Source organism: Hemibagrus wyckioides, linkage group LG11 (assembly GCF_019097595.1).
Source record: "Hemibagrus wyckioides isolate EC202008001 linkage group LG11, SWU_Hwy_1.0, whole genome shotgun sequence".
In the NCBI taxonomy this organism is placed as follows: Eukaryota; Metazoa; Chordata; class Actinopteri; order Siluriformes; family Bagridae; genus Hemibagrus; species Hemibagrus wyckioides.
This window is the reverse complement of record NC_080720.1, coordinates 8,484,185-8,628,363: the sequence shown is the minus strand read 5'-3', so window position 1 is coordinate 8,628,363 and position 144,179 is coordinate 8,484,185. Positions and strand designations below refer to the sequence as shown.

The 144,179-nt window shown below is 39.8% G+C and overlaps 5 protein-coding genes and 1 pseudogene across 27 annotated transcripts in view; 2 read left to right on the top strand and 4 right to left on the bottom strand.

Moving 5' to 3' along the window:
* Positions 1 to 33,689: 33,689 nt before the first annotated feature.
* On the bottom strand, positions 33,690 to 45,362 carry atg4c (autophagy related 4C, cysteine peptidase). Its single transcript, XM_058403920.1, has 11 exons — positions 45,254 to 45,362; positions 44,789 to 44,913; positions 43,657 to 43,740; positions 43,240 to 43,473; positions 41,416 to 41,740; positions 41,232 to 41,302; positions 40,905 to 41,059; positions 38,890 to 38,968; positions 38,174 to 38,250; positions 37,453 to 37,572; positions 33,690 to 34,905 (listed from the first exon to the last, which is right to left on the bottom strand). The coding sequence occupies exons 2-11, from the start codon at positions 44,862 to 44,864 to the stop codon at positions 34,744 to 34,746; spliced, it is 1,383 nt and encodes a 460-aa protein (XP_058259903.1). The 5' UTR covers positions 44,865 to 44,913; positions 45,254 to 45,362; the 3' UTR covers positions 33,690 to 34,743.
* A 3,164-nt stretch (positions 45,363 to 48,526) lies between these two features.
* dock7 (dedicator of cytokinesis 7) lies at positions 48,527 to 109,490 on the top strand. Of its 21 annotated transcripts, XM_058403683.1 has the most exons (53): positions 48,527 to 48,683; positions 57,181 to 57,283; positions 57,466 to 57,641; positions 58,617 to 58,685; positions 61,871 to 62,000; positions 62,163 to 62,375; positions 62,939 to 63,024; positions 63,115 to 63,181; positions 63,375 to 63,524; positions 63,705 to 63,785; positions 63,887 to 64,049; positions 65,766 to 65,908; positions 66,202 to 66,295; positions 69,018 to 69,180; positions 79,670 to 79,787; positions 80,133 to 80,203; positions 80,818 to 80,956; positions 81,052 to 81,153; positions 81,356 to 81,442; positions 81,527 to 81,758; positions 81,842 to 82,006; positions 83,250 to 83,419; positions 84,455 to 84,547; positions 87,395 to 87,484; positions 87,888 to 87,983; positions 88,647 to 88,787; positions 89,113 to 89,226; positions 89,353 to 89,520; positions 89,828 to 89,979; positions 90,988 to 91,157; positions 91,384 to 91,529; positions 91,739 to 91,921; positions 92,441 to 92,597; positions 93,748 to 93,844; positions 94,623 to 94,640; positions 96,809 to 96,862; positions 97,147 to 97,243; positions 97,342 to 97,476; positions 97,554 to 97,706; positions 97,794 to 97,952; positions 98,683 to 98,783; positions 98,878 to 99,070; positions 99,155 to 99,298; positions 99,580 to 99,711; positions 101,369 to 101,383; positions 104,834 to 104,959; positions 105,656 to 105,745; positions 106,278 to 106,514; positions 106,706 to 106,849; positions 107,260 to 107,366; positions 107,497 to 107,664; positions 108,802 to 108,821; positions 108,944 to 109,490. In XM_058403683.1, the coding sequence occupies exons 1-52, from the start codon at positions 48,646 to 48,648 to the stop codon at positions 108,815 to 108,817; spliced, it is 6,456 nt and encodes a 2,151-aa protein (XP_058259666.1). In that variant the 5' UTR covers positions 48,527 to 48,645; the 3' UTR covers positions 108,818 to 108,821; positions 108,944 to 109,490. The 21 variants fall into 21 exon arrangements, with proteins under 21 accessions (XP_058259666.1, XP_058259667.1, XP_058259663.1 ...); XM_058403684.1 differs by lacking the exon at positions 108,802 to 108,821 and having other exon boundaries at positions 89,828 to 89,967; positions 92,462 to 92,597; XM_058403680.1 differs by lacking the exon at positions 108,802 to 108,821 and having other exon boundaries at positions 89,828 to 89,967.
* angptl3 (angiopoietin-like 3) lies at positions 73,640 to 76,256 on the bottom strand. The gene is made up of 7 exons (XM_058403702.1): positions 75,646 to 76,256; positions 75,440 to 75,550; positions 75,229 to 75,346; positions 75,031 to 75,144; positions 74,726 to 74,821; positions 74,250 to 74,522; positions 73,640 to 74,163 (listed from the first exon to the last, which is right to left on the bottom strand). Exons 1-7 carry the CDS (start codon positions 76,153 to 76,155, stop codon positions 73,988 to 73,990), a joined length of 1,398 nt encoding a protein of 465 aa, XP_058259685.1. The 5' UTR covers positions 76,156 to 76,256; the 3' UTR covers positions 73,640 to 73,987.
* Positions 109,205 to 119,764, bottom strand: usp1 (ubiquitin specific peptidase 1). 2 transcript variants are annotated; one of them, XR_009206122.1, is made up of 10 exons: positions 119,601 to 119,764; positions 118,089 to 118,276; positions 115,962 to 116,085; positions 114,989 to 115,090; positions 113,841 to 114,007; positions 112,495 to 113,177; positions 112,156 to 112,326; positions 111,759 to 111,960; positions 110,202 to 111,489; positions 109,205 to 110,035 (listed from the first exon to the last, which is right to left on the bottom strand). XR_009206122.1 is itself a non-coding variant. In XM_058403701.1 (9 exons), the coding sequence occupies exons 2-9, from the start codon at positions 118,253 to 118,255 to the stop codon at positions 110,733 to 110,735; spliced, it is 2,373 nt and encodes a 790-aa protein (XP_058259684.1). In that variant the 5' UTR covers positions 118,256 to 118,276; positions 119,601 to 119,764; the 3' UTR covers positions 109,205 to 110,732. The 2 variants fall into 2 exon arrangements, 1 of the variants encoding a protein (XP_058259684.1); XM_058403701.1 differs by having other exon boundaries at positions 109,205 to 111,489.
* A 6,296-nt stretch (positions 119,765 to 126,060) lies between these two features.
* The window catches only part of kank4 (KN motif and ankyrin repeat domains 4), a 60,185-nt gene continuing 42,066 nt past the window's right edge, over positions 126,061 to 144,179 (top strand). For both annotated transcript variants that reach the window (XM_058403069.1, XM_058403070.1), the window contains exon 1: positions 126,061 to 126,279. The gene's annotated coding sequence lies outside the window, so the exon portion shown is untranslated. The remainder of the gene's footprint in view (positions 126,280 to 144,179) is intronic.
* On the bottom strand, positions 141,646 to 141,767 carry LOC131362313 (U5 spliceosomal RNA; annotated as a pseudogene).

Sequence of the window (144,179 nt, the reverse complement as noted above, 5' to 3'; positions counted from 1 at the left end):
TGAAGATAATCTTGCTGTGATGTACAACGATTCCCCCCTCGCTTTCGCTCTCAGAGGAGACAGTCATTATGATCTCGGTGTTAGTTTATTAATGAAACAGGCTGCGATGACACCATACAGCAGGGTTATGGATTAGAATGGGATCGGCTCATTCATCTGTTGAGTTACAATAAACCAAGCAGGATAAATATTGTAATTCAGATCACTGGGAAGAAGCTTGACGCCGCCTCCCATTCAGCTCGCTGTAATCTAAAGCCTGCTATTATGCAGATTGAAAAACGCTCAGAAGGCAAGATGAGGCTGCAGGATGTGTTTTCATTTCAAAGGGTGTGTGTGTGTGCATATTTCTCTTTGTGTATTTTTTTGCGTTTATGGTCTCTTAACAGCTTTAAAGCTGTAGGTGGTAGAAAAGACTTCTAAATTGTATATGTGCGTTACGGCAGCCGAAGTGTGTTTTGTGAAATTTTTATGACTGCTACAGGAGATGTTCTCGGGAAACGGCACTATTGAAATGTTGCTTGAGAAGCAATAATGATTTCCCACAGCTATTTTAACAAAACCTATACGCCTGGCACCTTTACTAACAGAATTATTTCTGATATATTTTGGCGTAGGTTCCTTTCTTTTCTTCCATTTCTTCTATAATTCTTTGTAAATGATACAAGTAGAGCAAATACGATTTTATTTTGTATTACATGCATAACACACGAAGGCAAAAACAAGTGATTTATTAAAGCTTCTATAACAGAAAAGCAAATATTTAAAAACTCAGTGACTTAAAGTGATGAACATTTGCCTCACATTTTGGGGTTTGATTTTTGCCTCTGCCCTGCGTCCTCCTGTGAGTTTGTTCTCGCAGTGCTACAGAGATTTGCTCTAGATCCCCCTGCCTTCCTCCCTGAGTCTAAAAACATGTGTTGTAGGCTGATTGGCATCTCTGAATTGTCCCATGTGTGTGTGTGTGTGATTGTGCCCTGTGATGGAATGATACCCTGTCCAGTTTGTGCCCCAGGATAGACTCCAGGTTCCCCACAACTCTGTGTAGGATGGATGGATGGATGGATGGAAAATTTGGTGCTTACTCTTACTTTAAGACATTTCTTTTTATCATGCCTTCAGGAGCTTATAAGGTGCGTATATAAAATTGATGATGATCACAATAATGCAATTCCTTATTTTATATAAACTTGATAACCTGTTACTGTACAATATATTTTGCAAAAGTTAAATATTTACAGTGTATACAAGTTAGGGTTGCTCCTAGATGTTTGCCTTGTAATGTATTTCTACTACAATATCGAAATAAATTTCAAAACAAAATAAAATAAATAATGCATTGCTGTTTTACAATTTTAAAAAGTTTTTCTTGCTGCTTATGTATTGGTCACTTTCCCAATAATGTGACTGAAGATCTGCAATCCAATGTACCGTAAACGCTGAAGATATGGAAACACATCCCAACTCACAAAGTAAGTTTCTATGGCAGCTCCAGAGTGTGAAGCCTTTGTAGGTTGCCAAATATTCAGTTTCTTTTCTTCTGTTGAGCCCTATAATGTTTCAACAATCCCTGTTCAACTAAGCACTTATTTTTAGCTAAGTAGCAATGATCCAAAGTAATGAATTACTTACACTGCAGATATTTCATGAATTCTGCATATAATATGTATAGCATGTTCTCTGTACAGTTTGTGTATTTTCCCGGTTCTCTGGTTTCCTCGAGTATGCTGTACGTGGATCGTCTACTCTAATTTACCCCAAGATGTGATGTACTGTTCCCAGGATCTACTGTGACTCTGATCAGGATAAAGTGCTTAACAAAAAAGGAATGATGTTTAATTTTTTTTGCATATAATAAAATCAAATCCCAGTGTATATTCATCCTGTTATACTGTATATGTATATTTGGGAGCTGTGTTCAGTACTAATACGTATATCATCAAGAATGAAATCCCCTTTTAATCAACATTAAGTTTACAAACCTGCGTGGGTTCCTTGGTTCTCACATTTGACCAGAAAAGAGTTCTGCATTGACTCTGATCCATTAGAGATGCTTCTTTGTACCGGGATCCAAAATCCAAACAGTTTTCTTATCAGTGGAAAACACATCTATCTGTATGGCACCAAATAAATAAACATTAGGCTTCTGGTGTTGTCTGTAGAAGGGAATTGACGTGATCTGTGATCTAGGTCTTCAGAGTTCTCCACCTGTCTTCGTCAAACGGCAAACAGTCACATTTGCAATGTAAATGGCCGCTCTCTGGGTACTGAATGCTTACTGTTCCTGTTGCAGCCATGTAAAGGTAATAGATAGTGAAAAGATAAGATATGCCAAGGTGCTGCTTCTTTAACTAAAGTATTTATATGCTACTAACAATCTGTGGTTGATTTGGAAACACACACACACACACACACAGGATGGATTTTCTCTGAATACTCACTTTTCTATATTGTTCTGATAATCTTTATAGCTCTATTATTCCCAATTATTCCCTGTAGGTAAATTCTTAAAGGATCTGTGTATTAAATGGTGTAGAAATGTTCCGTCTTCCACTTTTGAGTCATGTTACGATGTTGTAAAGTGTTGAAACTATTCACAAGCTCTCCCTAAACTTTGTTTGGCTTTTTGCTTTGGTCAAATGAATGAAGCAAGATTTTTTTTTTTTTTAGAGCCATCCCCCTGAAACAGATCCAGAGAATATTTTCCAAGTAATATCTAATTATGGTCTGAATCTTCTCCATATTAATGTAGGCCTGTTAGCATAAGGAACTAATGAAAATGTCTTTTATAAATATGAAAGAGTCCAAGTCACAATGTTCTAGAGGAAGGGAGAAAAACAGGAACCACAATGCTGAGCGATGAAGACGAAGCCCTGAAGAAAAGAATGTTCCCCCGCAGAAAATTGGTTTAATTAATAGCACATTTTACATAATGATTACAGTGTAATTGCGCCGACTAGCAGAGTGTCATTAAATATATCCTTGCTCCTTTACAACACCCTCTGGCGAAAAATAATGAGTTACATTGGAAATCACTATGCAACAGGTTCATAAATAACATTTAAGCCCATACAAGGCAAGTACTTATAAATAATAAATATTTGCCTTTTGTAATTGAACAAAAAATGACTGCCTCTTCTCTTTCCAATACATGCCGTTTTGTCCTGTTATGACCGTGGAAAGGAGAATTTTCTCATTTTTTCTCCCCTTGTAAGTGGTGAATAATTTATTTCGTAGCTAATAGTCAACACTGTCAATGCAGGGTGTTTAAAATATACCAGTGTCCAGATAAATGTCATGACGGTGGGGGAAGTGATTATTCCCTGCTTCCAGATATTTTGTTGGATGCAGGCCCTGTATACACTGCAATAAATCACCTTCTTCCAATTACCTGCCTCCATAAAACAAGCCTGTATTCAAATCAGGCCTAAACCTGAGCCCAGAGACCAAGCGCAATGCAGTTATATCTGTCAGAGGAAGGGATAATGGAGAGTGTGCTGCCTCCAGGGCCGTCTCGTCTCAGGATGTAGTAGAGGATAAAAGGTGGAGGGTGCAGCTGGCACGGATTTGGGTAGGAGTGTTGGTGTCACTGGGGCATGAGATTTTCATGGAGACTTGCAAGTGTTGAAAGCGGCGCAAGATATCAGGGCGATTCCATGATTTGGGGTGCAATTTCTTTCCCACTAATATTTCAATGATATATGTGTGTTAGGCAAAGGTGTTCAGTAAAGACATTTTGACCAAAGGCATAGTGTCCTTTACAGCAACATGTGCACATATTATTCAGATAAAACATTAATAAAACGTAGAGACTTGTTCCAGCTCCACTTTACTATGAAATATAATACTTACATTCAAATCAGTTTATTTTCCCATTCATGTCTGAAATTCATGCCTGAAACATTATGGTCCATGACTCGAGTTGTGAAAAAAATTACATTTTGCTGTCCTGATACATTAACTCAACCCTGTTACCAATAAGACAGATACGGAGTAGTCCACAAGTCACATGATCATGGATGTTGCATCACCCAAATTTCCTGAAGCTCACCAGAAGAAGAGAATTACATTGCTTTATTTTCTTTACCGATTGAATGACGATGTCACTTTAAAAGAACAACCCTGTCATTTTTCCCAAATGATAGATTTCATTTAACTCATTCATTTTAAAGTAATGTCCTTACGGTCTAGAGCATTAGCATGTCTGCTAGTTAACCATGTTTTGTTTGTTTGCTTATTCTATTCTATTCTAAAAGGCATGGCCATGCAACTGATTTAGGAACAAGATACAACTTTTATTAACAAAGAAACCTGGTAAAAACTAAACAAGAAACTTTTTTATAAAACTATTTTTTAATAGTTACATGCATATTCAATGTAAAAGTAGTAAAAAATAATATCAAGTGAATTTCCCTGGAGTTTAATATTATTAACATGCCTAACATGTGAGACTCTGTGCTATTCCTATCATTTATATGGTTACTGTTATAAATACTGTTAGATAGTTTATCCTTTATATAATAACTGAAATATTTTCAGTGATGTTTTGTTATCAGGGATATTATGACACGATGACATCAGTAAGTACTTTCCCATGCGGTGCCGAATAGCAGCATGATTTTATGGATCTACTGTAATGTATATGCTGATAAGATCATGCTGGATGAGTATTGCATGCATGTGAAAAAAAAAAAGGAGGTATTTCTTCTCCACTCATTTCTTCCTGTGATGCAGTGTGCTGATGAAAGTCTGACAGGAATGTATTATCATCACCTATGTAGATCCTTTCCCTGAAATGCTATTGTGACCAGCTGTGCCGTGCAACAGTGGATAAAAATGCTCAATGTTCTCTCGCTCCTATATGCAGGAGGAACATATTAGAGTACATACCTCATAAAGTCCTGCACCTGGCTACACACACATTTCACGTACACACACGTGCACACAGGTCGGATTGCATTTATGCAGAGTTCATCAATAACGCTAGGTACCTCTCAGGGTAGGGGCCCACAGGCTCGGGCAAACCATCTCACACACTGTGTGTTCACGCTCGGCCACAGTCACGTGCTAATCTGACTATACATCAGCGACCGCCGTTCTATTCCCGTAGCCCTCCGTTCCCATCATCACACGCAGCAATCACCACAGAGGCGCTCGACCTTTGCCAAAAATGTATAAATAATTTTCATTCAAACGTATTAGCAGTCAAAATACAGGCATCCATCACGATGCTGTGTGTGATGACTTCCTGAGAAGCAATCCAAGCCACGTGAATGTGTGTTCTTTGTCTTTCTTGGCTGAGAGAAAAGGAGCAGATCACCTGCGCAGTATTCTTTTGCATAATGGCCTTCTTCTTCTCCTCCAGCACAAACGGACAGCGCTTTTAAACCTTCGCCGGCAATCCATTACATTTACCAAGCCCGAGATCCTTGTTCTTTAATCTAATGCTTCCCGGGGAAAGGGATCAGGATGGGGCTTTAAAGACCTTTTTATGAAGGCAAGCATGCAGGGCTCCATCTATCTTTGCCAAGAGGCTCCGACACATTTATGTTCCATGGACAGGTTATGTGCCGCCATCTTAAATAGCAAAAACTTGCCATTTTTACCTCATTGGCAAAGAGGTGACTGGGAGAGAGGGGCCATCTGCCAAGGCCACACAGTAAATGCAAGGCTGACCAACCGCATGACCAAGTCTAATTACCCAGAACTCAACTCAGCACTGTGAAATGTAATTGTGCAGAAGCTTTCATCATGACCCATTTAATATTATATAATCTGAATATAATATAATGTTATACAATATATAATTTGATAAATTACATCATATTAACTGTTATAAGTGGTTAAAAAATATATATTATATTTATGTTATATATTTAAATATTTAGATAGATGTTAATAAAAAAATTAACCTTCAAATAACTGTAGTATTTTTGAATGAATTAAAATTAAAACAGAATTATGGAAAATTATATAAAATTATGAAAAGAAAGGAAATCTTACAGTCGTGAAGCAATTTTAAAAAGAAAATGTACACTATTTGTATGGTTTGAAATCTCTTCTCTCTCTCTGTCTGTCTCTCTCTCTCTCTCTCTCTCTCTGCTTGGAAGCTACCCAAGCTTGACAGGACATGGACTGCAGTTTTATGTCAGCTCGTTTATCTGCAGTTGATATTTTCTATGACCGCACTGTCTCTTTCAAGAACCTTCAGAAATACACTGGCAGTAAAAACAGCCACCTCTTGTCCAGAGTATACCCCAAATATGCTAATGTTTTTCTAACTGCCGGGGCCATAAGTTGACAGATATACACGTATTGGCCACAGCTTCACATCCTTAAATTCATTTAATCCGGGCTACTTTCCCATTCTGTAATATGCAAGTCACCGTAATTCCGACCGGGTGCGCTGTAAAACATGAGTGATGATGAACTGTCGAGGATGAGTGACAAAAATGATTCCAAGGATGCCCGCGGTGAGAGCAATAAAGGATACTGAGGCAAAGCAAGCTCACACTTCATAACATCTCTTATTACAATCTGGAGCATTTTACTTTCCATATTTTGACGACTTTTGTAATAAAAACCAATACTTTCGTGTTGGGTTTGGTAATTTAAAGAATAATAATGGCTCTTACTCTCATCTCGACTTTATTTTGCTACTAATGCTTTCATGCTTCTGTATTTAATGTGGCCACTGTATAATCCTGTGTCCAGCCAATGCATCAGGTAATATATGCACAGAATTATTGCACTTGGAAAGAATTCGCAGTACAACTCTGAATGTCAGAAGGAAAACACACACGTGAAAATATATGCTACTTAAATATAATTATTTCAGCTAATTGATACAGAACTGATCAGTTTCTTCAATTCTATTTGTTTACCACTTTTAACAAAGCAGCTTTACAGAAATAAAAAATTATATATATTAAAAGATATAAAAATTCAAAGAATTACATATTTTTATCCTTAATAAGTAAGCCAGAGGTGACGGTGGAAAGGAAAAACTCTCTGAGGCGATATGAGGAAGAAACCCTGAGAGAAACCAGACCCAACAGGCATCTGGGTGACACCAGAGTCCTTTCTACAACAGGTTTATAAAGGCAGTGTAAAAAATAAATGTATTATTTACACATTATACACAATACTGACATATAAAACTAATATAAAAGAAGAATTGTTGCTACTGAGTGTTTAGTTTCTAGAGCATTTTCCATTTTATTCCATATTTTGTAATAAAACCAATACTTTTGTGTAGGGTTTGGAAATTTATTATTTTAGGGTTTGGAAATTTATTCTCATAGTGAATTAATTTTGCTCTCACAATGCTTGACTATTAAATGTTGTTAATGTGTCCATCTTAGGCATAATATGTTGTTAATATAATAACATAATAACATAATATGTTGTTAATGTGTCCATCTGTTAATGTGTCCATCTTAGGCATAATACCATATAGAAATAAAAATCTGTTAAAAATAATAAGTTAAAAAAACAAAACTACAAAAAATGAAATGACTACAAAGACAAAACAACTGTAAAGAATAACCTGCTTAAATAAGTATTATAACAACTAATCGATACGTGATTCACATTGTACATTTTCCACATATAATCATCTCAAATGTATAATGTACCGGTGGCTTTAGCATTTCTCCTTTATTTTATGAATAATTAAAATATTCGGCTCCTTATTCAGACACATTCAGTAATACTCTGACTAACCAGCTTAAGATGGAAAATAGTCTAAAACCTGTTAAATTCGGAATCTTCTACTAAAGATGACTAGATAAATTTGACTAAGTTCAGAATATTTTCACTTTTTCAGTGTTCTTCTTCTTTTGTGGTTAAATGTTTATGTGCTACGTTTATGGAAACCAATTGACAGTGAAGCACCTGTGCATTAAAAAGAAATCATATTGCATATTAAACCCACAGTGTAGAATAATAAGCGGATTATTCATCACTGTCCTCCAGTGCATATTTTGGTCAAGGCTAAATGTGTGAGCAGATGCACATAGAGATGCAGTGGGGAAAATGGCTGACTCTAGGCCAACTGTGTGCACGCTGTGAAAGTGTTTATTAAATTGCAAATCAGGACAAGAGCAAATTGAAAAACCCATGCTCTTGTCATATCAGTTCAGTCCCTATGCAACTCCCCCTTGTGCATGCACACACACTCACACACACTCACTGCCCCTTCTGAGTGTGCTAGGGCGCTTAGGAATTATAGCTCACTGAAGTGCAATGGCAAAACCTGCGAGATTCATAGACAGTGCGAATGATGAAGTCCGGTCTGAGAGAAGTGCTACCGGTGCAATAACAGCCTCGGAGGGTCACAATAAAGTTTAGTTTAATGACAAGAACAAATAACTGCAGCATTTGGCTGGGGTGCTGAACCCTGCATGGAGGAAGATCACATCTGATATATCAGCGGGCAACTAGCCGTGACTACTGGCCGATTGTCCTGGCCTGCGTTCACCGAGGGCCCCTGGTGATACATGTGGCCGCCATGGCAGGTGTCCATTTTATAGAGTTATTCAGTGGACAAGGCTGGGTGCTCGGTCAGGTGGCCAGACCCAGGATTATTGTTCCTGCGCAGCTGACGCATCCCAAGCCCCCCTTCCTGAGCCCACCCTGGCCAGAACCTTTGACTCTCATACAAGCATTGTTAGCATCGCTGTCTCTAAGAGTCTGCGCTACTGCAATAACAAACCTGTCAGGCCTGGACTCAATCCCAGTGGCTGGGGCATATTTGAGTTGCACTTTCTATAAAGCACATATTTATACATTATTATCACTGGGCTTAGAATTCTTAGAAAGTTAGAAATGTAGGCATTTTTATAAACTCTAATAATGCCACATTATGTGCTGTGTGATATTTACACATTTAGACATTTAGACACCTGTTATGTTTCACAAATATTTATATACACAGGGCTGATTTTCGCATGAGATTTTGTTGTACCTGATTTTTATATAATTATAATTATAATATTTTTACATATATTTTTTCATGTCATTTGTTTATGATTTTTTCACATGAATATTTTTTTTTACGTTTTTTTACATAATTAATTTATTTACATGCGATTTTTCACGATTTACTTATTTTCTCATGACTTTTATTATTCATTTTTCACGTTATATTATGATGTTTTCACACACAAGATTTACATATGATTAATATATTTTATTACATGGTTATTTTTTTCCACATAGTATTTATGTGATGAATATATTTTCACATAATCTTTTTTCTTTACACTTCATGTATTTTCATATATATATTTTTTTTTTTTACATATGATTTGTTTATTCCCACACATGAATATTTACATGTGATTTGTTTATTTTCACATGTTAATTGTTTACAATAGATTAAACAAAAGTCTGTATGGTAATTATTTTTATCATTCTCCAATTATTATGAAATGAACCACATACCCAATTATAAAACTTATCTAATCAGGTTATTGTAAAAAGTTATTTATTTCTCCTGTTTTGCCTGTAAAGTTTCTGATTGTTTGTCACTTAATCTTTCTACCTTGTAATTTACATAGAGGGTTGAAAAAGTTCTGATTTCATTTTTTATTTTACAAAATAAATTTTTACAAAAACCTGCCATTTGAATAGGGGTGTGTAGACTTTTTATGGATATGTAGGACATATATGGTTTTAACACATGGGTTTCTCCTGTGCTTTTTATAGTTTTTTATATTTTTATTTTATATGTGATCATTTGAGCTTACTTCAGATCACACAGGGCACTTCATATTGAAATGCACTTCCACAACCCGAAAAACATGATCTTCTGAAATTTTCTAATCAAGATATAAAGCTTTACTTTATTACAGGTTCTAATCATGCTGTTAAACATTATGCCATGTCCTCTTCTGCATATCTAATAATTGCCAGCGAATAAATCTAAATCAACTGTAATCTTATTTACAAATATAAAAACATTTTCTGACATTCCCCTATCACATACCGGTAGACATAGACAGACAGACAGGGAGAGAGAAAGAGAGACAATTGGAGAGAGAGAGAAAAATAGAGAGAGAGAGAGACACACAGACAGACAGACAGACAGAGAGAAAGAGCATGAGAAAAGGAGCGAAAGTATACCATTACTCACACCCACCCACCCAGCCTTATACTCAGTTATGACATTTTTAAGTAATGAATTTGCGTTATAATTATTAATAGGTGTTTATTACTTGTAAATTTTGAGCAAAAACTGCACACAGCATTATGAAGAATAGAGACACCCACTTTATAACTTATCATTTACATTCATGGCATTTGGCAGACATCCTTATCCACAGCAACTTACATTTATCTCATATCTTACATTTTATTCAACTGAGGGTTAAGGCCCTTGCTGAAGGGCCCACAGTGGCAGCTCGGTGGTGCTGGGATTTAAAAACTCACATCAGTAGTCTAACACCTTAACCAGTGAGCTACCGCACCCCCGTATTATTACAGAACAGCACATTATAATGGTTTTATGAGACATTATAAAGTTTAAAATGAACTTCCTATTATATTAAATTAAGTTATGGACTTTATAGAAAGTGTCCCTCATGTAAATGAACATTTTCTGAATGAAACTTCCCTGAAAGAAACTAGCGAATAAGTTGAAATACAGACACCGATGCTAAGACAGCTAGATGATATCTACAGTACTCATGTCTGTCTCTTATTATGCTTTGATCTCATTTTTTGTCGTCTCATTCTATATATTTGCATTGTGATTTTGTGCATATGTCTGTGCTAACACACATAGGCCGGGAGTAGGCTAATCACTCAGCTGCACAATAACCAGGCTCCAGATTTCACAACGGTCAGCCATCTTGCAACTCCAGCTTCTCCTCATGAGACGTTAGTGTGGACGGGGGAAAAGTCGACTTTAGCAAACACAGATTTCTAATAATGAACATCTGCTGGTATATTGTTACATATTAGCACACGTAATGTCTGTTGAGGCAGATGCTAATTACACAACAGCAAATCCGTGTAGTGACCCTCTTCCCCCTCACGTATTTGTTGCCACATTTTCAGTTTACACGCGCTTCAAAGATCCGTTTAGTCGCCCTATTGTCCGGTTTTCCCTGCATGCAAATCCTTTTCAGGATTCATTGCTCGAGAAGAATAGGAAATACAAAAGGAAGACAAGTGTTGACAAATGATCTTTGCTGAAAAGTAGGGTATGATAAACTGATGCCAAGAGCACAATGTGTGAGGAAAAGTGGGCTGGCTTCCCATTAAAAATCAAACAAAGATCTGTGATTATTTAGAGCTGTCATGACATTGTTAGCATTTTAAAAGACATTAGCATGCATGCTGCTAGTCATGAATTTATATTTAGCCTAAATCTTTTCACGCAGCCGGTAACAAAAAGGAGCACTTCATATGATTTTATGTTATTTGCAAACTGATCCAGCTTAAAATGGGAGCTATGAGGGCAGTTGATAACCTTGGCATGTAAGTGCAGATAAAATGTTATGCTAATTCTTGACATGTTGAGGTAATACAGTGCCTCGGGGGACTGTTCCTCAGTGCCTGATTAGCGATCAGTGTTATAATTAAGAGTCACTTTGACACGGGCGGCGTTCCAAAAAACCCCACTCGACTGCAATCTCCCCTCCTGCTGCAAGTGTCCTAGCTCACCCTCCCTCGGTTCCCCCGGCTCTCCTCTCAAAAGGCCCTTGAGGCCACTTCACAAGGCTGTTTATGGCACTACCCCATTATTTCCCAACAAAAGCCAGCAGGCCCACCCAAGCCCGAGCCAGCTGTGATGAGAGCTTTGCTGTCGAGATCTGCACCGTCTCTCCAGTGACGATAAAAAGCAACTTGAGTTTAAACAAAAAAAGTTACACCATATTTGCTCAAACTAACTATGATGAAAGGCAATGAAGACAAGGGCTTCTCATGTAGGTATCAATATAAATATTACTGGAAGGTCAATTAATATGTAAATTAACTCCTCCATTTAATTAGCTATTTAACTATTTTCTGAGGCATGGACATATTAAATCATGCTTAAAGACCTCTCTAAGTAGCCTCTTGACAATAGTGCTAGGGAGTCGCAGGATCATAAAGCACCGGCTTGACCTATAAAGAGCCCCGAGTCTGCTAATTCCATCCCAGGCTAATTTTATTACTTGCATAAAATAACCATAGTGCTGCTTTGTGGCTGTAAAGAGGATATGGGTGATAAAACTAGCTGGGGGAAGCATCTGAAAATCTCCTCTTTACTAGTGTCCTCATTTATTATTCTATTATTCTTTGCCAGGTACGGAGCCTGTGTGAAAGACAAATGACCTTATTATATTAAATAATTTGTGAGGATATTAACAGTTAATCACACATAAACATCATTTAAAAGGTATTGATTTTGCCGCACTCTCAACAGCTTGTAAAATTTACGCCCAATAACAAGATAATAGATAATCAGCACGATCAGGACAGTCATGTAGGGGACAAAGGGAAGGTGAGCAGTATCACCTGACGTGACCTCTGCCTGTGACCTCCGGCTCTCGTGTTAGCGTGCGCCTGTGTTCGATATTTGAACTATCAAATATTGTTATTGTTTCATTTCTTGTCGGTGAAATGCAGTTTTTTTGGCTTCAGTGATTTTTAATGAATGAATAGGTAATGACTGCATGCACATGAACATCTGTGCAAACGCATGGGTTAATTGGTATTCATATAATATTTGTGTGTTTGTGCGTTTGACGACACGCCTTGTTTCTCATTCCGAAACTTACCTCTCTCAGCATTGCACTAATTACTATTCAGTCTTAGTGGAAATAGTGTTATAGTAGATCATTGTCTACAAAATATAGGCAAAAATATGTGGACACCTGACCATCACACCCATAATTTTGTCTTGTAGCGATATTATTTCCCTTCACTGGAAAAGGCTTGATCCTGCTCCAGCATGGCAATACCCCTGTGTACAAAGTCAGCTCCATGAAGACCTGGCTTGCCAAGTTTGTTGAGGGAGAACCCTGACCTCAGTGCCACTGATCACCTTTGGGATGAACTGGAACACATACTCAATCCCCCAAACCTTCTCACCAGACATCAGTGTCTAATATCACTATAATACTCTTGTGGCTGAAAGAACACAAATCCCCACACTCCACAGTGAAAACCTTCTCAGAAGAGGGGATGTTATTTTAACAGGAAAAGGGGAATATATCTGATCAAAAAGCATAATTGGGTGTGATGGTCAAGGGTCCACAAACTTTTGCCCATATATTGTATAGGGCTATATTTGTATAGGGCACTGGGTGCATTAGGAGACAGAACTAACCACCAGATTAAATGATGGCTGTATGATATTTGAAAACGAAAGTTATAAAACGTTATAGTTATAAAATGATTCCAGTGAAATAAACAAATTAGACAGTTCATACCATGGAGCTGAAATCGAATTGTGAAAAAGGTTTAAGATTTTATTTGTCATGTAAACGGTATTATACAACATACAACTGCAGTGAAATGAAATCCTACTCTTTCTTAAACTGTGCATTTAAACAAATAAGAAATATTTATATGGAATGTACAAAAAATGGTCATAGTTATGTTACGCTTAGTACGAGTGCAGTGGGCAATGGACTGCAGTGACAACAGAGTCTTTATAGAGTCTTAAGGGATCTGAATGGTGGACATGTCTGTGTTGAGGTGTCTGATGGCCTGAGGAGGAAAAAAAAAGCTCCTCCTGAGAAGATGTTGATTCATTTTCAGAACGTTTTGATTCATTTTCTTTGATTCATGTTATTTCCAGCTATAATTCAAATCACAGGTTCATAACAATGGGCTCATTTGTGTATGTTATTTGTAGAGTAACATCTTCCACAGAGACGTAAGGCAAATAATAAATGTATAAAAATAAATAACATACTAAAAACCTGTTTTTTTAACAAAGAAATCATATCATTTTTAATATGATGTCATTTTCCGTTCTGAGATATTTATTTAACATGTTGGAAGGAGTCTCCAGTGTCAGTATCAAGGGAAAACGTCTTCAAGACAAACAGCTTTTCAAAACAAAAAAACAATGAAAAGAGAGACTAGTGAGGGAACGAGGAAGCTTTTAGTGCTGTGATAGGAAAATAATCAAATTCAGGGTGAGAATTGTCATTTAACCAGCATGCCCCATTGTCTTTTATTCCTTACATGATACAGTTGAAATCATATTTTTCCCCATATGCATAATTTCAGTTGTACGGTATTTATCAGCCTGAGCCCTACATTAAGGCTTGGCAACTGATCTATGGAATGCAAACAGAATACATAAACACATAACTAACCACACTTAGTCCCTTCTTTCCGGCACTTTTGAGTAAACTACAGTTTACTGTAATGTGCTATACCAGAGGGAAAAAAAGCTCATCTAACATAACCGCAAAAGAAGGTGAAAAAATCTGGACTATATCAAAAGGATAAAATGATAAATGAAACCTAAAACGTTCCATATTTACACGACAGACTGATGATGAAATGGTAAAAATGTAAAACGATGAAAGGAACTGGCCCACAGACTGAGGCTTGGGAGTTTTACTGACTCTTGGGTTTCTCAGGAACTCCTCAGTCGAAGAAATAAAAGCAGTGAGGCTCCCAGGATAATGGTGAATTCATCCAACTCAGCTGCATGGCTATGTAATGGGGAAAAGGTAATTCAGTCATAATTATCACTTTTACAGCACCGACAGCTGGTGGTTGCATTAAATAAAACAGAGGTGTTGCTGCATATCCAATGTAATGTTCTGTATCTGGTGTAGTGCATTCAGTATTACTTTCACATGTAGAATCATTACAAGGATTTTCTGTCTAAGAGGTGTAATGTCACTATGTGTGTGATGTACTGTACCGTGGCTGCTGCCACACCTCCACCTGTGTGTGTGTGTGTGTGTGTGTGAATAGACCCACACTTTAAAGCTGACACAGGCCTGGCTGATTGATTATGACAGCACTATCTTTTATTAAAATTCTATCTTAGAGGGAAAAAAGCTGGGACTTTGGCTGGATTAATATAGCAGATTTATTATTTTAGCACCTCGAGATCTGGGTAATCATGGGAGGCTCTGTGTATTTGACAGTTGGAAAGAAGACACTGTTTTTTCATTTATCTGGCTGTCAAGAATTTTCAATAAATAGCTAACTGAAAATTGGCTTGTCCGGAAACATGGAGCAAATGTCAATACTGTCGTTTCGTCATATGCATATATAAATACGCTTGCAGGATTGAGAGGATCGTTACAGTGCTGAAATGGTGCTAAAAATGAAATCGAAAGACTTCCAGTAAGAGAAAAGACATGCTAACGTCGATGTGTCCTTCAGAGAAAAAAAATTCAGGTGTCCTGAATTGTTAAGAAAAAACAATATTTAGATTTTTGATGTTTTTTTTATGCATACATAATACAATTGAACTCATATTTTTCCCCATATGCATCATTTCAGTTGTACGGTATTATCAGTTTAGCCCTAAATTAAAGCTTTGCAACTGATCTGTGAAATGCAAATAGAAAAGCTGGGACTTTGTTATATTGAGAGGATCGTTGTGGCGCTAAAATGATTTTCTATTATCAAAATAGACCTCCTTGATGATGAGATGAGATGTTGAGGTTCTCTTTGGGAGTGACAAAGAGATGTTGAGGTTCTCTTTGGGAGTGACACGGTTGGACAGGATTAGGAACGAATACATCAGAGGGATGGCTCATGTTGGACGTTTGGGAGACAAAGTTACAGAGGCCTGATTAAGATGGTTTGGACATGTTCAGAGGAGGGAGAGTGAGTATATTGGTAGGAGAATGTTGGACATGGAGCTGCCAGGCAGGAGGCAAAGAGGAAGGCCAAAGAGGAGGTATATGGATGTAATAAATGAGGATATGAAGCTATTGTTGAGGATGCAGAAGATAGGGATAGGTGGAGAGAGATGATTCACTGTGGGGATCCCTGAAGGGAAAAGCCGAAAGAAGAAGAAGAAAAAAAGAGACTTCCAGTTAGAGATAAGACATGCTAACATTGATGTGTCCTTCAGAGAAAAAAAGCAGGTGTAAGAACAAACAAGCGATACAGTTATTTAGATTTCTAGCTGATGCTGACTGAAAAACACTGAATTAGTCATGAAATATAGTATGAAATTGACAGTATGAACTAACACTGAGCGCTGTCTTACTTAAATGGGAAAAAAACTCATTCAAATCCAACATCCTCTCTCTGCATTACTGGAAAACACAGAGGTAATATTTATTTTAACCATGAAAACCTGTGGAGTGAATTAACGACGATCTGGTGCTAACAGCAATTCAATTAAATTGTGCTATCAGCACTTGTAAGCTATGCCTCCATGCACACTGAATGGAAACTAAATGAAGGTGGAATTCATAAGGTTTATTACAAGCCGGTTAGAAAATATGTTTCTAATGAATGGATTCCAATCAGGAGAATATTAGAACTTATTTATTGCATCCTTCACAATTTCGGTGGTTTAAAAAACATTATAACAAGCAGCTGTATTACTTCCTTCTAATTATTTGTGAGAACGATTTCATTTTATGCCTTCAGGCCCGATATATATATCTATCATTATCGTGACCTTTGTGTGGCACTGTATAAGGTATAAGGTGAGAGTCATTATGATATACTGTAGGTATAGATCGTTTTGGGCATATAAGTGACATTTAGAGTTCATTAACATATAGCTACACTTTAGAGATGCTTAACATGTGCATTATTAGAACCCTAAAGGAGAGTCTGAACAGAAATCATTGAACAGAACACAAATTTTGTCATGTGTGGCTGATGTGGTTGCTTTGGACTGTAGAAAAACTTTTAACTGAGCATTAAATAAGCTTATTATAACATGCAGTGTGATATAGCAATGCCCCCCTCCCCATCATGAAGACACCCCTCTCACCCAATGCTCATGTGAGGCAGCATCTACACATAGACCCCACATTATGAGCATCTCTCATTCTAGCTGCATATAGTTGCTGCATTCAGCTTAGCTCAGATGTGGAAAGTCAGTAACTGTGCCAAGTGATTTGTATCCAGTATTCCTTGAAATGGTGCAACAACTGTATAGTCCAGATAGTATGTGTGTATTCACTGTTGATTGATCCCAGGCAAATGCTGTATATACTCAGAACTCATTTAAAATTAATATTCATGCTGTATGCATGTTGATTTGTTATCACCTGCGGTTGATCAGACTATGCTGAGGTCTTAACTAGGAATTTCCTTCTTAATATGTAAAGGACATTTATTGGAATCCAACAGTCATTTCTTAATATTAATTGTTCAGTACACCCCTGTAAAATTACAGTAAAATACATTGCACCAGAATTCTACTATATTGTTTATACTCTACTATAAAATGTTAGGTGACAGTAAAATTCTGGTGAGTATAGCTGCCAGTATTTTACTGTAGCACTATCATAATTTATTTCAACAGTTGTTGATCTTTCGGCTGCTCCCTGTGTGTGAGAGGTCACCACAGCAGACCCACTGGTCCGCACAACAACTTGGCACAGGTTTTACACCGGATGACCCTTCCTGACGCAACCCTCCCATTTTATCCAGGCTTGGGACCGGCACTGCATCCAGTGGTTGGGGTTTGGGCACTGGCAGGGAATTGAACCCGGGCCTTCCGCATGGTAGGCAAAAAAACAACCACTGAGCCACCAATGCCCTGTAAATTACTCCAACAGTTAATTGCTGTAAAATGTTTTACCATGCTATACTGTAATATTAGGTAAAATACTGGTGACTTCAGCTCCCAGTACTTCTGTAGCTGTAATTAATGCAAATAACAGCTGCATATAGATAACATTTTCTAACAAGGGTGCTGTAAACTACTCAAAGGTTAAAAGTGCAGTGAACGACAGACGTACTGTAAACCTGGCAATTTCTGTGATCGACAATTGAGAGCTAAAATGATCAGCTCTGTTGTCTTAAAAAGGCAGAGCAACTAAAACAACAAAAGACAAGTGAAATGTTTAAGAAAGGACACATTTATTTAAAAGGAGTACAACAAATAGCAGTCGATTAAAGTGTTTAGAAAAAGATACGGCTTAAATTCAGCTTAATATCTGAGAATGCACACTTTTACACTGCCAGATGCTTAATGAATGTCAGTGCTGGGGAGTAGCTTGAACTAGCGTAGCTAAACTGTCCAGTAGTTTAACAGTTGCTTTGGTATTAATGGTATAATGTGGCCAAACTCTATTCAGTTGTTCCATACATTTTTCACCATGAAATCAAACACTTTCTACCAGAACTCAAAACACATATATCACCTGATTACCTATGACCAGATCTCGGGGTACTGATATAACAGCTTATACTTATACTGATATAACGGCAATACAGATATATTGCTTAATATCTCACAGAAAGTTATTTTAATTTCTTAGTATGATGTTATTTACCTTTATGTTCCATTCAGGAATGGAGGATGGTGATTGTTAAAGGTGATTGTGGCAAATGGGTACCGGGACTATACCGCAAAAAAAGAAAATACTGTATATTACCATTTTACAGCTGCTTGCTGTTAGTTGATTTTCACTCCAGAAAAGCATAAGAGTTAAACAACCCCTACTTCCCCATGTGGAGATGCATCTCACTGGCTTATTCCCTCCTGCTAATATGAATGCTGATATATCTGAATAGTTAGCCTGAGCAGCTTTTATACTAAAACTATATTGTTCTTATCCTAACATCTATGTCCAGAGCCTTGGACTCTTGGATGTTTATCACTTATTTATCCAGAATTATGTAACAGAAGTTTGTACTTCCATCATCCATTTTTCTGTACCATTTATCCTACACAGGGTCACAGATTTCCTGGAGCCTCTCTTAGAGGACTCAGGGTACAAGTGTTACAAAGGACACAAGAGTATCGCAAACACATTCTACATTTACAGCATTTGGTAGATGCCCTTACCCAGAGCAACTTACATTAATCTCATTTATACAACTCAGCAATTGAGGGTTAAGGGCCCAACCTTGCTTAAGGGCCCAGCAGTGGCACATTGGTGGTCCAGGGATCCAAGCTCACAGCCTTCCAATCAGGAGTGCAACACCTTAACCACTAAGCTACCACTACCCTGCAGACAGTTTAGAGATGCTACAGACAGACTACTACAGACAGTTTAGAGACACCATCAGATGTATGTCTTTGGACTGGGGGAGGAAACTGGATTACCTGGAAGAAGCCCCTGAAGTACATGGAGAACATGCAAACTCACACACACACACATACACACACACACACACACACACACAGGAAGCTTGCGGGAATTAAACCCCCAATCCCAGAGATTCAAGGCATACTAAGCCACCATGTCCCCATATTTCAAGATGTTTAAATATTAGGCTAATGATAAATAAATAAAGCAAAAAACAATACCAGATAAGAATTTGATGTGTCACCATATGTCGTGTTCAATATATCTCTCGTTCATTCAGATGGTTGATGTTTAGCAATTCTAAGAAATGTAACCTGAAACTTGTTTTCCACAGACAATTGACCAATCGGATTTCACTTTGGCTGTTTTCTGATGTCTGAAAGCTATATGGTGTTAAAACTGTCACTGGTCATTTGACGGCAGCTCAGGAGACACGAGGAGACACGGGTTCTTTCTTTGTGCATCAGCTCACACTATCGCCAGGAATCAATTCCCTCTGTTTACAGACCATTTCACAGCCCTTTACCTGCAACATCACTTGTGTCAGGCCCATAAATACCTCTGGATATATAATGGTTGAATTAGCATAAGGGTTGGAGGCACAGCCTTTTGCCAGCACAAAAGGAAATGTCAACACATCCCCCTCTCTGCGAAAGCAATTAGGGACCCATTATGTAGCCTCACTGGAAACATCATCAAGGTTAAAGACAAGCTGAACACCCCTCTGACCGCTTCTTTTTATTCCAGCTCGAAACAGATGAGCCATAGAGGCTGAAGTGTTAGTAAACAGGAGGCAGGGTTTTAAGATCATTCCTAATCAGCTTGTGCCCTCAGCACCGGAGAATCCTCTCACGTCGTGTGTGCAGGATCACACTTATGTGTATTTTCTGTATTCTTCCTTGATTCAAACATCCTATTAGATTTACAGGAACAGCCAAAAAGCTCTCTCTAAAATTATCTCTCTGGATTAATATCTATTATAATCTATTATACTGTATTATGAGTTATACTAGAACTCATTCATACATATCGTTTAAATACACATTAATGTATCTAATAATAAAACACTAATGACAATAACGGTGAACATGCACAAGGGACATCGACATGCTGCAATCGAGCTACAGTTTCAGAAAAAAAAAATCCTGGACACCTCCGTGTTTGTGTTTGTTAGCAAGAAGCTAGTCTGGTAATTGTGATAAACGATTTCCATGCAGTGTTTTCTTCCTTAAAACAGCTCAACAATTGTATAGTCAAGCTATTATGTCTGTATTGAGGTGCTACTTTGTTTAATGTTTGTAGGGACTTTGCTGTTCGTAAGGACGTGGTGGCTCAGGGTCACTGATCAGAAGGTCAGGGTTCAAGCCTCCAAACTACCAAGTGATCAATGTTGGGCCCTTGAGCAAGGCCCTTAACCCCACTTGCTCCAGGAGCGCTGCATGATGGCTGACCCTGGGCTCTGACCCCAGCTTCATAATATGTGAGAAACCCTTTTACATGGTTAAGGCTCTGGTTTGTTGATCAGACGATCGGGGTTGAACCCCCAGCACCACCAAGTTGTCTCCAAGTTGGGTACTTGAGCCTCATTGCTCCATGGGCGCTGTATGATGGCTGACCCTGTGCTCTGACCACAGGCAAGAAAGAATTTCACTGTGCTGTAATGTATATGTGACAAATTAAGACTCATGCTGTAAGCAGCCAGGTTGATTTGGTGTCACTTGAACTCTGGGTTGATGAGACCATCCTGAGTCTGAATTAGGCATTTTCTTTGTTTTTTTATTCTCCAATTTGGTTATTTAATTAGCTATGAGCCTTTATTTGACTACAACATTAGTTTCTTAACTGCATAACTACAAAGAAAATCACAAAGTCTGTTATTTCTATAGTAGAATCTTACAAAGGGACTTATATTGTGGATGCTTCACATAAACCAATTAAAAAACCTTTAAAAAAAACATTTTCTTTGAGGAGACGTTTACTTACTACTTGCGAAAGGAGTCTCTGGGGTCAGTGCTTTAGAACAGTCTGAGGGATAGCTGTAACTTAAAGTTTTCCAAAATAGGATGCTGGCCTTTGCAATTTCTCTGTTAAATAATAAATATATATATATATATATTTTTGTTGTAAGTGACGACAGAGACATGTTCTGCAGATGTTTCACAACATTTAATGTAACTATAAACCAGTCCCCCAGAGTTTGTGATTGGTGCAGCAAATATATATTGTTTTGCTTTCAAAATATCTGTGATTCAGCTTGCAAGAGGTTGTGTGTGTGTGTTTTACTGCAGAGAGCTACTTAAATTTGTGCCATTGCGTTAATTACTGTGATTGCAAAATCAGGAAAACCTAGAGAGACTGATGAAGAGATAATAATATTACTGTTGGGAAATAATTGTGGTATAAGGCATCACACCACCCTGTCAATGATTATTTTCCTTTTACGGCACACCCCGTCATAGGTTATTTCTTACTGATATCGTATTGTATATGACTGCAGCAATACAGTTAAGACACATTTAATATATTTATAGCTTGCTTAAGCATCATCCACAGCTTATTATCATACACTACTACAGTGCTGTTGGGAAGCCTCTTTGCAAATATACATCAAAAGCTAAAAAGCGTGCTTATTATCTAAGCAGAATAAAAAAAAAAGCGAACACAACTGAACATATCGTTCATTTTATTCTTTCAAACATTTTATACATCCAACCTGGGAAGAGTTAAGAATCAAAAGGCCTTGTAAGTACTGCCACAAAACTGCAAAGGCAAGCAAGGCTAAGGAACAATAGTTCATGACCACCTATCATTTGCTGTGTGGTCAGTTTTGGCCAAAGGAGTTAACATTAGCAACATAAAGGTCATGGCCTTGAGAGAGAGAAAAAACACACACAGCACAGTTAGAACAACCGGAGCTAAAGCAATAAAAGTGCTAGCATTCTGCAGGACTGTAATGTTTTTGAGAGGTTTCTCTAGGTTAGGGTTTTGTGCCGAAACTTCAAATACATGCTAAATGAAATTCTGTTAATAGAATTGTTATAATAATGTAATAATTCTGTAAACTCTAGATACTGTATGGTAAAGAAATAGCTAATGATTAGTCACTTTATAGGCATTTGAACAGGATAGGCACTCTCTATATCGTTAATGCAAAGGCTGATGTGGTTTTGTTACACACCTCCACACAACACACACAATAAGTCACTGGGCCATGCAGTATTGATTGGGCTCCTAGAGACTTACCTAAAGAGGAGGCGGGAGAGAGTGATTGTGTTTTACAGAGAACATTATCAGTCCCTCAGTGGCATTAGACACACACACACACATACACAGAGAGAGAGAGAGAGAGAGAGAGAGAGACATGCTTGCTAACACACGCTGAGGTGCAGCATCCAACCTCAAAGCCAAATTGTGGTCAAAGGATAACAAAGTATACACACACACACACACATTCTCATTTGCGTGTTGTAAAATATCCGTCTTAAATATGAGAGAAAGATGCCTTCAGGTTTGCATGTAGGCTTGCTCGATTTTGGTCTGCCCTTCCTCACAGAGCTGCATGGAACATTGATGGGGGGGAAAAAAAGCATTTCAAAGGAGCAAGATGGATAAATCTGTCCTTCCCAAGAATTTAAATAACTCTTTTCACTTTCATCATGGTCTATTTGTTAGGCCGGAGATTTATTCCCAGCCTGCTTGCGTGTCCATGTTTCTGATCTGTCCTGTCTGGAGATTAAATCTGGATCAGCCCGAGGAGAAACCTGCTTGACTGTCGTAATCTACAATTGTGGATGGACTGTTAAAAAAGTCGCCCGGAGTCAACAGTGATGCCGAACAGAACTCTTCTCCATTTCTCTTTTTTTCCTCCCTCATCTGTCTCTTTCCCTCTCTCTCTCTCTCTCTCTCTCCACCACCCATGTCCTCGTTATTCTGTAAAGCTGATACTGCTCCTACTGATATTCTGCTTCCATACAGCTCTGATAAGCCAGGTGTGATCCGAGGCTGTGGCCGATCTAACAAGGAATTAAACGTTTCTTCTTGCTGCCGCTTTAATTGATTGATGCTAAAAGTTTAGCAAATAAAAAAGCGAGCGGGCGGGCCAGGGTAGGTCCTGAGAGGGGAACTGGCTCGATTGAAAGTGGCAGCTCGTATTTTCGGCTTTCAGCCGCTTCTGTCATCTCAGGGGCTGCATGTGTGTGTGTGTGTGTCTGCCTCTTCACACGAGAGCCAGACTGAAAGACACATGTACGGCGAATCAGGGAATCAATAGAACACTTAATGAACAATTAGGGGAACAGCTGTAGACCTGTCAAAGACCCATCTGTACATGGCTGGAAGCAGCGAGAGGAGAGGGAGAGGGAGAAGAAGCTTTCTGTGGTGTGGATGGAGTGCTAAACACCAAGTGCATCGTTGACACCACCTGCACACACACACAAACACACACACACACACACTGTAACACTGCTCTTATTACAGGCCAAACAGTTCCTGTACATAAAAAATTCCGAGAATTTAACATTCTCTTGCACATACCACAGCACTATTGAATTCTCGATTCGGATTGGTCAGAAAGTATTGATTAATCGTCTAAATCAGAATCTCTCATAATTACTCCGGCAGCATGGTTTACATCAGTGCACTCATTCTGATACATTATCGTTTCCATAGTAACAGCTATTTTACAAGGACCCTTATGGCTGGTGTTCTACATGGGTTAAGTGTAATAATAAAGGGATTGAAAAGATGTTTTGTAATAAATAAAAGAGTACAGTCATTTTATACGGCGATGTTTTCTGTAAGGAGATGTTTATGTTAGATTTATGGAAGGAGTCTCCAGTGTCAGAGCTTAGGAATTATTGAGATGGAGAAGTGTGCTTTCTGGTTTCTCTGAAGCATGACGTTCTGCGTTTTTGTCTCTTATAAGATGAGCGAGAGAGAGAGAGAAACAGAGAGAGAGAGAGAAAGAGAGAGAGAGAGAGAAGAGAATTCAAACCATACAAATAGTGTTCACATTTTCTCTTTAAAATTGCTTCATGACTGGAAGATTTCCTTTCTTCTCATATTTTTATATAATTTTCCATAATTTCTATAAATTATTTTTTCATTTTAATTCACTCAAAAATACTAAAATAATTTGAAGGTTCATTTTTTATTAACATGTGAGAGAAACAGAGAGAGAGAGAGTGAGAGAGAGAGAGAGAGAGAGAGAGAGAGAGAACCATTATAACAAACCATTGTTCCCAGTGTGGGAATAATGGTTTGTTATAATGTAAGTGATAACAGGAAGAAACTTCTTTCATGGATGTTCTACATCATTAAAAGTAAACAGAAATGGTTAGAAAGCATGATGTAAACATGAAATGAAAGAAAATCTTAGTGTTGGTAGATTGCTGTGATACTCAGGACATGCTGTTATTAAAAATAATCAGCAGGACGGTCACAGTACCATCAGTACTCCCTATAACAACACACTGAGTCATGTTTTCTTCCTTACTTATCCCAAACGCTGTCACAGTGCAAATATGTAAATTGTTTTTGCCATCCATCACGGCTCAGGTCTCAGCACCAAACCGTGTTTAATGCCAAAACTGTTTAATTAAAACAGCCAGGTCTGATGGAGGCAGCGTGTTGTTGCTGTGCAGCTGAGGCTGCTGCCACTTACTGTTCAGATGAATACATAAGTGCAGACATTATCCCTCCAGCTATTAAATCACAGTCATGTCGTAAAGGGGGGGCTGCACCTCCACCTCGCCACATTCACACACCCTTTCTGCCACCATACTAAATTAATATCTCGTGCCGCACGACTCCTAACATATTCCCGACGCATAGAGAGATCCTCCGAAGCTGACACACACTTCAAATAACAGGAACGAAGCCGGCCTTCCTGTCCACCTGACACAGAAATGTCGACCTTATACGCCAATCATGTGGAAAAATAGCCAGTATACACAATCACACACACACACAGGTGTAAGATTGATAGAACCTTGCACTGCCTGCTCAGATACTGGACTATGACTGACGGATATTAGAGTTAACCAAGCACAAGTATCTGTGTCTGAGGAAAGGCAGAGGCTTATAATTGATCTTGGACACCGTCAGTCGTGCTTTATTAAAACTTCATTTAAAGAAGACCAAACCATGGCGAGGTAATGAATTAGACGGGAATCCATTATGCATTGCACACAAGAAAAAGTAGAGCCGAAGACCTGCTTAAAAATATATTTTTAGTACAGAAAATTAATGCGCCCACCCAGCCCACTGAATCATTTTAAATGGCTTTTTTTTAGTATATATGTATATGTGTTAAGAAGAGCTATATTTCAAGCCGCACATTGACTAATGGCTCATTAATGGAGAAATTGTGCTTGATGTGCTTGGGGTTGATGGCTGGGTCGGGATGCTATTTTGGTCACGTTACCGTGTAGTGAACGTCTTTCTCAGGACGGCTATTGATTTTAGACATAAAAAGTTAGAAGGTAAATGAATTTAAGTGTATATTCCAATTAAGTCTTATTAGAAATAAACACATTTATGTTTACTATCATTTTCGGTCTTCCTTAATGACTGTTGCAGTTTCAACAAACACACATACATAAGCTGTATAAAAATAAATGAGCTAAATAGAGGCAGTCCTGATTTTATGAGCTAGGAGCCCCCTGTCCCGATTATTCAGACTAGTTTTAAATTAATTGCTGTCAAATAAACCTTTTAAACTCATGTTTATTATGATGAGAGCAGGCACGTGTCGTCTGTTCGTAAGATTCATGAGACTGATTGTATATATATATATATATATATATATATATATATATAGTAGATGAACACATTTAATCATTTCATTGGCATGATTCAGTGGAACACTAGCAATCTAGGAAGTAAATCTGAGAAATCTGTGAAAAATATATCTTTTTTTAGGGCCATATTGATGACTTTCACTGTCAACTTCTGTTGATATAGTTGTTATAGTTATGAAAGTTGCAGTGAACTGGTCAGCTAAGTTAAAATGTGCATAATGTCAAAAGAATAGCTCATTTCCTGTCAATAACAATAAAATTAGTGATTTATATTTGATAGAGGACATGGTGGCTAAGTGGTTAGCACGTTTGCCTCATACTTTGTGGTTTGATTCATTTTGTGTGTGTGGAGTTTGTATGTTCTTTGGTGATTTTTTTGGGTTTTCTCCGAAGACTCTATGTTCTCTGGTTTCCTCCCCAGTACAAAGACATGCTTTTTAGGCAAACTGACGTCTCTAAATTGTCTGTAGTGTGTGGATTGACGGATAGGTGGATGAATGGATTGATGGATGGATGGATGGAGGAGTGAATTGATGGATGGATGGATGGATGGATGGATGGATGGAGGGATGGATGGATTGGTGGGTGAAGGGATGGATGGATGGATGGATTGGTGAGTGAAGGAATGGATGAATGAATGAATAGATGGGTGGATTAATAGATGGGTGGATGGATGGATGGATTGGTGGGTGAAAGGATGGATGGATGTGTGGATGGACGGTCGGACATGTGTGTGGAGGAATGGATAGACGTGTGTGGAGGAATGGATGGATGGATGGATGGATTGGTGGGTGAAGGGATGGATGGATGGATGGACATGTGGATGGATGGATGGACGGACATGTGTGTGGAGGAATGGAGAGACATGTATGTGGAGGAATGGATGGATGGATGGATTGGTGGGTGAAGGGATGGATGGATGGATGTGTGGATGGATGGATGGATGGATGAGTACTGGTTACACGCACCAGGTCCAGTGTTATAAATGAATTTTAAAAGATTTAGAGTCTAATACTTCTCTTAGATTTTTTAAAAGTAAGCAATTTAAACTTAAGCACAAACAGCGCTAATTTAAATAAAATAAATAAAATAAAATAAAATAAAATGATTTCTATTTTTAGAAAAGTATTACTGGTTTGGGTTTCAGGAATAAAAGTCTAAAATTGTTCTAATAAAAAAAAAATACAATGGCATAATACTGTATGCCTAATATGTGATGATTTTGATTATTTAGATTCTTTTTAAAAACTAAATCTCTGCTGAAATAATCAGCCATCACCTGTTTTATTTAACACTTTTTATTTTTCACTTTTAGAGCAGCATTTTGATTTAAAAAAGTACATAAAGAAAAAAGAATGAGAGAACATTTTGTCTTCTTCTTCTGAAATTCACAAAATTTGACTTTAACTATATTCAGGATGATGTGATTTCCTTGATCATGTGACTTGTGGAACGTTCCAGATATTTTGATATTGTTTGCAGGAAACAGCATTGAGTGAATGTTACAGGACACTGAGATGTACATTTTAAAAATCTATAATGGGTAAGTCGTGGAATTGGATAATACAGTTGATTTAAATTATAGTTACCATCAGCTAGGACAGAAAAAGCTTGTTATCCCAGCTTGTTAATAAATTGTGGGAGTTAGGGAAGTGTTCAAATCCTAGGGCCACCAATATGTCACTGCTAGGCACTTGAGTAAGTCCCTTAACCCTCAATTGCTCAGTTGTATAAAATTAGATGAATGTAAGTCACTCTGGATAAGGGCATCTGCCAAATGCCATAAATGTAAATTGGTCAGTGCACAGGGTCAGTCATGATACAGCAACCCTGGAGCAGAGAGAGTTAAGGGCCTTGCTCAAGGTCCCAAAAAGGGACAGTTTGGTGGTGCTGGGGCTTGAATCCCCAACCTTCTCATCAGTAACCCAGTAACCAATGATGTTTAACCACTGAATAATATTGCAAATCATTTATCTGAAACATACACCTAGGTTGCCTGGGTTTAAAATGTCTTCTACTTACCTTCACATGCAAATTAATATATCAGCTGGACACAAACATCACACCAGTAATAGAATCTCCCATGACATATTACAATTCCAAACCTAAAATAGGTTTTAAAACGAAATAATAATAAAATACAAACACATGCATAATATATCTGTGGCATTTCCATCGTATTAAAACAGACTAACTATCACATCAGGTGAGCTGATGTTACAATCGCTGTTAATTCCCTGTTGCAGTTACAGACGAAGCCCTGTTTATTAGCTGGAGATTTACTGTTAGCTGCTTCGTTATAAAATCTGCAGAACGCTGTAAAGCTTAGCTTTCTCCATGAATGCAGTAGCTTTATGTGCACCACTGAGTGATAGTAAGAGTATTTCAGAGACAGATGTGCTGCGCAGTGTCCCCTCACATTGAAATGAGTGTCAGCGTGTTTGGAAGGTTTTCATGATGCTCTGCCCACACACACACACACACACACACAGTCCCTGAGCCTCCATCTCAGCACTGCAGCACACACAGCTGACTCGACAGGCCCAACAGCAGGCAATATCCGCTGCCATCAAGCCCACGCTCCCAGCTCTTCACCATGCATTCGGTTAGCAAAACGTGACAGGGGGCTCGGCCATGCCTGAGAGGAGAATGGAATGAGGAAGCCGGCGTTCGCTCAGCATCACCCGGGAGACGTGAGAAATCGCCAGCGAGATTTCCTGTCACTAAGAAAGGAAATAGAAATGGGCACACACATCTGTTATCCAAATGTTAACTTCGGGGCGCGCCATGTTGTCACAGTGATAAGACTGACCACGTAGGGGATTAGACACAGCAGGGAAATGGCTCACATGGAACGGGAAAGGAAACAACCCTGAAACCTAACGTCATACCTGGAAGCTCTAATTTGCTGATTTGGGCAAAAGTAATAGGAAAGAGGAGGGATATGTTTTTAAGAGCATGATGGAGGGTAGCTGAAAATTTTCAAAAATCATTCAGTAAAAAATTTTAGTCCTAATCAGAGCTGCAGTGGTTATGAAGCCTTGGGAACACTTGGCATGAGGTGGGACATATTCACACACTCATTCACACCAGGGGATTTGTTTAGCATAGCCAGTACACAAGTTTTTTGGGACGTAGTAAAACCAAGAACCTGAAAGAAACCCACAAATTTCACTCAGACACGAACCTGAGCTCAGGTTCAAACCATGGATTAATATTGAACCGGTCACACTTTGTTGCTCTAACAGCCTCCAACTCTCAGTTTTTGGAGTGTAGCTGTGGGGATTTGTTCACATTCAGCAAGAGCATTAGTGCCGTCAGGCACTACTGTAGGTGAGGAGGTCTGGGATGCAGTCGCTGTTCAGTCCAGTTCATTCCAAAGGTGTTCAGTTGGGCTGAGGTCAGGACTCTGTTCAGAACACTCAAGATCTTCCATTCGGCAAACATGGAGTTCACTTTGTGCACGGGGGCATTATCATGCTGGAGCAGGTTTGAGTCTCCTATTTCCAGTGAAGGCAAATGTTAATTTCTACAGCATACAAAGACATTCTTTACAATTGTTTGATTCTTGTGTGATGATAACAACAGTAATGACATCGAAGGTCTACTAATAGGTGTGAAAGTCAAGTGTCCATGCATTTCTGGAAATATAGCATGGACTATAGTCAGTATAGACTGTGGACTGTTGCTGGCTAACAAATTCCCAAAAAGAAACAACCTTGCATCCATCTATGGGCAGGAGCCAATGGAACTAGCCATAGGTTTTAGGTGGGATGGATGGAATTACTGTCTTTCCCCTCTCTTGAGTTAGGGCATCTGTCAGCTCATATATGTGCAAGAATTGAGCCCCTTAATCAAACAATCTTAGAAGAGCCCGTCTGTTTTTAAAGCTGTATCTATGACATGGATACAGAGTTCAGTAATTATGATTTAGATCGTTGTCCAGTGCCTTCTGTCCAACAGTGAATGAATGAGAGCAAAACTTTTGAGCAGACAACTACAGGAAATATAAGAAACATTATTAGACATGTGTCATGTGAATATTAACCCTAAAATTATAGTATAAATCTTTTTTTTTTCTTATGAACTACCATCCATGGTGTATTCCCAGCGTTCTAAGATCAGATCCACTGCAACATTTGTTAAAGGTTAAAGAATGCACAATATTTACTCTTGCTAGCTAGGCTAACTGGGCTTTTGTTCCTGAGGTAAAACATAAACATACAAACCCCCTGTCTGAAATTACCATTCCCCCAAATGTTTTTGTTTGTTTTGTTTTCTTTCGTTTTTTTGCAATTTGATTCACATTAACGTAATACAAATCACTAATCATGAACATCTTTAACAAAAAAAAGTTAAAAGATCAGCTAAAAGGTCTAAAAAGAGGAACCAAATCCACATGCTAAAATGGCAGACTTTAGCATACAGTCAGAGCGCTTTGACACTGACAAAGACCATCGCTAGTAATCTAGAGCAGTCCAAATTTAATTCCGATGGATACGTCCTGGATCATCCATCATGAGTGGATTTCTCTGTCTCTCCGCTCTTTAAGGGCCTCAGCAGGGCAGCATTAAGCACAAGATAGCCAGCACTAATTAAGAGACACTGCATAATAAATGCACTGGTCTCAGCTCCACTGGGGCAAACACTTTCAGCGGCCTGAATTAGTGTTCTACTGAGGTGAAGAAAAGATGCACTCAGAGTAGTGGATTTCAATTAGGACATACTGTACACTGAATTCGTGTTTACAGTTTTGTGTATGTCCAGGTCATGGTCGGGTCTTGAAAAAAAAGGATCGGGTTAGATTATACTTTAAGTTGATAATGTCATGAAGTGTAAAGCATAATGAGGCACATACAAGACATGATTTTGCCATTTAGCCTTTGCATGAAAGTGTATTTTAAAAATCATTTATAAACAGTGAATCTAAGAAATTTACTTAATCCATATTAGTTCTCACAAAAGCACAACAGAGCGGACAATAATAGGGTTTACGTTTTCAGCATGTGGCTCAGTGGTAGGTTTCTTGCCTACCATGCAGAAAGCCTGGGTTTGATTCCCAGCCAGTGCCCAAAACCCAGCCATTAGATGTAGTGCTGGTCCCAAACCTGGATTAAAAACGGGAGGGTTGCATCTGGTGTAAAACCTGTGCTGAGTTGTTGTGCAGACCAGTTGGCCTGCTGTGGTGACCTCTCACACACAGGAAGCAGCCGAAAAATCAACAACATTCTCAGCGTAAAATCTGGTTAACTGGCATCCATGTTAAAGGTGTGACGACATTGTAATGATTTACTTGAAATCTATAATTTGGGTATACAACAGGGTTGTGAATTCAAACCGACCTCATCAATCAGTATCACAATATGAAAATAAAGAGAAGAGAACTTACTTTTCTTCTTCCTGTGACCTTGTGGAACAATCCAGTTATATCCATTGAGAGAATGAGCTCAGGTAATCGTTTGAGTGAATGCTGTGATACTAAAATGCACATTTTTGTAATAGATGTAATATTTTGTAATATGTATGTATATGTATATGTATATCTATATATGTATATGTAATATTTTAAGCAAAAGGTGCCCCAAAGATTGAATCCCCCATGAATAGATAGCCAGGTGATTCAATTTAATAGCCATTTCACTTAAATGATCAACGTTTCCAAATGGTGAGTTTCGTAGCTTTAAAGCAACTCTGCTGCCAAGACAGCAAAAACAGTGATCTTAGTATGTCACAGTTCATTGATTTTGCACGCTTGGTCTTCTACAGCTTTCATCCAAGCTAGATTGATGTTGTATCCTATTTTCCAAAACCCGGCAATGAGAGAAACTTTATTCAGTCCAATTTGCGATTTCCCGCTTCTTTCATGTGAAAGAAAAAGTTCAGGAATCTGTAGGAATCAATGCCTCTATTTGCAGCTGTGTTAAAAGCGAGCTGCGAGGCTCGGTTGTTCTGCTCAGATACAGCATTCACCCGCTGGAAATCATGACTCATTAATCAAATATTCATACAGACAGCATCGTAAATACAAGCAGAACAGAATCCCCTTAAAGCCCTAATGCCCCAGAGCACAAACGCCCTTTCATGTAACACTCACAAAATGGCATCTCGGCATCTCGCTGCATTCTTCTACCCTAGCACTCCTTTTCCTCTTCCTCTGTGCTCCGTTTCCTAAAAACAGCTCAGAGTCAATTTACTGATCACAGACACAAATGCTGAAAAACGCAGCAGTTCGATGGGCTCATTGTGCTCCGTCCGGTCCGTCTTCACGACATGCCGCGGTCAACACAAACGGCCGATTCTTCTGCTGTGACCCTCGAAAGGGCAGACTGTTCCCCAAAACAGAGCCCATCGTCGAAGGCCGTGGCCTTTTAAATACAAGAATTTGGATTTAACAAGGAAACAGCACAAGCATTTCTCAAACAGAACAGAAACAGAAGAATTAACCATGGCAACACTGTGTCCAATACACGTACATTTTCTTTTCCTCTGAAGAGGGTACAATAAGCAGTTGTCTCTTCTGAGGTCCTGTTTTTCCCATTTGGCATGTGGGTGAGGGACTAAAATGTACAGCTAACATTCATCTTGCGTGATCATTGGAAAATAATGAACATAAAAATCAGCAGAGAAGCATAACAGAAATTAGACTTTAGTGAAAGTATAGATATGTCCGAGAGATGAGTCAAAATCATATCAATTAAAGTGGACAATAAAAAACGTAAAGTAAAATAAGTGACTTTTACATGTACTTAAGTATAAGAAATGTTTTTTTTAACACAAAGTGTTAAAGATGATTTTCACCGGAATCTTTGAACGTTTGCTGGTGGCTAACGCTTCCTTGTTTGCTAACAATTTAATCAGAAATAAAATAACCAATACTGACCACCATTAACCACAAGTTGACGCGCTGCTTAGCCATTTACATTAGCAACTGAAATAAATGCTAGTCCAACCTGATATCAGCAAAGAAACCGTATCTTTGTTAGCATACTTAGTGTTGGAAGATGTAGTGTTGGCGAAACTTACCTCAGCATGCTTTTTCATATTAGATGGAAATCATACTTTCTTAGAGATGCAACAGAGACAACTTATTTTATATATTTAAGTATTTGCTAATTCCAGCATAGTGGAAGGTTTTATTGATTGAGGACGAGGAAGCACTCATTCCAGAGTTTGGAGACATGTCCATAATGGGACACATGGATAGCTATAGTGTTTAAGCTACTTTGTGTAGAACGATGTCACAAAAAATTAGACGATTCTTGATCGTTTTCTGTGTTGAAGAACTTGATTGGATGCTAAACTGAACCTGTTTGATTGATATTTCATTATGGAATGAATGGATTACAGATGTATCTGAGTGGTAAAGGTCTAAATAAAAACATTAAGAGCTTTATGGAAGGTTTTAGGACTATATCTAATTAATTTCAGTAACACTGGAGTCAAATAAAGTAATAAAGTATTTTCCGTCCCTGAAAAGAACACATGAATGTTACTCTAAGCACCATTTTTGAGGAACTGTGGGAAAATACTGGTGTCGAACTGAAATCCCATCCAGAGGCTTCATGCCTCATGCCCAGTGTTCCCGGGATTGGGTTTGGGTGACCCTGAACAGGATAAAGCACTGACTTAAACTGAATGAACGAATGAATGACAAAGAACTGACAAAACCTACATTGTAAAGTGAATCTTTTCAGCTTTATTGTGAATTATTGTGGAGCAAAACATTAATGACAACTGTGCAAATTGATTTTGGGAGAACAAGCATGTGTTTATGTTCTTCAGCTCAGCTCATTCCACTTAGTATTAACTCTTCACACAACTTGGTTTCATGAACAACAACGACGACAACAAAGAAAAAAAAGAAAAAAAGAAGTGTTACAGCTTTGTGTAGTATGAACCACTTTGGCTTACACCATTCTTCTTTACCAAAATACAACAACAAAATAGACAAACACTTGTTTGAAATGGACACGACAAAATTTATACTGTGGTTTAATATAAATGGCTTTAAGCAACAACAACAACAACAACAAGAAGAAAAAATACATTTTTCAATATTATGTAGTCTTTCTTTAATGGTGCGGTTCAACTTCTGAACACCGTCATGAGTTTAGCAGCACTGTTGTCTAGTTATAATCAGTGAGATTCTGAGGTGAAATATTAGCCAGAAATGTGTTTGTGTAAATAAAAATGCTACATCTTTGATATATCAGTGTGTAGAAGACATTTCAGAAGCACTCGGAGGCTGCAGGCTGTTGAATTAGCCGTATAAACGTCATGCTTCCAGGAGGCACTAGCACGATTCTGAAGGCTGGGTAATGTTTATAAGTTACGTTTTCTGTCCACAGTGTTATAACTCTTATCTGACCTTTAACCTGGAGTGTGGTTCTTCTTTTCCAGATACAAAGAATCATGGTAAATGTTTATTAGACAAAGTATGAAGTAGACTGTACCACGTTTCAATAGGAAATTCAGTGTATTACAGCCAGAGTGGGAGGAATGGCAACATATACACATAACACCCTGAAAAAAAACTATCCTCTGACCCGAAATGTGTGGAGATATACTGACTTTGCTTACAGTGTTAAGTTGAGGGGTTGGCTATAAAGAGTTTTGCTTTCAGACCGACCCCAGAATCTGTGTCTCTTTACACTCCTGGGATGATGGAGTCTTTAAACAGGAATAAAATGCATAAAGAAAAATCACACATGTAACATCACTCTGGAATCCTAAGCCTTCATTTACAGCAGCACGAAGTCCCCTGCGGTGGCCCCGGGATTGCGCGTGTCCTTGATGAAGGGCCACTCTCTCTTCTCCACAGGAACAGACAGTTCATAATCTCTCCCGTGTCCTTTCATAAAGGTAAATGCCGGGTACTTCTCTTTCGATGACGGCTGCAGCACCTAGCTCGTGGCATCACAGAAGCAGATTTATAATGAGTAAAAAAAAAATAAAAAAAAAAAGTCGTCAAGATATTCCAGATTAAACTTTTTTTTTTTTTTTTTGGCTATTAAATGTAGATGATGGTAAATTTGAGACTAAAGACTGAAAGGAGCAAATAAATGTGTGAAGTCCTTTGGACGGATGTAAGGCCTAAGTCATGTCCTACACAGCTAAATGCTGCCACCTGCTGAACGATTCTATTCATGCTGCAGTCATTTCTTAGTCCCTGTTCATTGTTTTGTTTTGTTTTTGTGATTGTTGCAGCCAGAAATGCTTGATTTTGCGATGCAGCTTGCAGCACTTTTTGTGTCTTTTTTTGTTTTATGTAAAACTGCATGATTTGGTGAAACTGAAAGCACAGGATTCTTCTTTTCAAACTAGTAGCAGTGAAGGCACTTTGGCTGAATGTGTATCGTAATGACTTTACACAACATATCTTGAATAACCTGAATCCACAGAACATCTGCTGTAATTTTGAACAATTTAGAGTTGGTTTTGCTTGCATTCATTTTGCATTATTATCTATAATCACAAAAACCATGAAATCCTGATTTCACGGGCTGGTTATAAGTTCAACCAAACTACTCATTCTGACTAATCTCAGGTCCATACAGCTGAACTCTTTAACCTGAGATGTAACATTTTATATTACATACACTATATTGCCAAAAGGTTTGGGACATCGGCCTTTACATGCACATGAATGTAATATGGAGTTGGCCCGCCCTTTGCAACTCTTCTGATCAGGCTTTTCACAAGGTTTGCTCATCCATGTCTTTATAGACCTTGCTTTGTGCACTGGTGCACTGTCATATTAGAACATGGGAACTAAGAGCCAAGCCCAACCCCTGAATTGGAGGGGTGTCCCAAAACTTTTGCCAATTAGTGTATTTTTCCATACATTAAATCCTGAAACAAGACAACAATTACATCAAAAAAGATCTCTGAAAAAACAAAGGTCCCACACAGTCTTAAAACCTCATTTAAAGAAGTCAAGGATTATAACAAGGGTGAATTTTTCATGTTTACTGCTAAGAGGCTCAAGAGGTACTTGTAGATGGTTATCAAAGCACATGATTGGCGTACAAGTTAAAACATGACGGCTCATCAAGTAATCATCGACACGATGATGATAAGGTTGATTTTCTCCTGTGAGAGCTTACAACAAAGTGCATTTAATCTCCTTATAACACAACAATTTGCCAACTACAACAACTTTATATCTATTAAATGGCACATCATACGGTCATCATCGTGTGTTCAATCTGTTGAACGGTTGTGAAACACATTTGTATTCCTGTTCCAACAAAAATAAGCCATAATTCCCTCACCAGCCTCATGTTTCACCTTTGAAAGTTGAGACAAAAAAAATATATAGCTCGTTACATGTTACAAGGAAACTGTGAGGTCTGCTCTCCTAAAGACTTTCCAGTGTCGGAAAATTGAAAAGGTACAACTTTATCAGTGACTGTTACAAAGTGCAGACCCCATTCAAAAATGTTAAGTAAACACGGTTTATGGTTAAATGGTTTATATTTTGTTTTGTTTCACTTAATGTGAAGCGTCCACCATACAAGCCCCTGTGTAAGCTATTACTATAGAAATGATAACATATTGGAATAAATATCAGCCTGTGATTTGAGTTACAGCTTGCAGCACAGTCTATCCGGTCTTTTCCAGTGTCACCCAATAGTTTCTTCTCAACATTTCTTTCTCATATCATCTCAGGGAGTTTTTCCCTTGCCACCATCACCTCTGGCTTACTCATTAGGGACAGATTTAACATTTATAACTTATTTATGTCTGTGAAGGAGCTTTCTGACAATGTCCACTGTTAAAAACGCAATCCAAATAAAATTGAATTGAATAGTCAGGGCTGTTGGTGTAGAAAATAGATCACTGTCTGGCCGACCAAAATTCATGAGCATTAAAGTATAAATTATATTAAATCTGAATGTTTAATTGGTATTTTTTAAAACCTTAACAACAACGTGAGGTACATGAGCATGTAAATGTGAAACCCAAGACACTAAATGTTTCATTGCGACTTCTCTTATTGCTCTTAATGCCGCAGCCCGGGTTCGAATCCCAGGCAGGGAGCTAACCCAGCCACTGAAGAGTTAACTCTCAGTGCTGGTCCCAAGCCCGGATAAAATGGGAGGGTTGAGTCAGGAAGGGCATCTGGTGTAAAAACCTGTGCTAAATCAAGATACGCGGACCAAAAAGATCAACAACAACAACAACAATCTATGCATCCAGTCTTTCACAGAAAGTTTCAGATCAGAACAATTTCCCTATAATTATCTAGTATCAGATGTGTCTGGGTCGATTTTTACTCATACACACTGACTCTGCTTCTGGACTGGAGTATAATACACCTCACACTGCATACCTTTACACAAGGGAAGTGGTAGCTTGGTGGTTTGTACATGTTCACTCGGTGTACACAGGTGGACAGTACAGCAGTATATACAGTCGCTCTATTCAGAACAGCAAGCTTCACTCACCTTTGACAGCTCACTGCTAATTCTTTCATAATCCTGAACACTTTTGGAGTAGAACCCAATAGTGCAGCTTGGGTCCATTTTAACAAAAGGCATCTTCTTTGGTGATGGACAATGATATGACTTAGGGAAGAAAAAAAAAAGGTATTTACATTATAACACTGTAAATAAATGTGATCTTTTGTGCTAGATGGGAATAATATCCAGTAGACTACGGGTCTTCCTGCGAGTCGCAAAATAAAATCCTTACATGTCCATGCGAACCAGACAGAACAAATAAAAGCCTCAACTTGGCCGAGTGAAATGTGTTTTCAGATTTTTAACTTTCTAGTCTGAACGGTTGTGACAGACAGGCTAAAGGAATGGCTCGGTATTTCAGGTTGTCATGCTGCATTTTTACACAGACAAAAATGTAAAAACACTCTATCATATACCCACACACACAAAAAACAGAGAGAGAGAGAGAGAGAGAGAGAGAGAGAGTCTACCACACTAGCAGGGTATGTAAGAGCTGATATATCTAACAGAACATATTTTAACATTCCACTTGCCTTTTCTTGCATGAGACATGTCCTAGATGTCAAATAGAGGTGTAAATCGACTCTTGTGTGTTCAGTAATTGAGTGCAGAGGGCTTCTTTAAAATTCATACCCTTAAGTACTAACAGAAACTATTAAATTCACATCACTAGGCAGCGGTCAGCTTTTTTGCAATTCTACATTACCTGCAGAGGAAAATTGCTTGTGCTGACATCCACAAAAGACTGACAGTAATGAGGGTCCATGTAAATCATGCTGTCATCTACAAGGACAAAACAAAAGACAAGTTATTCAAAAAAAAAACAGCATGGTTATAATAATGCATATCCTTCCTCAATTTCTATGCAGAGCAGCTCAAAGTCATGCACAGATTGTCTTAGGCTCCTAACAAATGAACCCCAGCATGAATTTTTTTCCCCTGCTTAGTCCTTCACAAAATGGAATGGATTAAACTCTCTCTCTCTCTCTCTCTTTTTTTTATTCCAATCTAGTCGCACAAGCGCATCCGTTACACAGCAAAGAGGATTGTCATTTAATTTTTTTTTTGGTGCAGGAAAATTACTTTCACAAACATCCAATTATATTGCGTCATTTGCATATGATAGATGCGCACGGCAGGCCGGACCTGGCGGCGAGAACGCATCGCTTGTCATCAGCCGGTTTTTTTAAATTGCTAAAATGTAAATGGGTAAATATTGACTGCTAGCATGTACAACTGAAGGTTCCTGCTCACAGATCAAGGTGATGGAGAAATGGGCTACTTTGGGTGGCACAGATGTTCATACATGATGGATGGAGAAGCATCCATCATCAAAATAAGCTCTGCTTCAGCTAGGAGGTTCATTTCACTACAGAATGCTTTAATGTGTTCTGCAAATTACGCAAAATTTAAGAGACTCACCTTGAAATCCTACGAAGTAGTAGGCCTGTTTGGGTTTCCCTCCAATGATACCGATGCAGTATTCCAAGCTCAGGATGGCCTGGGGAAAGAAATGATTAGAATCTGTTTATACATAATAAAGCATAGGCTTTATTAAAAACTGGATGTTTGTATTTGCATAAAAGAAGCAGCAGGATCTGAAGCGTTTATACCATCCGCGCCCCCACATACACTGAGCTTCACATGCAGAGTATATATTAGGATATTTATTTCATTTACAAAGAGGCCTCATTTATAAAAGCCGGATACAAGCAGTATTTATATGAGCATTTACACTAGAAATCTAGTTATTCACATCAATTGTACATATTGTTTGTATTCAGTAAGAGCTCCTGAGTTTGTGTTACTTTATTTATGGTATTTATGGTATTGGGAAACTCACTAATGTGACCCTGGAATGATCTGCATCATACGGGATAACTGGAGATGAATCAGCTGCATCGCTCTGTCAATTGTATATTTCTTTCAACTGGACATACGGATGTTAAGCTGAATTTTGTTGAGACTCGGTCTGTGCATATCAATTATTAAGTGATTGAAAAACTTTTTAATCCATAAATAAATACAAATAAACAAGTAGGAAAAAATAATGGTGCCCTATAAAAGGAGGAAGAGTTAGCCTGTGTGTGCGTGCATGAGTGTGTGTGCAGGTGTGTTATGATAGCCGTCATAATACACACCATGTTTAGGAGGTGCTCTCACTGTTCTGTCATCGTTTTTTGTTATTTCCAGATCTCACCAAGAAGACACTCAGCAGCTGATGATTTCTTTTGGATTGGTTGTGTTGTAAATAAAATGTAATGATCATGAATGTGTCAGGATATTGCACTGGCACAGCAGGTAGTGTCACAGCCTCACAGCTCTGGAGTCAGGGTTCGATCCTGAGCCTTTTAAAGGCAGTGTGATCAAATGGTTAAAGCTCTAGGTTGTTGATCAGAGGGTAAGGGTTCAAGGCCCAGCAATTCCAAGCTGCCACTGTTGGGTCCTTGAGCAAAGCCCTTAACCCTCTCTGCTCCAGGCGTGCTGTATCATGGCTCAGAGATGTTGAACTCTTGACCAGAATCCACTGTTGGGCCCTTGAGCAAGGTTCTTAAACCTCCATGTGCTCATGTGTATCAATGAGATAATGTAAATAAACACATGAAGAAAAGAAAAGAGGCAATTATTACAAAAGGCTCAAACATTCACTGATGTTCAAGAAGACAATATGATACATTAAGAGGTAGGGGTGTGTAAATTTTTGAACAGTGATGACCAGTGTAAATTATTATTATTTTGGGAAACATCTTATGTATATAATATCTTATGTAGAAAAAAATAAGATCGTTAAACAAAATAATAACAATTTACACCCGACTCCCTGTTCAAAAGTTTGCGCACGCCATCTGCCATATTTGAGCATTAGTTAAATGTTTGCACATTTTGTAATAGTTGTGTACGAGTCCCTCGGTTGTCCTGGGTGTGAACAGATGGATTTGAACATCTTACAGCCTCTCTTGGAAAGGAGTCAAATATGCAGAAGATGCTTGAAAAGCAAGAAATATGCAGGAGGATTCTTCTGAAGAGCAGTGGGCAGTTTAACCGCTCAGGACAATCAAGAACACCTCTCACAATATAATGACAGTCACTGATCATCCAGGTAACAACACACAGTGGTAACAATCAAGTGTATGTAAACTTTCGAACTGATTCAACACAAAATGCCATTTTTATGATCGCTCTCATTTATTTTTAATGATTAACTTTTTACATGTCCTGCAAGATGCCACCCCAAATGTATATCGCAAGGTAAGCACTGATTTAAATATGGAATACTGATTATTTTTAATGGTGAGTCCATACTTCGTTGCAGCCAAGAACAATATACTACACACAGGATTTACTCCGGATCCAGAATACACCATTTATGAAGTATGTATAAAATCTGTTACAGGAATATCAAGTGTAACTCCTGCCATCATGTTAACCAGTCTCACCTTGACAAAGCTGAAGTATTCGGGGTTGATCCTCTCTCCCCCCAGTCTGACAGGGATGAGAATGATGACGGCTCTGCTGTCAGCGAGTTCTCCCTCAGGGGCTGTGTGTGGATCCACCTTCACTGAGTGACTCTCAATAACATCAGCGCTGTACACTGCAGTTAATCGATAACACAGACGTATCACCACTGGATGTCTGCTTTTAGCACAGCTAACAGCATTCAGCGTGTGTGTGTGTGTGTTTATTCCTTACTTATCATTTTTATACTATTTCTCAGGAAATTATTTATTAAGACAGATATAGTATACTTGAATGAATTGATATACCTGTGCAGTCCTGTGCCACATAAACAGTCAGACCTTGCAGTTCTGGATCTGTAGCCTCTTCCACAGCTTTCCTATGGATGGATGGATGGATTATGATTAATTATGAATTGAATTAAGAAGATATTCAGTGCTACACTACAATTACTGCCAGTTAATACTACACTCCAAGTGCAGTCACACCAACCTGAGTATATGTGCCACTACTCCAGGGCCATACCAATCTCCTGCTCTTTTCCCTGAGGTCATACCAAAATGAACCAGCCTGTGGACCCCGAGCTGGGCAGAGAGAGTGTCTCCAAACCAGGACACAATAGTGCGGTGGTACACCTCTTTCAGGTGGAAGTCAGCTTCTTCTGCCCCACACTGGGGCTGGTATACGCACTCCGGGACACTCTGCCTGTCTCCCTGAAATGAAGCTTCTAATGACGCGACCAGTTTTCGTGCTGCGCTGCTGGTCCATGTCTCAGTGTCCAGTGGCTCCAAGGTCAGGGCGTCAGGCCAGGTCCAATCTGAGAGAGAGAGGAGAAAAAAAAAAAACAGGCCAAATACATATTATTAAATATTAATATTATGCACCTTACCTTATTAATTACAAAGATATCTAAATATTTTGGGAGGTGAATTAACTTCATAAATTATTTCTATGTAATTCAAATAAACCAGAAATGCCCATACTGTGTAATAAGGAGCAATAGAAAAGTCTTTCACAAGTCCCCATATGAAGTTCCCATAAATCACAGAGGCATATTTAAATCTGACGTCTAATGAGAAGGGCTACTACTTAAAGAATAGTCCAATTATAAGATTCAGTGTGGCCAGTATTTCACTTTTACTGCATTTTATCCTTACAAACAGAGTGGGCACCTAAGCGGTGGGGCTCAAACTGGAGGGGGTCATAAAGGGAGGGTCTGATTCTGACACATTAACATAATGACATCATGTAATTGATCAATAAACATGACTGATGTCCTTTCAGATTCTTCACATGATATATTTCAAATGAGTCATTGCCACCAACTTCTTCTTAAACGTTGTTTTCTGAATGAAGGCCATAAAACAGAATCGGATCAGATGTTCATCTTATTAATTATAGCTTTCATGGGACCCTGCTTTTCACTTGGTTATATCGGGAACACTGGGCTTAAGGCAAAGCTACACTGTGGATGGGTTGCTAGAGATGCTGCCTTACAGCTCCAGATCTTCCAGTCTGATCATGAACTCATGCTACTGTTGATTCCCAGTGTCTGTATGGATTTCTTCCAGTATTCAAAAACATGGTGGTAGATGGATCGCTGTGTCTAAACAGACAGCCTGGTTGTGTCCCAGCCTGGCACCCAGTGTGTTCCCTGGATTGTCTCCAGATCATCTGCATCCTTAACTATACTTACCTACTGAAATGAGACTGCATACTGAATAACAGCCCTACTACTGTATAAAACACACCACTGCTTGGAAATTGTATGTAGCACTCATATCTTTGCTAACATCTGGCCTGACTTGGTGAACAGCACAGATATGATCAAGCAACTAGTTGATACACGGTGGTAATACGTAATTCCGTGTTATTTATCTATGGCATTTTGAAATCTCAATGTGTGAAGACATTATAGTAAAAGTTTGTTTACTTTAATCTAAAACTATATTATTTTGAATGCATCGATCCTTTTACCTTTAGAGGAAGTACCAAGACTTGCAGTAAATATTTAACGCACAAAGGAAAAATAATACCTGAGAGCCTAAAACATAGACCTGTTCATCTATAAAGCTTGTTCTAATGTAAAATGTGTCATATAGACAGATCTGAAGTTTAGAAATCACCTATTAACAACATTTACATGTATAACATTTGAGAGACTTCCTTATCCAGAGTCTCTATCAATAAATACATCCTGATAGGTTACAGACAAAAAGACCATCAATCTAAAATCTAAGAAAAGCACTAATTTAAGCACTAATTTAATCCTCCAACAAGAGACAAAGAGACACATAATCAACACCTAGAACTCACCTCGACCCAAGAAATGTAGTAAAAGTGCCTGGGCTACCATCATCTGCCCGGCTCGGAGAGTGCAGCCCCAACCACAGTCTGTGCTGATGCTCGATCCTGGAAGCACAGCGAAGTCATCCCGATAGGTGAGCCAGATCCGGGAAGCGAAATCCCTCCGAAATCCTTCCACATTGCCGATGACAGTGGCATCATCAAATTCGTCTGTGCTGCAGCTTTCCGTGGGACTGTCTTCATCTGTGAAAAAGAAGCAGCATTCACATAAACATGGAGCTCATCAGAAGCTTAAACATATAACAGTATAACATATAACAGATCATCTTTAATCAGATCATCTATAACATAACAGATCATCTTTAATAAATGTCCAGTAAGTTGATGTGTGTGTGTGTGTGTGTGTGTGTGTGGCATTTCTCTTACCATCTGCCTTGAAGTGATAACATTTTCCCAGCAGGAAGACTACAGAATTGCGACTAAAGGAAGTCTTTGTTTTCAACACCCAACCTATAAAGAAAAAAAAACATGCTCAATAAGTACAACATAATCTAAGTAATAAAACATTTATAGGAAAATGACCAAAGATGAAGTGTTTTCTTCCTCTTATACCACAGCAATGTGCAAACAATTGCAATTCAACTGCACATATATTCTGCTGTATATATTCTTACATTTTAGTGCATTTATCTTTTGTTTATTCTTTGGGTCATTTTTTTTTTATATTGTGTCATTTTTATATTTCCTATTGCTTTACCAAAATATTTTGTTGCATCACTGACAATGACAATAAAGTCTCCCTCTTACTCTTAAAAACACCTCCTGATCAATCTGAATGTCATTATAATGTATACAAGACATTATTGTTGTGTTATTATATGTTAATTACACATAAAGGAAAAGAGATGCTCTCTTCAGAACTTTACGGTAAAATAAAGTGGCAGTACACCGATCAGGCATAACATTATGAACACTTGACAGGTGACGTGAATTACGCTGATGATCTCCTCATCATGGCACCTGTTAGTGGGTGGGATATATTAGACAGCAAGTGAACATTTTGTCCTCAAAGTTGATGTGTTAGAAGCAGGAAAAATGGCCAAGCGTAAGGATTTGAGCGAGTTTGACGAAGGGCCAAATTGTGATGGCTAGACCACTGGATCAGAGCATCTCCAAAACTGCAGCTCTTGTGGGGTGTTCCCGGTCTGCAGTGGTCAGTATCTATCAAAAGTGGACCAAAGAGGGAACAGTGGTGAACCGGAGACAGGGTCACGGGCGGCCAAGGCTCATTGATGCACGTGGGGAGTGAAGGCTGGCCCGTGTGATCCGATCCAACAGACGAGCTACTGTTGCTCAAATTTCTGAAGAAGTTAATGCTGGTTCTGATAGAAAGGTGTCAGAATACACAGTGTATGAGGGATCAGGGCTGTTTTTTTGGGCAGTCAACACAATATTAGGCAGGTGGTCATAATGTTATGCCTGGTTGTATAGGGAGTACATCTGTAAGGAGTGGGCTTTGATTTGGGACACAGCCAGTACCTGGGCTAGTCTCACTTACTGTATTTGACATTGTTCCATGCCGACTTAAACTTCGTCTTTATTTTGTCCACCTCGTCGTTTCCTTTAAAGTCCATTTCCTCAAGAACGGATCGGAACCCATCACCGCACACACGGCACAAATACCTGTGTGTTAAAGTTAAAGTGAGAGAGAGAGAGAGAGAGAGAGAGAGAGAGAGAAAGAGAGAGAGAGAGAGAGAGAGAGAGAAAGAGAGAGAGAGATAAGAAAGTTGCCTGCAATTGTATATAAGTAGCCTTTAAACCTAGCTAATGGTTTAGACAACAATAACAAAATGACGTTTAAAAACTATTTGTTTCATTTAGGCTTTGCTTGCTAGCTTGTTTAGCGATTAAGCTAATTGTTAACACACTATCGATAATCATCACAGCAGAACTGAACACAAAGATGTAATAACATCTTTACTAATAATGCATGAGATATTTACTATATCGTAAACAATAGTACCTGTTCACATTATATATCTATTCTCATCGCCTCCATGTCAGTTTTTGTTTACATTTTGAGGAAATGACCTCGGCATCCCGTGAAATCTCGCGAGACTTCGAGATTGACGCGATTCATGTTAGAGCCACTAGATCACGCCAAAGAGCCTCTTTTTGTTTTGTTTTGTTTTTTTTGTGTTTTTTTTGTTACATATACTATATTGCCAAAACTTTGGCCCCTTCCTGGTCCAACATGACTGCAAACCAAGGTCCTTAAAGACATGGATGAATGAGTTTGGTGTGGAGGAACTTCAGAGTCCTGACCTCAACCCAATAGAACACCTTTTGGATGAATTAGAGCGGAGACTGAGAGCCAGGCCTTCTCAACCAACATCAGTGCCTGACCTCACAAATGCACTTCTAGAGGAATGGTCAAAAATTCCCATAAACACACTCCTAAACCTTGTGGAAGCCCTTCCCAGAAGAGCTGAAGCTGTTATAGGTGCAAAGGGCAGGCCAACGCTATATTAAATTTGTGTGCATATAAAGGCAGACAACACAGTCTCCTCTCTAATTTATTCCAAAGGTGTTCTATCAGGTTGAGGTCAGGACTCTGTGCAGGCCAGTCAAGTTCCTCCACACCAAACTCGCTCATCCATGTCTTTATGGACCTTGCTTTGTGCACTGGTGTTCAGTCATGTTAGAACAGGAAGGGGTCATCCCCAAACTGTTCCCACAAAGTTGTGAGCATGAAATTGTCCAAAATGTCTTGGTATGCTGAAGCATTAAGAGTTCCTTTCACTGTAACTAAGGGGTCGGAGCCCAACACCTGAAAAACAACACCTGAATTCAATGATTTGGAGCGGCGTCCCAAAAACCTTTGGCAATAGAGTGTATATTGAATGTATGGATATGTATTGGATCTTAGCTATACTAACACGTACATTAGAAAATGTAGCCTAAAAACTATTTTAAAAATTAATAATATATTGAATAAAATATTTTGAATCCAGTATACATTAGGTCACACACATAATCTATCAAAATTCAATCTCATCACACTCACAGAACAAAAGTGGATGACCACCTTTTCCTACACACACACACACACACACGCACAAACATATGATGAATAGATTGCATGCACAATCATCTAACAACTGCGCTGTATACTTTGCATTGTTGCACAAAATATTTTTCATACTATTCTCATTACTGTAATGTGTATTTATGTCACCCACTCACTTTCAGTAAGCACTTCATCCACTTTATCTTAACACTGGGAGTGAGGTGGGAATACACCCTCGATGTGACAGCTGTCCAAATTGCAGGGCACCAACACACCCATATGCACACAGCCATTCACATCTAGGTGCAATTTATTTTAGCAAACCTACCTACTGCCATGTTTTTGTGGCATTGGAGGTTGGAGAACTGAAGAACCAGTGTAGTTTTTGTTCATGTTCCCTGCATGTCAAGTTTAGGATGGAACCTGGGACCCTGAAGCTGTGTGAATAGTTCCTTTCTATCTTATTCAATGGTACATGTGATAAATTAGCAGCTTGACAAGGTAAACTTGTACAATGACAATAAAGATATTCCTTTTACTGTGTTATTAACAAGCAGAGTTGCTGGAAGGATAGCTGAGTACTTGGGGACCTAAGAGTGAGCTATCAAGGGGTGTAGATTAAAAATATTTTTATTTTTAAGAGACTGATAAATGTGTGTTGCAACCTAGGAATAGATACACCAATCAGGCATAACATTATGACCACCTGCCTAATATTGTGTTGGTTCCCTGCAAAAACAGTGTTTCCATGAAAGGGTGTACATGGTCTGCAACAATGCTTAGGTAAGTGTTACGTGTCAAAGTAACATCCACATGGATAGCAGGACCCAAGGTTTCCCAGCAGAATATTGCCCAAAGCAAGACACTGCCTCTGCCAACTTGCCTTCTTCCCATAGTTCATCCTGATGCCATGTGTTCCCCTGGTAAGAGACGCACACACACCCGGCCAATCCACGTGATGTAAAAGTTGTCCAGTTCTGATGCTCACATGCCCATTTTTGGCACTTTCTGCAGTGCACAGGGGTCAGCATGGGCACCCTGACTGGTCTGCAGCTATGCAGCTCCAAACGCAACAAACTGTGATACACTGTGTATTCTGACACCTTTCTATCAGAACCAGCATTAACTTTTTCAGCAATTTGACCAACAGTAACTCGTCTGTTGGATCGGATCACACGGGCCAGCCTTCCCTCCCCACGTGCATCAATGAGCCTTGGCCGTCCATGACCCTGTCACCGGTTCACCACTGTTCCTTCCTTGGACCACTTTTGATGGATACTGACCACTGCAGACTAGGAACACCCCACAAGAGCTGCAGTTTTGGAGATGCTCTGATCCAGTGGTCTAGCCATCACAATTTGGCCCTTATCAAACTCGCTCAAATCCTTACGCTTGCCCATTTTTCCTGCTTCTAACACATCAAAAATGTTGACTTGCTGCCTAATATATCCCACCCACTAACAGGTGCCATGATGAGGAGATCATCAGTCTTATTCACTTCACCTGTCACTGCTCATAATGTTATGACTGATCGGCGTGTATGATTACCTGTAAATCTTTTTATTTATTTATTTATTTGTTTGTTTGTTTGTTTGTTTGTTTGTATATGTGCTCTTCATCAGATATTACTACAGAAAAAAACACAAAAACAATTAAAGTAAATTATAAGGCGTCTTTTTAATAACAATAAAAAAATGAAAAATTATTAAAACATAACTTACACTTCACCAACTCACACACTATGAGCTATGAAGTGTAAAGAATGGAAAATGAAGAGAAAGTGACCTTATCCTTATTCTCGGATGCACTTCACACATCATCCAGCTCTATTAGTTTCCGGTTCCATTGTTACTGCACGGGCACAGGATGTGAGTCAGTCACTACTGCACGCGCATCTGCCACTGCTCTGTTCCCATAAGACACACACAATTATAAAAGAAAAGCAAAAGTAAAAAAAAAAAAACCCAGTGTACTTAATACATAACGCTTCATTCTGCTTCATTTTGTCCTGGTTATAATTATGTTGTTTTTGTTAGACTGAATTTATTATCCAGAGTTTCAGTCCCGTGCCTCTTACCGTAATGAACGTTAGTGCACCTATGGCGCTGAACTGTTTGGACTCGTTTGAAACTTAATTCGGTCTTGGACACAAAGTTAGTCTGGAACGGAAATGAAATTGTTTACACAACTATTTTGGGGAGTTAGTTGAGAGCCGCGTTTGAGGTTTTGGCGCTTGCTCCTACGCTTCCTTTCGATGTTTTACGGTACGTTTTTCATCCGTTCCTCCCGTTTTATCCTCTGGAGCGGTTTGGGAATCGAGGCAGAGCAGTTAGCGGCCACAAGCAATGGCTGAGCGCCGCGCCTTCGCTCAGAAAATAAGCAGGTAAGACACTCTTTATACGGCGTTTTTTGAAAGGCACAATCCTTTTTCGTTGGTGTTTAACGTCGTTTATTTGCTCCGTAGCTAGTCTCTATTAGACGGTTGCCTTAATGGACATTAAAACGGGTCCCAAATAAAGGCCTACAGTCGGTTTATGGGTAGCTAGCTTTAGCGCTAGCGCTGTTGTTGTAGCCCGCAGTCAGAGATGCCCGAGTGACCCACCCTAACCACACGGAATGATGGCTTTGTGCCCTCGTATACGGTTTTTATTCGCGAGTAAAGTCAGGTTTACTCTAAACGAATACTCCAGGGATGTAGTTTGAGTAACCAGACCATGCCGTGGTCCAGGATTCGAAGAGGAATCCTGCAAAATGAAGGTTTTCCTAAGACAGACATGCACACACACTACCTCTGAGAAGATACTGTATTTACTCCATGTGTAATAAACTACCTCCTGTCTCCTATCTCCAGTTCATGGTGTTGCTTGAGATCTGGATCAGTGATCAAGTCTGTTATTTAATGATTTGCATGTTGGCTTAATTGTTTATTGTGGAGAAATTGGTCAGAGGATTCCTCATTGACAGCTTGCTGCTTTGCTCAGTATTGAGATATGATTTTATCCGCTAAACACTGCTTGATCACTCCTTTAGCTGAGATTAAACCAGGCCGAAATAAAACAGTCATGCCTTTTTTATTTTTGGACATTGATGTTGTTTCACAGCTACATCTGTGATCGCTTTCAAATTTGGACTTTGCAAATGATTTGCATTTCTGTCCTAACTGCACCGACACACTGACCGCTCCTTATTTACAGCCTGCGTTCCTTGTGCCTGTGTTCCTTCCTTTTTTTCTTAATTCTCAACACCAGGCATGGCATCTGACATCAGTTTTTCAGCTAATGTAGAAATCCTGCTTGTCACACATCATGCTGCTCTACTTTCTGGTCTGGATTTGCATCAAGTGGGATAATGTGGGGATTTAACAAGGGCTTGTGTTCGAGCTTCATGATGTAGACATATATATATTGCATGTATTTTGCTCTAAAATGCCACTGTGATGCAACTTTCACTTAGGAATGTAGTGTATCAGTGAGATACTGGCTTCGAGGCACGGGAAGTTTTCCGATCTTGTCCTGCGATGTATTTCTGCTTCAGATGTTGAGATGCCAAACTGTTTTAAAGCATACGGATATCACAAATCTGTTCCTTCTCTTACTTTGGCAATAGAAGCTTTGAGCTCTGGGATTTTGCCAGATCTGATCAGTACCAGGTTTCAGATGATGCTTCAAGTGTTGGATATCAGTGTTGCAGGATTTTTGTGTCTCCGGATACACATTAGAGTTCAGCGATGATTCCCTGTGGTTAAAGTCTTGCGTTTTGCTATGTAGTTTTTCATGCGTGGGATTTTTGAATTATTATTTTCCTCCTGAATTTCTCTCAAAATGTGTTCGTCTTGGCCAACTCACCGGTCAGGTTTCCTCTGGAAGAATGCTAGGGAAATCGCATGCTTCGTCTGAGACGCAGCCAGATGTAATATACTCAGAGGAAAGAGATATCCACCCTCTTCTGCATACAAGAGCTCACAGACTTGGGTCACTGAGATTGAGTGCCATTCTTTCCACCCAGAAATCACGGCCAGTTTTGTTTTCTTGGATTCTCAGCCATCCGTGTCGGATTCACAGTCTGTGGATTATGCTCTGAAAGTACTCAGTACTTTAATCACGAATGTCTGTTGATGATTTCACATTCAGGACTCAAAAACTCAGGACAGATTCTGGGATTGTTTGGAGAGCGGAGCTCATAACCACAGGTTTAGATCAATAGATTTATCATGTTTTATATATATAATTTCTTGTTGTTCTTTCGGCTGCTCCCTGTTCAGGGGTGGCCGCAGCGGATCATTTGGTCCGCATGTTTTGATTTGGCGCAGGTTTTACGTCGTATGCCCTTCCTGACGCAACCCTCCCATTATATCCGGCTCTGGGAGTTAACTCTTCAGTGGCCTAGTAGCTCCCTGTCCGGGACTCGAACCCGGGCCAGGGCAATGAGAGCACGGGATCCTGCCGCTGGACCACCAGCAGGCTCATTTAATATATATAATGATATGATATACAAATAAAATAGCAATGTATTAAAATAGTTTGTGTTCTGGAATCCTAGTAGTATCATTGAATTTTCCAAAGATTATATATTTTGTCTATATAACTATGCAAATATGATTTTTGCTGCATTATAACAGCTGTATGCAGTTGTTACTTAACCAGCATCTCTTTATTTTCTCTCTGTTAGTGTTAATATGACCAAAAAAATAGATCTCTGTCCTGGAGACTTCCCCATGGCATAAAGCTTACTTACTGTTCCAGAGCACTGACACTGGAGACTCCTTGCTTAAAGATCAATAATATGTTTTTGTTTGGTATGTAAACAAATATTGTAGCACAGTTATTTGAAATCGGTAATATTTTACTTAAGTTAATCATTCGTCTTGGATCATGTGGCATCTCTGTGTTGCTATGGAAATCTTATTAGAATAAGCACTTTAATATAAAACCGTCATAGAAAATGGTCATCGGATTAGAGAAGCTAAGTGTTCTGTTATACAAATGGATGAAAACAATGGCATTCTAGCTCAGTGTGGATCTTTTTTACCTAGTTTTCCTTCCTAAGAGTTGCTTGTGTCGAGAACTGCTTTAATGGCGAGCCAGCTCCGTGATGCCTGTAATCTGTGAGGGTGAAATATGGACTTTAAAAGAGGAAACACATGTTTTCCAGGATGATATGATTGAGCCTGCAGCCTGCTTCGGTGTAGAGATTGCCCTGTGATCATTCCTACAACCCTCTTTGTCAGAGGATCAGATGTTTCAAATCGCACACATCTGTTTCGTGATGTTGTGTTTTATTTGGGTATTGCACTTATCACAGTATTTTTCATATGTTTGCAGTTTGTTTTCTCTTATGATTATTAGTCCTTAGTTTTTAAAAAAATAAAATTGACTTATTACTTGTATTATATATGAGATAACTTTTATTTTTGGATGATACACAACATTAAAATTCAGGCATAACATTATGAGCACTGAGAGGTGAAGTGAATAACACTGATCTCTTCATCATGGCACCTGTTAGTGGGTGGGATATATTAGGCAGCAAGTGAACATGTAGTCCTCAGAGTTGATGTTAGAAGCAGGAAAAATGGGCAAAAAAAAAGGGCCAAATTGTGATGACTAGACCACTGGATCAGAGCATCTCCAAAACTGCAGCTCTTGTGGGGTGTTCCCGGTCTGCTGTGGTCAGTATCTATCAAAAGTACTCTTTAAGCCCTGTAAATGTCTTTTAAGTCTTAAAGGATCTGCTGCTAACATCTTGGTGCCACAGCACACCTTCAGGGATCTAGTGGAGTCCATGCCTCGATGGGTCAGGGCTGTTTTGGCAGCAAAAAGGGGGACCAACACAATATTAGGCAGTTGGTCATAATGTTATGCTTGGTCGGTTTATATGGAACATTAGCCAGTCCTGGACTGTCCAGTTTCTGGGAACCTGTGCACACTGTACTGTCCCTCGAGGAAATTAATACAAAATCAAGCCAACTCTGTGATATCTGGAGGAGCTCGCAATTTTTAAGAATTACCACAGATTTTTCCACAGACTTGGGCCAAGGCATGTCGTGTGACGTCATCATAACACACATTCAGCCAAAGCCCTCTTTCATTCACATGCCCGAAGCATGCGTAGAGCTCTCATAGAAAATAATTACATATGTATTTTTGCTGGTTTGAGTTGGAAAAGCAAGCATTTTTGGCCACAACAATCCAAAATAAACCTAGAGGGACTAAGTAAAGCTCCAGATTCCTGTCCTTAGCTGACAGGATTGTAGTTCTGTGTGGAGGTTTCCTTTTATAGCCTAATAAGCCTTCATGTCTGACATGTTGTCCATTCTGACATGCTTTTCTGCTCACCAAGGTTGTAAAGAGTGGTTATTTGGGTAATCATAACCTTCATGTGAGCTTCAACCAGTCTGGCCATTCTCCTCTGACCTCAGTCAGCTGGGCATTTCTCCCACTCACCGAATGCTTTTTGTTTTTCTTACACTTCTGTATCAGTGTAAACTATAGAGACTGCAATGTGTGAAAATCCCTTGATCATGCCAATCATTATAGGCTAGACTTGTAACATATTCTTCACTTCCATGCATACTGTTATCGCCATTTGTTATTATATGAAAACGTCATATGTATACCTAGTACAGATTTTATCTAGTGAGATTGATTGAAAGTCTGTTATAATATATAATATAATGTCCTGACGGGTTGTGGTGGTTTTATGCAAAAAAAAATCAAAGCAACCCAAACAAAACACGGCGGTAGCTACATCGATTTATATTTGTGTTGCTTTAGAGCTTCAGTAGTCCCGGACGACATTTTTATGGCACTGTGGCCTTGCTGATAGTACCTCTAGTCAGCGTTAGTTTGGGGGTAGTGCTTGGTGTACATCGGTGCGAATGGGGGCAGGCCTAATGCATTCAACTGAAGTTTTATGGATAGAATCTCTAGATGTAGCCAAATGGCAGATGATGTGGTCCTGTTAGCTTCTTCGAGCAGTGACCAAAAGGCAAATCAGTCAGTCAGTCTCCCAGTGCTGGGTAGTGCCTTAAAGAGTGTGGTCATGGATGAAAGTGGCAGGAATGAGCTTCTGTCATAGAGTGGTTAGGCTCAGTCATGGAGAAAGAGTGAGGAGCTCAGATGTTTGAGTAGCTAAAAGTACTGCTCCTCTGTGGTGAAAAGTGCCAGTTAAGGTGGTTTAGGCACGTGTCTAAGCTGCCTCTTGGGTGACTCCCTGGAGAGGTGTTTCAGGCATGTCTAATAGAGAAAAGACCCCAGGGCAGAACAAAGCCTAGCTGGAGAGATTATACCTCTCATCTGTCCTGGAATCACCTGGGTATTCCTGTAGAAGAGCTAGAGGGTGTTGGCTAGGGACAGGGAGTTCTGGGCATCTATGCTTAGACTGATGGACCCTGTGACCTGGATAAGCAGGAGAAGATGGATGGATGGATGGATGGTTAACTGATTCACCTTTATATCAGATTCTTTACCGAAACAGTGATGGCCATTTCTTGGACCAAACAAGAATGTGTTCAGTAATGTTGTCAAGATGATGAAGTTATTTATCATGATACTCCTAAATTTGTTAAGTACGTTGTCAGGCTTTTGTTTTATTACCAGATGCTCCTGCATGGTTTTCTCTGGTCTGTGATGAGAAGATTAAACCAGTTCGGGTTGATATTTCATCATCACTGTTATTTTTTTCGTAGGCTGTAATGTGGTTATGATTTCCGTGTGACTAAATTTCCTCGACAGCCAGAAACGTTACTGTACTGTAGAACCAACCCTCCCATTTTGGGTTCTTTTCTCCACTTAACTTTAACTTTCGGGAGAGATTTATTTTTGCTATGAGCGCTGAAGATCGAACTAGTATGCTGTCGGGGAAAAAAGAATACTACACCACCATCTTTTGCACTATGAGGGAATTATTAAACTGCTTTTTGCTATGTATTTGTGCCAGGTAAGAGCATGGATATGGAAAATCCTATTAAAGATTGTCTAGACGTTGTTTGTTCCGGTCAAAGCTAAAAAAAAAAAATAAAAATGAAACTAAAAACATTTCTTCTCCTGATCCATTTTTGAAAAAAAGTAAAGCCGTGTCACAGTTTCGGAAAACAAGATCTTATCCGTGTTTTGTTTGTGCTTGGACTGTTTTTCAGTCGAGTGCACAGTTTGTACTGGAACTGTCCCGGCGCTCAGGCCATGAAACAGGAATTGAAAGTTTTAACCTGTGTCTTAGTAAACACCAGACGCTTGAGCTAATTTTCTTAGGTTTGTCAAGGAATGTGTAGTCTAAATAAAGTCCTGTCCAAAATCAACAAGACCACTGGCCATGTGGTGTTTGGCTCTGTAACCTCCCCTGTTTGCGGGGGAAAGCGGTTCTGTAACCGTTACCATATCATCTGTTACTTGACATTTGACTTAATGACATTGCAATAGCATTAGCAATAGAATCTGTAGTGAGCACTGTATCAGGTGACTATATGGCTCAACAAAAGTCCGGTCTCTGGTACTGGAGATGGCTAAGAACAATGGAGGAATCTCTGCATCCGACTGTAAAAGTTTGTCTTCAGTCTTGTTCCCTCAAGGGCTATTGCTCATGTTTTACTACGCCTGGCCGAAATGACCGCATAATCAACTTATCACAAATACATAGTTTGAGGGCTTAACATGTTTATAAAGGCATATAACCCAGTCAGCTTTATAAATGAAAATGAGCATTTTTGTTGATTTGTGTTAGCATCTTGTTACGCTACTCACCACCTCCTCGAGGGTGAATTAATTAATTAATTAATTAATTAATTTATTTATTCTATATACTTTTTTCCAATGCAGATATTAAAACTAAGTGCCAGCTGATTTTTATTTCCTTTTTTTCTAAGCTTACTAAACACAATTTGCACAAAACCACAACATTTACACAAAAATCAATCCAAATATAGTTATTAAAATAAATTGTAGTTATAGTAAGGGCAATCTTATAAATATACAATCAAGTCTCTTTATATTTCCTGTTCCAAAAAATCTCCCCAATCCAATTTCTAGAATCTACAGGATTACATTCATATTTATTTATTTGTTTGTTTGTTTGTTTGTTTGTTTGTTTTTATTTTTAAATATTCACTCAGCTTGATAGCAGTCCTGGGTATTGAATCGGTATCATCTCTAATTTATGATTGCCGCTTCATCTGTAGAAATTAGCCAGCATGCCGTCTAGTTCCCTACAGTGGCCTGGGATCACATTCAGGTTGTATTCCTACCTCATTCCCAGGGAGATGCTCCGGATCCACCATGACCCTGATCAGCTGAATGCATGTTTAATGCCAGTTGGTTGTATGTGCACAATTATACTGGGTCTAAAATTAATTTTAAAAAGTAATTTTAATACAACTTATTTAATGATGCTCATAAAACTGGCAGCTTCTTTCCTGGATGCTCCATTACACCTTTTTGAGCCTGTGTTGCATCAGTAGATGTTTGGATGTCTGAACTCTTAGTAGAACTTTGATTCTATTGATGCAGGTGTTTTGCTTTAAGGAAGCAGGAAAGGTCTGGGTTTGTGCCAGGCAGGGTGTTAGCGGTATGGTTTGTTCAGTTTTCTTGAATAGATTAAATACAGCGCGAACCGATGGGCAAAGTTTCTAGATCCAATGTTTTCTCTCAGTAGGAATGAAGCGATGGGCTTTATTTGAATTTATTTGATGGTTTTAGCTCAGGGATTATGACTTGTGTACACTGACCAGGCATAACATTATGAGCACTGACAGGAGATGTGACAATGATTATCACCTCATCATGGCGCCTGTTAGTGGGCGGGATATATTAGGCAGGAAGTAGACATTTTGTCCTCAAAGTTGATGTGTTAGAAGCATAAAAATTGTAAGGATTTGAGCGAGTTTGACAAGGGCCAAATTGTGATGTCCAGATGACTGGATCAGAGCATCTCCAAAACTGCAGCTCTTGTGGGGTGTTCCCGGTCTGCAGTGGTCAGTATCTATCAAAAGTGTCGTTTAAGTCCTGTAAGTTGCAACTTTCAGAACTTGCAGGATCTGCTGCTAACATCTTGGTGCCTGATTCCATGGCATACCTTTAGGGATCTAGTGGAGTTCATGCCTCAATGGGTCAGGGCTGTTTCAGAAGCAAAAGGGGAACCAATACAATATTAGGCAGATGGTCATGATGTTATGCCTGATCGGTGTATGTCCATATGTTAGTAGACACCTGACCATCAGACCCGTATGTACTTTCTGAACATCCCAATCCAGAGTTACTGCTCCTTAGCTGTGGTGATTACCTCCACTCCACTGAGAAGGTTTTTCATTAGAATTTGGAACACGGCTGTGGGCCCATTCCTTTATGAGAGCATTAGTGAGATCAGGCACTGAGGAGACCTGGGGTTCAGTCACTATTCCACTTTATTGTAAAGGTTTGTTGGGGTTGAGGTCAGGGCTCTGGGCAGGTCACTCAGGTTCTTTCATATCACCCTTGGCATACCATATCTTCACATGCACAGGGACAGTGTCATGCTGGAACATGTTTGGCCTCAGCATGTTTGGAAGAATAATTCCATAACACAGGTAAAAAAAATTCTTCCTGTTGCCTGTGATATCAGGAATGTAGGCCATTTTGTCAGAGCAGTTAGTGTCAACCTTTTGTGTTTCTGTGGCTGGTTAGTCCCTAAGCCTTCCCTATTGTATAAGATTGTAGGTTATGGCAGGTAGATTTTCAGTAGTGTATGTTTCATTATTTTCATGATAAAGAATAAAGGATGTTCCCAGCACCCTTAGTTGTGTTGATACAAATCAGTTGCTCTTCTATTTCATGGAATAGTTGTCAATTCAGTCAACCATTGTTTTATTGATGCATGCTGCTCCAACATTACTCTGTCTCTCTATTATTCAGGACTGTAGCTGCGGAGGTGAGGAAGCAGATCGCTGGTCAGTATGGAGGTTCCCCTCAACTCCTCAAAAATCTCCACATGGGGGGTAATGCAGCAAATAACTCCGTATGTATAACTACATCTGGTTCTTATCTGTCCAATGTGTTTAGCTTTGTCCGATAATACCATATTAATGTTATGTTTGTCCCATACTCATTAATCGAGAAAAGACTGCATTTCTTTCTCTCTTTTCTTTCGCTCCTTTCTTCCTTTTTGTTCTTGCTTTCTCTTTTCCTGTCTATCTCTAGGTACCACTGACGGAGGCAGTGGAGCCGGTGGACTTTGAGGAGTATTTGATCACTCATCCACCCATCATCGAGTCAGGACCTCTGCGAGACCTCATCGAGTTTCCTCCAGATGATATCGAAGTCATTTACACACCCAGAGAGTGCCGGACACTGGGCCAGGCAGTGCCAGAGGAAGGGTGCGTATGTGATGATGTGCACTTGTGAGATGAGTATTTGAAGCTTTGAAGACCAATACTACTGATACTACTATTGCAACTAATACTATTACTGCCAATACCAGTACTACTACTACTACTATTAATAATAATAATAATACTCTACTGCTATTTTTTATACTACTGATGTTACTACTCTACTGCGCCCAGTAGCTCAAACTGCAGTATAATCACAAAGAGAGTATAAAATGTAGATGAGAAAATATTAAATCTTAAATATAGAATTAAAAAGGTACATTACAGAAAATATTAAAATGAAAATATAAGTGTATATATATATAAAAACAAGATTACTTTACCACATAATCCTATCTAAGTGATGAAATGTATAGACGAGTCTTACCGAGTAGTCATTTATCATTTTGGAGCCTGGTTTTATTTAATACCATTGTGTCTTTATGGTTCTGAGACTTGAGCTACTTTAGTACATAGTTTTTCCTCTTCAGTTCTGGTTTTTAAGCTTCCCAAGCTGTCGGCTCACTGCGTTGTTATTACAATGCCTGGCTGTTATCCTTAATAGTGGATGGGAACTCCTCCATATCCTGCCTGGTACTCACATATTTATGAACAGCTTTTCTTCCCCGCTTTACTTTCACTGGCCGTAACTCAGACTCAGTCGGCTTGTTTTTCCTTCTTTGTTTTTTATGTCAGTGGGTTTAGATTTTCCCTTTCAATAGTTTATTTTAGAACACACAAGTCTTGTGGAAGTGGAACTGTATTTCCTTAGTGTATCACATCATGTTTTGGTTTTTAATACAAGTATTATGTTCAGGATTTGATAAGGAACTGTTGTGACGAGATTGAATGATGGCCTTTTTCCGTGATGAAATTTGTGTTACTATTAATAAGCCATGTTCCTCACGGCTGTTTTTATGCTCGCGGTGAATGTAGTTAATGTAGATCCCTGTGTGACTTCTTTTGTTAATCACTTTTCAGTGACAATGACGCACACGTCCGTGACTGTATCCGATCCTACACTGAGGATTGGGCCGTCGTCAGCCGCAAGTAAGACTCTCGGACTTCTTTACACTCTTCTCTTCATTTGCCTTGCTTTAACAAGTGAAAAGGAAATTAAAAAAAAAAGTAATGTGTTCAATAATCACTATATTAACAATATTCTGAATAGACAATCCATGATATATTACCCATGTTCCACTCTCTCCTATACGAGTTTCTTTTGCCTCTTAACATCGGCTACTTTGGGGAGGTTAAGGAGGACGTGGGACAAATATGACGAAGACTTGCATGGACTAGTCATGTGATCATATCTGCAAACCTGGAAAGACAAGAAAGCGAGAACAAACATAACCTGTGAGCGTACACAACAACCAAGAATAGTTGTAGCATTAAAGTCTCCACTCGCAATCAGACTAACTGGGATGTAATCTCGAACATGTCCAGTGGTATGTCCAAGTTGCATAAAATCATTTAAAATCTTTAAAATTAAAATAGTTCGAATCATTTGTAAAACACTTGAGTTTGTATATGATTGTACGTATAATCATTATATATATATATATATATATATATATATATATATATATATATATATATATATATATATATATATATATATATATATACACTATATTGCCAAAAGTATTCGCTCACCCATCCAAATAATCAGAATCAGGTGTTCCAATCACTTCCATGGCCACAGGTGTATAAAATCAAGCACCTAGGCATGCAGACTGTTTTACAAACATTTGTGAAAGAATGGGTCGCTCTCAGGAGCTCAGTGAATTCCAGCGTGGAACTGTGATAGAATGCCACCTGTGCAACAAATCCAGTCGTGAAATTTCCTCGCTCCTAAATATTCCACAGTCAACTGTCAGCTGTATTATAAGAACGTGGAAGTGTTTGGGAACGACAGCAACTCAGCCACGAAGTGGTAGGCCACGTAAACTGACGGAGCGGGGTCAGCGGATACTGAGGCGCATAGTGCGAAGAGGTCGCCAACTTTCTGCAGAGTCAATCGCTACAGACCTCCAAACTTCATGTGGCCTTCAGATTAGCTCAAGAACAGTGCGCATAGAGCTTCATGGAATGGGTTTCCATGGCCAGCAGCTGCATCCAAGCCATACATCACCAAGTGCAATGCAAAGCGCCGGATGTAGTGGTGTAAAGCACGCCGCCACTGGACTCTAGAGCAGTGGAGACGCGTTCTCTGGAGTGACGAATCGCGCTTCTCCATCTGGCAATCTGATGGACGAGTCTGGGTTTGGCGGTTGCCAGGAGAACGGTACTTGTCTGACTGCATTGTGCCAAGTGTAAAGTTTGGTGGAGGGGATATTATGGTGTGGGGTTGTTTTTCAGGAGCTGGGCTTGGCCCCTTAGTTCCAGTGAAAGGAACTCTGAATGCTTCAGCATACCAAGACATTTTGGACAATTCCATGCCCCCAACTTTGTGGGAACAGTTTGGAGCTGGCCCCTTCCTCTTCCAACATGACTGTGCACCAGTGCACAAAGCAAGGTCCATAAAGACATGGATGACAGAGTCTGGTGTGGATGAACTTGACTGGCCTGCACAGAGTCCTGACCTCAACCCGATAGAACACCTTTGGGATGAATTAGAGCTGAGACTGAGAGCCAGGCCTTCTCGTCCAACATCAGTGTGTGACCTCACAAATGCACTTCTGGAAGAATGGTCAAAAATTCCCATAAACACACTCCTAAACCTTGTGGACAGCCTTCCCAGAAGAGTTGAAGCTGTTATAGCTGCAAAGGGTGGACCAACATCATATTGAACCCTATGGATTAGGAATGGGATGTCACTTAAGTTCATATGTGAGTCAAGGCAGGTGAGCGAATACTTTTGGCAATATAGTGTATATAATATAATATATCAGACCTGACCTGAAACGGGCAGTGGTTAAGGCTCTGAGTCGTTGACCGGAAGATCGGTAGTTCAAGACCCAGTATCGCCAAGTTGCCACTGTTGGGCCCTTGAGCAAGGCCCTTAACCCTCTCTGCTCCAAGGGTGCTGTATCATGGCTGAGCCTGCACTCTGACCCCAACCTCCAAGGATGGGATATGCGAAGAAAGAATTTCACTGTGCTGTAATGTATATGTGACAAATAAAGGCTCTTTCTATTTCTATTTCTGAATTTCATATTGTTGGTGCTTATTTGTGTGCCAGGTTCCACTTTTTGTTCACCCCAATAAAATAAAATAAAACAAAAGCATAAACCTCAGTGTAGAATAAATTATTGTTCTAGATAAACTAGGTACTCTTGAGCATCTACCTTTCTTGTTCTCGCTCTGTTTTTGTCCCTATTCTCTGAGAAGAACTCGATTTTCTCTTGAAGTTGGTGTGCCTTACACATTAGTCCATTGTGCTATTTAAGAATAATTACAGGCTACTCCTGAGTAATTACAATCCACTGTAATTTCGTCTGCAGTGTTCTCACTTGTGTAGCTCATGTTTCTTGGACAGCTCCTTTTGTCTTACTTTTTTCTATTTTATTTTAACTGGAAGAAAGAAAGCACTTTACAAGCCACCTTTACAAGGTTGCTAATAAGCATATCATGAGGATCTCGAAGCCTACATCGTCTTGGAATAAAAGGTTTTGTCCGAGCTAAATCACATCATGCGGGTGGGACTGTGATTACACACTGCAGTGCCTGGCAGCGTCCAATGCCATGTGAAATTTCAAAGCACACAGCCGTTGAGTTCTCAGTGAACTTACCAGCAGTTTTTAGGTCTGTGTTACTGTGTGTGATTTTTTTTTATTTATCATTTACAGTGACTGAATACAGAGTGAAAACAAGTTCTTTGACAAAAAAATGAGTAGTTGTAAATCTGATGTTTTTAAGGAGATTAGAGTCTTCATCGTCAGTGCCTTTTAGCAGCCAGAGGTAAAGCTGTAACTTATTTCCCGACACAGGATGGCAGACGTGTGTGTTTATTTTTGGGTCTTACTAAATTCAAGTGAAAGCGCCAGAATGACTGTTTACGGCTGTAAGTGATAATAGGAACTAACTTGTTTTTCAGACATTCCATAAAATGAAATGTAGTGGAGGAACGTCATTCAGTATTTGGGTGCCGGTCATTTCCATAGAAATGAAGGAGACTCAAAAACAGGCCATAATTTAGACCGGGTTAATTGTTTCTTTGTTTGTTACACAAATAGGCTAACAAAATAATACTTTACTCAACGTCTAATACGTGATGTTAACTGCTGGCACAGGTACCACAAGCTGGGTACAGGCTTTAACCCCAACACACTGGACAAGCAGAAAGAGAGGCAGAGGGGTTTACCCAAGCAGGTCTTTGAGTCAGATGAGCTACCAGACCCCAGCAGCTATCAGGATGATCAGGTACATCATCCACACATGTTCAGTGTTGAGTTTTTTTAGATATTATAAATAATGTATAATTATTTATAATTAAAGAATTTGTGCTGAGTTTTACACACAAATGTGAATAGAGAATTAAAATGAAAAAGCTTGGATAATTAATCATTAGTGTCTATTTGACAGGATGATCTGAAGCGCAGGTCCATGTCTATAGATGACACTCCTCGGGGAAGTTGGGCTTGCAGTATATTTGACCTGAAGAACTCCCAGCCCGATGCACTGCTCCCTCACCTGCTGGACCGAGTGCCCAATGAGGAGATCGACCGACACAATGAGGATCAACGCAAAAGCAGCCGGCACAGAGAGCTCTTCGCTCTGCACCCTGCCCTCGATGAGGTGTGCTAGTGATTTCATTCTTCATTAACCTCTTTTAACATGTTCACCCACAAACCTGTTAGTAACTAAACCTAGTCTCACTACCAAGGAATAAAATAACTCGTGTCACATGTATATTGTGTCTTGTAGTAGCTTGTGGGTGTGGATTTTTTTATAGTTCCACTGAGAAGCAGTAGTAGCTATATATAGTGTTGAAAGCTCACTTGTTACACATTAAAAATGCATTAATCACTGTTTTATTTACATGTTGCATGGCAGACAGGTTAGCAAAGCATGCTTTATAGCATTCTACTTCCTTTAGAAGTTGTATGAAATTGTAGTTTTACAACTTGTGGCTTGCTGCTGTTGCTGAAATTGCAGCCCTCTTTGAGATATAAAGACATGTATGTGAAATAATTGTCTTAACACACCTGACTGATTTAAGGATTATAAAAACAAAGCGTATACATTTGACGGATTGTGAGAATATGTGTCATGACTACTCCATATTTCGCACGTTTTTACTGAGCTGCCTATTTCTATTTCATTCACAATTGTTTCTCGTCACCGTTTTATTTTTGAAGGAGGAGCCAATCGAGCGTCACTGTGTTCCCGATGTTCCTAAAGAGCACTTTGGACAGAGACTGCTTGTCAAGTGCTTGTCCCTGAAGTAAGTACAAGAGAACGTGTTAAAAACATCTGTATTTTTCTCCTCGCTAAAACACAATATTACCTTCTGCTTTCTACTCTCCTTTTTCAGGTTTGAGATAGAGATCGAGCCAATATTTGCAAGTTTGGCCTTATATGATGTCAAGGAAAAGAAAAAGGTAAGCTGTTTATAGCTGTGCTTTCGATGAAAACATCGATGCTGATGCAAAGTTGAAACTGATCAGCTGAAACTGATCTTTGCTATTTGTATTCTAACACTAGAGGGCAGCAGTCACCATGTAAGAGGTCTTATTAAACAGGGCTTTGCAGTGTGCTTCATATCTAACTCTGTATTGTTTTGTTTTCCTTCAGATATCAGAGAACTTTTTCTTTGACCTGAATTCAGAGCAGACCAAAGCCATGCTGCGCCCTCACATCCAGACAGCTGCTATCTCCACCCTGGCCCGCTCTGCCATCTTCTCCATCACCTATCCCTCCCAAGACGTCTTCCTAGTCATAAGGGTTAGCTTCTCTTCTCTTCTCTTCTCTTCTCTTCTCTTCTCTTCTCTTCTCTTCTCTTCTCTTCTCTTCTCTTCTCTTCTCTTCTCTTCTCTTCTCTTCTCTTCTCTTCTCTTCTCTTCTCTTCTCTGCACCTAGTGTACAGAACATGAGAGTTGAAGTTTGTCATTGTTCTGTGTGTAGCTTGAAAAGGTCCTGCAGCAGGGGGATATAGGAGAATGTGCAGAACCTTACATGGTCTTCAAGGAGTCAGATGCTGCAAAGGTAAGAACCTTTATTGAGAAATCCACCATCATCATCATTCCGCCTCTGTGCTCCCGTGAATGGAGATGGTGCCAGCATGATTTGTGAACGTTTGTTTGTAGAATAAGGAGAAGCTGGAGAAACTGCGTGCTCAGTCAGAGCAGTTCTGCCAGAGGCTCGGTCGCTACAGGATGCCCTTCGCTTGGACCGCCATCCATCTGATGAACATAGTCAACAGTGCTGGCAGTCTGGAGAGAGACACAGAGCTGGAAATGGGCCTGCCAGGTCAGCCTGCTGCAATAAACTGTGATGAAACTGATCAAAATATTTGCCACTTTCTCTGCTTCAAAAGTAACATCTCTTGGCAAGATGGAAAAATTCATTTAGATTCAGGCCTAGTCCACACGTGCATGGGTATTTTTCCTCCTTCGTTTTAAAAAAAAAAAATCTCGTCCACATGAAAATGCAAAAACGTGGTCTGAAGCGCTGTCAAGAGCATGCAAAACCAACAGGTGGTGATATAATCTCAACCGTAAAGCCATGTTGGCCAATCAGAAGCCTGAGACAATCACTTCACAAGCAGTGTTGCCAGATTGGGCCGTTTCTGCCCAGTTGGGCTTCTTTTGGTCACGTCTCACCTGGAAAAAATGCACTGGGTGGATTAATAAAATCTGGGCTGGTTTTTGATGCAACTGGCAGGTTTTTATTTTTGACTATAAACATATTTTATTAATTTTCTATTCAAACGAACTTTACAATAAAGTATAATATGTAATGTTGATGTTTTAGTAATATGGTTCAGTTTAGCCAGTAAGGTTCAGGAGAGTGCTGTCCAGTCAGACTTCAGTCTTGATTAGTGGGTTGTTGTAATCGTTCTACTCGTTAAGCCAATATCACAAAGTTTGTTATTGTATTAGTTATAACAGTATGCATTTTGGGATGGTATTGGATTTTAAGCTGTGGTTGGGCTGGAAATCTTCAGTCCAATCTGGCAACCCTCTTCACAAGCCAAAAATCTCCGGTTTCTCTGTCTACACAATAACACTGAAGCCGGAGTTTTTCCTCCCTGGCAGGAGTTTTCAAAAATGTTGGTTTTCAGTGACCTGATGCTGCGTTTGCGTGTGGACGAACGGCCAAACCACATTAAAAAAAAAACTGCGGTTTTAAAAATACCCACGTTTTTATCTTTTGTTGTATGAAGGTGCGGTTTGTAATATTAAAATAATATTTAATTCCATGCAGAAAATGTTACAAAAAAAATGCTTTATCTGAAATATCTCAAAGTTTTCTTTGAGAGTTCCATGCAATTTTTTCAGTTGGAGTAAATTTGCTTCTTTACACCTCCAGGGTTTCCTCCCTCACCCAAAAAAGCATGGCAGTAGGTGGATTGGTTAATCTAAATCACTAAGTGTGAATGAGTGTGTGATTGTGTTTGCAAGAAGACTGATATTTCATCCAGGGTGTGTTCCTGCCTCACGTCCAGTATTCCTGGGCTCTGGATCTTTCACGACCCTGATGCCTTATATATATCATATATTGGAACAATTGCAGTAAATTACATTTTTGCATTTAGAAAGTTGTTTTTGTTTCTCCCTGTAAAGATCTTTGAAACAACATTTTATTTGTGTAGCTCTTTTAACATTGGATATTGTTGCAAAGCATCTTTACAGGAATATAAAAATGACAAAGTTGAACATTTTAATTCATAATTATCCCTAATCAGAAAGCCAGAGGCAATGGTGGTGGGAAAAAGCTCCCTGAGATGATATGAGGAAGAAAGCTAGACTCAAACGGGAAGCCATACACATCAGGGTGACGCCGGAAAGAATGGTGATAAGTAATTGATGGGGAAATTGATCAATAAAATGAAATTGAGCAGTAATGTATTTTACTGTTAAATGTTCTAGCTTCATACTCAGGAAGGACTTGTTTATAAACTATTGAGTCATGTGACTCATGTGAGTAATTTCGTTGGTTTGATTTTGCCCCATGTTATTACAGAACGGAAGGGTTCCTGGTCGGAGCGGAGGAACTCCAGCATTGTGGGTCGGCGCTCATTAGAAAGGACCACTAGTGGGGATGAGTACTGCAATCTGACCAGCTTCAGACCTGCTACACTCACCGTCACCAACTTCTTCAAACAGGTCAGTCTTCCCTGACTCCAGATCGCAAGAACTCACTGTAACTGAATGACAAAGTATAAAAGTTAAAATATCCTAAAATACCTAGATGAAGTGCTAATATTTGCTGACCTTGCTTTAATATTTATGTAAGCCTTTTTCCTGATTTGCCTTAGGTTTACTTTTAAAATGCTGAACAGTGCTTTTTCAATGAAAAGATGTATTGATATTAAGTGTTAAAATTATTAGGATGACACTTTATTAATTTTTAATTGAATTAACATTAATTTATACTCTTTGTATGTTTTTGTTTGTAGGAAGGAGATCGGCTAAGCGATGAGGATCTCTATAAGTTCTTGGCCGACATGAGGCGGCCCTCTTCAGTGTTACGCAGACTCAGGCCAATTACAGGTGAGCTTGAAAATCGTTTTCACTCAGCAACTAAAGCTCCAGGCAGAAATACAGATATCTGTATTTTTTTTTTAATCAAGAGAAGTCAGAGAAATGTGTTTCTAAAATGTCAGATTTCCGTAACATAAAGCAAGGTCAGGTTACAGAGTCTTGTGTTAGTTACAGTCTTGTGTTAGTTATGGGTGGACTGACTCTTTCAGTTCTGCCCTAGTCTATAAAAACTAAAGCTTTTATTTTTGTTCCTTCATTCGCTAGATTCACTTTGTTTTCATTTGTGAGGGCGCTGGTGGCTCAGTGGTAGGTTTCTCACCTGCCATGCGGAAGGCCCAGGTTCGATTCCCAGCCAGGGCTCAAACCCCAGCCACTGGATGCAGTGCAGGTCTCAAGCCCAGATAAAAATGGGAGGGTTGCGTCAGGAAGGGCATCCGGCATAAAACCTGTGCCAAGTTGTTGTTGGTCCGCTTTGGTGACCCCTCACGCACGTAGGCCGAAATAATAACAACAACTTTGCTTTAAGGTTAAAAAAGCAACTTATAGCAAATATTCAACTACTTGAATGAAATTCCTCAACTCCATAGTAGTATTAAAAGGATAGCCAGCTGATATAGATCATAAATAAGTGCCTTATGAGTAAGAGTTTATGAGCTATTATTATTATCATAGGTGATAATTATATCCTGATTAAACTAAAGCATTAAGGTATAAGCAATATAATTAAAGCATTAAAGCTGTGGTAAGCAGTGTTGGAAAATGTCCCATAGCCACCAAAGGAGTTTATTCCTTTCCTTTAGTACGACTCTCTCCACAGACACACAGGCAGAGTGCAAAAAGACATTTCAATAAACAAAATGCAGATGTTTTTTTTCTGTGTATGCAGACACACACCTGATACCTGATAGAGAAATATAGCAGTAATGCACCACTTAAGCTACGCTTTTCCTTAAACTGCACTGTTTGTTTTCTTGAGTCATTGTTGTTTTTCTGTCTTTTAATGTTAGAACACAGTGCTGTTTCACGTCCTGCTGAAGCAGGTGAATCATTTTCAATAACAGCAGCTCTGATGAAGTATTTCCCAGCTCAAGGTTAATGTTAATGTGCTCATGCTAATGTTATCAGTTCTAGCAGTTTCTATAGTCATATTAAGTTAGAGAGAGGGAGAGAGAAAACCTAAAAGATTCAGGAATGATCTTTTTAACTGCAGTAATGTATGCAACAACTTGTTCAATCCACAGTGTGAAAGTCACAAGCACTAAAATGTATGATGTGTCATTCACTAAAAATAAAAATAAAAAAAATTGGACATTGCTGTAACAGTGAGTCCACTTCACATTCTGGGCTCAACACATCACCCTGTCATTGATCATTTTCCTCTAACGGCAAACCCTCATGTTCACTCACTTTAATCATTTTGGATAATGCGCTTGTACAGTGGTACCTCGGTCCTTGACCACCACGTGTGCGAATGTTCGGTATTCGATTCGAATTTCCGAGTCAATTTGACCTCGGTGTACGAAAATATTTTCGGTGTACGACTCGACCGTCAGGAACGCTGGTTCTTGTTTCATACAGGATTGTAACAAATATCAACATTACCAACAAAATTCGAACTGAACTGTAATTAACACACACTTTCAGTTTTCAAAAATATTTTTCTGTGTTCGACCCGACCTGAAAAGAACTATTGTGACCGCACACCAGGGTCAATTCTAGGATTTTCATTTAAGGACATAATAGTTAAAAAAATAAATAAATAAATAAAATAAAATAAAGGTTTGACTAACAGGGTAGGATGGTAAACTTATTGCAGCATTCCACTGTATTGCATAGATGTGTATAACATTTGAGTACTGAACAAGCCAAATACAAGTCTTCCTGATCTCTCTCACACACACACACACACACACACACACACACACACTGCGACGTCACGGTCTGCGGATTGAAGAATGCACTGAAAGATGGGGAGGAGCCGAAATCTGCCGCCGTTTTTAGATGAAGTTTAAAGGGGACTGAGGCGTTCACGAATTTGTGTACAGTTTATGGAGAATCGCAGAATTTTTAGGGGGGCTGAGTAGAAATGTTAGGGGGCTTTAGTGGCGCCCATGCTGCACACGCTTTCCATGCAACGTACCCTGCCGTAGACCATAGAGATGAAGCAGTTTACGTGGGTCATCTGTTCTGAAAGCATCATCTGTGAGTGCTTGTGTTATAACCCCACGCTATCATTTTTAGTATATTTTCAGTAGCCATGTCTCCAAAAAAGGGGAAATCAGGCATCAGTGTTGCCAAGTTGTGAGATCAACCATCGAGTTGAAACAGATTAATGTGTTGTACATTATTTCCTATGGGGAAAAATAATTCGGTTTTCGACCAAATCGGTATTCGACCAGACTTTTGGAACGAATTATGGCTGAACACAGAGGTAACACTGTATTTAAAGCAGTTAGCATACCCCCTTTTTAAAGAGACTATTTGGCTTAAATCCTGTTAGAGGTAAGTAGTAAAGGGTGTAAAAAAAGTACAAATCAAAGATATTTTAAAAATGGTTAGTGAGCAGGTTGATCTCAGGCTTCTGAAGACAAAGTGGCTGCATTTGTGGTGCATTGTGGGAAATTTCCTCATTTGAACTGCTGACATTTATTATCTTTGACAGATAGATAGTTCAGTAACCTTGCCAACTTGAGGCTTATTTATTCTTCTTCTTCTTATTATTTTTTTATAGCTCAGTTGAAGATTGACATCTCTCCTGCCCCGGAGAACCCCCACTACTGTCTGACTCCAGAGCTGCTCCAGGTCAAACCTTATCCTGATACTCGTGTACGGCCCACCAGAGAGATCCTGGAGTTCCCTGCCAAGGACATTTATGTGCCCAACACCACGTACAGGTACCGCAGCTGAGCTCTGATTCTCCCAAATACAGAACGATCACAGAGATTTCACAACCTGTTTAAAAATATTTACCCAGTATCTAACAGACGTGAAGTACGGCACTGTGGAATAACACCTAAATGATTCACAAACAAAAGTGCAACAGTAGGGTACTTGCACTTTGTGTAAAATTAAATGTACTCTGTTAACAATACATGCTCCACAATAGGAGCTCAGTGCAATGAAAGTCAGTACTGAAATTCAGATCTTGCTTCATATATCCACTTTCTCGGCGTAGAGGACAGCCGTGTTGTACAGATTTCTGAAGAGATGTTTTTTCAGCTGCTCTTTGCTAGAGCGGTTGTGTTGCTCTTTACTTTTGAAATACTTCGAAGGTTTTCTGTTGGATTCCTGTCAGAAGACATATTTAGCCAGGTCACACTTTTTTTTTTCTTCATTAGAGACTCATACATGATTTTGAGAGCTTTGGATCAGTATCTTGCTGGAATAATTCCTCTTCTGCGGAACTTCTGGAGACTAGCAGCCATTATATTATATATCCACACAGGCATTCATGGTGCCATCTATAAATGTCATCTCCCCAACTCGTGTACACAGTATACACCGATTCCCAAGCTTTCTTTCTAAAGCATTTCTATTTATTTCTATAAGAGGAAAGACTCTACTTGTCCACTTTGGAATAATGCAATTATTAAGCGATGATTATTGAATTTTGACTCATTTGTCGTTTAACCTTCCTATTATCCTTGTAGTCAATTTGACCCTATTCAAGTGTTTAAATGTCTCTAAATATAGGTTTGACATAAGAAAGAAAAGACATGGTATTATCCCTGATAACAGAAACTTTAATACTTTCCAAATTTTATAAATAACAAAAATCCGTACTTAGAAATAAAATAAAACCATTCAAAAAGATCTTTCTGTCCAATTTGTTCAGTCAGTGAGAGTTTATGGTGATTTGTACATTTTTCTGTAGTCGTGCAATAGAAATTCTGAGTGTTTAGGAGAATGGGGTTGTGGGGTGGGTTGGGGTTAGTTTTTATTTTAAACAAAGAAACATAAATTACTTGACCAACAGAAACTGGGTAAAAATGATATTCTGGAGGTTTAAATTGCTGGGTTCAGATTGACCTCAAGAGCAAAAAAATGTTTGTAAATTTAAGGATAACAGGAGGGTTAAGTGATATTGCACGGGAGTGTGCTCACTTCTGTCACATGCTGTATATTACTAATTGTTTAGACTCCAAGGTTTTATTTATTTTGGACTCCGAATACAGGATCGGACACAACATGGCTCAATCAGCGGTCCAGCAGAGGGGCATCCTGGTCATTAGCACAGAATTGTAACCACTGAGCAATATCTTAATTCACCTTTCCAAATACTGTTACACAACATCATGACTGGTCCAAACTGCTATTTTAGTCAAGGCCTCAAATGGGGTTATGTTGACACAGTCATCCGCAAAGCTTGTGTGTGTTTGATGATAGCAAAGCTGATGTTCTGCTTGCTTGAACATTTTAAAATTATATTATTATACAGTGATTTTGTACGTTTGCCCAGTGACAAAGAAATGATCAGTCTGTAATTTTAATGGTAGGTTTATCTGAACAGTGAGAGGCAGAATAACAACAAAAAAATCCAGAAAAATACATTTCAAAAAAGTTATATATTGATTTGCATTTTATTGAGTGAAATAAGTATTTGACCCCTTTGCATGACTTAGTACTTGGTGGCAAACCAAGTTGTTGGCAATCACAGACGTCAGACATTTCTTGTAGTTGACCACCAGGTTTGCACACATCTCACATCTCAAGGAATTTGGGCCCACTCCTCTTTGCAGGTCCTCTCCAAGTCATTAAGGTTTTGTGGCTGACCCTTCAGCTCCCTCCACAGATTTTCTATGGGATTAAGGTCTGGAGACTGGCTAGACCACTACAGGACCTTAATGTGCTTCTTTTTGAACCACTCCTTTGTTGCCTTGGCCGTGGGTTTTGGGTCATTGTCAGGCTGGAATATCCATCCACGACCCATTTTCAATACCCTGGCTGAGGGAAGGAGGTTCTCATCCAAGATTTAACGGTACATGGCTCCGTCCATCGTCCCTTTGATGCGGTGCAGTTGTCCTGTCACCTGGGGATGGTGTACTTGGGGTCAAAAGCAGCATTCCTCCTCCTCCAAACAGGGCGAGTTGAGTTGATGCCAAAGAGCTGGATTTAGGTCTCATTTGACCACAACACTTTCACCCAGTTCTCCTCCGAATCATTCAGATGTTCACTGGCAGACTTCAGATGAGCCTGTACATGTGCTTTCTTTAGCAGGGGGACCTTGCGGGCGCTACTGGATTTCAGTCTTTATCAATTGTTTTCTTGGTGACTATGGTCCCAGCTGCCTTGAGATCATTGACAAAGTCCTCCAGTGTAATTCTGGGCTGATTCCTCGCCGTTCTCATGATCATTGAAACTCCATGAGGTGAGATCTTGCATGGAGCCCCAGACCGAGGAAGATTGACAGTCCTTTTGTGTTTCTTCCATTTGGGAATAATCGCACCAACTGTTGTCACCTTCTCACCAAGCTCTTGGCGATGGTCTTGTAGCTCATTCCAGCCTTGTGTAGGTCTACAATCTTGTCCCTGACATCCATGGACAGCTCTTTGGTCTTGGCCATGATGGAGAGTTTGGAATCTGATTGATTGCTTCCTTCTGTGGACAGGTGTCTTTCATACAGGTAACAAGCTGAGATTAAGGGCACTCCCCGAGAGTGCTCCTACTGTAATCTCAGCTCCTTACCTGTATAAAAGACACCTGGGAGCCAGAAATCTTTCTGACTGATAGGGGATCAAATACTTATTTCACTCAATAAAATGCAAATCAATGTAGAACTTTTCTGAAATGTATTTTTCTGGATTTTTTTGTTGTTATTCTGCCTCTCACTGTTCAGATAAACCTACCATTAAAATTACAGACTGACCATTTCTTTGTCAGTGGGCAAATGTACAAAATCAGCAGGGGATCAAATACTTTTTTCCCTCACTGTATAATGTATAGAGGTATTCAAATAATGTAGATGCTGTATAAATGGAATATATTCACTATATATATATATATATATATATAAATAACAGACCACTGCAAAATAAGCCGTTTGTTTCTTTCTTCCAGGTTCATGTATTGGTGAGATGAAGAGTTTTGTTTCATTTTTTTTGTGAACTGCTGACAATATTTCTCCTAAATTCAAAATATAACTATTGTTATTTAGAGTGTATATTTAAAGGAAATGGCAACACATCAAAATAACCCAAGATCATGCCGTATTTGCAGAGCTTTAATACCTCAAATAAAACAAAATGCAAATAATCTGTAAACAAATTGTGTTAATGCTTCGGCTAAATGACATTAAGAAATCAGTATTTGGTGAAATAACCCCGATTTGCATGCGTTTGGCTCCATGCTCTCCACCAGTTTCTCACATTGCTGTTGGGGAACTTTACACCACTGTTTTTGCAAAAAAGCAAACAGCTCAGCTTTGCTTGATGGTTTGTGACCATCCATCTTCCTCTTGATGACATTCCAGAGGTTTTCAATAGGGTTCAAATCTGGAGATTGGGCAGTGGTCTCTTATTTTTTTCCAGAGCGGTGTATGTGTGTGTGTGTGTGTGTGTGTGTGTGTGTGTGTGTGTGTGTATATATGTGTGTATATATGTATATATATGTATATATATATATATATATATATATATATATATATATACATATACAAAGAGCAAAAGATTGCATATTATATCCGCCTTTCTATTCATTTATAGTTACATTTACTGCTGTGGTACTTCCAGAAAGTCAGTTCCCATTATTAGTCGTTAAACTGCTTTTAGTTTAATGAGACACAAAAAAAACCCTATCTTGTGATGTTACTTGTAACCGCAAATCATAAAGCCATCTGTCCTGAAGACCTTTGTAAAGAACAGCGTTATCTCTGGCATTTACAAAGCACCATCACTGGAGACTTCTCCTAAAGATTGTTAAGTAAATGTCTCCTCAGAGAAAACTTCACCCTATGGACACCCATTAAAGTGCAGCATTCAAGTCTCTGTCTATGTCGCTAGGTTATTTGAATGAAGCGAGTATTTCTAGACAAAATGGTTGGGGTGGATTCATTTATTTTGTTATAAAAATTGTGCACCTTAATGTTTTTCAGGACAAATCTGTAAACAAAACAACATTTACTGTACATTTGTGTACATTGTGTAACCAGGAGTCAATATGACTCAGTAATGTAAAAAGAGCACCATGTTTCACAGCTAGCACAAGACATAAACACGGCTTAAATATGGCATTAAGTTAAAACGGAGTATAAAAAAGTGTTTAACATGGATGCATTGTGAAACTAGTTTGATTTCTGTGGGTGTATGTGTGTGTGTGTGTATATATATATATATATATATATATATATATATATATATATATATATATATATATATATATTAGTTGCAAAGATAGAGTTTACAAAATTGGGTATAATAAGCATAAACTATTTCACTATTAATACTCCTGAAGTGTGTTCAGTTCTGTTTGCATTCTACAAGCAATTTTCTAAACAATTCAAAAAGTAAAAAGCTGCAGCAAGACTGCACATGCAACATCTGTACATTTGACACCTGAGGTCAGGTTGATGAACTGTTCCTGTTGCACCATGCTTGAATGACATGCTTCAGCACCTTTGGACTGAGTTCAGGAGAAAGGGGAAGCTTGTATTGGCCAGAGTCAGTGTTGCCTGTCTGAGCATGATTCGCCTTATACTAGTCAGGTTCACTGGAACTGGGATGAAGGCCTAATGGAGAGCTTTGTGAATTTAAGGGTATAAAAGCTCCCCTTGCCAGGTCTCCAGTAGATCCCTTTCCTGCGTAGACTACGGTTCCTCACCCGCATCCAGGTGTAACGCCCATTGAGATTGGTGCCACCACATGCGTTAAACCACCAACCACCTGAAAAAGGACAAATGATGTTATTCGAATGTTTGACATTGTGCAGCTGTGCATAACTGAGACAGTAATCCATAAATTTTTGTTACCCGAGTAGTTGCGAGCACAGTTATACTCATCGAGATTGTCGTTGTCCTTATCTTTGGTGGAGAACATCATGCCAGTGTGGTTGCTCATGGCATCAGGCAGGTTTCCAGACAGATGAGTCAGATGGATAGTGTAATGAGATGCGGGACCTTCCAGTGTGAACATGTACTCAATGAATCTTCTCTCATCCTTCCAGTCCTCCAGCTCAATGCTGAGAATGTAGTCTCCCTGTCTGGCAATGGAGTAGATCTTTGCCAAGCCAAGCCAAAATTCATCTGCAGTACATGAACAGCAACGCTTATTGTTTGCGGTCTCGATTACTAAAGACCAAGAAAATGTGTGCTTTGTTTTTTATTCTACATTCTTGGTCTCAACAACATTGAAAGAAGTTCACAGTTCTGTTACATTCTTCCCTATATACCAAGTTTAACCATTCAACTAAATTCCTTTATATTGCACATTTTAGTGGACTACTTACTTTCCAGATTTCCAAAACCAAGCTCATATTTGTCCCAGGTCTGATCAAAGTCCACTGTACCATCCACTCTCCGTTGAATAACCGTGTCTGCTCTTTCTGCAAAGCCAATAATTTCGGAAATGTTGTAAAAAGATTTTTGAAAGAAAATGTGATTTGTTCTACAGCTTTTGAAAAATAAAAAACCCTATTGCTGGAAATGTTTATTGAGAAGGTTTATTTTTAGGTAAAGAAATAAAAACCTAAAGGCCAGTGGTTATATAAAAAATATTCCAACTATTGGTGTTGTAGTGTGTTCGCTATCCTACCCGAGCTGATGTCGCAGTACACATCGAATGGCTCGGATTGCTTGGGTTGGATCGGATATACTCCACTCTTCCTCTGGCCTCTATCGAACACTTCACTGCAGTCTGCAGGAAGATCTGTAACAAAATGGTAATTAGGAAACCATGCCGAACAGCTCCAAAAGCTGAACCTTCAGTGAGAAGCAGTCGGTTTCGACTCACCGTTTGCGTCAGTGCTCGTGTTGGTTGAGTTACTTGTCAGATATTTGAGAAGGTTTGGAGCTCCTTCGAAAGAATCTGACATTTTTTCAGTGGTGTCTTGAAGCGACTCGTAATTGACCTGTAAGGAATCGTAGCAAGAGAAAGTTGCGTTTGCAGAAATAAGCTACATCAATTGCATCAGATGGTTTGAGTTGTTGTATCTTTTCTCTACCTTCTCCTCCAGGCTTTTGATTTTGTTTTTCTGCGCGTTGAGCTGGTCATGCTGTTCTTTTACAGATTTCAGTAGGTCTTTGATGGTTTTCTCTTGAGTGTCAATCACATCCTGTGGGGAAAAGTTTCAGTTCTCATATGAAAGGCTTCATCAGTTTGCCGTTAATATTTTTTTTCTCGCAAAATTTTGAAACAAGATAGACCTACCTTCAGAGCAGCGATCTCATGGAGCTGTTCTACGGGCACTACACTTTGGCTCAGGCCTTGCAGCTTTTCCTCCAGGTTCCCGACTTGGCTCTGAAGCTGCACACGCTCCTGTAGGATGTTGTTCACCTTGGAGTTGATCTCCAGCGACATGTTCTTGATTTCTTCGTTGTTGGTCTTGAGGAACGAGGTGGTTTTTTTGAGTTCCTCTTCCTCCTCTTTGATTTCACTGGTCACGATGGAGAGCTGGTAGAAAGAGCGGTCAAAGATGTTCAGCTTTTGAAAGATATCGTTGATTTGCGCCTTGGTCTTGTGCACAAACTCTCGCAGGCTTTGCCCCAGTTGCAGGAGACCGTTAGCCAGCAGTCGTACGTCGTCCAGCATTGCGAAGCGCGATTTTGCTTCCGTCGGTTGTGGGTTGTGAAGAACCGGCGGCTCTGTTACCGTTTGTCCACGAGGAGCAGCGTAAATGGTGCACATGCTCCCCAGGAAGAACAAGCAGACAAGCTTCATTTTGACTTTGCAGCTAGTCGGTGCTATCTGATCTTACTCGAGTTCCCTCCCTTGCCTCTCTTGATTGTCCTCTCTCCCTGTGGTGCGCGCAACAGAATGCAAAGCAGGGCGACCTTCAATTTATACCCCTAGACCAGAAGGGGAGGGAGAATTTGTTGATCATTAAACGGATTATGCAGCTGCATCTGACCCCGACTATCAAGGGAAAAAAACATCCCCAGAGGGATGGAGCAAACAAATTACAGTCGGCAGCTCCGGAGCAAACAAATTATAGCAGCATGCACGTCCACCCCCCCCCTTATAGCCCACCAAAACCTGTCACCACACATCCATAATCCATCACACCATCCCTGTGGCTCTACTGCAGCAACAGTACAGTGCCACAGGAGCGCTAATGAATCATCTGCCTGGTCGATCTCATCATTTCAGAGATGGTAGTCGGGTGGAAATTAATAATAAAAGTGCATAATTTACATCTCTTTGCTTGATTTAATGGCCTGCTGAATCAGCATTCCGCATGCGTGTGAAGATCCTCACCAGTGACGGAGGAGAAGTCACAAGAGAAGGAAACAAGAGTGTTGGAATAGTTTGAGGAACTTCACCAAAGTTCACTGTGTGTTATTACAGTCTCGAAGTCTGTACATATTTCTCTTAAGTTTATTGTAAAGGAATCCAGTAATGGGCATTATTTGAACAGGGCATCTTTAACATTTGTACATACATCATGACATTCATTTGTACATGTATAACGTCTATAGCATGTACGACAGCCAAAGCTGCTATATGTAATGTGTACACATGAGCAAACACTGCTTTGGTTTGCACAGCTTAGCAGAGCGCTGGAGGCTTAAACAGATGGTTTGGAGATTAATTTAGCCAGGATTTGTATCTTAAGTCATTGGAAATACAGCTTTAATCAGATGGCTGCATTCTGATTTTGCTAAAAACACATTTTACACATCCATTAATTATCAAACTGTACCAGACTACATAGGTCTTCTTTTTTTAAACATAAATAAGCTTGTATCATACAAGGTGTATCATCATTTCCTTCTCTTCACATTTACATTTCACAATATATTTTTTTAATAATGAAACTTTATTCCAAAATATTTTCTTATATCTAGCAACAGGTCAGCCATCCAAAATATGGGGGGAATAGTATTTTGAATAGTATTTTAAAAGGATTAGCTGTCACACTAAATACACCATTTTCAAAAGTATTGGGACACCCTTCCAAATCATTCAGTTCAGGGGTTGGGCTCGGCCCCTTGGTTCCAGTGGAAGGAACTCTTAATGCTTCAGCATACCGAGACATTTTGGACAATTTCATGCTCCCAACTTTGTGGGAACAGTTTGGGGCTGACCCCTTCCTGTTCCAAGCATCTCATAAAGACATGGATGAGGGAGTTTGGTGTGGAGGAACTTGACTGACCTGCACAGAGTCCTGACCTCAACCTGATAGAACACCTTTGGGATGAATTAGAGCGGAGGCTGCAAGCCAGGCCTTCTCATCCAACATCAGTGCCTGACCTCACAAATGCGTGTCTAGAGCAATGGTCAAAAATTCCCATAAACACACTCCTCAACCTTGTGGAAAGCCTTCCCAAAAGAGTTGAAGCTGTTCTAGCTGCAAAGGGCAGAACAACTTGTATTACATTTGTGTGCATGGAAAGGCAGATGTCCCAAAACTTTTGGATTTTCTTGGTCTTTTTTTTTTTTTTTGTCTTCTTTACTTTGTTAATAAGTGTGCCAGATTTTGCTCTCAGCTGGTGACCGTTCCTCCTGGCTAATTGAATTATGGACTAAGACAGTAGAGCTAATAGAATAGACATACAGGGTTCATCTTCTACAATCTGGTCTTGGGTTCGACAGGCCATATTTGCTCTCATTTTGCTAAAGCCAACACTAGAAATGCTATGTGACTCAGAAAGACCGCACTTCTGCATGGTCATATAGTTATGTCATATTCATGTACATAAACAGAGCAAACATACAGCCACCCTACGTGTGTGTGTGTGTGTGTATGCGCATGTGTGTGTGTGCTCTCTCCGAGGCCTAGCTCATGTAAGAGGCTTTGGAGAAGCTTTATTTCTCTGACTATTCAGAATCATGCGTCTGTCAGTAAAGGAGATGGAGGTGTAGAAACCTGGCTGGCAAAAGAAAGACCACATGAAGAACGGTTTACGATAAATATAGCGTTTGTTTCCGGGCTGCTGTTTAAACAGCTATAACTATAAACTAGCACAAACATTCCTTTTGCTTTTGAAGCTGCCAGAGCAACAGATCAGGAAGAGCGTGAGATAGACATTGAAGTGGAAAACATGGCTAGCGGCATCAGATAAGGGGGGAGCAAGAGACAGTGAGTGCATGAGAGAGGAGTGTTTTGTGCATAATATTTATGACCCTGTTGCTCCCAGAAGGATCAGCTTCATGTCATTGTGGTTTCTGTGACCTGTCACCCAAAGCATGCACTTCTGTACAGTCCGCTCTGAAGCATACTTTGGTCCTCTGTCCCAATAAACCACAGAGAGTGCTATTTTGAGTGTTTAGTCAGTTTCCATTTCCAAATCTTGACCCCCTTAAGATTTTTGCATGAAAACAAGGATTCATGATTATGTAACTAATGCCCTGATCATACTGTAATTATTGCAACACAGTAAAACTGATCAGACACCCCATGTTGATGAATTCCATAACAGCTCTGACCAGTGTACTGATTCAAATCAAAGCTTTATCTTGAACTGCTTTAGCAATGGCTCAGCAGCTTTGGGTTACTGATAAGAAGGTCAGGGGTTCAAGAGGTAGCATTGCCAAGCTGCCACTGTTAGGCCCTTGAGCAAGCCCCTTAACTCTCTCTGCTTCAGAAGTGCTGTAACACGGCTGACCCTGCGCTCCGACTGCAACTTCCTAACAAGCTGGGATATGCTGTGGAAAGAATTTCACTGTGCTGTATTGTGTAGGTGACAAATAATGGCTGCTACTTCTTTTTCTATAGTATCAACCCTCAGTCACAGATAACTGTACGGCATAAAATCTGCCTAATATAAGCCTAGTAAAAAAGAAGCATGCTGATAAAACTTAAAATCACTGATATTGTGAAAAGGTTCTATAAGGAGAAATGTTTGTAATGGTTAATGGGGAAGTCTTCAAGACAGAAGACTTTATGCTTTGTAGGTTCTCGCTAATAATCTGCGTATATTGTCTTAGACATTTTAAGAGAAAGTTATGGAATGAATGATTATACCTGCATATGTAAGTGATGCTTTATAAATATAGTGAATAATCTTTAATAGTAAATAAAATAAACAAATTACTATATATGATATGATATAAGTGGGATAAATAGTACTTGATCAGCTCTGAGGTTTGCTTTGTATCAGGCTGCGGTACATCACCCCATGTTTACTTTCCAATAGATTCACTACATAAAGCATCTCTCAGCATTATATCCCATGTTGCATGTATTGTTCTTATGCCTCTTCTCTTTTTTTTTTTTTCTTGTTCTTATTAGGAACCTGCTGTATGTCAACCCACAGAGTCTGAACTTCGCCAACCGCCAGGGCTCTGCTCGCAACATCACAGTGAAGGTGCAGTTTATGAATGGGGAGGACCCCAGCAATGCCATGCCTGTAAGTGACCGGAGCGCCTACTTACTTATGCACTCGAGTTGTCTTGTAAGCTGCCTTAGTAAATGACGTTCAGGAATATAAGACAATTTAGCCTGCTGTTATAGGAACGTAATCAGTGACAGGGCACTGTGATGTGGCCTGATGCCAAGCGAATTATAAGCGTATAAACATGTACTTTGTCTTGACTTTTATAGATTAGTTTAATCAGCACATCCTGACCAATCAGATTTGAGAATTCAACAACAGTGTGTTCTAACTCTTACATACGGCACCATTCACAAATGAATGAAACACATAAATGCACCTGAAATTTCAATTCATACTTACTGCTTCCTGCGTGTTTAGGTAATCTTTGGTAAATCCAGCTGTGGAGAGTTTTCTAAAGAGGCGTACACTGCAGTGGTCTATCATAACCGGTGAGTCCAACAAGCAGGACAGTTCATTCATTACTTGTATAAGAGGTTATTTAATGGTTGTCTTCGTGCTCTGAGCTGTTCTAGTGACCGGGTCATCTTTCTTTCACACGACCCAATCACAGAAGATGGCACTAGGTTTTAAACGTTATCAGCTGATATTAAAGTCAGGAAGCTATTGGAAGTTGTGAGAGCGTATATAGTACAGACTGTGTCGCCCCACCACACACTTTGAACTGCAATTTCTCCAAAACAGTTCATGACATTCATTGCTGAATTCTTTGCATTTATTGATTCACCTGCGTTGCATTATATCGGAGAAAATTGTAGAATAAATGCAGCCATTTTGGAAAATGTTTTTACAGTTAAATATTTTCACGTGCATTTTTTTTTTTTTTTGTGAGTTGAATTTTATTTATTCATTCTTGCTGACTGTTTTTTTTTTTTATATCTGAAGAGACTTACATATGGAGCAGTCATACAGTCCAACAAATAACTGTTGAAGAGTGTTTTTTCCCCTTATAAATGAATCAGAGGTGTGTAGTTTAAGAGAGGTTTAGGTAAATGGGTCAGTAGTTGAATTCTCACTTGTTGCTGTGTCTCTTGCACCCTTCCAGTTCTCCAGATTTCCATGATGAAATCAAAATTAAGCTGCCAGCCTCCCTGAACGACCATCACCACATCTTGTTCACTTTCTACCACGTCAGCTGTCAACAGAAACAAAATACTCCTCTAGAGACACCAGTTGGATACACGGTGCACACATCATCCCGCACATCTACATGGATTGTATAAGATTGTATGAGTTAAATTGTAAAACTTGTTCTCCCTTCCATCTTTTTCTCTCCCAGTGGATCCCTATGCTGCAGAACGGACGTCTTAGAACGGGTCACTTCTGCTTGCCGGTGTCTCTGGAGAAACCACCACAGTCTTATTCTGTTCTGTCTCCTGATGTAAGACTCATTCACATGCTCAAATACAACAAGCTTCCATGATGAACAGATCCTTGCTTACACAACCCCTTAGTTCTGCTGTTGTGGTTTCTCTGCGGGTTTATTAATCATTGAGAATAATGTATAATTAATATATAATATGTGTTTTTTTTTCTTGCAAGTATGCAGCTTATACACAAAACAAATATGTTTTCATCCTAAGGTTCCTCTTCCTGGTATGAAATGGGTGGATAACCACAGAGGAGTGTTTAACGTTGAGGTTGTAGCCGTATCCACTGTCCACACACAGGTACTCTTAGTTCTTACATTTTGGATTGTCTAGTTTGTGTATATGCTCCAGAACACCGCTGTACTGAATCTCCTCCACTCTCAGGACCAGTATCTGGATAAGTTCTTTGCGCTGGTGCACGCCCTGGATGAACACATGTTCCCAGTGAGGATCGGAGATATGCGGATCATGGAGAACAGCCTGGAAGCGGAGCTGAAGGGCAGCATAGCAGCCCTGAGCTCCTCTCAGCTGGAACCAGTGGTCCGCTTCCTCCATCTGCTGCTCGACAAGCTGGTGCTGCTGGTGGTGCGGCCGCCTGTCATCGCCGGACAGATCGGTAACATAGCACCGTATTCATTATCTTCACATTTAACTCTTCTAGGACTACACTGAATCTTCCTCTTCTGCTCCTTATTGCAGTCAATCTTGGCCAGGTTTCTTTCGAGGCGATGGCATCCATAGTAAACCGTCTGCATAAATATTTGGACACCAGCCAGGACATGCACGGCCGCAACAGCCTTCTATCTTCCTACATTCACTATGTCTTCCGTCTGCCCAACATGGACCCTAACTCCCCTTCCCCAGGTGATCTTTCTCTCTGCTCTGCTCTGTTGTATGCACAGACACATAGCTGTATGTAGTGAAAGAAAGAAAAAGAAATAGCCTTTATTTGTCACATATACATTACAGCACAGTGAAATTCTTTCTTCGCATATCCCATCCTTGGAGGTTGGGGTCAGAGCGCAGGGTCAGTCATGATACAGTGCCCCTGGAGCAGAGAGGGTTAAGGGCTTTGCTCAAGGGCCCAACAGAGGCAACTTGGTGGTGCTGGGGCTTGATCTTTCGGTCAACAACCCAGAGCCTCCACCGCCATCACACACCTCTTCTTATGCAGATTTTGAAAGAAACAAAATGACAAAAAACATGAATATAGGAGGTTGATGGCAATAGTAGAGAAACCTGAGGGAAAGTATTTACATTCTCTCTGTGTGGTATTTTCCATGGTACTTACAGTTCTGGATAATTTCAGATTTTCTATATTTCCAAAAGTTTGTGGACACCTGACCGTCATGCTCCTATGTGCTTGCCGAACATCCAATTTCTAGATTTTCTCCTTACCAGTTATAATATCCTCCACTCTTTTGGGAAGGCTTTTCACTAGTTTTTGGTTGCATAGCTGAGGGCATTTGTGCTCATTCATCCACAAGAGCAATACAAAGGTCAGGCACTGATGTCAGGAGAAGAGACGTGGGATGAAGTCAGTGTTGCAGTTCATTCCATAGGTGATTAGTAGGGTTGAGGTCAGTGCTCTGGGCAAGCTGCTTGAGTTCTTCCATTCCAAACTTGACAAACCATATCTTTTTATAAAGCTCACTTTGCACACAGTGGCATTTGTCATGCTTGAACAGGTTTTGAAGTTCTTGGTTTTTTAAGTAAAGTGAAATCTAATTTTTTGTGTATGTCCTGTATGTATTGTATGTCTGCACTGTCTCTTGTTTCACACTGTCTTGTCCTGCAATGTTTATTTTTAGGACTGTTATAATCCTCTGTAATTATGTGATCATGATAGGCCTAGAATGAAAGGATTAAATTCATACATGTTAACTGCTTTTTGCCTCTTGTGGATGTTAAATGGTAGGGGAAATAAGAGCTTATATTCAATCTTAGCTGAGATTAATATAGGGGCATGAGAGAGCACAGAATTTCTGTTTTGAAACGTTTGCACTTTCAGGTTCACAGACAAAAGGAATTTGAATATATGCAAACTTTTATAGAAATGTCTGTTGATTCTCCTAATTCTCCTCTTCTCATGTATTCACGCCAATAGGTCCTGGAGGCCTGGGTGGCTCGGTACATTACGCCACCATGGCTCGTTCTGCCATCAGACCAGCCAGCCTGAACCTCAACCGCTCCCGTAGCCTTAGCAACAGTAACCCCGACATCTCCGGCACTCCGACGTCTCCGGACGATGAAGTTCGTTCCATTATCGGCACTAAGGTATCGTTTAAGGTCGATGTCCTGAGAGGTTCTTGTGTGTCTGGATGAGTAACTTAACCTCAACTTCTACATCAGAGTATACCATAACACAGATCCTACTCGACTGCCTGCAATTTTTTTTATTAGCTCTCTAACTTTGACTTGTCAGCATCATGTGACAATGATTTACAAATTTCATTTGGTAGGCATCACAGTTCATAACTTACTCCAGCGGCGTTTTATGGCTGCTCGAGCTGAGTTTATTAACAAGCATACTAGGAGTGCTGTGCTGAGGATGAATCACTGCATGCAGTATCATTACACAAGGCCATAGATTCTTCTTGAAGTGCTGACTAAACTGGCAGTGTTTCATGCTCCAGTCACAGTTCAACCCTATAGTTCACTTGTACGGCAAACAGTCAGCTGGAACATCTTATCTGTATAACTGCTGTACCATTAACCTGGAAGAATACAGGAAACCGTAGACGTCATGTGTGGCGAGGAATGAATGTGATGCATAAAGTCCTTTTTCATGCAGAAATCTAGGTTATCTGTGGTTAGGAAAATAAGAGTTTTTTTCCTTTGGAATGGCAAGAAACGCTCATCTCATGTGTGATGTCCAGTTACAGCTTATGCATGCTCTACTGTTTTGGTGTGCTATTTTCTAAATGATGTCAAATGTTTCCAATTAGCCATGAATAGTGAAATTCAGCTTGCTTAATGTTTTTAAGTGGAAACTCTGGTCATACAGCCATACAAGACGATGATCTAACTTCTTTTTCCTGACTTGAAATGTATGAATCTGACCCTGTTTCTTTCCAAACCCAAATCCGTAATCCTGTTTAATCGCTCACATTCTAACCTAACCTACTTTCTGAAAAAGCTCGGTGTCGGATGTTTGAAGTGCTGCCTTATAAGTGCTGATGTTTGTACTGAATGACTTTTATCCCTTTTATTTACCCATGGCATTGAACTGTAAATTTTGACCTGTCACTGTTCCCTTGCTTGCTTGCTCCTGCCCGTGACACCTTTGCTTCCCTCCCCCTTGGCTCGCAGGGCTTAGATCGCTCCAACTCCTGGGTGCACACCATGGGCTGCAAGAGTGGCCCCTGGGGGACCAGCCCTGGCTCGGCATCCGATACTGTGCAGGTCATTAAAAAAAATAATAATAATCCAATCCCGTTAAAACAAAAAGAAAAAGAATCACCTCACTGTCCAAAACACCCCCATTTTTTTTTTCTTTTTTGTTTTTATTTTATTTTGAAAAAGGTTTTATGTCCTCACCCAACAACTCCTGCTCTGTAATCACAGATCCTGTAGGTTAAATCCAGCACAGCCCTCAACCATCAGCCTGGTAGAAAACATACTGACCCTCACAAGCCTTTACCTTATTGTGTTCTGCGTACTCCCCTATAAGTATGATATGGTCATAGACTTATGTAGCAAGCAGTATGTTTTGATGGTTTCAATCTATGCACAAGGCTAAGATAAACCACAGGGAGCTTAACAAAAAGTGTGAATGCTTTTGAGGTTCAGAATTTCTTTTACCAGGCTACTCCTGCTAGTCAGTCTGAGCTAATCAGCTTAATAAAGAAATAGGCCATTCCAGGATATTTGGCATTGTTTCTCCTGCAAACTTACGACTGCTGTCAGTCTAAAACTAAGCAAGTTTAAAGCTAACCAACGGTATGTTATGCCTGGTTTATGCTTCGTTATAAGTGCTTATGAGAACAGCCGTAGGAAACTTCTTCTCAAAGCCTTGAGCATTCATTAAAGCAGGTATTAAAGGGAAAAAGCTCGGCTGTTTTTTTTTTGCCATTGCTTCAACTGATGAGGATGAGGATGTTGCTGTAAATTTAATTTAAATACTAATTATTATTAGTAATAATTTGTTTTGGCCTGAAGCCAATTAAATCCCCTATGACGTAAAAATCTTTGCTTACTTATATTCAGATAAGCCCAGAAGTCCAGAAAAAACAAACAAACTACTGAATGGTGACTCCATTTATCTTTACCCCCTTACCGGCCAGCTCTCCCCTATCATACAATAGATAACATCTGGAGAAGGTGAAGGTTTTCACTTACTTTCTCTGAGACAAATAAAGCCAGCCAACTACATTTTCTTTAAACTCTCGCTGCTTCACAGGGCTGCATGACCCCTTTTACCTGCTCTGTTTCTTATACATGATCTCATAGACACCTGATTTTGTTCCCTCGACACTTCATTATGGATGAATGAGGTGCGGGAAAGTTGCCATTTAATAATGAAACATTAACAGGCTATAATTAAGAGGAATCAAGGTATTAGTTTTTTTTTCTTATGGTTTTGGACTGGCACCATAGATCTGTTTTGTAGGCAATTGGTGGCTCAGTGGTAGATTTCTCGCCTACTATACAGAAGGCCCGGGTTCAATTCCCAGCCAATGCCCAAACCCCAGCCACTGGATGCAGTGCCGGTCCCAAGCCCGGATAAAATGGGAGGGTTACGTCAGGAAGGGCATCTGGTGTAAAAAACCTGTGCCAAATTGTTGTGCAGACCAGTTGACCTGCTGTGGTGACCCCTCGCCCACAGGGAGCAGCCGAAAGAACAACAACCACCATAGATCTGTTTTGGATTTGACACAGTGAGAAGAAGCACATGCTTCATTCATTCATCTATATACATTCTGTTTTGTTGTTGTCAGTCATGGAAAAGTCTGTGGACGTTAATGAAACATCTCCTTTTTTGATGCAATCCCTCTATCTAGTTTCTATCAAAATGCTGAATGATAATTGTGTGTGATTGCATAAGCCACAGCAGACGATCTGCTACTGAAGTCTGAGTGGTTCATGCTTAGAAAGCTGAAGCATAAGAAACAGCTTCATTGTGTATTTGAAGAGAAAAGTGTCTTAACCCTAATCACGAGCAATCCAGGGTAGACAAACACTGCATTTATTATATTTTTAGAAAGTAGTGTACACTGTCATATTTTAAGCCGTGTTAAGAAAACAGAACAACATGGCAATGTATTTTGGTGCCAGCTAAAAGACTCTTTAAAAGAAATGACACCTCTAGTGCTTTGTGGGAAATCAAATGGTACTAATAGATTGCTATTTACTACTAAGATGATGACAGCTGCCAAGTACTTCTCTGCCAAGATAAAGTTGAAGATGTCAGAGATGGACCCTCACTGCAGAGTCTATATGACACGGTTTTGGAGAGTCATTTTTCCAGAGCTTTCGCAAAACATTTCGAAGGCAGACCTGTTCAGAAGGAAGCATAAATCAGGCTTTAATCTGAAGCTGGATATAATCAGCACGATTCGGTTTCTTGGTTTTACGTTAAACGACTGTAGCTCTTTAGAATAAAAGTGGTTGAGCGGTTCATCCATTTCCTGCCGTTCCCTTTCATTCATATGTTTTCTATTCTTCCTTCATTATTTCCACCGCTAAATACTCCCCTCTCCATTTTCTCTCTCTACATTGCCTTCCTCACACTGTGAGCACTGCATGGCCACGAAAAGCCCTAATCCAACTTTCTCTTTCACTACGGCATGTCATGAGATGCTGCATGTAAACTCGGTGTGTGTGTGAGAGAGAGAGTAAAAGACAAATAGTCTTTGGATCTGTGTGTCTGTGTATGTTTTTGTCCTGTAAAATGTAGTTAATTACAGTTTTTTTTTTTTTTTTTTTTTTTTTAGTTTTTGTTTTTGTTTTATAGAAATTCTGAAAACTGGAAAATCTGTTAGTTACATAAAGCTAGATATTCTTTGCTGCAGAATATAAATCTGACTGTACTGTCTTACTGGACAGTAATACTTCTAGTAATAATAATAATAATAATAATAATAATAATTATTATTATTATTATTATTATTATTATTTAATATTATCTTTGTCTTTGTGTGTGTGTGTGTGTGCGCGTATAGTTGTGTCTATCTGACTAGAAGATGGCACCACACTCTCCTGTCTTTCACACTAATCTGTTGTCACCCTTCCATTCATCCCCACCCATAGGCCATGGAGCGCAGTGGCAATCGCATGTCATCGCACACTGAGAGCGCCAGTTTCTTGCAAACTTTAACAGGACGCTTGCCGACCAAAAAGGTAGAGACCCGACATGGTGGTGGGAGGAGCCACAGCCGCCTCCTCGACCGCCCCCTCCGCCTGTGTCTTGTCTGTGGCTCTTGATTGGATGGTGTTTGATGTGGTGGTTGTGGTCTTGTGGGATGCTGATTTTGTGTCTCCTTGTGAATGCTGTGTGGTGATGGAATGATATAACACTGCTGTTTGGTGAAACCAAGTGTGTGTGAATGTGTATGTTACTGTTTCGAATTAATCCAGGACTTTGTTTTTGCAGCAGCCAAAAGGGATTATGTCAAAGGCCTGTTTCATTTCCTATAAGTAGTCTTCTAACACAGTAACACGTGTTAATTAGTTCTCTCTGAGATGTGTGTTTGTGGTGAACGGCTGGTAGCTGATGTGTTGATGCTCTGCTGATGTTCTTTAGCTCTTCCATGAGGAACTGGCACTGCAGTGGGTGGTGAGCAGTGGCATTGTGAGAGAAGGAGCTCTTCAACAGGCCTGGTTCTTCTTTGAGCTGATGGTAAGAATTAATATAACGGGTAATAAAATGATCACGTGATTTTGGCAAGTATTAAAATGATGATGGTTACTAATAACTGTTAGTTTTATGTTATGTATTGTTTCACATGTATAATTTTCTTACTTCTCACATTAATTGAATGTTGATCAAATTCATGTATGTGTTGTGGGGAATTTTGTTTTCACATGCAAAAATTATGGTAAAGTCATGGATTTTTTTTTTTTTTTATCAGCCCATGTTTATTGTCAAATTTTTTGGTTTAATGTAAAGAAAAGACCTAAAAAGCAATTACATGTCCATGAGTTGACCGTGTGAAGGATGACTGGCCCAAGCCAACAAAACCTGAGCTCTGAGCTGAGCAGAAATCTTCTGACTGCAGTATTGTAGTAGCTATGGATTTTTTCTGGATTTTTTATTTCAGGTATACCATCAGTCACGTTACTGTTGAATAATCTAAAAACTATAAGCACAATTAAAATTAGATTTATTATGACACTTAGTCTGTGCTGTAGGTTTGCCTTTTAATGCTTTCAATAAATTTCAGTGGATTACATACTTGTTTGTCCCAAGCTTCATTTGGTTGATTTTGTTCTTTGGTAATATAACAATAAAGTGCTTGATTTGCTTGTTGAGAATTTAAATCTGTTGCTTTGCCACATTCAGGTTAAAAGTATAATCCACCACTTGTACTTCACTGACCGCCTGGAGTCTCCCAGGAAGAACCGTTTTCCCGAGCGCTTTATGGATGATATCACTGCTTTGGTTAGCACCATTGCAGGGGACATTGTCTCACGCTTCCAAAAGGTATACCACCTGTTAGTACTGTACGTTTTCTTTGGCATGTTTTCTATTGGCCAAGGTTGCGGTTCAATTCCCGACTCCACTCCACTGTGTGCACAGAGTTTGCGTGTTCTGCATGATTATTTTCCTGTAACAACATATCCCATTGCTTTATATTCCTTGCATAATCATGCACATGAGAATACCAGACTATCTGAGCATAATGATGTTTTATTTGTTTGAAATGCTGTTCAGATTTAGAGACCCTGAATAATGAATACTAAATGGTTATAAATTAAGTCTTAAGATTTTAAGCATGTTTACAGTCTTTCTGTTTCTGCTTTGCCAGGATCTGGAGTTGGTGGAGAGGCTCAACACAAGTCTGGCCTTCTTCCTGAATGACCTGCTGTCTGTCATGGACAGGGGCTTCGTCTTCTGCCTCATCAAGACGTACTGGAAACAGGTACAATTTTCCCCTAAACTGTTTCAAATTCTGATTCAGTACTCTGATTCAGTAGATCCTGGCCAATCTGAGGTCCCAGTCTCCTGTTCAGAAGTTCTCAATTTGTAATATTCACTTTCCCTCCAGGTGTCCAGCAAGTTGTACGCTCTGCAGAACCCCACCCTGGAGTCTCTGAGGCTCGACTTCCTCAGGATCGTGTGTAGCCATGAGCACTACGTCACCCTGAACCTACCCTGCAGTCTGCTCACTCCTCCAGCCTCCCCCTCTCCTTCAGTCTCATCTGCCACCTCACAGGTAACACAGCCACAGATTCAGCTCCAGTGATTTATTCCCATTAAAATACACTAACCATCGTATCAGCATGTGGAGAGCACTCACAATAACGCTATTTGAGGAACTGATGGGAATGCAAAATCAAGGAAAGATCTTCACAGGCTTTTAGGGAAAGATCTCAGATGTCTGCATTATTTCATCTGAAAAGTTCTTTTTACTTACTTACTTTTTATTTAGCTTACTTTGCCAATGGCACTGTTAATGTACCAGCAGCAATGATAATTTAACTGCTACATCTCATCGTCTTTCTCTCTCTCCCCCCACCCAGAGCTCTGGCTTCTCCACCCACGTGCAAGACCAGAAGATTGCGAACATGTTTGAGTTGTCAGTACCTTTTAGAGAACAGCACTACCTGGCTGGTTTGGTTCTAACTGAACTCGCTGTTATTCTGGACCCGGAGGCTGATGGGTCAGTACACTGGTGTGTGTCTCGTCTCATCTCGTCTCACTTCATCATTGTGTTTTATGTCCTGTCCTGTCTGTATACATGTTGTACATGACTCATTATCACCTGTCCAGTACTAAAGATTCCAGTTTTTTGTTACCTATTCACAATTAGCTCTTACAGAAACTATGGAATTATGGTTGTTTAACATTATTCAGTGCTTAATGGTCACCTTGCAAAAACATGCATACACACACACACACACACACACACACACACACACAAAAACCAAAACACACTAATAGGCTGGTTGATTTATGTTGTGCTTTAAAAACTGCTGCTTTACTTTGGAACTTTATTTACTAGCTACATAAATAAGAAACATTTGTGTAAGGTTTTTTTAATGACTTGAACACAGTACAATTTTTGTTTTTGTTTAATAATCGGGAAAAATTAAAATTTCGACTTGTGGCCTAGGATCAGAGAGGGATATTTTATTTCATGTTATTTTGCCTTTACTTTAGTTGTTGTTGCTAATACTAAAGATTCATTTTAGTATTGGGTGTGAACATATTAAATATTTTTTGCTATTTCTTATCTGTAATTTTATTGCATTGTCCTTATTGACCATAATAATAGCATTGTTCTGCAACGCGATGATAATTCAGTCATTTTATTGTTCTGTTGGTCTTTGAAAATGGCGAGAAGTAAACTAGAGCTGAAAAATTCTGCAGTTTTCAGGATTTTTATGTCTGTACAAGAATCTCATTAGTGCAATATCTGATGAATGTGTGACTGAATGTAGGAACTACATGGAATTATTAATGGAACCAGCAGAGGAATTGGTCTAAACAGTGTTTGGAAATCAGTAGACATCCAACGGGCAAATCATAAGAGCTTACTTTCTCACGGTTGCCCTTTTTTCTGTGAATGAAAACTTAACTGTGACATATTACTTTATAAAATTCTGCAATATACCATTATGCTGATTTCTGTCAATTTTATGTTTATTAAAATGGACAACTTTTAAAACTTTCCATGTAGGATGTTCGGCCTGCATAAGAAGGTGATCAGTGTGGTCCATAACCTGCTGTCCAGTCATGACTCGGATCCACGCTACGCTGACCCTGAGGTTAAAGCCAGGGTTGCCATGCTCTACCTACCTCTTATTGGCATCGTCATGGAGACCCTGCCCCAGCTCCATGACTTCACAGGTATGTTTAAAAGCTTTTTATTGACTATCTAATATCTGCATGGAATGTGTCGAAGCTTAAAGCAGTCCAATATGACCTGATTAATTCGACATGATGATGACATGGATTCACGCTGCACATTTTCCATGTCGCTGTTACTCAACCAGCTGAAGGTGTAGAACACGGTGCATTGTTTTACAGTGTACTTTAATCTGGTGATGTGGTTTAGCTTTGTTCTCTCTTACAGAGTCTCATAACCAGTGGGGTCGTCTTGGAGTGGACGAACAGGAAGCTGAGGGCAATAGCATGATCAGTCAGAGCGTAGCCATGGCAATAGCAGGCACCTCTGTTCCTCAGATGTCACGGCCCAGTAGTTTCCTGCTTAACCCACAGGTAGGGTAACGTACCAGAGCCTGGGGAAGAATATGACACAACTGTCTTATATTCTTATATGATATCTGCTTGGTGCTAGGCTTGTGGTGTTCGTCTCAATCACACCATTCTATGATTATTTTACAATAACACTTTATACTGTAGTAATTTACCAATGATTACATCGACGTGACAATCTTTAGCTCTCTCTCTGTCTCTCGTATCCCCAGGCTACCCGTCAGCATGGTACCTTCTCTCCAGAGTCCAGTCGCAGTCTGCTCATCTGTCTGCTGTGGGTGCTGAAGAACGCAGACGAACTGGTGCTACAAAAATGGTTCACTGACCTGTCTGTGTCTCAGCTTAACCGCCTGCTGGACATGCTTTACCTCTGTGTCTCCTGCTTTGAGTACAAGGTGAGGTTTCCACAAGACTAAATCTGGAAAATCACTGCAACAGCATATACACTACCGCTCAAATGTTTGGGATCACTTGAATATTTCAGCTACAGAGGAAGACTCCATCAGCCAATCCATCTTGTGGGAGATGCTCCAGGAAGCATGGAGTGAAATCTCATCAGATTATCTTGAAAAATTGACAGCTAGAATGTCCAGGCTGTAATTGATGCAAAAGGTGTTTTTTTGATGAAGGCAAAGTTTGAAGAAAACGTTGATCATTTCCATCAAAATCATTATTTCTAACTCTGACATGTCAGCATGTCCTGTTCTTTTGCTATATTTTCTATTCGGACTAATTTTGTGTGTGTTTCAATACAATTTTTGAGTGATCCCGAACTTTTGAGCGGAGGTATATATTTTTTTTAACGAATCAGAAATGTTAAGCCAGGTTGTAAATGTGCATTATTTCAGTACTCATAATGAGAAATGAAATTAACCATGTTTTTTTTTTTCCTGTTTATCCATCTCATCAAAAAGGCCCATTTTTTATTCATGCAGGGAAAGAAAGCATTCGAGCGCATGAACAGTTTAACCTTTAAGAAGTCGAAAGACATGAAGGCCAAGCTGGAGGAAGCCATCCTGGGCAGTATCGGAGCCAGGCAGGAAATGGTGCGACGCAGCAGAGGACAGTTGGGTTCGTGCTGGAAATTTCTCATTATATCACAGTTAGGGAAAATAAGGCATGTGGTAGCTTAGTGGTTAAGGCATTGGTCTACTGTTTGGAAGGTTGTGAGTTTGAATCCCAGGTCCACCAAGCTATCACTGCTGGGCCCCTGAGCAAGGCCCCTTTAATCCTTGATTGCTCAGTTATGAGCTTGAGATAAATTGTAAGTCGTAAGTAATAGTGCATCTGCCAAATGCTGTAAATGAATGAAATGAAATGAAATAAGGAGTGGATATAATTGCAAACAGGGTTGTGTTAAAATGAACTCCTCTAATTCCCCTTAAAAACCAAGAGCAGCCACATTTTTCACTTGTAAATTCCACATTAAGTGATAAATAATATTGCTTTTTTTGGGTCCTGTCATATTTGTAAACCTCTTGGCAATAGGGATTATATTGGTTAATTGCTCATCTTTATGAAAACAGAAAATCTGCTAGATTTAAGAAATTCTTGATTGATCTTGGCACTTAGTGTCTGATGCACATTCACTAGGCAACTGCATTGTTTCTTCCTGTTTGTTAGTTTTTACAGTATTTATGTCGTAGTTCAGTCAGGCGCAATGAATTGAATTGTGGTGAGATTGAAATGTTTGTATCAACTGGACTTCAGTGGCCCCATTGCATTTTGCTTTAAGAGAGGACCGTGAGAAATGTAACTTTAGAGCTATTTTTGGACCTCAAGTCTCATCCCACCCATGTCATTACAGGCCTGTAAATAGCGCTGAACTATCCTCTGTAGTGTTATATTAACATATTGTGCCTGAGCAAAACAAATACAGCTCAGTATATCAAAATTCAATTCAGTTTTATTTGTATAGAGCTTTTAACAATGAACATTGTCTCAAAGCAGCTTTATAGAACATAGGAAACATGGTGTCCTAGGTGTTAGACAAAATCATTCCTAGTGAGCGAGACTGTGGCAAGGAAAAACTCCCTTAGATGGTATGAGGAAGAAACCTTGAGAGGAACCAGACTCAAAAGGGGGAACCTCATCCTCATTTGGGTGACACTAGAGAGAGTGTGATTAGAAATTATTCTAAACATCGAAGAGTATGATATGAACAATGTCCAGTTGTGTGGGTTTTTTTTTTTTTTCTGGTGAAATCTTCTCACTCTTTCAGAGCGGAGTCCATCAGGCAGTGCGTTTGGCAGTCAGGAGAACCTGCGCTGGAGGAAAGACATGACACACTGGCGCCAGAACAGTGAAAAAATGGACAAGTATGACTGCTCAAGGCTTTGTCCTTTATGCTCATTTTGTTTTCTCATTTTATCTACACATTTTGCAATGATATTTTTTATTTTTATGAGTCACATTCTAGTCACGCAATATAGCCACAAAAGAATTAAACTACCATTTAAATAAAATTTATTTTGATTCAGGGCATGTTTTATTACCACAGCACTGCTGAATTCTCAGATTTGTTTGGTCAGAAGGTGTGCATACAAGTGTGAGGGTGAGTTAGAAAAATACCCTTAAAAATATGATCAATGAGAAACCAGACTAGTTTTTTGAATACTTGCATTAAAAATAAAATGGAGAGAATTATAGGGGAAAAAAACATTATAGTGGAGCTTTCTGGGAAGAAACACCTAGAGACGTTGTTATTTATTTAACATTTTTTATTTTATTGTTTTTTTTTTCTTTAATTTCATATATTATTCATTTCAGCAGAAAGTGAGAGAATTTATTAAAATAATTTATTTTAATGAATAAAAATTATAAGCATTTTTTCAGTTATGCTGTGGTATACGATATAGTAATGAATCGCAATGTTAATCAACCCGTTGCTGATTATTTTCCCGTAAACCTAACAGTGGGTAACTATTGTTTTCATCTCTTACCTTGCATTTATTAATGCATTTATTCATTATTTTTAATCACGGCCCACTCGTGTCTCTTCAGTACAGAATACATTACACGTTATACTCCCTTAACTTTTTTTTTGTGGAATAACCCCTCCATTTGACCTTGTTCTTTCATGTACTGTGTGTCTAGGGGCCACAAATCAGTCAGGTATTGTACAACTGAAGTGTGATCTAAACAACCTCCCCTCTGCTAACCCCCTCGAGTTAAAAGGACCACCCTCCTCTCTCCCTGTCCCCCTCGCTCTTCTTGCCTCATGCTTACAGTGCTCTGGTTGAAGCTGGACTGCTGTGTCTTTGTAACTGGGATTGCATTGTAATGGTGTGTGTGGTTGTGTGTTTGTGTGTGTGCTTGGGATGGTGAAAGGTGGCTGCTTGTGTGGTGTGATTTTAGCCATTTTCCCACATTAGAGGAGATAATCTCTATGTTTATGCATCTGAGGACTTAATTTCCATACATTTGTGCTTCGAATACATCATTAGATTACAGCCACTGCTATAGTGATACTGAAATGAAGGCTCAGTCAAACCAGGACTGTTGTCTGCACTTTTAATATTGTATATTTTTTAATATAGTGTTCGCTCGCATACGCTTGTTGAATTGCAAAGTCTAAAGCCATGACTATAGAAATTTGTTGGAATCACGGAAAGCCGGAATCAGAAAACATACTTTAGTGTTATATATTTAGTGTCTTTGACAATAGGGATTTCTTCCAAAAAGCAGCTTTACAAAACCCAAAGTCAAGATCTTGATCCTTAATGAGCAAGCCAGACATACAACTGACTCAACATGAAGAAGCAAACCTTTGAGGAAGGGGAAGCTGTCCTTTTCTAGGTGACAATGGATAGAATGATTATACACTAAACAGCCATAACATTAAAACCGCTCGGACCCGTTGAGGCAAGACTTTTGATGGTGTGCTGTGGTATCTGTCAGTGAGGCATTAGCAGAAGATCATTTAAGTCCTGTAAGTTGTGAGGTGTGACCCCCAGGGATTGGAATTGTTTGTCCAGCACATTCCATAGATGCTTGATCAGATTGAGATTTGGAGGCCACATCAACACTTTAAAACTCTGTCATGTTCCCAAACCTTTCCTGAGGTATATAAATTTAACAATGCGGCAGGGCACATTATCCTGCTGAAAGACTCCAATGCCATTAGGCAGTAAAGGGGTGTCCTTGGCCTGTTTAGGTGTAGGTGCTATATGTTAATGAAACCATCCACATGAATTCCAGAACCCATGGTTTCCCATGATTATTGCCCAGAGCATTACACTGCCTTCACCGGCTTGCCATAATGCATCCTGGTGCCAAGGTTTCAACTTCTCTTCAAGAGCTAAGAGTTGAATTGCTACCCAATATTAACAGGTTAACAGTTGCTGCTGTAATGGGATAATCAGTGTTGTTCACGTCATCTCTCAGTGGTTATAATGTTCTGGCTGATTAGTGCAAATCATTACAAAGCAAACAGTATAATGCATCCTTGATTCTGATTGGTCAGGAAGAGTTGATTGGTCAGGAAGAGCTGTAATAGCAGCTCTGATTGTAGTAAAAGCTGTTAGATTAAGTATACATTTATAATGTGTGTGTGTTGTAATACGTTTGTTGTTTCTAAAGTAACATGCATAGTTTTTCTTAACAGTTACAGAATTAATGCGGACGCTTTCCATAAATGGATTTAGAAAAGTGTTGTCTGCTACGTAAAACTCTGAGGTAAAGCTGTAACTAGATACAGGAAAGTCTTTGTGTTATATGTGGTATAGATAATGGTATAAATAAAAAAAGCTTGCCATGCCATTAATTAATAAATAAAAAATAATGTTCTTGCCAACTTGTTGATTGAAACACCTTAGTAGAAAAGTGTGACCTGCAGTAACACAGCATTCATTTCTTCTTTTTATTTATTACCTAAATTAGTTTTAGAGCTTGTGATTTTAGTCTATCCCATAAAGCTTTAGTTTCTGCTCAGACAAATTTACTAAACTCTATGTCCGTCTCCAGTTTTCTTAATGTGTGCCCATGTGTTAAACTCGCTGTAGTCTAGCTGCATCACTAACCCCGGTCTCATAGCCAGTGTGAATTGCCGGACTCCAAATCCGGCTTCCACATGTGCAGAGTATTGCCCTATTGTTTTTGTTTTTTTTAATGCAAATCCCACCCTTCTCCTGTATCCATGGTCTACCTTTGTGTGCTTTTTATGGACGTCTCCTGCGCTAGGGGTGCTTGGTTGGGTGCTGGTTCTTCCCTTGCTGTGTTGCAACTTTTATGCTGTTGAAGTTTGTGTGTGGCTTGTTTTGAATGAGCGGTGTGCTGTGCAGGTTTAAGAAAAGCCTTCCATGCAGTAGGAGGAGCCAGGATACCTTGTTAGATAGGTGTGTAAGCTTAGATAAATCTATAAATCTCCTTCCCCTTAGGCCCATTGTACACCGATTACAATGGAAGATGCCTGAGCAGGCTTTTGTATCTATATTACCCTGAACTGTCAGTGCTCAATTTTAGAGCTACAAGAATGTCGTTAGTGTCATTGGATCTGTATACAGAGTGACAGTTCGTCTGTGTCCTTGAATGCTCGTGCAGGATGATAAAGCATTTAAGGGGTCCTTGGCTTTTTTCACACAGCGCAAACCAGTTCTAAATGTGCTGTTTGTTTTTGCAGAACCAGGGCAGAGCTGGAACACGAGGCACTAATAGACGGCAATCTGGCAACCGAGGCCAACCTTATCATTCTCGATACTCTGGAAATCATAGTGCAGGTATTTACAGCACAGAAAGCTACATTCAGGCTTTCTATCCTATTCAATCCTAGTTATTGGGCCGTAATCTTTAAAAGTGCTGGTTACAATCTGTGTAGACTGTATCTGTGACCGAGTCGAAGGAGAGCATTCTCGGAGGCGTCCTCAAAGTCCTGCTTCACAGTATGGCGTGCAACCAGAGCGCCCTCTATCTTCAGCACTGCTTCGCGACACAGAGAGCTCTCGTCTCGAAGGTGAGCACAGGTTTAGTGGTCGTCTAAACACTATTTTTCATACGGTGGTTTGTATGTTGGCTGGGGTTTTTTTTTAGTTCCCAGAGCTGCTGTTTGAGGAGGAAACTGAGCAGTGTGCTGACCTGTGTCTTCGTCTTCTGAGGAGCTGCAGCAGCAGCATCGGCACTATTAGGTCACACGCCAGCGCCTCACTTTACCTGCTAATGAGACAGAACTTTGAGATTGGAAACGTGAGCACATGCGTATATTTATTCGTTTTTTTTTTAACTTTAAATTATTCACCTTGACTAAAAGTCATGAATCTCTGTGTCCTGCAGAACTTTGCCAGAGTAAAAATGCAAGTGACCATGTCCCTGTCATCTCTGGTTGGCACGTCTCAAAACTTCAACGAGGAGTTCCTGAGACGCTCGCTCAAAACCATCCTGACCTACGCCGAGGAGGACCTGGAGCTTCGAGAAACCACATTCCCTGACCAGGTCTGTTCTTAACCAGTGTCACAAGCCAGACATCACGCTGTCCTAGAGATGGTAGTACATTATGTTGATAAGTTCGCAACTATTTGCAAAAATTTTGTTTTTCTTGTTGGACACTAGAGGATAAAAGTGTTTTACATGTGATGGTGCAAATTGTCAAACAAATGAAGGGGGAAAAAATCCTTTAAGATTTTGAAGCTTGTTGCCAGAAAAGTATACACTAGGTATCAGGCATTCCATAAGCCAAAAATAGATTCTTTAAAGTACACCCCTGAAATTAATTGGAACTTTTACGGAACTTGTTTTCAGCCTTCAACCTAAGTTCTCCCACACCACCCCATTGCTACACTCCCTTTATCGATTTTCCCGTAGCTACCTGCATCAGATTAAAAAAAAATAAATAAAAAACCTGATGCTTGCCTAGAAAGCCAACAATAGACCAGATCCCACTTACCTCAAGACTCTTATCACACCCTGTGCTGCACCATGCTCCCTCTGATTTCCTAGCCTGCTCAACTGGTCTCAACATCTCTAAACGTACAAGGAAGGCCTGCATTAAGCCTTGTGTTGTTTGTTAGGGAGGTGATCTAGCAAAAAAAAGCACAAATACTGATTGTATTTATAATCTCTCATAGTGAATCAGTATCACTGATGGAGACTTCTGTAAGTTTGCCATAAATTGAATAGTACATGTATGAAAAATGTCTAATTAATATGCTATTGTGTGTTTTAGGTTCAAGACCTGGTGTTTAACCTGCATATGATTCTATCAGACACAGTAAAGATGAAGGAACATCAAGAGGATCCAGAGATGCTTATTGATCTGATGTACAGGTTGGATAACTGGCTTGCTTTGATTCCAATTTGTTTGGTTCTGTGGAAAAGCTAAAAATTCTTGAAGTTTCATTTGTCATAACGTGTGTAACAGAATTGCTAAGGGGTATCAGACATCTCCGGATTTAAGGCTGACCTGGCTACAGAACATGGCAGGGAAGCACTCGGAGAGGAATAACCACGCAGAGGCAGCTCAGTGTCTGGTCCACAGTGCTGCCCTGGTAGCTGAATATCTCAGCATGCTGGAGGATCGCAAGTACCTGCCTGTGGGCTGTGTCACCTTCCAGGTACTTAATCTGACCTCAGAGGTCCTTCTGCATGCCAGTGTTTTTAAATACTTCATTAGTGCTTTTCCCTCTGTTCTGCGACAGAACATCTCATCCAATGTGCTGGAGGAGTCTGCTGTATCTGATGATGTCGTGTCTCCAGATGAGGAGGGCATCTGTTCGGGGAAATATTTCACAGAGGCTGGGCTGGTGGGGCTGTTGGAACAGGCTGCTGCCTCCTTCTCAATGGTGAGGAAGTAGGCTGTTTTCATACTTGCTATTTTTTCCTTAACCTCATATATGTAGTCCTACAAGAAAATGTAGTGGTACAAACAAGACAAATAATATCAGATTGTCGATAATGAAAGTGGTTATTAAATGATACAATGATGATCAGAATGCTCTCTAGGAATTTTTGTACTGATTAACTGACCTATTACACAGTATTCTTTATCCTGTGTATGCTATGTTGTGTGTACTGGGTATCATTTAGTTCAGTGACCTTGTTTTCACTCTCCGTCCGTCTGCAGGCTGGCATGTACGAGGCAGTGAACGAAGTCTACAAGGTGCTCATCCCTATCCATGAAGCAAACAGGGATGCCAAGAAGCTGGCCACCATTCATGGTAAACTGCAAGAGGCCTTTGGCAAAATAGTGCACCAGGTAAATGCTCACAGTGTCTGATTGCAGTGCTATCATCCCCGCTAGACGTCAGGTCATTGTACTCGCTGACCATTTCAGTTTAAAACAACAGGACTTTGCTTTCAAATATCATCAAAACATCTTGCCAAAGTCAGTGTAGAAGTGCAGCTTTGTCTGACTATTGTGTCATCTGCATATGTCATGTCTTGCAAGGTACAGCGCACATCAATATGTTTTTATATTACTCTACTAAAGTGTGTTTTTGTGTGTAAGGCGTATTACGTACTACTTGTACACTGTTTAAGCAGGGCAGATGTTCATTCATGCGTGGACATGTACTGTAAAGGCAGTTTCATATGCCTGTCTGTTCCACCAGCACACACACAGCAGGGGCTAACACGCTCAGTGTTAGCCCCAGAGGGACTACACACACTGCTTTGCATGTGTTGGGACAAAATTATGGTTTCCCATGAGAAGATGGAAATCTCTTAGGCCCTGCATGCCTTTCAGCAACAGTTATGGGGTTAATAAATGAAGTGTACTTTAGCAGGGGTGGACAAATGATGATAAATGTGTAAGCTAACCCATTCAGGACATGGAAACTCCAAACGGCTCACTGGTTGCCCAGAAACCAATCTGATTAGTCCAATAATGGTGTGACCTAACAAGAAATAGGGTGTACAGACCCATGACTATGTAAAACAAACTAGAGAAAACAAGATTGCTTCCTCAATCTAACCAAATACCCAGTTTCTATGAGTCTGTATCAATGATCCTTGTGTTCTTGGCAGGAATAGAACCCAATTTGGGCTTTTCTATTCTACTGGAGCTTCTAGGTTAGATGTTTTGTGCATGCTGAGATGCTTTTCTGCTCACCACGGTTGTCGAAAGTAATTATATTTGTTAGTATATGCTTCCTGGCAGCTTAAACCAATCTGGCCATTTTTTCTCTGAGCTCTCTTATCAACAAAGTGTTTCCACACTGTGATTCCCAGGAGATTAGCAGTTTCTAAAATACTCAGACCAGCCCATCTGACATCAACAACCATGTCACAGTTAAAGCCCATGTGTACACATGTTTCTAATAAAGTGAACAGTGACTTGTTAGACGCAGGTGTGGTACTATAGTCAACATCACTGTTGTTGTGTCGCTGCTCAATGGTGTAGAGATGATAAAAAATGTTATCACCCAACCCTAACTTTTGTTTTGCAAAAGTCATAAGGAACTAGGATGTATTTTCTTTCTGGGCAACTATGTATTAAAAATAATAAGAAGAAGAAGAGCAGGAATCCAAAATCTGCTTGTGCTTGAAAACCAGGCTAGCGATTTGTCCACCCCTGAATACTGCATGTAGTGTTCTAAAGGTCCTATGGGGAAAGAGTACTGTCTTCCCATAGTGGTGAGGGAATCCTGCTGAGCTTATAGAGCAGGGTTCCTCAAATCTTGCCCTGGAGGGCCAATCCACTGCAGAGTCTAGCTCCAAACTCCTCTACCTGTGATTTTCTAATGATCCTGAAGCATGTTCAGGTGCCTTCAAGCTAAACTCTGCAGGAAAGTGGATCTCATGGGCCAGATTTGAGGATCCCTGTTCATAGAGGGTGTGACTGTGTGTGTGTGTGTGTGTGTGTGTGTGTGTGTGTGTGTGTTGATTTGTCCTATATTCTTTCTGTCACACAGAGCACTGGCTGGGAGGTAGGTGGTGAACCTCATGCTTAATGCTTGACCCACATGTGCAAGCGGTGGGCATTGATCCTGGCTCTCTCTGCTGTGAAATCGATCCATTAACCTTTTTATTGACGTGCTGTTTTTTTTTTTTTTCCTTTTCCGTTCTCAGTCCATCCCTTCACCTCTTCGTCAGTGGCGTGCAAGCCACGCTGCACATTCTGTCTTTCCTCGTTTTACTTCTGAACAGAAGCAGTGTTAACATTGCTCGTTTCAGCAGGCCGTATGCATGGGAGCCAGTGTGCGACACTAACGACGAGCTGTCAATGAATGCGTCACTCCATTCGTCTCATCTCTCTCTCCCTCATTCTTTCTGTCTTTCATCAGCACTGGCATCCATGTGACCTCACAACAGTCATCCTAAAGCACAGGGTTCGATTTATACCTGGCTATGCAACACCGAAAATCAGGAACAGTGTTAAGTTAAAAAGAAACTGTTAATTTTTTCCCTCCTGTGGAAACATAACTCTGGTCCAATCGAACCTTTTTTGGATTTTCCGCCTATCGTCATTTATTTAAAAACTAAATCGACCCCTGAGTATTTGTGTGTGAATTGCTATATTAATACATCATGTCTCTCATGGTTCTCTGCATGACCCTTTGACTCCTTGACAGTCTGGCACGATACTGTCCCCTCATTTTAACAGGATGTTGGACTGTTCCTGAATCCCGTCCCGTACTCACCCAGTCCTTCCTGCTTGCTTTGTTCCTCGATCCCTCTCTCCATCCTGCATCCTGCATGTGTCCTGTTTTTTTTTTTTGCTTTTTTGGAATATTTTGCATTTTTTATTTAAATAATAGTTGAGTTTTAATGTTATGCATTTTGTTTACAAGAAGTTCATGGTTCCCTGATTAAAATATGTTCTGTTCTCTCCTCTTTTTTTTATTTTTTTTTTATCCCCCCCCCCCCCCCGGTTGCTGATCCCTCCTCTTCCCACTTTAATTATAATGTCTTGTGGTAAGTTCCTAGTTTGAGGCTTTATTTCTGTTGCTCTAATAGTGAGACGACTGACTTAGGGAATCAGTTTCATGTTTTTTATTGCCTGATCTATTTAAGCAGAATTTCCTCCACTGCAAATCAATGATTGACAGAAGCACAGAGTAAATATCCTGGAATTTAAATATAGGAATTTTAATAATATCAGTAACTTAATGACCTGCTATTTTGTTCTTGTTATTTGTGTGGCAGTGTGGGGAAAACCCTCCAAAGTGACATTTCTACATCTATAGTTCTAAAAACTGCAGACTTTCCTGAACCAAAAAAAATTATTTTTTTGCACAATACTGTTTTTCACCACTGTGTTTGGCTCCTTAGTCAATTTGCAAAATGTGTACAGGATGGCCTAGACATATTTTCACATACTTTTTGGTGAAATATATTTATTGTTTTCTTCTTCACTGCAAAACTCCTAAGCATGCCGTACCACTGCCTTGTCTCCCCGTATCCGTCCTCTCCGGCATCACTTCCCTCTCTCTCTCTCTCTCTCTCTCTCTCTCTCTCTCTCTCTCTCTCTCTCTCTCTCTCTCTCTCTGAGTGCTACAAGGTTCAGTTCACATGAACCGTATATATTACACGGATGTTCTAAATACAGCCTGCACTCCTAACTGTTCGACTCCTCTCCGTCTCCTTCCTATTACTGGTACACTCTGTATGTATCAGTGCTATAAAAGCTACTCTGTCATCAGTATTTTGAGAATAAGGTTAACCTAACTGTTCTCGAGACATGTTGATGGATGGATCAGATGTTGACATGCATGTCCTTGCCAATTTAAAAGTTTGGGGGAAGCCAACATAATAGCTTTTAATCCAATCCTATGCCATTATTTTGTTTTTAGAAAATGTAAACTGCTAGATAAAAAATAGTCACCTTTCAGTGTTTGGACTGTAATCGAGTTGCTTTAGGCAGCTTGTGGGGATATATAGAATTTATCTATATATCTACATATCTATAGGAGCCTCTAAAGCTATTGTTTTTACCTTTACCTCATTGCTGTTTGTATTTTAAAAAAAGGAATTAATTGTGCTGTGAAGCTAGTTAGTGATTTTAACTAACACGGGTTACATACACAGTTGGTTTAAAAAAAAAAAACAACCGTCCATCACCTCCCATTTCTTGTATGGCAATTTCTCCTAATTGAGGAATACACCGATCAGGCATAACATTATGACCAGTGACAGGTGCCGTGAATAAGACTGATGATCTCCTCATCATGGCACCTGTTAGTGGGTGGGATATATTAGGGAGCAAGTCAACATTTTGTCCTCAAAGTTGATGTGTTAGAAGCAGGAAAAATGGACAAGCGTAAAGATTTGAGCGAGTTTGACAAGGGCCAAATTGTGATGGCTAGACCACTGGATCAGAGCATCTCCAAAACTGCAGCTCTTGTGGGGTGTTCCCGGTCTGCAGTGGTCAGTATCTATCAAAAGTGGTCCAAGGAAGGAACAGTGGTGAACCGGCGACAGGGTCATGGGCGGCCAAGGGTCACTGATGCACGTGGGGAGCGAAGGCTGGCCCGTGTGATCCGATCCAACAGACGAGCTACTGCTGCTCAAACTGCTGAAGAAGTTAATGCTGGTTCTGATAGCAAGGAGTCAGAATACACAGTGCAGGACGGGTCAGGGCTGTTTTGGCAGCAAAAGGAGGACCAACACAATATTATCATAATGTTATGCCTGATGTATGTGTATTTTTTCTTTTTTTTTCTTTCAAATATAGATATCTTAATACCTTAAAATTTTAGTACCAAATGCTTGATTTTGTTTTTGTGTACTAATTTGTTTTAATGCTTAGGTGCAGCTTATTTGCCATCGTAAACCAGCCGCTACCAGTAATCAGTACCTTTAAGTGGAAAATTAGGTTTGCTAAGAGTGTGCTGGACAAACACATCCAATTATCACTCCTGTAGCTGATGATTATTTCATTTTAAAGCTTAATTAAACATGCCTGTATAGGGACTAACAGCTGAAACATCAGATGGCTATATTTTATTCTTTCTAACTTTTTTTTTCTCCTTCCTTCTGCCTGTGACATTTTCTTATAATACAGTATACAGGTCTATACTGTACTGAAGGATTTGCTCTGTGTGGAAGCCTCACTGTGTGCATATGTTTCTGCTTCTTATTCCCTTTAATTAGATTAAATTAACAGCCTGTAAACATTTACAATTATTCATTTACCAGACAGGGTTTCATCTTGCATGTTTACCAGGTCCGATAACTTTCTGCCAAGTCAACACGAACTTTCCCCCCCCGTCATTCAAGTTGACCTTACACTGGCCATGGCCCAGGGGTTACTATAGTTCAGCTTATATCATAGAAATATGACAGTTTAGTGAAGTGAAATGGGTGATAGCGATGCTTAATGTAGGAATATAGATTTAAAACTGATGTGTTTGCCGGATTTCTTTCAGGATGGAAAGCGCATGTTTGGTACTTACTTCAGAGTCGGATTTTATGGTTCGAAATTTGGTGACTTGGACGAGCAAGAGTTTGTGTACAAAGAGCCAGCCATCACCAAGCTGGCTGAAATCTCACATCGGCTAGAGGTACATGATAACCGGATGCTTTTTTGTTTGTCTCGGTGTTCCCTTTAATGGCTGTGTAACTGTTAAATCCCCATAGGGTCACAATGCCCTAGATGTGGATAGAAGAGGACATTTTTCCCAGCCTTTATTTATAATGTAGATCTATGTATATAAATTTGATTTATGGAGTATTCAGTAATATTTATGTGATTGTACAGTAGACAGTATTAATGCATGTTTATAATATAGCGTGGAAAATAAATATAACAAATATATAAGACAGAATGGAAACGAATGGTCCCTGTGTCTAGCCTTTTATGCTGTTGGAGTACAATGGGCTCGTGAAAAAAGCACAATATGAACCAGAGTAACCGGACAAACCCAGCCATTTGCCAGCACCTATTTATGGGACACAGGGTTTAGTGCTCTTGTGTGCTTCAGATCAGACTAGTGATCTCAGTCCTCTCATTATATGCCGCATTTTCAACCGTTCAGCACTTACACACAATGATTTCTTTAAAATATCGTTGAAAGAACCCGTGCTTGGTCTTTCCTTTTTGATATATTACAATTAAAATCCATTTTAATTCTCAGGATTGTGCACTTATTTTTTATTAACATAAAAGCACTGAGAAGTTTTGCATTGAGGTCACTATTTAAAAAGGTTTTCCCAGAGCCTGTGTTACATTTTCCCATTCACTTCTTTGTCGTGTTTAGGGTTTCTACGGGGAGAGATTTGGTGAGGATCAAGTTGAAGTTATCAAGGACTCGAATCCAGTGGACAAATGTAAACTGGATCCAAATAAGGTGTGTGTGTGTGTGTGTGTGAATCAGCAGCTTTATGAGGAAACAGCAGTGTTATTTAGAGTTGAGCGCAGATGTTTGCATACCCCTAGTGCTGGTGTGTGTCCACTAAACAGCCTTTGCATCCCTCACCTGATAACACTTACATAAGTAGAGGTCATGCATGACCTTATTTTCAAAACCTTGACTTTTTGCCTCTTTTTTAAAACTACTTGCTGTTGGCTGCTTTTGGATTTTATATATTTATTTGTAGAAAAGAAAAATAGTAATAATTACAGTTTTCAGCCAGAAACTATTATATACAGACTTTTTCCCATTCTAACCGTATATTATTGTGTGCATGTAATATAATATCCTCCTCCATCCTTCTTGAAAATAAGTAGCGATATTTTTGGTACATATATTTTCCAGAGGTTACTATTTTGTTTATTTGTGTTCAATTACTTTGTGAAGGTTGCCAATAATTCTCGACTTCCCTGTGTATTTGTGCACACACCGACGCGAACCTGCATGCGAACTGACTGTTTCGTCACAGGCTTTCATTCAGATCACGTATGTGGAGCCGTACTTCGACACGTACGAGATGAAGGACCGCATCACGTATTTCGACAAGAACTACAACCTGCGCCGCTTCGTTTACTGCACGCCGTTCACGCTAGACGGCCGCGCACACGGAGACCTGCACGAGCAGTACAAGCGCAAGACCATTCTCACCACCAGCCACGCGTTTCCCTACATCAAAACCCGCATCAACATCATTCACAAGGAGGAGGTACGACTCTCGGCTGTTTTGAAAGCCATGAAAAGAAAAGCAAGAAGGGGAAGTGAACCACAAATACCATTCTAGTAACCACACTAGTGTGAACAGTAGTGGTTTGCACTAGCGATCGCACTATTAAGTACGAGCACGGGCGTTTGCCCTGTCGAGTTTCTCATTTTTTTTTTCGTCTCCACTGTGCTCAGATCATCTCCATGCCCATTGAGGTGGCCATTGAGGACATGCAGAAGAAGACACAGGAACTGGCCTTCGCCACTCACCAGGATCCAGCTGATGCCAAGATGTTACAGATGGTGCTGCAGGGGTCTGTGGGTACGACAGTCAACCAGGTGATTATATACACTCGCATCAACATGGTGTCATCCAGTGGAAACTGTATCTGTTTACAGAGCTTTTCTCTCTGGGAAAAATACAACAATAGCATGAACTACCTTGATTGTCCATATGCACGTCACTGGAGATGGAGAAAGGCCAAATCAGATCAACTCTATAAATAATACAGCTTACTTAAAAAAAAAAAAAGTGACATGACTTCCCTATGATGAGTAATAATTACTATACTTATCTATCCATCCATCCATAGTGATAATACTGTAAAAGGCGATGATTATAAATAATGGTTAATAAAGTGCAAGTACCCCTCACTGCAGAACACAAAGTTCATGGGGTCAACTTAGACCTGGGCCTACCTGGTTGAAGCTGACCCAAACCTTCTGACTTGTGTGTATATTTTCCCCAGGGTCCACTAGAGGTCGCTCAGGTCTTCCTGTCGGAAATTCCAAGTGATCCTAAACTCTACAGACACCACAACAAGCTGAGACTCTGCTTTAAAGACTTCACCAAACGGTATAAAGACTACATCTCTGACATTCATCCAACGTTATTTTCTCCACCATCAATCCAGAGGATGAATGCATTTTTTGTGTGTGTGTGTGTAACATAAGCTAACCCCAACATCCTGCCTGTTCGTCGTTAGGTGTGAAGACGCCCTCCGCAAAAATAAGAGTTTGATAGGTCCTGACCAAAAGGAATACCAGCGGGAGCTTGAGAGGAATTACCACAGGCTGAAGGAGGCTCTTCAGCCGCTCATTAACAGGAAGATCCCACAGCTCTACAAACCTGTGCTCCAGGTCAACTCTCACAGGTTAGAAACCTCGGAATGTTTAAGGCTTGAGGCAAGAGTGTTGTATTAGATGGCGAATAGGTCGATGTCGGAGTCTAGAGCAAGGGATTCCCATGAAAATTGTGCACATGCCAGTGAAAGAAAATTCATATCTCAGCGTCAAAGAGAAGCTCAAATTTGGAATATTGAATTATTTCTTTGGCATTTGTGTGTAAAGCACGGGTGAAGAAGCTGCTCACTGTGTGTAAGCATCTGTAGCCAAGCATTAACATTATCCTACATCTACAGGAAACATTACATCTATGATGCAGGATTTGATTTCTTGCTTGAAGAGAGGAAGGAAATCTAATCAAACATTGTACATCATGGAGAACTCTCAAACGGCAGCCTGATGTACGTTTTCTACTGTATATAGTTCTGAAAACTGCAGGCATTCCTAAAATCCCTGAAAAGTCTGGTTTGAGGACCAAAATGCATTTCATTTGCATTCAAGACAAATTTTTACGAGTTAATCACCGGAGGTCAAATGAACACGTGAGCCTCGGAAATCATCACTGATTCATTCTGTGGGCCTCATTTCTTGTTATAATGTAATTTAATACAGTCAATCTGTACAAAGCTCGTAAGCACTGTTCTCTGAATAACGATATAATCGAGCGGGAGCACGACTGACATTTTTGAGTCATTATCAGACTACACTTTATTGGCTTGTGTCCTGTTTCACCACAACACGAAGCATTTCAAAGAATAGCGTAAACTGTGAAACTGACCGTTTCACACTTGCAAGATTTTAGATATTTTTAGACTTATACAACATGAGCTTTGCAGGCAGAAAGCCAAGGCAAGGTAGCCTGAATAAACTTTATTTATTTTTTTGGTAAATTATTTGTTTTTTATTTAATAAGAAGTGTATATTACAGGCAGAAACAATTCAGTTAGTGATTCTAAGCTGATTTTTTCCATCGCAACATCCTGCTGGTTTTCCCCAGACTGCCACACACACACACAGTTGATCATTTAATCAGTCAGGGTTTGTTTGAATGAAGAAATCATTTTGCGCTGTCTAAGTCATCTAATTTGTATCTAAAACTTTTGACACGATAAAGATATTTGCATCATTAACACGCACTGCATTTCTGATTTGTTTTGCTAATGCAGCAAACGGACAGCTTGACCAGGTAGAGCGCCTCCAAATAAACTTCTGTATTTGGTGGAATAAATAGAGAGCAATATGCGCCATTACAACAGATTTGTCCTAATCTACCACTTCTATCTTTCATTTTTTTTTCCCCACCTCCAGAGACTCGTTTAGCAGGATGAGCCTCCGTAAGCTCGACATGTGAGGCAGACGAGACGATGCAACCGACGGCGTTTTATTTATTTGCTTGTAAATATTCAACTCTTCATGGGGGGGGGGATAAAAAAAATCAGTGTTTTTTTTTTGCCAGAAAGGAGAAAAGCTAAGCTAAGTGTTATGGTAAGTGTCATTCCACTTTTGTATGGGTTTACAGAGACAACCTGTTACACTCTTTCAGCCTGTGTCAAAACTCTATTTAATATATCGTGTGCACTTTTTTTCTTCCCTCCATCCCCACGTCCTCAAGCATTTTTTTTTTTATCACACATGGTACGACTTTGGAAAGTTTACTATTTAACCCGAATGAAAAGCAAGCAAAAAAAAAAACCAACAAAAAAACCAAACCGTACCATTATTGATCATGGATTTTTTTCCATTGTTACATTTGTTTAAAAGTTATTGAAATGTTTTAAACATTTGAATAATTTTATGTAGCTTTTGTTTACCTTGAATATTTTACTAAATAAATATTTTAATGCACAATGTCAAATGGTTTGTTTGACTGAAATGAGAGCACAAGTTGGCTTTTAATTTGCTGGTGTTTAATGGGTGTACAAGAGAATCTACAAAAAAGGCACAAAAGGAATTTACACAAAGCCTTACCCCCACAAATATAATCGAACTGCCTTTTCTCCAGGCACAGATGATGTCTCCATATGAAAAACTAAAGTCTGTATTTATTGCGTATAGGTAATGGCTTTAGCTGTTGACGCCAGTTAACCCTGTAGAGATGAGGGGCATGTCTCATCTCTTCTCTAACTATTTACATATCCATAACATTTTCGATCTACTCTCACTTCTGATACAAAATGTAGCTTATTTCAGAAATGACCGAGTAGAGCTAGCTCTGAAGTCCAGGATCTCGCAACATGGGAAACTGCAATGAGGTACAGTAGGATAAAAGCTACAAAAATATATCTCTATTCCTTGCAGTTTCCCTCTAGACGACACGACCAAGCCCGGCTATCCCTCACGTCTGTGTGCAAACGGCTCGTCTCTGCTCAGGTCTCAGAGCTGGCTTTCATCTGTTCTGACCTGAACAGAAAACACTGGCACATGGAGACTAAACGCTATACTATGGTAATATTTACAACTTAAATGGAACATCCTGCAAATAATATGAAGCTGTACATCAAGAATAAAATGAAAATCCTTTAAAAATAAAAATCGAAGTATAAAAACCAGTGCATGAGGAATTTACCTGACTTATTTCGGGCCACTGGAGAACAAAGACCTACAGGCCGTTAAGTGCACTACTGTTAGTGCCAAGGTGCATTTTGTAAGGGCCTCTGAAAAAGTAGGTGATAATCTCATGTCATGTTCTGTAGCTAGGAAAGAAAGAAAACATTTGTGACAGAAGGGAATAAGGGGGAAAAACACACATACAGGTACAAATGCAGCACCATGGCATACAAAATATATATATATATATAACACAAACACATCTGTTTAAGGAATGCTTAAGAATTTTTTCCAGAATCATCTGCATTTGAAGCACATGGGTGATTACCACAGACTAGAATGTAATTGAGACGACGTCTACTGGATGACTAGCTTAAAAATTTATGACCTGTCCAGCCTGGTCATTACAGTGACCATAAAGAAATGTGGTAATGACGCATGAGGCAGACAGAGATCAAGTTGTCGTCCCTGGAGTATTCCTTTTCAACTCGTCTTTAGCTTGGTTCTTCTGCGAGTTCTTTCTGAACATTAGCTGTGGTCCAGATGTCCTTCAGGTCATTTCCACTGAGACCTTCTTGTAGAAGAGGAGGTATGGTGTGGAGGTGGAACAGGTGTCAGGAGAGCACGCACGGAGGAACTCTTCTTCCTCAAACAGCCTGACCTCGGAGTCATCGAACAGCACCCACTTCCCTTCGTAGTCCAGGAGGTTCTGTAAAGCCATGTCCACGCTCACCTGACTCTCTTCTTTCACACCATCTCCTTCTTCATCCCTCTCCTTCTTCAACACTCCATTCTGCACAGGAGAACTGGCGTAGGCAGCCATGTTAGAAGGTTTCTCTGAAGCGGCCTGCTTGCTGGCACTGATCTCGTAGCTTGAGATGCTTCTCTGGCCTCCCAGTAGACTGACCCCTTCTGTAGACCTCTTTCCTCCGGCTTTGCTAGACAGACTCGATCCGTTAGTCAGATTCTTCACTTTGGAGCTCACGCTGAAGGACACCTCACCATCATCATAGTCGGGTGGGGAAACATCTTCCTTTTTTAGTGGTTTTGTCTCACTGTCTTCCTCTTTCAGGCCCTTCTCCTGAGAATGGAGCTCAAGCTTGGTGCGATGGAGGTCCATCATGTGGACGTAGGTGGTGTAATGGCCGCTGTTGATGGTCACTCCACTGTGCATGACCACGGCGAAGAGCCTGTAATGGTGCTGCTCGTGCGTCGATGAGGGTCGTGTGCTCCATTCATCCAAGGAGAGTTTAAGGGGAGTGAGGAGTGGTGTGTTCACCTTTGACAGTCCAGCATATGGGTCCATCCTGTCCAAAAAACAGGAAGTAAACAGTTACATCGGAAGCTACATTTATTTTTCAAAAGGATACGCTGCGCTACGAAGAGGACGTAATTATCTAATTAAGGAATAAAACGGTAAAATGTGCAGTTATCTGCATCCTATAACAGCTGACAGAGCTACTGCTATAGGAAACGAATCAATACCCATGACTAGACAGTCATTTCCTTGAAAAATGAATATAGATGAAATTCTTAAGAATGAATAATTATAAATGATGCAATCTAAGAAACGTACTCCAAGCCACTGGCTGCAAAACACTTGAGGTGAATGGTGACGACGTCAGGGGTCTTGTCAAACAGAAGACTCCTCTCTGCCTCAGTGTAGTGGTGACAGGTCTCACAGAAATATTTATCCTGTCCAACTATCCGCTCCACTGATGCAAACTGAGAGATGGCCCACCTCAGAGTCTTCTGTTCTGGCTTAGGATCTGGGGAAACTGAGGAAAAGCAAAGCAGACATTGAGCATAGATTGAAACTGACCTGCAAAAAAAAAAATGAACCGAGATCCAAATGCTCAGCTCTTTCATTCAGTTCATAAGCATGTAACTGAATGGAGGTTTGGTTTCTATAAGACCTAATTATAAATCTTTATATTTTTTGTGTATCTTCACATTGATCTGGCTGTACTCACTCTCTGAACTGGGCTCTGAGCAGCTGGTCTCATCCTCTTGCACTGGTACACTTATGTCCTGGAAGTCCTCTCTCCTCTCGGTGTAGCACTCACACTCCAGACAGCGTGTCCTCAGCACCAGCTGACCCTGGAACAGCTGCTTCAGCATATCCAAGCCATGGAGATCTGTGTCTGAAAAAATGGTGTAGTGTAAATATGAGCGAGTTCATAAAGCTCATAGGGAATTTATAAGATTTTTAAAACCCAAGGAATACAGCATAATGGGTAATGCTACCCATTAGAGATTAGTTGCTACCTGAAATTACACAACACAGTCATCAGGTTCTCTGTTGAAGTTACCTTCTGTCTTTGGTGCAGTTTGATTCTGTATGGTCTTGTCACTTTTAGGAGTGCTTTTATCCTGAGACTGCTCACTGCTGCTCATGTCCTGGTCGTTGCTGTCTGCTCTGTCTCCAACATGAGAGCTGATTCGACCCATGCTGCGGAATTTGGAGAAAATACTGGGCTGCTTCCCTGAAGGTTTCAACCAGTTCAGCTTTGCCCTCTTCTTCCTTTTATTTGGTTCCTTTGCAGTTCCTTCGCTTTTCGCTTCCTCTGTGTTGCTTCCTCTCTCTTTTTCCTCCTTGTCCTTCTCTGCCACATCGGTCTGGTCACTGACTGGTTTTCCCAAATCACCACCGGAGGATTTTCTCTTTGAGCGGGTGAAAGGTCTGCATTCCTCATTGCTTTTCTTGGGTTTGCTCTGAGATTTGGGCTTCTTCTTGGCATTGCCCACTTCTGTGTCGCTCTTCCTTTTCCCGCTCAGCTGTCCATCAGAGCTCTCCTCTTCCTCTACGGTAGGCGTCATCCCATCTGTTGTCTCACCTTTTGTGATATGCTCACACACTCCAGGTTTTTCATCGGGATTGGATTTAAGTTCTTTCTTTATGGTGTCACAGGCTTCCTGGATATACGCGAGGATGCACTGCAGTACCTCCTGTGCATCATGCTGCAGATAGCCCTCATACATAGGATTCAATTGTCTGTATGTGTACAAAGTGAAGTATTAAGAGTTGTTCAATAAAAAAAAAAGTACATCCATTCTGTGCCACAAAAATATTTTATGGCCATAACTATAACTAAATATTAATTCATATCACACCAACCATATAACAGGTTACACCTGCTCCAATTTCTCTATATCATGGTTTGATCATCACAAAAACTTTAAAACTTGGACTAAATATGATAAATCACCCAATGATAACAAATAGGACATTTAGCACCACCTAAAGTGTATTTGTGGGAAAAATGTACAAAAAAAAAAATTATTTATATTAAATTTGAGAATGAGAATAACTATCACCATTTTGTCCATAAAGCAATGTTTTTTGTTGAACTAAATTCATAATTTAATTCTTGTGCATTGTCTGTATATTACGTTTTGTGAATTAAAAAAATTTGCAAGACACTAAACTTGAACCATCTAACTAATATATCCATTAAAAACATACAGCAATGATGATTAGGTTAAAAATATTAAATCTGTACTAAGTACCTATGCACTGGCTGGCAAAATGACAAGAATATAACACGATTCTGACATCTGACACTACTCATGAAAGTCTATTATGATATAATGACATTATAATCACCACATCACCCAGGCATAAAGATCATCAGCACTGTAAATGTTTCAGTAGTACCTGAGAGTATTGAGTATTCGGCGTGGGGGTGTGGCCAGCTCTCCTTCATTATACTTGTCTGGGTTAAACAGGAAACTCGACTGCAGCTGCTCTACAGAACATATTAAAGTCTGGAAGCTGTGCAGTAATTCCATGTGAACAGGCAGAGAGTCTTCACACGAGTCTTTCTGCAGGACAAATGGTGGTGGCAAAGAAGAAGAAATTTTTCAAAATGCTGGTCTAGTAGTAGTGCTGCACAATACTGTACCTTTATCATGAACTTCACAATCAACAGAGAACAGGCTTTTTTTAATTATTATATTATTAAAAAAATATTGAATAATAATAAAAAATATTCTTAATAAAATAAATAATATAAAAATATTGTATTAAACAGTACATTCCATTAAACACTGGATAAATTTGAACATAACTAATTTATCAACAAACCTTATAGTGAATTGTTTTTATGATGAAAAGGTAATTTATTAATAAAAATATAATTATTAATTACAATTTATAAACATTAATTAAAATGAAGTAAAATGTTAATAAGAACACGTAGCGTTGTTTAGGAAAGCACGGTGCGGGGATGCTGAAAATAAAAAAATAAAAAAAAACACAGTACGGCTGGAGGAACGAGTCTGGCCAATCGGAATGCCCCATTCATTTAATCATGGTTGTGATTGGCTGCTGGCTATGCGTGTAGTTGGGGAACATCCCAGTTCTTGGCGTGTCACTGTCCCGAGTGTTTCTGTTCTGTGTACGCTGTATTTTTACGGCTTTCCTGCAAGCCTTACCTGTCGCCCAAACGCTCTGCACCTTCTAAGGCTTCTGGCAAGAAACATACCTACATACAGTACTCACTATAAATGTGATATTTCTACGAATTTACCCAAAATTCATCTAGCTATATGCTTCCCAATGTTTTTTGTGTGTGTTTAAAGAGTGTGGGAGGGTCATTTATGGCTTAAACAATTTTTTTTTTATTATTAAAGCATTTGTGGGTGGCGTCCGTGTATCGCGGATTTTTGTTTATCACGGGTGGGTTGGGAACGTAACCTCAGGGATAAACGGGGGATTACTGTAATGTTTTCATGCAATCTAATATTCAGCAAACAGCCTTAATAATTCTCAGTAAGGACAGAAAGACTCTCAAACAAACAAACCTCTTCACTTTTGGTAGCATCTTCTTTCTGTTTGTCTTTTAACTTAGACAACCGATACAACGTCTTAACAGCATCTTTAAAACCAGGGCAATAGTACAATACCTGTAATGATAGAGAGTCATTAGTAATGGCATGTAATTATAAAAGATTTCCTTTTTGCACAACTTGGTTTCAAAAAGTGCTTTGTGGTAATGAAGATCTCATCTACTAAGCATGTAATATTCATGAATCTCCAATAGCATTAAAAATGAAACTACCTAAATGCTATGAACTAGGAGGGTGTGTCAGATCAGAATGATCGTCAGTGGCATTTCCCCTGCTTTACAAAATGAAGGAATGAGGTGTGGCGCAGCCATTATACTTGCATTTTCATTTACATAAATGTGCAAGTTGGTGTACTTTATACACACACTCACCGAGCACTATATTAGGAACACCTACTCGTTCAGGCAAATATCTAATCCAGCCAATCACGTTGTAGAAGTGAAATGCATTAAATACATATATGGTTCAGCAGCTTTATGTAATGATATTCTTCTTAATGGTGCAATAAAGAAAAAGTGAGCCGCAGGTCTGCGTATGGGAACATGAGGACGACTAAGAATGACCAGACTAGTTGAGAGTCTGTAACAGTAACTTATAGCCACTCTGTATTATTGTGGTAAGCAGAAAAGCACGCCAAAATAGACGAGACGTGAACCTGAGCTATGACAGCAGAAGACCAGGGAGGATTCTACTTTTCTCAACAGTTTTAACACTTAATTGTCAAGCATTGAAGAGCCATGTGTATCTTACAGTTGCATGATTAAGGCCAGGTCATCCCCAATTATTATGTGTACAGTCCTCCCTGGCCTGCCTTCATACTGCTTTATAGCAAATGAAGAGGGAGGGAGAAAAACTCGATCAAATGTGGTTTCAGTCTGAACAGAAATAAAAGCCTGTGTGTCACACCTGACATTTTAATGGTACATACCTGAAGGATGCTGTTAAGGTAGCAGGTGTTTCCGAGATTGTTAAGGCCAACAAAAGGTACAAAGCTCTCTCTTTTTCCACAGGAAACAGATGAGTGACAAGGCGCTGGCACAACCTGATCACAACTGCAGAGGGAAAAAAAAAAATTATAGTGCAATTTCACACTGCATGATCTCAGCAGTCTGATCCTAATAATATCTGATTTCTTTAACAGACCACATCTGTCCATGTCAGATTGTACAAAGACCCTCAAATGCTAGAATCACTACACTCATGTCAACAATCGGCTTGATCCCGGCTTTGCGTAACCAACGTGAGTTTGATGTAATAAGGGTATTTTCTCATGTCCATTAGCACGTTTTGTTCCCAGTGACACTACAGTATTTGCAGCTGCCTCGTGGGTTTTGCATAATCTATGCCTCGGGGTTTTTAGACAAGTGCTGTAGCAATTTATTAATATAAAACTGAAGATATTGCCAGAGATCTTTCATCGGTTTCGTTTAGCCAGGCCTTCAAACTGACAGAAGGAGGTCTGGAATCCGCAGCAGTTTTATTGGCTAAGCAGCGCAGTAAGGAGGTGTCTGAGTGACATCTAAAGCAACCAATCACAGGGGCGGGAAAATATAAAGATGTCCCATTCAAAAACAGACCAGTGTGCGACCAGTGTGTTCTTTTTGTGCAAATTAATGAGTCTATACTGCGATGGTCACATCATTTGGAAAATCCAGCTCTTAAAGTTGTAAACAGGACACATTCCTTCTTCCATGAGGAAAGTAGAGCATCATGACGGGTTTGCTTCCAGGAGGACTGTTAAAAAACATGACGCACATGTCTCCCAGAAATCCTGTAGAATCCAACCAATCATATGAGAACTTTGAAACTCCTGAAGTGTGTCCAATTTTGTGTCTATGCAGCTGATGTTCAGCCAATGGTTCATGAGTGTGATGTGTGGGGAAAAAACTCTGACATCAGGACAGAAGTGGCTTCAAAATGCTGAGGATCCCTGCACTGCCAAGCTGCCACTGTTGGGCCCATAATCAAGGTTCTGTACTTTCTCTGCTCTAGGAGCACTGTATCATGACTTCCTTACAAGCTGGGGTTATGCAAGTGTATGTTTCTTCTTCAACTTCAAAGCATGTCTCATTATACACAGATCAGCCATAACATTATGAACACTGACAGGTGACGTGAATAACACCTGATGATCTCCTCATCATGGCACCTGTTAGTGGGTGGGATATATTAGGCAGCAAGTGAACATTTTGTCCTCAAAGTTGATGTGTTAGAAGCAGGAAAAATGAGCAAGCGTAAGGATTTGAGCGAGTTTGATAAGGGCCAAATTGTGACGGCTAGACGACTGGATCAGAGCATCTCCAAAACTGCACCTCTTGTGGGGTGTTCCCGGTCTGCAGTGGTCAGTATCTATCAAAAGTGGTCCAAGGAAGAAACAGTGGTGAACTGGTGACAGGGTCATGGGCGGCCAAGGCTCATTCAATGCACATGGGGAGTAAAGGCTGGTCCATGTGATTTGATCCAACAGACGAGCTACTGTTGCTCAAATTGCTGAAGATGTTAACGCTGGTTCTGATAGAAAGGTGTCAGAATACACAGTGCATCACAGTTTGTTGCGGATGAGGCTGCATCACCTCACAACGTACAGGACGTAAAGGATCTGCTGCTAACATCTCGGTGCCAGATACCACAGCACACATTTCAGTGCCTCGATGGATCAGGGCTGTTTTGGCAGCAAAAGAGGGAACACCACAATATTAGGCAGGAGGTCATAATGTTATGCTTGATCAGTGTGCATTCCAAGACTGCACAAAATCTAAGAATTATTTTACAATCGGGAGAAGAAACCCAGTCCAATGTAAACCGAGCCTAAAGGAGATAAAACACTGCTGCATCACTTTAGGTGAAGATGAAAGAAGGTTTTTTTTTTTAAGTGACCATCATCATCATCATCATCATCATCATCATGTACTTATAAGGCAGGAAATACAGGACTGTTCAGTCAGACTTTCATTACAAAACATATCTTAGCCACGCATGCTAATTATAAGTGGTTAATTGGAAGTCTTTCACAAGCACAGACACGAGCAGACTGCAGTGTTGTGAGTTCTCCCACCTTGTGGTGTCTGCTGGTTCTGCAGTGTTGGGTTCCTCAGCCTGAGGCTCGGTGAAGTCCAGCGCTCGCTTGGTTTCTTTCTTTTGCAGAAACTTTAGAGATAAACGGTTTTTCCTGACCGGACTCCCCACACCTACTGCAGATCCCTCGCTCGGCAAACCTGGCATTTTACTGATCCAACAACAATCCTGAGAGAAAGAGACAGACAGAGAGAGAGAGAGAGAGACAGAGAGAGAAAGAGAAACAAACAGACAGAGAGAGAGAGACCGAGAGAGGGAGAAAGAGAGAGACAGAGACCGAGAGGGAGTCAGAGACGCACACAGAGAGGAAGAGAGAGGAAGAGACAGAGACACAGACAGAAAGAGAGAGAAACAGAGAGAGAAGGAGAAAGAGAGAGAGAGACAGAGACCGAGAGGGAGACAGAGAGAGAGAAAAAGAGAGAGGGAGACCGAGAGAGAGAAAAAGAGAGAGGGAGAAAGAGAGAGAGACAGAGACACAGACAGAGAGAGAGAGAGACAGAGAGAGAGAGAGACAGAGACAGAGAGACAGAGACACAGACAGAGAGAGAGACAGAGACACAGACAGAGAGAGAGACACAGACAGAGAGAGAGACAGAGACACAGAGAGAGAGAGAGAGACACAGACAGAGAGGGAGAGAGACAGACACAGACAGAGAGAGAGAGACAGAGACACAGACAGAGAGAGAGAGAGAGAGAGAGAGAGAGAGAGACAGAGAGAGACACAGACAGAGAGAGAGAGAGAGAGACAGAGACACAGAGAGAGAGACAGAGAGAGAGAGAGAGAGAGTGAGAGAGAGACAGAGACAGAGACACAGACACAGAGAGAGAGAGAGAGAGAGAGAGAGAGAGAGAGAGAAAGAGAGCGACAGAGACACAGACACAGAGAGAGAGAGAGAGAGAGAGACAGAGAGAGAGAGAGAGAGAGAGACAGAGACACAGACAGAGAGAGAGAGAGAGAGAGACAGAGACACAGACAGAGAGAGAGAGAGAGAGAGAGAGACAGAGACACAGACAGAGAGAGAGAGAGAGAGAGAGAGAGACAGAGCGGGCGCTCATTTTAAAAGCAGCTCTGTACAGTGTGTATGCACCATACACTACAGTCCACCAATCATAATAATTTGAACTAAATGATTATCTACTCACTTATCACCTGATTTACGTGTCAAAATGTTAACTCCAAAAAATTATAGAAAAGATAAACACCTAATATTTACACGAACACGGTCACAGACCGAGGCTACATCCCAACTAGCTCCTTACCCGATACATAGTGCGCTACATAGGGCGTGCACGAGCCATTGCTTTTATTCACAGTGTATCTCAGTAATATAGGGAAGAACACGCGGTTTGTACTTCAGCCCAAAGATAACTAGCCACCCTATAGCATTAGCCGAAAAGCCCCGGGAGAGTGTAAGTGGAAAGTCCCGCTATATTGCTGCTCGTTTAATCCAACTACCTGAGAGAGTTCAGAGGAAGAAAGTTCAACACAAACCTCACACAGCAGCGCTTGCTATTTTAGACTCCTAGGTCACATCTTTATGCACAACCTCCACTTGTAGCTCTGTGAATAATCTCCGCCGATTCACCGAAAGGTAAAAAACACCTTGACAACTTCGATGGCGCGATATCATCTCCCACACTCCTATTCCGGCAAGACACACCTCCCGCGTTCTGATTGGCTCATGGTGGTCTCTGTAGTAAGGCCGTCTACTGCAGCGGTGGATGACTAACCAATCACATTTCAGGGGTGGGATTTATCGGAATACGGGTAGGCAATAAAACACTCAGGTGAATAGCCCGAGCTGCAGAACTTGGCGCTTTTTTTCTAAGGCAACACGCGGAAGTGCCTACGACAAAACGGCTCTGATTGAAATGGTTCTTTCTGCTAAACGATCGAACATAATCTTAAAAAATCGACGCGTGTGGCGTGTATAATTTTTTGTAACAATATGTCTGATTTTTAACAAATCAGAACACGTCGACTGTGTGCGATATTGCAGGCGAAATATGAGACAACCCGGTGTGTCACGTGATCGGTGTTTCACTCGCCCGGGTACTGCAACAGAATGAATAAGACATGAGGTTGAATCATTTCAATCACTTGTTCTTGTTGCTTTACATTTATTACACATACAGAGGTGTTGGGATTTCTTACAACATTTGGCAACGTTTTGTGCTGATTATGATCTTGGATATTCATTGATTTCATTCACGTGACATACACTATTTTGGTAAAAGTATGTGGACACCTAACCATCACACCCCCATGTGGGTTTCTACACTAAGTTGGAAGCACACAATTGTATAGAAGGTCTTTGTATGTATTATGACTTCCCTTCACTGGAACTAAGAGGCCCAAACATGTTCCAGCATGACAATAACCCAGTGCTTGGTCAGTGATGTGGAAGAACTCCTGTATAGAGTCCTGACCACAACCCCACTGAACACCTGAACTGAACTGGAGCACTGACCTCCTCACCCAACACCAAGGTACCTCCTCACCCAACACAACAAGGCTCTGGCTTAATGAGCACAAATCCCCACAGCCACACTACACAGTCTAGAGATGAGACAACTGGGGATTAAATCTGGAACAGGGATGTTCACATGGGTGTGACAGGCAGGGGTCCACAAACCTTTGGCTATATTTATATTTTAATACACCAAGGTTGAACATGCAACTGTTTTTTTTCCAATTACAAGTGGTAAATACAAAGAAATCCATATGCTACAAAGAACAACTAAGCAGACACATGGTTAAAAAGGCACAGCAGCAGCGGAGGAAGTTTGGCATGTCACCTAAGATCCTCAACAACTTCTACAGCTTTGTTGTTGAGAGCGACTTAACCAATTGCATCACCGTGTGGTATGGCAGCACTACTGTGAGGGACCGCAGACTTTTGCAGAGAGTGGTGAAGACAGCTGAAAAGATCATCAGGAGTCCACTGACCTCTCTGCAGACCATTTACCACCACAGAGTCCACAGGAGAGCTGCCTCCATCATTAAGCGGTTAAGGCACTGGGTCGTTAACCGGAAGATTAGGGTTCAAGCCCCAGCACCACCAAGCTGCCACTGTTGGGCCCTTGAGCAAGGCTCCCAACCCACCCTGCTCCAGGGGCGCTGCATCATGGCTGACCCTGCGCTCTGACCCCAACCCTCCAAGGATGGGATATGTGAAGAAAGAATTTCACTGTGATGTGACATATAAAAACAACCTAACATGGACTGTTCACACTCCTACCCTCAGGACAGAGGTACAGGAGTGTGAAATGCAGGGCTTCCAGATTAAGAGACTCCTTCTTTCCCTCAGCCACTAGACTTTTAAACAGGTAGCCAGAGGACATAGACTAATTTCATCTATCTTATAGATTAGGTGGACTAAATTGTTCCTTCTCATTTTGCACATTTGTTAATGTAACTGCGGCTATTATTATCATCTACAGTCGCATTTCACTTGCACATGTTACTGTACTGCAACATAAGTCCAAATTGTACATTTGCACATACAGATATACATAGTCTATATTTATATATTTACATAGTCTATATCTCTAATTCTGCGGCATAGTTTTATTTTTTATTATGTTTGTGTGTGTATATATGTGTGTGATTTCATTTTATTTTATTACATAGTTTTTGTACTTGTTTTGGCATTCACTGTGGACAGCAAAGAAAGAATTTCATTGTACAAGGACACTTGTTTTCCTCACTGTGCACATGACAAGAAACACTTGGAACTTGAACTTGCACTTTAAATATACATTTCATGGGGGCAGTAACATTACAATTAAGCCAATAACCTTAAATAGATTATGAGAAGAAATAAGTAGAATTGTGCTTATTTGATATATATTTTTAAAAAAAACCCCATTAAAATACAAAAATATAAAAAATGAATTATTTTTAAATTGGGATTTGTGCCACTCTATGTGAAATTTCCCGAACATTAAAATAATAAAATAATAAAAATTAGAATTTAATTGCAATGTGCAAATTTTACACCTTAACAAAAATCTAAATTCTCTTCAGTAATTGTTTGAAAAAAGCGAACAAAATACAAATACAGTACACGGATCAGGCATAACATTATGAGCAGTGAGAGGGGAATTGAATAACACTGATGATCTCCTCATCATGGCACCTGTTAGTGGGTGGGATATATTAGGCAGCAAGTGAACATTTTGTCCTCAGAGTTGATGTGTTAGAAGCAGGAAAAATGGACAAGAGTAAGGATTTGAGCGAGTTTGACGAAGGGCCAAATTGTGATGGCTAGACGACTGGATCAGAGCATCTCCAAAACTGCAGCTCTTGTGGGGTGTTCCCGGTCTGCAGTGGTCAGTATCTATCAAAAGTGGTCCAAGGAAGGAACAGTAATGAACCGGTGACAGGGTCATGGGTGACCAAGGCTCATTGATGCACGTGGGGCGTGAAGGCTGGCCCGTGTGATCCAATCCAACAGAAGAGTTACAAGCTCAGATTGCTGAAGAAGTTAATGCTGGTTCTGATAGAAAGGTCCCAGAATACACAGGGCATGACGAGGCTGTTTTGGCAGCAAAAGGGGGACCAACACTATATTAGGCAGGTGGTCATAATGTTATGCCTGGGCGGTGTAAATGTAAACGTTAAAATAATCCAGACTGCCCTCTTTCTCCAGCAGAGGGACTCATCAACCACATAAAAATATATCAGTTTTTCTCATTTGCTAAAACACGCTTAATGAAACTGGGATCCACTTGATCTTCATCATCACCTTCTTAGCACAGCATAAGTCTTCTCTTGCAAATGTCTAAACACTTTTTTATTTGTTTCACACATTTCTCACACTCTTTTTCAAAACATCCACCGCAGATCTCATTCAAAGACCCCAAACTCTATTGGATTAACTGTGTTGAACAAAAGGGAAATATCTATTCACAGCTAAAAGAAAGAACTTGCATAATTATGAATATCTAATGCTCTTCAAACAGCAGTCAGTCCTCTTCCATCTATAAAAGATGCCACCTCTCTGTTGCTGTTTGCAACCATGGATCATAGAGGTGAAAGGCACGGAAGGAGAGTAAGAGGTCATGGAAGAGTGGCCAGAGGAAGAGGTGTTTGCATGTGAAGTGGAGGACAAAATAGAGCTCAAGTTTCCAATGAAATTTGGGTAACAATTATTGACCATGTCATCCATCATGACTTGTCCTTTAACGAGGTTGGACAAAGGGTCCAGCCCATTCTGGGTCGAAGCACTGTGGAATCTACTGTCAGGCTTTTTGGGTATGAGAACAGGTAAGTCACAGTGTTACTGCATACCACTGTGTGTTTCAGCTTTACAGCATCGCCCTGTTAGCAGAACAAACTGTGTCCAATCAATCCTATTTATGTGACTGTCATAATGTCAATTTTTACTTTACAGAATCCACACACTGGTGGCAGAGGAAAGATCTGTAGTGCTGAACAGGAAGCTGCCATTGTAGATATGGTCGTGGCAAACAATACGATCCGACTGTGTGAAATCCAGGCAGCAGTGATTGCAGATCAGGGAGCATGGATACGCCATGCAAGGAGGCATCCAATGTGATGTTGATGAGAAACTGTGGCATGATCATCAGGAACGAATGGACTAAATGTGTTCTGAGTATTTCAACTCTATTTTGTGAGTTGTGAGTTTGAACAGTGTAATTTCATATTGATAACTGTTTTGTATTTTGTTGTCAAATGTGTAATGATTGATTGAATACATATGGTAATAAGCACTGGGTGCAGAAACACCAAGCTGATATGGCAGGCTTCACTCCAACATGAGAGTCGCTTGATGATGAAGATCAGGCCAGAAGTACGTACTGGCCAATCTCCTCATTTCACTGCAGTTCCCTGGGCAAAGTTGCTTCTCCATGAACTGTTCGCAGAGTTGAACAATGTCACTCACGGATACAGATACAGTGTACACGGCTGCCACCGACAGATCCTCCATGATTTGCTCACATGATTCTTATCTGCTTTGAGCAAGCGTACTGGATAATGGACCTCATTATGTCCGGAGCCACATCACAAATGGTTTACACGAACTGGTTTGGGCTGCTCACATTGAGAACAGAGCTCTGAAATATAATGAGTTACTCTAATATGTATAGATTAAAACAAAGGAAACGTTTAGTCTCTCAGGTCGAGCAGTTGTCTTTTGGCTTTTGTTGGGACACCATTTTACAACATTACTCCCTGCGTAGTGAATAAACAGGAATTTGGGGTTTTGAAATCCAACATTATTAAAGTGAACAAGTTGAAGAAGTCATAATTATGAGAGCGACAAGCACAAGAAATAAATACATTACACTATTATTATAGTGTAAGCTCAATATCAGCAGTGAAACACAAACTAAGAAACAGTTTGCTCCGATCATCTGTATCTAACATGTTTTTCGCTGTGGTGATTTTTCAGCCTTGTCTGAAATAAGGGCTCAATTCCACACAGCCTTATTTAATAAACATAATCCAACTAGTTAATATTTGTTATGTAGCCAAAAGTTTTGGGACACTCCATCAAATCATTGAATTCAGGTGTTGTTTCTTGGCCTCTTAGCTCCAGTGAAAGGAACTCTTAATGCTTCAGCATATCAAGACATTTTGGACAATTTCATGCTACCAACTTTGTGGGAACAGTTTGAGGATGACCCCTTCCTGTTCCAACATGACTGAACACCAGTGCACAAAGCAAGGTCCATAAAGACATGGATGAGAGGAACTTGACTGGCCTCAACCTGATAGATCACCTTTGGGATGAATTAGAGCAGAGACTGCGAGCCAGGTTTTCTCATCCAACATCAGTGCCTGACCTCACAAATGTGCTTCTAGTGGAATGGTCCCATAAACACACTCCTAAAACTTGTGGAAAGCCTTCCCAGAAGACGTTTTGTCAGTGTTGGAATATTTTGCAAACAAAATTAGTCATTTTGGCCAGTGAGCTTCAGTTTCAGCCTGTGTGTTAACTGGTTTGGAAATGTGATGTCTGAGTGGACAAATGTGTTTTAGCAAATGAGAACAAACTGTAAAGCCCTCACTGAGGAATTATATTAACATGGCCGGATTTTAGTTAAGAAAACGTCCTCTTTTTTGGTCATATTTGCTTTGCTTTGCACTTCAACGTGATGTTTTAGTGGAAATTCGACCAAATGCGATCTTGATCTTGGGTAAATATGCTATTTTTATTCAATTCTATTAACCACTTGAATATTTGCACACTCAGCGACTTCAATGCTTAATGGAGCTTTTGAAAATAATTTAAACCCTCAACATGAGTTATGAATTCATCCCCCGAATTGTTATATTGTTTAATATAGAGATAATAACAGTGGGGCGTGGGAAGGCTTGTGCGCATGCGCGTTACTAGACAATACTGAAGCACGCGCGGTAGAGTGCACACAGATGTGGGAGAGAGAGACGGAGAGAGAGAGAGAGAGAGAGAGAGAGAGAGAGACCCCTTCTTCTCCTGCTCCTTAGTTTCATTAAGCCTAACACTAAATCTTTCTGTGTGCTCTGTAGGAGCAAAATGTAGAGAAATATATCCGTACTGCATGAACGACTGGCATCTCCTGGAATGTTTCATCCCCCTTCAAGAGGCATGCTGGTTTTTCAATCATTCCTAGCACTTCTTTTTGAAAAGCAGTATTTTATTTAGTGATAGATAGAATGCTGTCTTCATTTCAGGATGAACATAAGTCATGGCTTTATTCGTTGCATATGGTGCATTTTTTGCTGATTCACAAATGCAATTAAAAAAGAGGCATTTGCATTACTTAATCCTCCCTCCTCTCTCTCTGTGTGTGTGTATGTGTGTGTGTGTGAATTTTTAAGAAGCAAGTGCTGGTATTGGGGTGGTGGTTGGCTGGTTGTGTGTGTGTGTGTGTATGTGTGTGTGAGTGTGTGTGTGCGCTTGCATGTATATGTATGTGTAGTGAACCCTCAAGCTGCTATTGGGTAAACACCAGGGGAGGAGGTGTGTTCAGTTTCACAGTATAGCACTTGTGTTATGGGAGCTCTCTGCCATCCCCCTTCCTAGTCCTCAATAGCGAGTGTGCTGCAGCTCCGGATGCTGTGTATGCACGAGGGGAAGAGAGGAGGGACTGCCGTTGCTTCTCTGAGCTGGGGTCTGCAGGTCTGCCTTGCCTCTGCAGTGGAGACAGAAAGAAAGGTGAGATAAGGCATTGCTTTTCTCTCCGCTCCATCAATTGGCTGCTCCGCTATCTTGTTGCCTTTGATGAATGCCCTTTTATTTCCTCTCGTCTGTCTCATTGTTTTTTTTTTCCCTTTCTGGTGGCAGCGTGACTGTGTATAAGGTTAGCATGTGAGACGAGGCAATCAGACAGACATCACTGAAGGCTTAGCTCTGCCTTATCTCTCATATCCCTCTGCATATTTCACTGCATCTCATTTCACGTCCACATCTCATCGTTTCCAGATTTGTTTTAACATGTTCTAGTCAACCCCCCCACCACCCCCTCCTTTCCTTCCTTCTCTCCACTGGGCTGCAGTAATATCATCCAGCTGGCTGTTCCTGAGCCAAGGGTCACCCAAGCCCAGAGCGGTGCGTTTGATCAGGTTTTAGTGCAGCACTGCTCTCATTATGCTGGATTGCTTCATGTAGTGATGACACTCTTTGCTGCTGCCCAGAAAATGACAGAGAGCTTGTCCTGTTGGATTCGGAGCTTTACGGTGAGGAAATGAGGGAGCTGAGATTGCACTGCTCTCCTGAGGCAGGGGGAAACTGTAAAAGGAGGTCCTGTGGGAGTCTTATAGCTGCTTGATTCACAGCAGCTTATCAAGAGCAAACACGATTGCTTTTCGGTTTTTAGCCTGCTTGTTTCATATCCACTAATGCTGTTTTCTTGACTGTCTAATACGTTTCTAATACACAGTGTACTGTACATTTACAATGAAGAGCAGCCACTTATCTGGCACAAATTAAAAGGAATATAACAGCAGTTTTCAACCCAATCTCTGTTTAATGCATCTGTGTCATACGTAGGTGGAATTGCGAAAAATGAAATCATTTCAACACATTTCCCTGTAATGAGAAAAAAAAAAACCCAATGACATGATATACAGTTCCCATAGAAGACATAGGTCGACATATTTTAGTATTGTAATTCAATCTAGAGAATTCATGTGGGAAAAATACTGTGCTTTAAAGTGCTGTTGAATTCTTGATTCTGATTGGTCAGAAGGATTCATTTCAACATTGAAAGAAACCGCAGGTATATACTGTATATTAATGCACCAATTCAAGTATATTATCGTTTCTATAGTAACATCTCATTCCATGGTAGACGCTCCAAATCATCGATGCCTATCAATTATACATAAGTGGGTGCAAAATGTCTAACCTTTAAACAATGAGGTTCATGGTAAGGAGGCATTGAGTTAACATTTGGAAGGAGTCTCCAATGTCACGGCTTTGCAAAGTTAAGTTTTCCAACACAGAAAACAAGACGAGACAACAATACAGGTGACTTTTTCACGTTCTAATTCGTACTTTGAACGAGTGGCTGAATTTTTAAAGGATTTATATTGGATAGTCATTATAACCATGGGATGAACTGACCAGGTTGCAGAATTGACCCAAACAGGGAGTAACAAAGTAACAGCAAGGACAAATGTTTCAATTAACATTTCTTCAAAAGCTTTAAAGGTATGTTCAATTCAATTCAATTTATTTTTGTATAGCACTTTTAACAAAGAGCATTGTCTCAAAGCAGCTTTACATGAGAAACGATATAAGAAAACAACAAACAGACAGTCCTAGATGTTATCCCAAGTGAGCAAGCCTGAGGTGACTGAGGCGACTGTGGCAAGGAAAAACTCCCTTAGATGGTAAGAGGAAGAAACCTTGAGAGGAACCAGACTCAAAAGGAAACCCAGTCTCATTTGGGTAACAATTGTGTGATGCAGATACAGCATGTGTATAGTGTTATGTAAATTAATAAGGAGGTTGTTGTCCACAGCGCTGCTTGAATACCCCAATCCTCACAAGCAGAACCCGGCTGGAGCTGGTCCATCTCCGGATGCCACTGGAGCCGGCACAGTCTCTGTATGCCTCGGGATGGGTAGAAAAAGGGAAACAATGGAACAGCATTAGCGTAGCTGCTGTTCATAATATTAGCAGTACTAGATGATAATGTGCATTTAATCAGATGAACTTGCGCACAAAGTTATGGGAAGTGTTGAATGTATGCCAGGCTAAAGAGATAAGTCTTTAGTCTACATTTAAACTGGGAGACTGTGTCTGAGCCCCGAACACTGTCAGGAAGACTATTCCAAAGTTTTGGAGCTAAATACAAAAACGCTCTACCTCCTTTTGTGGACTTTGATATTCTGGGAACTACTAGAAGTCTGGAGTTTTGTGATCTTAAAGATTGTGGTGGATTGTAACGTGTTAGAAGACTGGAGAGATAGGTGGGAGCTAAACCAATTTGAGCCTTGTACGTAAGTAGAGCTAATTTATAGTCAATTCTAAATGTAACAGGTAGCCAGTGCAGGGATGATAATATTGGGGTTATATGATCATATTTTCTTGATCTGGTAAGAAGTCTGGCGGCTGCATTCTGGACTAACTGTAGCTTGTTTATTGAAGATGCAGGACAATAGTCCAGTCTGGAGGTCATGAATGCATGAACTAGTTTTTCTGTATCAGATACAGATAAAATGTTCCTAAGCTTGGCAATATTTCTAAGATGGAAGAAGGCTGTTTTTGTGATATTGGATATATGATTTTCAAAGGATAAGTTGCTGTCTAATATTACACCCAGGTCTTTCACTGTTGAGCGAGTAGTAACAGTACATCCTTCTAGATGCAAGCGGAATTGCGAGAGCTTCTGTGTACTGGTTTTTGGACCAATAAGTAATATCTCTGTCTTATCAGAATTTAGTAATAGAAAATTATCGGTCATCCAATCTCTAATATCTTTAACACACTCAGTTAGTCTAGACAAATTAGATATTTCATCTGGTTTTGATGAAATACACTATATTGCCAAAAGTATTCGCTCACCCATCCAAATAATCAGAATCAGGTGTTCCAATCACTTCCATGGCCACAGGTGTATAAAATCAAGCACCTAGGCATGCAGACTGTTTTTACAAACATTTGTGAAAGAATGGGTCGCTCTCAGGAGCTCAGTGAATTCCAGCGTGGAACTGTGATAGGATGCCACCTGTGCAACAAATCCAGTAGTGAAATTTCCTCGCTCCTAAATATTCCACAGTCAACTGTCAGCTGTATTATAAGAACGTGGAAGTGTTTGGGAACGACAGCAACTCGGCCACGAAGTGGTAGGCCACGTAAACTGACGGAGCGGGGTCAGCGGATGCTGAGGCGCATAGTGTGAAGAGGTCGCCAACTTTCTGCAGAGTCAATCGCTACAGACCTCCAAACTTCATGTGGCCTTCAGATTAGCTCAAGAACAGTGCGCAGAGAGCTTCATGGAATGGGTTTCCATGGCCGAGCAGCTGCATCCAAGCCATACATCACCAAGTGCAATGCAGAGCATCGGATGCAGTGGTGTAAAGCACGCCGCCACTGGACTCTAGAGCAGTGGAGACGCGTTCTCTGGAGTGACGAATCGCGCTTCTCCATCTGGCAATCTGATGGACGAGTCTGGGTTTGGCGGTTGCCAGGAGAACGGTACTTGTCTGACTGCATTGTGCCAAGTGTAAAGTTTGGTGGAGGGGGGATTATGGTGTGGGGTTGTTTTTCAGGAGCTGGGCGTGGCCCCTTAGTTCCAGTGAAAGGAACTCTGAATGCTTCAGCATACCAAGACATTTTGGACAATTCCATGCTCCCAACTTTGTGGGAACAGTTTGGAGCTGGCCCCTTCCTCTTCCAACATGACTGTGCACCAGTGCACAAAGCAAGGTCCATAAAGACATGGATGACAGTCTGGTGTGGATGAACTTGACTGGCCTGCACAGAGTCCTGACCTCAACCCGATAGAACACCTTTGGGATGAATTAGAGCGGAGACTGAGAGCCAGGCCTTCTCGTCCAACATCAGTGTGTGACCTCACAAATGCGCTTCTGGAAGAATGGTCAAAAATTCCCATAAACACACTCCTAAACCTTGTGGACAGCCTTCCCAGAAGAGTTGAAGCTGTTATAGCTGCAAAGGGTGGACCGACGTCATATTGAACCCTATGGATTAGGAATGGGATGTCACTTAAGTTCATATGCGAGTCAAGGCAGGTGAGCGAATACTTTTGGCAATATAGTGTATATAACTGGGTATCATCGCCATAACAATGGAAACTAATCCCATGCCTTCTAATGATGTTACCCAATGGAAGCATGTATACCGTGAAAAGCAGAGGTCCTAAAACTGACCCTTGTGGGACCCCGTATTTCAGTGGCACTACACTGGACAGTTCTCCATTTAAATCTACAAAGTGGTATCGATCAGACAGGTAGGATCTAAACCATTTTAATGCCTGTCCCTGCATACCTATGTGATTTTGTAAGCGATCTATGAGAATATTATGATCTATAGTGTCGAATACAGCACTAAGATCAAGCAGGACTAAAATCGAGATGCAGCCTTGGTCCGAAGCTAAAAGCAAGTCATTTGTGATTTTAACTAGTGACTGAAACTCTTCAAAGATATTGTTTTCCTGTAGGAAGGAGCATAATTGGGCTGACACCACCTTTTCTAATATTTTTGATATAAATTGTATGTGAAGCATACAAATTAGTAAAAAAAAATAAATAAAGACTGTTCTTGTCGTTGGTGGAAGCTGCTAGTGGTGGAGGCAACGATGTTAGCAATGCTATTGTTTGAATTCCAGAGAAAAGAGAAGCTAGTGAAGGAACCACTGTTTACAGTGTAATTTTTGCAATTGCTGAGGTATAAGTGGAATAAAGCAGCTGTTATAGGAAAATTACACTGGGGAGATAAACATCTTTGAACACCACCCCTGAACATTGACTGTTTTTCTATTACAGTACACCATGTTATGTTTTATCTCTTACATAATGTAGACAGTCCTGGGTTTGAGGCTCGCTCCACCTCACTGTGTGTGTGGAGTTTGCATGTTCTCCCTGTGCTTGCTGGGTTTCCTCCGGGTGCTCCGGTTTCCTCCCACAGTCCAAAGACATGCTTCTAGGCTGATTGGAGTCTCTAAATTCCCCGTAGTGTGTGATTGCGTGAGTGAATGAGTGTGTGTGTGTGAGCTGCGATAGGGTGGCACTCTGTCCAGGGTGTATCCTGCCTTGATGCCCGATGACGCCTGAGATAGGCACAGGCTCCCCGTGACCTGAGTATAGATCAGATAAGCGGTACAGACAATGAAATGAAATAATGTAGACATATGAATTTGGAAATGTATCTGGATAAATGATATTCTAGCACCATCTGTCTCATTAAGTTTAAAAATTGGGATTCAACAACTGCTTTTATACCTTGACTATATGTGAGGTTTTTGATATAAGTATAAAATTTCTATCATTATTCTTTTTGTTTTCACTAAAACCAAAATGTGCAGTGCTAGACATGAGGTTGAGGCAACACTGTCGTTTTCCTTTGAGTTCATTTCGCTCTTTTCCATAAGGAAGTGTGTCGTATCCTCGAGTTATAGGGGTGCGTAGTAGCGAGGCATGTGTTCCAAGGGGCCACCAAGAGGTTCTGATATCATCCACAGCATGATGACTAACTTCTCTGTGCAGGTCTAGTGAGAACTTCCTAATGTTGTTGTCTTGAACATAACACAGATTTGCTTCTTGTTAATACCTTTTTCTGTACAGTATGTAAATGTGCTATTGGGGTACTTAACAATAATCGGTACTAGTAGGAGTAGTAGGAATAGGAGTCGGAATAGGGGTAGAACGTACTAGTTCTATGCATTTAATTACGTTTTCATTTTCATAGATGTGCTGACCGAGTACCACTCACAGACTAACCCGACTAGAAATGGGAAATTATGTTAAGGTCTAGTCGAAGGCTGTTTTCCCAAATGAGCTTAGTATCATTTCTTCCTGCATAAATATGTTTCCTTTGACCCTCATTGCTGGTTAGATGTGATATATGATATATTTGTTGGTCTCCTATATTAGATGGCTTTTTTCCTTTTGTTAAATAATTGTCTGTTCTGAACGTTTGGCCATGCAGCTGCACACCATGTGCTCAATTACTATGTTTCCAGGCAGAATCCTGAGCAGCTCGTATGTTACATAACCAGAGAGACTCCACCAATCTTTACATTCTGTGACAGCAGATGGCACACACTCAAGCCACATTGCATCTCAAAGTATACATTGAGATGGCCAACCGATTCTTAAAGCTCATACTTTATATATTATTTTCGACTTATCTTTTGGGCTAATTGTCTTGGTTTTAAGTAGGTCAATGATTACAAAAGCATATTGTGGTCCAAAAGTGGTCTAACTGTAAGCAGTGACATTTAACTTCATCATGGCATTTAAAATCTGGGCAAGAAATGACCCAAATGTATCCAGTGTAACCTCTAATGCTGTGTCAGAAATGGGTCAAATGTGAGTTCTGGTCCATGTCACCCACTGAGATACAGTGCCATCATCAAGGATGTGCTGAGCCTGTTATCAGACACCCAAATTCAAATGAGTTACTTTGATTTTAGAGTGATATGTAGGCCAAGTAAAGAATAAAACACTCGGGGTTGGAAATGGGTGGGAGCGTTCGGTCTGTTATAGGAAAATAATCAGCAACAGGGTGATGTGATTTAGCCTGACACAATACAGAGTTACTGTTACCACCCTGGAGTTGATGATATTCCAATAACAGTATGTACTCAAGTGTTGATGATATTCCAATAACAGCATGGACTCAAGTGTTTATTCCTCAAATATTTAATCACCATAGTTTCTTTTCCTTTTATTTATTTATTTAATGGTGTGGGATGTCTGTGTAATCAATCATCAAATAACAGTCATAAACTGCACAAGCTTGTCTTGTTCGCTTAATGAGTTAATGAGATCTAAACATTGGTTTGTCATGTTATGGACAAACCACAAAATGTCCTGAAGACGTATAGCTTTATCTCTGACCGTTGCAAAGCTCAGACACTGGAGACTCCTTCCTTAACCCTTTCAGCATATCAGCAATTGTGTATCTGAATCGGTTTATTATTAAAGCTACGTGTTTTCCCAATCGGATTTCATGAATCCAACCATGCTGTGGTATAAACTGTTGTAAGGATTTCTCCTCTCTCGTTCGCTATCAATTATAATCTTGCTTGCTTGTAATGTCTAAGGTTGCATTACACAACATTATGCTCCTATAGAGATGTTTTATTATGGTTTGAATATTGCAGCGTGGAAACACTTCGTTTGAACGCGACCTATGCTGAGTTTTCATAACACACTCCTAAGCAGTCATTCTGTAGGAGGATTCAAAACTCATAAATTGTAATGAAGGATTGTAGACTGTTGGATGCTGTTGCACGTGTAATTTTCTTTGTCTTTGTTGGCGAGTTATTAATTTGTTCTGTAATTGACAGCATATTCATGATGCTTTTAAGATAATCTTACCTTTTGGGAAGTATACGTAGGAGGATATGAAATGTGACTCTGTTGGTCTAGTTGCATAAAATATTATTAGGAACCACCTTTCCAGTAGAACTGCAGTTATATTTAGAAGTCCATATATCATCTATTTAGCATGTCTAAGATGTTTGTGGAGCACAATTATATACCGCTCTACAGCTCCAATTATTTCGAATTGAACTGTTAGCTATTATTATTAATAGAAAGGATACTTCTAGATTGTTCTAAATTAACATATAATAATATATAACAATTCTGTAATAATATATGTGGTTATATATATATATATATATATATATACACCCATTCATTCATTCATTCATTCATTCATTCATTCCATCCATCTATCGGAACTTGGAGCGTATCGTAGGAGATTCAGGGCACAAAGCAGGGTACACTCTTAACAGGATATCAGTTTATCACAGGGCAAAATTTTATGTGTTGTAGGATGCCAACCAGCCTACAACACATGTCTTTGGACTGGGGAGGAAACCTGAGTACCCAGAGAGGGGCCCGAAAGGCACGGGGAGAACATACAAACTCAATACACACATGGTGGAGACAGGAATCAAACCCCAGCCTTGTAAGGAGGTGTGAGGCAAACATCAAGCCACCATGCCCCCTTTAAATTAACTATTATACATAAACAGAGTGCTAATTTGTTTGTTGCTATTTTTCATCATACTACTAAAACGTTAGTGGTCGGCTCCCTCACTGTCAACCCCGGGCGACATTCCTAGAGCAATTACTATGCAGGATAACAGTCAGGTTTTGTTGTTAGCTCCTAAAAATAGCTTCTTTTCTCACTCACCAAATTTCATTGATATTGTGTTGTATTAATGAGAAACCTAACACAGAAGCAGTGGAAATACCAAATCTTAAACTTTTACTTCAGATATGCAATGCAGCTAGATGACACAGCCATGCCGAGTCGCGTCAGTGACTTTGTTTGGCTAGTTAACAATCTAAGAGACTATGAACGATGGAGTTGATGGCAGTGTTAGCCAGAAAGTTGAAGGTTTTTTAGGTAGCATATACAATATGGTTTAATCCTGTGATAGAGAATGAAAACTCAATGTAGATACACCTCAAATAAAGTTTACAGTGCAGGCGTTATAATGTAAACCGCTGCACATGTGTGAAAGGAAGTAGGGGATGGGGTCGTGCTCCTGTGGGACGTCTCATTGTTATCGTAGCAAAAGGAACAACAAACCTTGTTACTGTGCTGCATAACTTTGTGGTGGAATTTCAGTACAAATACAGCCTTGTGGAAAAATCAGTGGTAAAATTCACAAAGCAGGATACCTTTTCGTCTCCTATTTGATATTATTTCTTTCATTGATTGCATTAGGAATTCTCATATATGTGCACAAAGGCAGGATTTATATTCTCTCATATTGGAATTGAAATGGGGTTGACCCCTCCTCTGGTGCTACTGTGGTGGGCGTTAAGGCACTCAGTCACTGAGGAGCCTTTCTGTTGGAGAAGGGAATGTGACGGCTCTTGAAGGTCATGTGCGATGGTTTGTGGGGGTGATCACTTTTCTCCTGTTTCCTTGCGAAGGACATTTCTCAGGATACCGAGAAGGGAACAATAGATGACATCACTGGTACAGCTCCCAGTGGATTTGTTCCGAATATGAGCATTAAGCATCAACAATACAGCTGAGGAAGCACATGGATTAGCAATATGGTCTAAGGACTTTCACCTCCAACTTCTTTAAATAAATGCTTTTAGGTTAAGGGGAAGCATGGGGATTATGGTTGTAACTTTCTTCCTGTGGGATCTCTCAGATCTTTTAGATGAGGTTCGTCTTAAAAAGTTTTCTAATGTCTTCTCTATCAGTACCTCCAAGCCCAAAAGATTTTAGTATTCACTTTTCTGAATTTGTAATGAAAAGTGTGGTTTACGCGCTACACTAGGACACTCACAAGTGATAGAAAAATATCAGTGAGAATCAAGGGGAAGGTGTACAAGACAGTGGTGAGACCGGCCATGCTGTATGGTATAGAGACAGTGTCACTGAGGAAGAGACAGGAGTCAGAGCTGGAGGTAGCAGAGCTGAAGATGTTGAGGTTCTCTTTGGGAGTGACAAGGTTGGACAGGAATAGGAATGAGTACATCAGAGGGACGGCTCATGTTGGACGTTTGGGGGACAAAGTTAGGGAGGACAGATTAAGATGGTTTGGATGTCTCCTGCATGTCAGATTAGTTTAGATGCCATACTTCATTCTGTTTGCTAATAACCAATTTGAAGGATGCCATATACAAATGAGCAGCAAATATTTTCCAAGTGAACAGATGGAAGGTTAAGAAGGAGAAAAAGGATGGGAGTTTCAGCCTGTATGAAGTAAAAGAATGCAGATAAGCCGCACAGCCTATCAGCAGCTCGACCGATATATTGCTCCGTCATAGGTGTGTGTGGGGGTGTGTGTGTTTGTATTTGTGAAATGTTAGGACTAAAATATCCTGATTATGTAGGAAAAACAGAAAGGGTCAAGACCAGACCAATATTTTTTTAGATTATATATATCTATGCACTTCTTTTTTACTGAGAGATTTAGAATAAATTTTTAATACTTATGAATAACTATATACATACATACAATATGTACATACAGGTATATGTATGTTCTGTCCCTTTAGAACATATATTTTTTGAGTCACCTATAAGTGCATTCATTTAAAACTGGTCATTTGGCTCATAGTTAACAAACAGCTGACCAATCAGATTCAACAATTCAACAGTCCTGTGTTAGAAAGAAATGTAATAGCACTTATGTTACTTGAAACTGTATACTGATACTGTAAACCTACATCATGATAATGGTATCAACATGTCATCAGTCTGCTACAGATGTCACGTACTGTGAATTATATGAATTATATATTATTAGCTATTGTTGAGCTTCTTGTTCGGCTTCTGTTACGATCTAAGGTTTTATATGGATTATAGTTATTATACAGCAGAAATGTCTGTGACCGTAAGTGAAAAACACATTAACCAAACAAAAACACAAGAGCAAATGTGAAATCAGAAACACTGGTAAGTTAGAGAAGAAAGAGAAAGAGAAGGTCCTCTTTGAACATCATAACTCGACAGTGCTGAAAATCTGCCTGAAGACGGACAAGGTAGCCAAAGGAAGAAGAAGAAGAAGAAGAAGAAGAATTTCTCCTTACATTATTTTTGCTAGGCTAATTAGGTAATAGGCTGAAAAGGTGCAGTTTTTCCTTGTCAGAAAGTCAGGTTGAGATGCTTTTATTGTCATTTCAACCACGCAGTACACAGAGAAATGAGACAGGACCATGGTGCTACATAAAACACAGAGCTGAGGATTAAAAGTAAGTTGCCCTAGCCACATAAAGTGCATCATGTGAACAAACAGTGCAAGACATGGCAACCAGACAATGCAAAGTAAAAATAATAGTGGTGTGATGGTCTTGTTATGGCCATGTCCAATCGGCAGCGACAGCGATGATGTCCAAAGACCTGTCCTTTGTGCTTCTGAGTTTGTGATTTTTGTTCTGTTTTACAATTTGCACTGAAATTTGTGAATGGGTTACAACTTCACAAATCCATCTTCAGGCATGCATTAGTGGAGGAGGCAGGCTTTACAGATATCAGCTTTAGTGTAATACCTCATTTGTAGAAATGCCACAAGCTTCTTCACGGTCTTAGTTTGATGACAGATGTGCTGCTCAGGCGGAAAAACCACCAGGAAACTCAAAGGTGTGCTCAAAGGGCTACTTTGTCTACTCGGTGAACTCAATTCTTCTATACAGTCATCTGTCCAGTTCTGTAGGGTCTGTCATCATCTGTTCATCACCTTGCTCTTGTCAGATATGTGAGGTATTTGACTGTTACTCCAAACTTGCTCCAGGGATCAGAAAAGTAGACCTCCACACTTGGCTAATGCTTAACACTGATGGAGTCAGCCATTGGTTTATTCGGAGATGGTAACCACAATTATTCCGCAGAAATATCTTACAGCTGTTTTTACTGTCATTAAAAGTCATTATGGTGGGTTTACCTGCTCATAAAATGCCAGAGAGATGCCTGCTCTTTGGCCTCATTAGTTGTTTTGTTTTTCTTTCATTGCAGCATTACAAACAGCGAGACGCTTCTGGTGAGAAGGCTGTACCTGTGGTGTGAGTGATGTCAGAGTTGTAAACCCTGTTCATTTTAAATGAACACCATGGCAGTCATTGCCCATGGCTGGGATTGAGCTTGTCATGTCTGTTTGCAGCAGAAGGGTTTAGCACGGACTCTGATTAGTAACTAATGCAAAACGATAAGCCTGTGTGATTACTCTCATGCAGATGGCGGCCACAATTTCAGAGCAGTTTAAATATTTCATGCATCTCTCAGCAGCCTTCGTACTTTTCTGTGCAAAAAGAAGTCATGTGCAGAGATATCTATTTCTTATGTGATATAAGAAGAGAGTGAAAGGGGATAAGTTATCGTCCAATTTCAGATGATTCCCAAAGGGACCAGGAAATTATTGCACAGTCCCAGATCCATTCTTGGAACATGGCACTGTTCTTATAACTTACAGAAATACACATTTACCGCAGACACTGGAGATAGAACCGATTGTTATTTAGTAGTAACAGTAGTGTGTTAGTAATAGTAATAATAATTTCAAAGAAATCTTTTTCCTTAGGTCTTTGCCCTACTTTCCCAGACACTTCCCTTCTCCAGTGGGATTTATAACTGTTTTTTTTTTTTTTTTTTGTCATAAAATGTGAGACCTCACTTCACCGTTCTGTTCTTGTAGGAGACTCTCCGCAGCTGGAAGCTGTCACTGCATCAACCCAAATTTGTGGCAAATGAGGGAATGCAAGGCAAGCAAAGTGTAGCAATAATAATAATAATAATAATACAGATAAAGAAGAGTGCAGTGCCAAAAATGCTCTTAAGAAAAAAGCTATGATAAGAGTGAGCCAGGAATTATGGGCATAGCACAGAGTGAGAAAATAAATGTTTAAAAAAGAGCTACACCCTGAAATGTGAAAGGAACAATTCTTGTTGCAGGTCATTTACTCAGCCTCGTAGTTCACTTTCTCAGCCTTGTAGTGCTTATTTAAACTGAAGAACTACACTACCCATCAGCCCCGGCACCTCACACGGTCCTGTCACACGAAATTGGTCACTTGTTTCCTAATTAACACCACAGTACTGGTTTCTATACCTGGTTTCCAAATCTCATTCTAATACACTATTCTACTCCATTTTGTGGTATAAATAGTGTGAGCTGTGTGTTCACATTACTTAACCGAAGTGCACTTTAAATACCTGGATGATGCAAATATTCAACCATGAAAATAAATTATGGAATATTGAACACTTTATGCATTCAGCGCTCACAGATTTGATTACATAGCTACAGAGTCTACCAGGAGCTGATGCTAGATGAGGAAAAAATTTCCAAGATGGCTGATCACTGGCAGACAAGGCATCTTAAAAATATCTTCTAAATTATTCCCAGACGATTTATTTTTTTAACATTTAAATAATTCACCATATTCTACTAAATCCGACAACATTACAATATGTGTATTTGACGTTATTTGTCATTGGATGGGAAAAGGCTTATATTTTTGATAATTAAATAAAAAATGATACGCTAGACAGTAGGGATGTGATGGAAAAATTTCAGCGAGAATCAAGGGGAAGGTGTACAAGATGTTGGTGAGACCGGCCATGCTGTATGGTTTAGAGACAGTGTCACTGAGGAAGAGACAGGAGTCAAAGCTGGAGGTAGCAGAGCTGAAGATGTTGAGGTTCTCGAGTACATCAGAGGGACGGCTCATGTTGGATGTTTGGGGGACAAAGTTAGGGAGGCCAGATTAAGATGGTTTGGAGATGTTCAGAGGAGGGACAGTGAGTATATTGGTATGAGAATGTTGGACATGGAGCTGACAGGCAGGAGGAAAAGAGGAAGGCCAAAGAAGAGGTATATGGATGTAATATAAGCTCGTGGGTGTAAGTGTTGAGGATGCACTTTACTATGAATATTAATCTTACCACTATGTGAAAGCACCTCATCCTCAACATCACTCAAGTTTATAATTGGTCTCAACTGCAGATGTGCTTGGATTTTTTTTTAAATCTTGCTGATGTAAATCTTATTTTTAGTGAAGTTCAATCTGCTGAGATGGATGCAGGGAAAACACCAAAATGTGCAAAGCACACACCAAGGCAAGGATTGAAAACCACTGGTGTAGACCATAACTCTAAGTTGATTTTGAGGAAAGAAGAACATCTCCACAACAAATCAGTCATTTTGAATCAAACAACAAGCTTTATACTATCTTCCATCACATAGGTTATACAGTACCAGGTACAGAGGTGCCAACATCTACATAAGTGTAGCCTTAGCATTTATGATACTTGACCCCTTGCTACGGTGATACAGGAAGCACCCGAAAGCTTTTCTGCTTTTTCACATAAAGAAGAAGTATGGCCAAATAAAATTTGACTGGGGGGAAAAAGTTCCGTAAATAGAAAAGGATGTGGTAGAGGATTCTGGTTGAGGTTACTTTTGCTTCGCATCAACTTTAGATGAAATTTATCTAGGCTATTTTCTCATTGTGCTATTACTGTTCCTTGTCACACATCTGGAAAAAGGTATCTAGCTAAAGTAGCTTCCTTTTACATTCTCTGCAAAATCACACCCTCCAGAGTCAACCTACTTTAATGCATTTCACTGTATCATGTGATCACTTTCTGTGGTTTAGCTTGTTTCGATCTTTTCTAGTATAAACAACAAATTATATCGTAATTTGAATTATTTTGGCCAGAGAAGAAGTTTGATTTTCTATGTTTGATGTTAAGGTCAGGAATGATAGTGTAAAAACATAGAACTGATACAGCTGGAAGGACATGCATACAGCATGATGTCCACTTTATTAGGATCACCTATGCACATGCAGCTATCTAATCAGCCAATCGTCCAGCAGTTGCAATACACACACAAAAAAAAAAAAAATCATGCAAGAGCTTCAGGTAATAATCACGTCAAACATTAGAATGCAGAAAATATGTGATCTCTCTGACTCTGATCGTGGCATGGATATTAGTACCAGATGGGCTGGTTTGAGAATTTCAGAAACTGTTGATCTGGGAACTTTCACACAGAACAGTCTCTAGATTTTACACAGAATGATGTGAAAAACCAATAAATAAATAAATAAATAGAGTGACAGTTCTGTAGGGGAACCCCTTGATAAGACAGGTCAGAGGATTGGTTTGAACTACCAGAACCAACACAGTAACACAAATAATCACTCTTTAGAACTGTAGTGGGCATCTGTTTAGGGTTGATGGGCTACAAATGTAGAAGACCACATCAGGTTCCACTTCACTCTGCTAAGAACAGGATTCTGAAGCACAGAATCACCCAAATATTTAAAAAAAAATCAATCTTTTCTTCAAACTGTCCAGTTTTGGTGAGTCTGAGTTACTGTAGAATTCATGTCCCGTCAGACCAGTTCAGTCATTCAATCATTTCGATCATTTCGCAGACGTCCAGCTAGACCGACTTCCATTTTATCTCATATTTTTAATACAACTGAGCAATTGAGGGTTAAGGGTCTTGCTCAGGGGCCCAGCAGTGGCAGCTGCTTGCCCAACACCTTAACCACTAAGCTACCACATCCCCCAGATCTCATCAACAAGGTGTTTTAACCTGCAGACCCTCTGCTCACAGGGTGTTTTTGTTTCTCGCACCATTCTTTGTAATCTTTATAGAGTGTTGTGTGTGAAAATCCTAGGAGAGGATGTGTGTATCCTAGAAATAGGAATAGCCTTTATTTGTCACATATACATTACAGCACAGTGAAATACTTTCTTCGCATCCTTGGAGGTTGGGGTCAGAACACAGGGTCAGCCATGATAAAGCACCCCTGGAGCAGAGAGGGTTAAGAGTGTCAACTTGACAGTGCTGGGGCTTGAACCCCTGATCTTCCGGTCAATGATCCAGAGCCTTAACCACTTGAGCCAAAACAAATATGTAACAAAATATGTCACAGTCATTGATGTTCCTCTCCACGGAAATCTTTAGTTAAAGGCGAAAGATTTATGCGTGACTCTCCTAGGTGAGGACAGTGTATTAAGTGCTCAGATCAGCCTTTCTGGCACCAGCAACCATTGCCATGGTTAAAGTCGCAAAGATTTTACACACTTTCCCATTATTTTGATCTTAGATCTCATTAACATTAACATTAAACCTCGACCTGTGTCTGCATGCTTTGTGTTGCGGCCACATGATTGGCTGACTGGATATTTATGATACACGAATGTACATTTGTACAGGTGTTCCTATTAAAGTGTGTGTGTGTTAATATTGTAAAAATTTCATAAAGTAAACATATACACACAGCCGCTTTGCTTATAAATGCAACTGTTTCTGCTTATTACGTTTAAATATTTGTTTAACCAGTACGTTTTATCATTCATGCTGTTAGCACTGAGCATTCCTCTCATGTCTGCTTTGCTAGGATTTTCTGGCACCCCTGCAGTTAAACACACAGCTCTTACCTTCCTGAAATCCAAACAGTTTAACTCTTGGCATCTGGAAATGTCCAAATTAATCCCATATTTTTTTAAAAAGTTCTTAAAATATACAAAAATGTATACATATTCCGTGCTTTAAATTTCAACTAAAGTCAAAAGAGGGATGTATTTTATTTTATTTTATTTATTTATTTTTTTTTTACATCAGCTTTATTTACATTTATTATGGTAATGTCAGGATATTATTTGTCAGTTTTCTTTCCTAAACGCTGCAGCTGAAACTCATCTGCGAAAGAATGAACGCGTGTTTTTCTTCACGTCGTGTGTTTGGTAGCCTCCTTTTTAAATAGAAACCTTTTTGTTGTTGTTCACCATCTGAGCAAAAGCGTTGTTCCATCACATTGTTTTTTGTTGCTTTCTATTTTTACTTCGTACTTTAATACTGGTGAATGTTGCTAAAGCAATGAAAGCAAGTGGCCTACCAGGGGAAAAAAAAAACAACCCAAAGACCCCAATTTCCTAACCATTTAACTGCAGGAGAAATCACAACCCACACTTCGTTTTGGAGAGATTTTATTGTACATTTGTTTCTCACATTGCCTTAAGTTGCCCACATAGATATTCAGACCTCAGAATTAAATAATTATTTAAGTACTGCTTGGAAAGTTATGGAGTTTGGCCAAAACAATTTGTGTCTCTGTTGTCCACAGTTCTGACCTTGACTGTGAGTCAGATGTTCTTGTGTGAGATCCACAACAACTAAAAACAAATTTTATTCCATTGTAACTATCTGACCATTTCGTTATAACAAGTAGAGTTATATTTCACCTTCAGCAATGTGAATACATTTAAAAACCTTAAATATATAAATATGACATTTGGTAAGGAGTGAGCATCGGCAATATAATGTAGTATTTTTTACCATAGCAAGGTGTTAACAAAATTATTTCTTCCTCTGATATTACAGTAACAATTCCATTTTTTAAGAAATAAATGTTTTTTATGGTTGAGAGTTGGTGTAGAATGACCATGACACAAGTTATAACAAAAATATACAACTGTTTCCTCACCAGCTTCTCTCTCTCTCTCTCTCTCTCTCTCTCTCTCTCTCTCTCATCTCTCTATAAGTTAATGCAAAAACACATCCAAATCCAGTGTCCAGAAAACTGGAGACTCCTTCCATAAGTTTTAAAGAGCCTGATAGCCCGATTAAGATACGTGTGGTATTGTACTCAAGTTTATACATTTTCAAAGCCAAAACTTAAAATAATCTATTCTCTTGACTTCCTGTTGAGTTTATTCAGGTTTTTAAGGCAGCCGATAAACTTTTGTTTCTAAGTTTATCCATCTGGAAATGTCTTATAGTGTGAAATAAAAAAAATTGTTGTATACTAAATGGAGCTAATAAAAGTGGACGGATTTCAGATGCCTAAATTGTGACATATTCTATCATTTGACTGTGATTATGACAGCTACCCGCTTAAATAAATTTCAGTATTGTATTTCATTCAGCAACATCTGATTTGTAAATGACCCTGATAGTCAGTTGTTTCTTGCTTTTGAGATTAACGAAATGTGGTCAGAGATAATCAGTCCTTATGACTATTTTGTGATTCTTAAAAACCAGTCCCTGGCTTAAACACCAACATAATTCAAGTCCATTTTATTTATAAAGCACATTTAAAACACCACACGGCCTGCCAAAGTGCTATACAGACAGAATGAATTTGCACAGCAAATAATTATACAGGGATATGACTGAATAAAATGAAGCTAATAAACCCACAAAAATGAAAATGGGCTAATAAAATACGATTGAAAGAAAATAAAACAAAGGGCTAAAAATAAGCAAGAATATGTTTTTCCAAAATTGGAACTAGACATTGATTAAATTAAATGAGAATAAAATGAATAACCTAATGAACTAAAGAAAACCTGCACAAGCCAACTCTAAATAAAACTAAAGCTGTATTTTATTAATTAATTATAATGCGTAATCACTCTGGTTG

Excerpts from the sequence above, each read along its gene's own strand:
- atg4c (XM_058403920.1), bottom strand. The coding sequence starts at position 44,864 with ATGGACTTTAAAGGAAACGACGAGGTGGACAAAATAAAGACGAAGTTT. Across the intron at positions 41,303-41,415 it reads GTAGTGGCACATATACTCAG|GAAAGCTGTGGAAGAGGCTA; the intron begins GTTGGTGTGACT and ends ATCCATCCATAG. Across the intron at positions 38,969-40,904 it reads AATACTTCAGCTTTGTCAAG|GCCATCCTGAGCTTGGAATA; the intron begins GTGAGACTGGTT and ends TTCTTTCCCCAG.
- usp1 (XM_058403701.1), bottom strand. The coding sequence starts at position 118,255 with ATGCCAGGTTTGCCGAGCGAGGGATCTGCAGTAGGTGTGGGGAGTCCG. Across the intron at positions 114,008-114,988 it reads ATGCTACCAAAAGTGAAGAG|AAAGACTCGTGTGAAGACTC; the intron begins GTTTGTTTGTTT and ends TTTGTCCTGCAG. Across the intron at positions 113,178-113,840 it reads CGAATACTCAATACTCTCAG|ACAATTGAATCCTATGTATG; the intron begins GTACTACTGAAA and ends GTACACATACAG.
- angptl3 (XM_058403702.1), bottom strand. The coding sequence starts at position 76,155 with ATGAAGCTTGTCTGCTTGTTCTTCCTGGGGAGCATGTGCACCATTTAC. Across the intron at positions 75,145-75,228 it reads CACGAGCACTGACGCAAACG|ATCTTCCTGCAGACTGCAGT; the intron begins GTGAGTCGAAAC and ends ATTTTGTTACAG. Across the intron at positions 74,822-75,030 it reads GTACTGCGACATCAGCTCGG|AAAGAGCAGACACGGTTATT; the intron begins GTAGGATAGCGA and ends TTGGCTTTGCAG.
- dock7 (XM_058403678.1), top strand. The coding sequence starts at position 48,646 with ATGGCTGAGCGCCGCGCCTTCGCTCAGAAAATAAGCAG. Across the intron at positions 87,485-87,887 it reads GACGCTTGCCGACCAAAAAG|CTCTTCCATGAGGAACTGGC; the intron begins GTAGAGACCCGA and ends GATGTTCTTTAG. Across the intron at positions 107,665-108,943 it reads CTCCAGGTCAACTCTCACAG|AGACTCGTTTAGCAGGATGA; the intron begins GTTAGAAACCTC and ends CCCCACCTCCAG.